This window comes from Glandiceps talaboti, chromosome 6 (assembly GCF_964340395.1).
Source record: "Glandiceps talaboti chromosome 6, keGlaTala1.1, whole genome shotgun sequence".
Lineage (NCBI taxonomy): Eukaryota > Metazoa > Hemichordata > Enteropneusta > Spengelidae > Glandiceps > Glandiceps talaboti.
The window spans coordinates 20,288,307-20,411,373 of NC_135554.1; the positions used below are offsets into that span (position 1 = coordinate 20,288,307).

Genomic DNA, 123,067 nt, shown 5'->3' on the forward strand with positions numbered 1-123,067 from the left:
TTTTGAGTGTTTTCCCATTGTCATCATTTCTGTCGGATTTTGTTTTGGTTTTGTTTTTGTCGCGTGTTACCCATTGTTGTATGATACAAGAAATAAGAACCGTTGTTGGTAGATGATTTTTACAATTTCCGATCTTCTTCGCTTTAATATTCTATTCACGAGATGAATTGGCACCCTCCATGCGTGGACATACATACATACATACATACATACATACATACATACATACATACATACATACATACATACATCTACACACAGACACACACACACACACACACACACACAGATACATACAGACACACAGACACACAGACACAGACACACACACACACACACACACACACACACACACACACACACGATCATTTTCCATCATACACGTTAGGAACTTGGCTGACGTGTGTTGCGTTTCGATAAACTAAAGTGGCCTACAATCTAATGCATATCAACCGTTATTACCCTCTTTCGGTTTTACCAACCCCTTGAGTCAAAGCAATTAGAGACTTGCATGTAATGAGCTCAGTAAACTATCTTTTTTTTCCCACATTTACGAAATGACCCCAAAATGTACATGAAGTGGGAAGGATGCTAAATTGCTCGAAACGTCGCAATTAGTCTGCATCATTTATAACTGTAAGGGGTAGGTAATATTTTGTATTCGCTTGATTTAAGCTTCTTTTGGCAATATTTCGAAGATGTTATAATGTAATGTAACCTGAAGTTATGTTCAATCGCCAAATGATCACGTACTCCCCTAGTAATTGTACAATTGTAAATCTGGTTGTCGTGTTGACTGCAGTAACTTAAACAGGTAAAAATGTTTGCAAGGAGTTGTACTGAATACAGCTATACTCGGTCGTCGACATGTGGATAACACATACATGCACCTCATCAATATGCCACAGAATTACAGCCGGACAGTCTCTATTTTTCATTTTTACCTCCCGTAAGGGAATGTAATGTTATGCTTGTCTGTCTGTCTATCTGTCTGTCTGTCTGTCTGTCTGTCTATGTATGTGTGTGTGTGTGTGTCCATCTGTCTGTGGACACGATATCTCAAAAACCACTGCATCGATTGTAGTGAAACTTGCTACACACCTTCAATATGTTAATGACACGAACTAAACATCGAATGAACATTAATTAGTCATATGCATAATTAATGGTTTTAATTTTAATAACCAGGTATGGGTACATGGTGCAGATATGTTAGGTGACCTTTCATATTTGGTGTATTGGTTTCATGCTCAAATGACAGAGTAACGACCAATAGAATATCTTTATAATAATATTGACCATGTAAGAATGGAATAATCAATGAAGTTGGGAGATATATTTTGTAGGGAACATTTAACTGGCTTTAGATGGTATTGACTTAAAACCACAAACAGATTACCACTATGTTGTTTTGTACAACCGGGACTATTTCGATCCCGCTAGGTCGCTTGTTATCTTTATAATATAATAAACTTTATTCGTCCAAGTAAATTCGGAAATTTGTTGAATGGTTGCCTCAAGATCAGCGCCCTAGTGCCCTAGTGTTGAAGAAGCAGGAGGAAACCGAAGAACCTGGGGAAATTAACTTGCATTGTTCGGCGGGGTCAAACTGAGCATAACCGGCCTTCTTACATACATACCTGGTTAAATTTTTAATCAAACCCTGCTGACACCTGGTGGTTTCGAACCCAGACTGCAGAGGTACGAGGCATACAAGCTAACCACTCGGCCACCGACAACATCTTAAATGAGGTTATGAGTCGAAATTCTTTGATCGTTATTGTGATACTTCTATAGGGAAACCTTTGATGTTATAAGTACCAAAACGAAGTGTTCTCTTCTAAGAGGTTTAACTACACTGGCCTGACAAATGTAATTTACCTTCTCTTCGCGACCACAAACTCGTAAGTGGTGTATGTAATTTGTTAGCCCCAACCCCAAAGCTTATGGGAAATCTAGTATGGGCTGCTGCCCAAAAAGATCTGACAACGGACTAGCCTCGCCCATTGATATTTTGATAGTCTACGAAGACTGCCAGAGCCATACTTTAATCTGGGTAGTGTTTTTGATTCGAGCAAATATTTCACGTCTCTTGCAGTACTCTATGATTATGGTTGACAAACATTTTATATGAGCACATGTAAGTACGCATTTCTTCGTATGTGTGGATGTGAATGTTCCCATCCACCGGGTATAGTTTTTTGATTAGTATTTGGAGAGAACAACACTCAAAGGAAGTAGCCGTCTGAATGCTTTACCCCACAAGGGATCATACGGTTAACAGAGAAATCAAATTTTAATTGCTCTAAACCAGAAGGAAAATTCAAGATGCGCTATTGATAAAATAGTTCACAATAACTTTACTATATATTTCTTTGTGATTACTTGCAAAAATGTGATTATATATATTCACATTTTTCCGGTGATTGTGGATATGTTTCAACTTTTTATGAAATAATCCTTATTTCTGTACTTATGTTGAAAACATTCTTTTCGCACTTGAAGCAATCATGCTTGTGAGAAATAGATACTCGCCGTACAATATTTACATGACTTGAGTAATTAAATGATATCAGGGTATTGTTTGTGTGAACTGGAGATACTATGGATTTGTATGCATATTTCCTCTATCTGTACTATTTACCTACAGTAGCATTTATAAGCCTGTTTTACGTACATATTCATTAAAGCATTCAATTAGTTAACTCACATGAAAGTGTAGTATTTGCCTTCGCTATTACTTTACATTTGTATCCCTGGTAATTTATAACTTATACTGTAACGTGTGAAGAAAGACAACATGCTATTACAAAACTCAAGAAAAATACTGTTATCGAACTTGTCGAAAAAAATATCGAAAAAGAAATGGCGTCAGAATAATCCAGTATAATAAGAACCGTGGACAAATCAACAAAATCCGTAATCTCGAAAGACGATCTGTTGACCCTTTCAACGTATTAGGTCAAACAGTTTACACATTCAATGACAGTGTGTAGAGAGGGACCAAGTACAAGAAAAGAAACAAAGATCGGAAAAAGCGATTTGTCAATCACGCGACAAAGTAGATAAATCGTTCTAATATCCCTTACAAATTGAATTTACCATTTCACAAATCAATATCTCGAGAAGGATTTTGAACCAAAAAAGGTTAGGATTGTAAATGTCTACGGTCAAGGACAATGCAATACTGTTAGAGTTATTCCTATGATGGTTTGTAATGGCTGGCATAATAATAAACAGGAACTCTCCTCTATGGGTAGTTTTGTAGCTGTGTTTGTAAGTTTTATAACATTTGAAATATGAGATTATGAAATGGGCATATCACGTTCATCATGTTGACATACCGTCTGTGTGTGTGTGTGTGTGTGTGTGTGTATATACTGCAGTGATGCTATTCTATACCATAAGCAGGGTAAGTTCGAAATCATTGAATATTTCACCATCATAGAATTCTACTTGATGCTAATGTCTTATCCCACAGCAAACAATTTGCCTCTGTTATTCGAATAAGCTTAAGCATTTTGATGTGATATATATATTTCTGTTTTAATCTGAACCCACAGAAATGTCACAATATTTATACAAAATGTGGAAATGCAACCCACAACATTTAAAACACCTAGATTTGGAATAATCTCACTACCATTCTCTGAATTGAACTAAAAATAGATTGCATCGTTTACACGGTTGTGTATGCCTGAAGAAATAAATCGAAAGTTTAAAGTGTTTCGACTTATTCAGTACATGACGCCATCACATCCGTTATTATACCACTGTCATTATTCGTCATACTTTCAGCTTCAAGCTATAAAACATTTCCTATTCGAGAATTCTCTTCTTAAAGTGCAATGTATCTCTCTATCAAGGTTTTACATTTACTCGGGATATACACAAGATATATTCTGATTCTCTTTGCACATCATACATGACTTTTCAAGTTTTCATACTATTTCGAGAGAGAAAAAAGTTTGAAAAATATCGATTATTCTTGAACAATGTTTTCCAACTCATTGGTCGTTATTGAAGATCAGAAGACATTTTGAAGATTTAAAATGGTTGCCATAACAGCAACGTTACAATAGATTCTTGGTACTTGCTAAACATGACCAGCCGCAGAACACATTTAAGTTGCGAAAAATATATGTTTAGTTTTTTAGGTAAAGTTACTCATACTTTATTGTTCTAAAAGGCCACCGGTCTACATTGAATTTATAAGCATACATGGACAAGAAGAAGGTTACACGAAACAGAAAACTACAGTCAAAGGCCCCTTAGTCTAAGTTTGTGTACAAACCATCAACAAGTATAACAGAATTGTTACAACAGGACCAGAGAATTGAATAGAATTTTTGTTATAGGTTGTAAGTATGGCCAAACAGGTCAAACCCTCTACCGTATGTTCTGATACAGAAGGTAAATTGAAATGAAAGAAATTCGACTTCGACTTCGGGTGACATGGTACTTCACAAAAGTCAGGTCTGAACCATGTATATATGCCGTTAACTGAAACCTGGTCTCCTACCCCTATTTGCAACCCACAAGGATTCCAAAATAATATGTGCACCTTTTTCCACATTGTCGCAGAATCAATTCAAACACATTTTCCTCCCCTTGTAAACACACTATCTCCCTATGGAGAGATATACTTCTTTTATGGGAAAAAGATTGAGACCTAACTACACCATCCAGTAAATTGTGCACCATTCTCCCGGACCCGCAGGAATCACTTTGGATCAATTTTGTTAGTTTGCTAGTTACGAAATTACTTTTTGTACACTGGGAGATAAGTTGCCACACTTTGGAGAGTTTATATGCCATGTTAATTAAAAGAATTTTCTAGTATGAAAAATGTATTGCTAAGAAAACTCAACAAATACTCACTTTCTAAAAGATGGGGACTCCCCCGATGACATTTTTAAACTGGGCAAGTGTAGTATTCTTAATTGTTTTCAGTTGATGGAATCTAAAATGTAAAGCTTGGCTGGAACATATATATCAACATTGTGCAGCCAATAAAATTCACAAAATACGGAAAAAGTTTTCCTATTCGCAAGCAGCTTTGAGCCACACCTTGCTCTTCCATCCAATTTAAACCAGGACGAGTTCATATAACACTAACATAATGCTGTCGACTTTAATTTGCAGATTTCCAATTACTTGTTTTATAGATCAACGTCAGCGATAATGACAGCTTTCCTCTATTCAATTTTACACCTGCCAGGCTTTTCATTATAAAGGAAAATCCTTGGCTTAACACTAAGATTTCATTTCGGATAATCTGAAGTTGTTTTGCTTTCAGGCCTTGAGCCATTTCTGTATATTGTCTCTCTGGGCTGTGTTTGTGTGATTTTGACACATCGTCAAATTACATTCGCCGATGATGGTTCTTAATTATTGATATACATGGCGAGGAGATACAAATTACGAAAACGCATACTGAGATGTTTATAAAGTTTATAGCTGCGATTTTGGGTCAGTTTTGTTTTTGACTTAGGTAACTTATACTGTTGGCTGCGTGGAGTTAAAATTGTGGTAATTACATTGACACTTTTCAAATATTTTCATCGGCTTGGTAGATCAAATACATTACAAAGTTTTAAATGAAATTCAAATGACCAGCATGAAAGGAATATACACAACTGTATACAACAATTACACTCTTTGTAACGTCCAAAATTGCCAGATTCTCTAAAAAAAATAGTATTTCCAGTAAGGTCAACTTCACTCAGTCTAGATATTGGTGTCTTGTATTTTACGACATCCTGTTATCCTGTTATCACTTGGCGTTGATAGTTTAAATTAAACTTTCCAAAGAGTGTAATTGTTTATATACAGGGGTCTTATCAATTGAGTTTATCTTGAAAATCATAGTTGTGTATATTCCTTTCACGCTGGTCATTTGAATATCACACATGTAGTTCCACCTAAAAAAGAGCGTTGAACTTCCGTTCTGTCCTGGTCGACTATCCTCGTCAGAATTATGAACAAATTGAGACTAAAGACAAAAATGTGTAGCTATAGAGCACATTTGAGCGCGTGAGTCCCAAATGAAAAAATACACTAGTGTGTCTTCATATACGTCAACAGAAGCTTATGCCGTAGAAGATTAGATGGAAGATTTAGACAATAAGCATGAAAAAGGTTAGAGTTGAATGAAGAAAAATCTCCCTATTTTAGATCTGACATTATTTCTGTGTTAAAGGTATAGTCTGTTAACCTTCTTAGCTTGTATAATTCACATTAGACATTTTCTAATATTGATGTTTAAGAGTCAACGTTAGCTATCTAACATGCTATTACAGTTTAGTAATTATTCAAATTATTCAATTTCGTAACACATTGATTAATTATGAAATGAAGATCATACAGCCGGAATCAACCAAGAAAAGGCGAGCCAGCTTAGATACTCAAAAGAGAATTTCTGTTAATGTATTATTGAGATGAAAGATTGCACACTGTGTTTCAGCGATCACGACATTTGTGTAAACGTCGTGTGTGCTCTGTTTGAATCAGTGTCTAACCTTTAACGATAAAAAGTAGTAAGAATTAACTTTTGTAATAAATCAGGTCTTCTAATTTCTATAAGTAACAGTAGTTTACAAGTTAATGCATTATTGAACGAAAAGTACTTGGGGGATATAACAGGTTACAGGAGATACAAAGGACTCGCTTCCTACGTTTATAGTATAATAGTCAATTACCATGTCGTTATTGTCTTCATTTCTGTAGGGATATTTTGTTTACTGCCTTAATATTAGGCAGAATGATTCATTGCAAATGGTTACCTTACGAGGAGTTTTCTATAATTTTCCACGAATTTGAAAATAAAGTACAGCATTTCTCCATTTTTCGTCACAGTGTGCTAGATTCTGAATCTAATTATGTAGTGCGTTCTTCTCCAAGCTTACTATACTGTTGAGAACAAATACTAATTTTTTCGTTTTAAGGTACTTTGATAACTATGTGTATGGTTTTCCTTGTGTTTTCAAAATGGTATTCGACTTTGTCCTTAGATCTTGCTTGCCTTTAGAAGCATTTGAGTTCAATCTTACGTGGGGATATCATCAATATGACACACACACACACACACACACACACACACACACACACACACACACACACACACACACACACAAACTACATACATACATACATACATACATACATACATACATACATACATACATACATACATGATAAAACAGTGAGAACAACCAAAAAAATGCATTGCTAACAGAACTGCAGATCTAGAAGACAAAACATGCCATAACACGTAAAGGGTTCGCTTTCAGCAGATGTGTACTTATATTTTTTAAAGTCGGTAAACTATTGGTCGTATACACAAACCGCAAAGCGTTCCAATGTATGGTAAATACAAGTTTTCAAGAAAAGGATCTTTATGACATCCTTGAGATACTCAACAAATTCGCACAAGGTTTGTTTTATTCATCGAAACAACGGTACTATCTTTGTACACCCCTGCCATCAATCTTCCTCGGGAGAATTGCAAAAAACATGTAGGTGAAGTTATCCTAGTCTCTCATGACCAAACGAATGACCTTTTATGATGCTGTTATCTCTGAAGTTCACACGGTTCTGTATTATGTATCTAGGGTCTTACTTAGTATCTGAAGGATGGATATTTCTAAATTTGCAAAAGGTGAGCATGCTTGATTTTTGTCCTCGACACTTCAGGCTTAACATTATAACAGGATATTGGCAAAAGAAGGGATTCAAAAAAAGGCTTTGTACGATAATGACAAATGTTTACATTTTTTTTTTCCTCCCAGTTATGTATTTTTGCAGTTGCATTGATGACTGAACCCTCGTATTATCATTCACGATGTACAATGTTTGGGGTCAGGCTAGACTAGCTATAAGCTATTTCTTGACTCCCCATTTACCCTTTTCTTTCTCTCTCTCTCTCTCTCTCTCTCTCTCTCTCTCTCTCTCTCTCTCTCTCTCTCTCTCTCTCTCTCTCTCTCTTTTGTTTCTCTTTTTTGGTATCGTTATTTTGTAATCATTTATACATTTGTGTAAATAAACCACTTGTTATATTTATAAGCATTTTTTGATTTGAATAATCTAAGGGTAGGTTTTCTACCTTTTTAGATATGAAGTGCTTTGAATCTGTGACTTCAAAATATATTCACTTAAACATGCCTCAACCTAGCTTTGTATATTATTTGTGATTTAAATAAGATTATACAATTTCAGTCAATCTTTACTTCTTCAAATAACAATAGCCTATAGATACGCTAACTCGGTATTATAACCAAATTCACAGAAATGATATTAGACACTCTCTATATGTTCAATCTAATCGTGACTTTCACACTAGTCGATTATTGACACATAGCGTCAAACCATTCCTCGTGTTCGGGCAATGACCGGACCATAGGTTGTTGTTTTCTTAATTGCATGTGGAAGCTTAGTTCCACGAAGTATATCATTTTATGAGCGGGATGACGTAAACTTAATTCGTTGAAGGCTCGTTATATACTAATTACCATCTTCCATCGCTTTAAGTATATTCATAGACAGTTACTGTAATTAATCTTCTGTAGTAGATGAATTAATACTCTCCTTTAATTGTGTATATTAAAGCTAACCATACAATCTATATTCACTTTTTACGAAATGAAGTATCAAGGGAAACGAATTATTATGAAAGAAGTCGTTAAGGGGCATAAGATTTACTGGGATGTATGGATTTCAACAGAATAAACAGCTTTACGTATATTTGTATTCCTGTATCATTAACGACTACCCTTCAGTGCTTTGCCGTTTTCTGTTATGTGCCATAAAGCGTATAGGGACAGATGTGTGTTGTGTGATTCCATAGGGTCAGTGTACTGTAATATACAATTAGTAATCGAAACGCAGTTTGCTGTGATATTTACAACAAGCAAATTTGAACGTGAACATTGATACGAATTGTTGAAGTAATTAAATTACAGTGTGATGAAAAACGATTTTTGCAATCGTTATCTTCAAAACCGACCCTTTTACTCGTCGTGCTCTAAGTAATTACCAAAACCAAACTTATTTAATTTAGTGATATATGCAAAACCTGATAAAGACGTGCTATTTCTCGATGGTGTATATCCTTGAACTGTTGGTACAATATAATTGAAATACATTTCAATTGTCTAGAGTGTTAACATCAATCGTCTGTGTGATGACAAGTTAAGGACACGAACATGTACTTGCCACAGTTAGGTTTAACGAATACGACGAAACTATAATCTATTCCATAGACAGTTACATTTCGGTGCCGTTGATTTTAGTATAACGCAGGGTATTTTGATAAGAATTTACAGCATTGGGTATTGGGTTATACTCAAATAATAGTATCGTGGCATATCATACTATTCTAGCAAAAATTTAGCAAGCACATTGTCAAGACTGTACATAGTTGATGTGACATAATTTACATGAACATTGCTACTGCATACACACACATCCATCCATCCATCCTTCAATACATACATACATACATATATACATACATACACACACACACACACATGCATACATACATACATACATACATACATACATACATACATACATACATACATACATACATACATACATACGCACTCATTACCCTAGTTAATTTATGTATTATCTGCAAACCAAACACATTAATGATCTCAGTTTCTCATAACTATACCGTATTTTGTTTAAGGTTCATTGCTGCCAATCAAGCTTAGAGATAATCGCTTATTGACACCATCGTAATTTGATATTCAAACCCTCAGAAATAATACTGTGCTACTTCAAATGGCCTTTTCAAAATATCAGCACAAACACCATTTATCTCACAAAAACTATTCATATTTGAACATTTAGTCTATGGATGTCTATTGATATATGCATTTACAGCTTGGATTATTGAAATATATCATATCTACATGTCAGGAATCTGATAAACAAAGAAAATGTGTCCTTATGATAGAAGCAATACTTTACCGAAAAAAGTAACACCCTAATTACAAATTATGTAACATTTATTTCTCCTCCATGGTACTTACTTTCACACTTTTAAATAGGCAGTAGAAGGGTGGATGTCTTTATGAATGAATTTCCAAAAAAACTCACCGTACATCCCAAATTATTGCGTGATTAAATCTTCAAGATACCATTCTAGAACTGAGACGGCATAATCGATTAGGTGTAATCCTTCATTAGGTCTTAAGACCCCTAAACCCACTAATCGTAAGATTCAAAGATCAACTATAAGTCTATTATAAGGAATGTACTTTCCAACTAACCGGTTAACGAACCTATAGGCATCACTATGTCAACAATCCTGACGAGCTTACACACTTAATGAGAAGAGGGATTACCCAGACAGTACAAAGGGACAGTAAAATTTAGTTTCGTTTTCAAGTCTTCGATACGCAGATAACATCTTGAATGGTCAATCAAAAGCATTTCTTGCTATTCCATTAGACATACGTTGTAAATTACTTTTATGTATTTATGGTGATTGCCACAGACACAAATGCTTTTGAAGAATGGCTATATATGTAAGGAATAGTAGGAATTCCCTGTCAATTCATCTCAGAAGAAACATGTCATGTAGAGAAATGTCATGTAGAGAAATGCATACATACATACATACATACATACATCCGTACGTACGTACATACATACATACATACATACATACATACATACATACATACATACTCTCTCTATATATCTATCTATCTCTATCTCTATCTCTATCTCTGTCTCTATCTCTATCTCTCTCTCGCTCGCTCGCTCGCTAATATTCAAGACATTCTTGATCAGTGACCAGCAACTACATAAAACCCATCAAGGTATTTGAAAATGTAATCAGTAATTATAGTAAGTAATATCTATCAGACCGAAATGTTTAACTTGTTTATGTCATGTTGATTTATTTTATGTGATGTGATGTGATGTGATGTGATGTGGTTCAGGTTGCTACGTTATGATGTGTATCTTTATATTCAAAGACATGACAAAATATGAGAAATATATTGATCAATATACAAACCGTCTATAAATATATTTGTCTGGCACATCTGTTGGCATATAAATAGTAAAATGAAATATATTTTGAAATGTTAATCACTTTCGAATACCCGAAGGGATACTTTAAACCCATTATATACAAGTAAGATATGAAAAGAGACACATCTGTCTTTATTTTTTTAATGGAACAGTACGTTGTATGTACTCTTACAAGCTTCTATTTTTATTTTTACAAGATGCCATGACATTTGTAATCGTTACTCTTCAAACAAATGCTACATATATATGCTTTGCTACTTGCATTATTACCTTAAAGAGCGGTTACAGAAAACCGAATAGTAATTACATAACTTGACATGATATTTAAACAAAAGTTATCACTCATTGCTATCAGTCACTTCTGGAAAAGAAGAGATAAACTGGTCGAACCAGAACGCTCTCGAAGATGCGTTCAAAGTCTGCAAAAGTACCATTGAGCAAACAATACACTCAATTCGCTTTTAAAGCCAATATTTTCATAGTATGTACTGTTCATAATGTAAACAACAGTTATTCATTTCACAAAGAGAACAAATGTGTTTTTCAGTAAATTGGTTTGTTGTAACGTGCATTATCAATACATAGCTTGTTAGGAAATGGCACTTGCATTGCGCATTGTTGCATAGTGAATCACTTGTGGTAGCGTCAATTGTGAATCATCGGACAATATCATTTTCGCTTTGGGAATGCATCTTATGATTGGCCAGTTAAATATACATGTAAGAACAGCATGCATGTTATGAAAACTGTTAGGTGAACAAGTACTGATATCTTTAAGCGAATATTTCAATCAGCCAAATGGGTCTAGTCGATTTTTAGCCATGCCTAAAACAACACCAATGTGATTGACATATTTACCCAAGCGAGTGTCTCAAGCTTTTGTTTATGAGACCCTGAAGATGGCAAACGAAATTGGTATAGCATCTGAGGGATAATACAATCAGAAACGTTTCATAGCCTGACTATAAACCTTGTAAGAAAGTGTTGATCATATCCAGATGTCTATCAAAACTAATATGTGTGTTTGTTAAATCATTGATTATGTATCATGCAAAATGGATGAATCGGTCATAAACATCACTTGAAGCAAAGTGCTCCAGGTAAACATATTTATAAGACATATGGTTCATATCGTTGAAGATAAACTTTTAATTAGTTCATTTAAACTCTTCGAGTTGTTGTCGTTCTTTTATCCTGATTATGTACGCATTTTGATTGTAAAAGTCTTGCTTGTACATACTCGTTTTTATTGTTTTTATTTACTCGTTTTTATTGTTTTTTTTTTTTTTTATGGCAGACACTGAAATTTCCTGATAAGGATCAATAAAATTGTATTGTATTGTATTGTATTGTATCGTATCGTATTGTATCGTATCGTATCGTATCGTATCGCATTGTATTGTATTGTATTGCATTACATTGTATTGTATTGTAAACAGAACATTTTCAGACAGACAGACAGCCTGACTGACACACACACACACACACACACACACACACACACACACACACACAGAAGTACAGAGAGAAGTACACCAGAATTATGTAGCAACACAGTTTGTGATTCTCACGAATGCTTATTGTCTTAGCAATCATTGAGAACTTTAGAAAGGTAAATGTATTACTAGTTATCCTTTAAATATATTTGAAAACACTTCCGCTTGGAAGTTTTATATATTATTAATCTAGCTAATTAATCTAAATAATTAAATCTTCTATTAATTCAAGTACTTCATTATATGTTTTTTCAGAAACTATTTTCATTATATAGTGTAATTTTAAACGTTTCTTCTGATTATATAAGCTTACCCTTCTTATACCCCCCCCCCCTATCAGAAAAAAATAGAACTCAAAACACTGTAAATTTGTTATGATGGTATACTTTGCAAATATTTTAAACAGTGCACATTCGTCAGCCTCGCATATTTTAAGTAATATTCGGATATTGTATTCTAAGTCAACATCCAAATGTCATAGGTATCATACTAGTAATAAACCAAATGTCATATATGACAACAATTGTTCATGTTGATTTAGAAGAAACTCGGAAAGCAGAAGTGAGTCTCCACATTTAGTGACAAATATGTTCATACAACCCCCCCCCCCCCCATTATTTCTCAAATTAATATACGAGACATTATATGGTTGTTCCACTGTTTGACAGGATGATAAAATTTGTCATGCGATCCATTTGCTAAAGGGAATGTTATCTATGAACAATCAGTCTAATGATAAAGACTCGTGGCAAGCTTTCTTTCGGGTAAACGTCACAAAATGCACAACGAGAGCCAGGACGCCACTATGACACAAAACCCCTTAAACGTATCATACTTTAGGTTGTCATTATGACCTTCGAAACGCTTCATTTATTCCGTCATTTCAAATAAAATGCATTTTGTTTTCCTGGTCAGTGAACTTGAACGCTTGATTAGATAGATAATGTATTGCGTCGTGTTGGACACTCTTTTTATTTGCTGATTTAATATGGCAATTAGGGATCTTATATAATAATGGAATATACGGTGATGTTTTTTTATAAATGTTAGGAAATGGGTAAACACAATAAATAAACAGTATGGACTAATTGCTGCGAACAAAAAAGTTCTCATTCGTACAGATATATTGAATATTGAAATTTACTCTCCAGACTGATCTTTTCAATAAAGCTTTGTGAAAACGGTTCATTTAAATCAAATTTTTGGGAACCTAGACTAGTCTCTCTCTCTAGTGTATATAGCGAAAGATGACCCTTCTGTGTGTGTCATCTGTTTATCTGTCCCCCTTACTGACTCTCTCTCTCTCTCTCTCTCTCTCTCTCTCTCTCTCTCTCTCTCTCTCTCTCTCTCTCTCTCTCTCTCTCTCTCTCTCTCTCTCTCTCTCTCTCTCTCTCTCTCTGTGAATGAATCACTGGTCAGCTGATGCCAGGTGTTTTGTTGTTTTTCATATTCAAAACCATGCAAATACATTATGAGATGATAAAACAAACAATAAACTGTCTAAAAATATAAACAAGATATGGTAACAGCCTGCTTAATACTTTATCATATTGAAATCAACAAGTCATCTTGAACATATGGTCTCAGAAGTAACATCCGTCATTAGATACCTTTGTGGGTGTTATGCAGCTATGCGTTGATGCTGGATAAACATACTGATACGTTTATGGTTCAAAATATCTTATCGTAATCCTGTTCATGTGGCTATATATATTTTTGCACAAAGTCTATGTCTGTGGACTGTTTCAATGTTGTGTATTGTGGCTTACACTAGCATATTTACCTCCACTAGCTATGTTGGTATATTAAATTATGTTTTACTATGTTGTGATATAATAACTGTGTTGTTATGTAATATTGAATACTATTGTACTATTGTAATATATGATATCCGGTTATTGTATTCAGGATGACGTAATCATATTTTATGATATAATAAGTAAAATAGCAGTATAAATAATACATTATTTTAAAGGTCGGGAATTCAATTCCAGGTCCTCTCATCAGTGTTGTCTTAAAAGCGGGACCATAAGGATTTTTTTAAAGGAAGGTATAATGGTAGTGCAATGTACATGTGCGATACACTGTAGATCTGTTGTCTCCGTTAACGAACAGTTGTTTTAGGATAAGGACAAGTCTGAAATTGCAATTAATGTGTCCACATTTACTCAGTCGATCGTACAGAGGGACTATGAAGTGATACACTCTGCCTTTCCAAGCCGAAAGAAATAGACAGAGCTATTTACACAATACACGACATACAACATCGAACATATGGCAATATATGGCATGGTCATCAGTTTGGAAAGGATGACTGCAGTATTTTATACAATAACCCTTTCACTAAGTGAGATACTTTGAAAGAAGTTCAATAAGTATATGACTAGATTTGTCGATTTTGAACCTATGATAGAAGAGATAGTGCATTTTCAAACAGTAAATTTGAGATCTGAGAGGGAATAATCCATTGCTTGAGATGATTGACAGCTGTCAATCATTAAATGACCTCAAATAGTTTAATTTTCCTCGAGTATGTTACAGATAACTAACTGTTCAGGCAGCTTTGTAGCATGGGTTATCTTATACGAATTCACTCAAACACTTTCAACTAATCAATTTCAAAAAATGAATATATGAGTAAAGAAAGGGTACTTTGTTGAATGTAATCTCTGAAACATTTTTTTTCAATAAAAGTGCACTTGCATAATGAATAAACAACTCAAAAATACTGACAATACATAATACATAGACATAAAGATAAGTCTTTAAATGCATGTTATAAGAAGTATTTAATAGGTGATCTTATGTTCACTGTTTGTGTTTGACAACAAGTTATATTCCGAAAACAAGTATACACAATACCTTATGACATTATAAAGTGAATAAAACGAAAAATACTAATTTATATATGTATTGTGTTGGTCAATTCAACGTCGTCATTTTGTCAGCACAATTGATGCTGTCCTTTATGATCTAATAATGGTTCATAGAATACAGGGGATTTCCAACTGGGTATCTCATCATTACGGTATAGCTTTTAACAGGCAGGAGGCCAAGGGAATAGTTTATCCCATTGATAATACTTCACGCAATCCACACGAGTACATCCTCACGAGTTAGCTTAACATTTTCGAAAGTGTTTCTAGTGCAAATGCAAAGATGCTTACGTTCAGATAATGGTTTACTTGCGGTTGCTTTGTTTTATACTCGAAATCAATCTGCGTAAATCGTATTCAGTGCATGAAAATATTGCCCCGCGTCTACGGAAATTGTGTGTTGTTGTCACGAAATTGATAGTAGATACTGTGCATTATTATCAAATGATCGCATATGAACAGGAACAGATGGCCAAAGAAAGATATATCAGCTTGGATATCGGCCTGCTTCTTTGTGTTTTGTCCTTTTTCTGTATTTATCAAGTGTAAAATATTGGATTAACTGTACCGCATGTTTTATATCTTTTGGCAGCACAATCTTAATATCCGACTAGGAAATAGTGTTGCAAACAGGGTCCTTCCCTGTGATACGTTCATGCTGAACAATCTATAATGGAGTCTCCATGATAACACATATGGTGTACGTTTACCTTTCGCATCATGTTGTCTCCATGATAACACATATGGCATACGTTTACCTTTCACATCAAACTGACTTCATTAACTTTGCATAAAACATCCTAGTTTTATCTCGTATTCGTAATATCATAAATGTAAAAATACAACTGAAATGTCATATTCATCGTTGTCTTGGGAGTTAATAATTATTTTGAGTAGGGAGAAAAACAAATAATTCTATCAATCGATCAGTCAATCAATCAGTGAACATTATCAGACAAAGTAAGATTTATCAAAATTTAGAGTCAAGCCCAGAATATATAAGTCGTCTCATACACGAGACGGGCAATGAAATCCCAGCGGCAAAGCTTTGCATAAACTAGTCATTAATTCATGTTCGATTGTTTTTGGAAATATTTCCAATTTTGAAAGCATAAAAATATCAATAATACAGCGCCTATATTCCAATGGGGGAAAACAAAGAACCTCTCATCATTTGCCTAACGGCTGGGTAGAACGTCACTATGAAAAGAATAAATGACGTGCATCCACCCGATGTTGGGTTCACCTGATTTGCATATACTACATATTTAAAAGGCCAGGGCTTATAAGTAACACGTCGGGTTGTTGGAGCCCTGTTACCAGCTAAACCGAAACCGTTCCAACGACATGTGTAATACGCATAGCCGCTCTCGGTAGGACTAGAAGGTAACCGTTCACTTTCTACGAGTATTTAGTATTTCTGTGTTTGGTGTTTTATACCGTTTTAGTGCATTCGTATTCGTGAAGCATAGGTTATTTGTGTCGTTAGTTAATAGACCCAATCGACGATTAGCGACAAATCGGCTTTCCTTAATTAGTGTATTACAATCAAAATGTCACATTGATATTAATTCCTCTCGACAAGTTGGCTATATAAATCGATTTTGAGAACGAGATTTGTGGAAAACTTCCCCCTGTATAGATGTGAGTGGAGTAGACAATACTGCTATTGTAAACAATGTATGACAATTGGTACGATGTCTCTAACAGACAATGGAAAATATAATTATGACATTGTTTCGTTAAATGTTTCCTTTCTATCAGGTTTTATCACGTTGGCGACGTTGGTGTTGAAATCACTAGGTAGAAAGTCGATATTTTGATAAAAAATAGAACTCAAATTTTGTTAAAAATGATTCCTTTCTATCAGTGTTTATCACGTAGGCGACACTGGTATCGAAATCTCTATGTGATATTCGATAGAGTGTCTGTAGCAGACGATAATTATCGTATTTTGCTATGTTTTCATTTCTATCAGATTTTGAATTCATAGTCGACACTGGTATCGGAATCCACGAATGACAATCGATAAATGTGTCTCTATCAGACGATGCTTTGATGAAAGAGATAATATCGAATATTGCAACGTTTTGCTAAGTTTTTTTTCAATTCCATAAGTTTATGGCCTCCTAAATGGCGCTGATATTGTAAATCAATGTGTTACAACTTTTAGAGCGTCAGTGTAGCAGAGAATACTTTGATGGAAATATTATTATCGATTTTTGTTCTATTTTCAAAATAGTTTCCTTTCAGATTTTGATGTATGTTGTAACCGGTGTAATGTCTTAGAAGAATATATTTGATGACTGGTGATACTAACGAATTGCTAACGAATTACTGTTTTCATTTTTTATAACTGTCTTTAACTTAGCTACCAAATTGTGACTAACTGACTGCATGCTTGACTTTTTACGAAGCAATTTAAGCTTATGCCATGTTTTGAATTCACCTCTGAATAAAATGAAATACAGGAGGTCGATTTTTACTTCCTGTCCGGTGGTAATTGAGTCAAATGTATCTTGATTTAAATGGCTGGTTTCAATTCGCTAATACATAAAAAATATTTTCTTAACTTACCCATATAGTAATCATTCATCCATGGTTTTAATTCGTTGCAGTGTCAACCTTGAACACATGGTAAACAGGACAACACGTCCATGAAAAGTAAACAATGTACGTAAAATATCATATTCATCTTCTTGTTATTTTAATTAAGGTAATGTTTAAATACGATTTACAAGCTGAGGGTCGAACAACAGATGTTGATGACCGTAGGTGATACCGTCTTTCTCCATGTATTTTCAAAATACTGTTTACGATCTGATTACAAATTTCATTAAACGAACGGAAATTTACTGGATAAACCGCAACAAATGAACGTAAAATGTATCAGCACGTCTCTTTCATCGTGCTAATATTATAAAATATGTTATGGTCTTACCGCAAATTTAAAGTTCATTAGACAGAACTTATGTTGACTAAGCATAAAATTTACCAGCATGAAATTATCTTTCTCAGTGTGCAGGTATAACACTGTCACGAGCTTAGCTCGAAATTTAACGAACCTCGAATTTACCCAGATAAACGGCGCTCATTAATGTATAAATGTAAAATCTACCATCACGTCGATTTTACTGTGCTGGTATAGTGTATGGTCGTGAATTTTATTTAGAAGTGCCTTAAATTGACCCGTTAACGCATCTGTTCGATACATATACAAATCATCATCACCCATTTTGATCGCATTGTCTGGCAATCTAACTATAGTTCAGGTCATTACAACAATGTTCGACCAACTGTATCGCTTAGCCCGTCTCAAGCTGTGCTATAACTAACTACGAGCAGCAAGTTTCTCTATTGATCACAGTGTAATCTTTCACTTCATGATGTTTAATTAGTGTACATTTCACCAGTGGATTTTTAAGAGTCTTCAGGATAAGGACACTATGGGATATCTAATCTGGTATAATAAACAACGTTGTAAAGTAGTAAAGTGTTCTAGTTGCTAATTTAACATCAAAGTTGGAGTTATTTGTTTACCGTCTGAATGAAGTGAGCGAGTGTATATGTGTCAAATTATGTGTGTAGTGACTAGCCAGCCTTGGTCTTATCAACAATTTGCTTACAATGAAACATTAGGGAATGAAAGATTACACTGATCTAGAAACTTGCTGATCGTTAGTAGTTTCAGCACAGCCAGAGACAGGCTAAGAGATACAGTTAACCGAACATTGTTGTAAATCTATAAAACTGGTACGATTACTGCTTGATGATCGATGAGGTAACATTTAACTGCACGATGTCTTCTTCATCGGCACAGTAAATAGTACTTCAGTCGGGGCTAGCATACAGAAAAATGCTTTCAAATTTATTATGTTTGCGATTTTTTAGATCAAAGAAACTAAACATGGTGTTATGATATTCAGATGTTAGTCCTACTAGTTTTCTTCGTTCGGCTAAAGAACGTATTCGTGAAAGTACTCATTCCGGCTGAATGAATGAAGAAAGTTATTGGAGAATGCCAGCGCCAGTAATATCAAAGAAAAATCGAGGAAAGAAATAGCAAGTTTGAAGGTGATGAATATTATAACATGCACTAGCTAGGTTCAACAAAAAATATGGAATATATTCTCGCGTCTATGTCACGACAACGCGTGTCTATGTCATTGGTTCTGCTGTGTTCGAAATATGAGTCAAAACGCTCACAATAGTCATTACTTTCCCCCAATTGTTTTTTAAATATCACTGGCGATGGCATTATATTATTCCCCAATATTTTTCATCATGCCGCCGGAAAATACTTATGACCTTAGGGTTGTCACTCGTATTTTCCTTGGCTGAGCGAAGAAAAATATTGTGCAATAATATTTAAATATCTCGACAAATAGGTTGACGTCTTTAACCCGTTGCAAACACTCTAAGACACAATTCATCAGGCACCCACTTTATTTTTCATTTCGTGAACTTTTCGGAAACATATTCTAGGCTCAAAACACAGACACAATTTTTTCATAAAATAAATAGTTATCTTGTTGACTAGATACGTCAACTAAGTCACGTATATCTTTCAAACTTTCCGTCGGTGGTTACTTTTTATTGCATAGGATTATTTCTTTGCATTACTTATTGAAGCATGCAACATAAAATAATGACCTACGGGAGTCTGAGGCCTTTTATATTCGATGCAATTTCGTGTAAAGGAAATTGTTCTTTGCTGTGATTCACCAGCACGGTATTAATTTAAAAACTACCTACCGGTATATTAACAATATGTAGAATCATTCAGGGTGTTGAATAGTAAAATTCAATTTTTAATTTTAAAAAATCATTAAAATTACGTTGGCAGCTCATATTTCAAATTAATTATACAGCATACGATAGCTCTTCTCAATTGAAAATAGTTATGATACACTGAAAAGCTGTGAAGATACAGGTATCATAATTATTAAAAATCAAAGGGTAAAGATGTAAAGTTTTTAATATTAAAAATACAATCATGTTAGACCAACCTGAGAGGCTAATGTGTCAAGTCAATGCAGCATTTGACATTCTGCCAATCTACAAATTAATAGTGAAGCATTTGACGTTCTGGTTTCCTTTTACCCATCATGCATATGTCGAGAATAGTGGTCGTTCAACTTTTTTTCAATTTTTATATGGTTTTTATCCATCTGGGAATTGTCTTTTTTTCATCTCCTATGCGCATCTTAAATCAGTTCTAGAGTTTGTACAATTCATTTCATTGTATTATGTTTCTGTCGTTTTAATCTTCATTTAGCACCCAGCTCTTATATTTCATTCATATTTCTCTAAATGTTTTAGTCAGCTGCTTAGTCTGCCCATTCTTTAGCTTTCATGTTTGTTGTCTCATTTTAAGAGTACACGTGTGAAGTCAATTTTCGATGTGTATTTTTTATGCAGATGACAGTGAATTATATTAGTAATATTAGTATTTGAGGGAGAGTGCTTCTTAAAAGTAGGTTGAATTGCAAACATGTGTCGCTTAAAGATCATTACTCATGCGTATCAAATTGATAAATCCCAAACGCTCATTCTTCCTTCACAGATGTGAGTTCTTCTGTTATGAGATCACTTAGCTCTGGAAGTGTGTGCACAGTTGTTGAAGACTCTTACCAAAGAGATAAGACCTTTCCTAGCAATTTTATGCATGTGAAGAACTGATATTGTAACACTTCTGCCGAAGAGAAATCACGATATTGATTGGTACAAATCATATACACAAGGGACCTACTGAGTATTACTGACAATTCCTATGAATATTGCCAAATTTTACGTATCTGAAGGTGAACATTTTAATCTTATAGTAACCAATTTCCATTATTTGTACTAACTTGAGTGTTTGGCCGTGTGGCACATCGATTTACAAGAACTGTCTAACCTGCATATCGATTTACCATCGTTATTGTTAAGCAACAAAGAACTTTATTTCGTGTTGGATTTTGCTGTGTATAAATTGATTGATTGATTGATTGATTGATTGATTGATTGATTGATTGATTGATTGATTGTTTGATTGATTGATTGATTGATTGATTGATTGATTGATTGATTGATTGATTGATTGATTGAGAAATGTAGAGAACGAATAAATTCGTCACTTTATAATGTAACAATTATTCTATTTTTACAAAGTTTTTAAAGTATCACACATTTTTTTTTTAAACGAATTATTTAAATGTTTTAATTGGTCATAAACTGTAGGAGGCTATACAAGTTTAGTGGTTAGATGTTAATTACGAAAAGACACAATTTATTCTGTAAGTTATCTGAAATTATTATTAAATTGTTTGTTTTTTAACTTGTAACCATGCTGCAGTACAATACAAGTAACTCAACTTTACAGGATGTTACTGAAGGAACAAAAATTGATCTTAGCTTTGCAGCCCTTATTTGGCCACTTTTTCAATGTCTGATAACAATATGTATTGTCGTCTTTAACAGTGTTGTATTGTTAGCTTTTTTGTTATATCCAAAACTAAGGCGTTCCCAGGCAAACTATATGATATTAAATATGGCCGTTACAGATTTCTTACTGGGAGTAATCACACTACCCTTGGCTATTGTTTATCGAATTAATAACCGCTGGGTGCTTAGTCATAATATTTGTAGTTTTTACCAAGCTTCTCTTCTTGTCCTTTGTCAAGAATCTATTTTGAGTGCGATGTGTCTCTGTTTAGATAAGTTCATATTTATTAGATACCCATTGCATTATTATATTCTTGTAACACCGAAACGTATAATCATTGTCCTCATCGTATCCTGGATGATAACTGGGACATTTGGCATCGTACCCTCATTTACAAGAGCGTCTGAAGACGTAACTGTTCGTCATATCATTATTCATCCGTTGTGTTTCGGATTCGTACCGTGGTATACTACACTCGGTATGTGCCTGGGATCCTTCCCTCTTATGATCACGTTTGCAGCGAACTGTTACATTTTAAAAGTGCTGAAAGATCAATATCGTAAGATTATGCCCACATCTCAACAAGGTACCGACGACTCTGATCGATCTACGAGAGTACAAGAAAAGTCACGCAAAGATGACAATCTCCCCAATTTTCGAGTACGGCAGTTACAGCCTGGTGAACTCAAAGCAGTTAGGACGATAGTTTTGATTGTTGTCGTGTTCCTGATTCTGTGGCTACCCTGCTTTGTCGGCACACTCATAAGTTCGGTGTGTTCATGCATACCACTACTTAGTGTTGAAGTTTTCCACTGGTTAGGGTTTATCAATTCGGCAATTAACCCTGTCCTTTACGCTTATAAGAAAGAATTCAGAGAGGCATTTAAGAAAATTTTACATTGCAGATTTCTTCTTAAGGGACGGGATAATGATATATCTATGATGACAAGCGAACAGGGGAATTCACATTTCCAGTAACTCATTAGTCTTGTAAAAAATTGAAGATCATGTACTGTCTTATCTATTTAAGTTTAAATTTACTTGTTAGAAATGTAAGTAGTATATGTTAACATTGATCAGTTATCAAAATGATTTAAACTGTTGTATTTACATGTAAATATTTCTATGTCTTTAACCTATATTTTGAAAGTAATAAATGTTACCATATTGTGCTATTTAACTTCAGCAGCGAATTTTGTGTCTGTTTTCCTCATCTATGCACGGAAGTCTCCATCGCATGACTGATGTTTACACCACACTGAATGAGGTAATCATACACGATCCATTACAAGGTAACCTTTATCACAGACTCCATCCTTTTTTGTCCTGCGAGAATTGCTGAACTAAAAAGGCCTTGCACCTTTCATTACACAGCCGCAGCGTGTCCTATAAATAGATTAGTAAGACTTTGGAAGTACTTCAAACAACCAAATTCGAACAAAAATCTCGTAAAAACCTAGAAGAGCAGTCGAGATTCTGCTTGAAAGTTAGCCGATAAGTAAATCGTATGATGGCCTCAGCCTACTGCGCGCGCAGACACAATAATTTGTAGTAAGGTGATACTGCTGTTAATATTGATGCTGATGGTGATAATGTTGCTGTTGGTGTCGTTGATGTTGGTATTGGTCGTTCCTGTTTTTGTTTCTTTGTGTAAAACAATACCAACTACAAATACATAACTGTAAATACAAAGTATGTTCTTTAATCTTACAGTGAGAAAGAATTAAACAAAATGGTACAGTTGTGACAACATTTTCGATTTCACCATGCACATACGGATGTGTGGATACAGGAATTTTGACTGATTGCGTACGTTTCGTTGTATGTGTGTAGAAGCCGCACTTATAAATCATTACGACCATATGGATATTCTACACTATTTATAGAAAAAATAGCTATTTGTGTTTGTTAGCAAACATCATATTGCATCGCAACAAGGGGATTTATTTCTGCAACAGCTGGATCAGTTTGATTTAATACCCTTTACATACATACCTTCAATGTTTTCATTCGAACTGTCTGATGAATAGAAACCCAGTAAAAATTGTTTCCAGGAGAGTTCGATTTACTGCACTTTTAAAATGTTGTACCTTGTACGATTCATCTCAAATAAAGTTTCCGATAAAATGTTCAGAAGGCAGGCTTATATGCCCACCATATTGCATAATTTTCAGTTCACAAATTTTAATCCTTGTGTAAATCAGACACCGCCCAGTAAAACAATACTAAGGATCACGACTGTTCTTATTGTCCATTCCAAGTAGACGAATAACTTCAACGATACTAACTTCATACATAGCATATGTATAATGTTATAATTATGTTTCCACAAGAGGAAATGTTGGGATATTATATCATTTGACGTGCAGGCAACCACCAACCAAGACTTATCGACGCTTTACCCACAATGCAATATGATAATCTACGGTTTGACCTCTCAAGCTAGCTACGAATTCAGCAAGCAAAATTTTAGGCCAGCTATTCGAATTTAACTTGATAATGGTTGTCGGGAAAGTGGAATATGTGTCAAACTAGTCGTCTCTTTCAATATGTGTGCTCGTGTGCAGACTGATAGCACGGATATTTGTACTTATTCTTGAAAAGAATATGCTTTTTGTTATGTTACATATAGCATCATACGTTAACATTGATCACAATTGACCAGCGCTACGATGTTTGCATACACACTTTACTCATATGTTATCATAACAGCGCAAATTATCAAATGGTCGATCAAACAACACAAGGAAAACATTCGTCAACCACATTTATCTTTTAATAGTTATAAAAGACCCTATCGACAACTACTTATCTGGAATGTTCAATTATTATTTGCGTATATTTAATAAAGTGCTTTCTTTAAGGAGTCAAACATCCTGTGATGTTATCTTTGTTAGGTCATTAATATTCCCACTCTGTGTTTAAAATGTTTGATGTCCGTCCAACTCTGTGCTTAAAATGTTTGATGTCCGTCAAGTAATTTGTTTAAGGTAGATTTTAGTTGTCACTGCGTTTACAATTTGCTTGCCTAACATTAACTTCAATCGAAGCCTACATGACTTAACAAACAGAAAAGAACAAGCACTTAAGTTCTATCATTAATTGGGCCCACGAGGTGAACTGTCCAGTCGAGCGTTTCTTACATTTACTAAGTTTAGATCCGTTTCTTTATTTACACTGTTCATTAAAATTTCACGAGAATCATATTGCTCCGTTGTCAATGCATGCTTCTATGGTCAATCGGACAGAAAAATAATTAGACAAGCACGCAACTTGAAACACATGCGTAGAATAGAAAGCAGTTTGCCAATCAATTTCGGAAATAAGGTTACATGGTCACTCTTTACAGTCTCACTATATAAAACCACATTCTGCTTGTGATGCGTTCGGCTTTCCTAAAAACTTTCTCGGCTATTTCACAATTAATGCTTCATTTCCGCTATATAATATTGTAGTACTGTAGCTAGATTTTCAACAAAGTAAACACAACTAACAAACTACATTTAGCTTTCCCTGTGTTATAATGGCTATTTCAACAATTGCAAGACGGGGTTTTCGTAGTCGTCTGTGTAAATAATAAGGTGATCACTTCTACATTGTACAAATACAAATTGTATATATGGAAGTGGATATCCAATATAACTATGGGAGGTTAGGAACGCAGAACGCAGTCTCTCTATTTTATAATATATAGTAGATTGTGCTCAGAATCAAATCTAAAGATTTTATACAGTGTTGCTGCACTCGTTCTGCAATGCGATACGATGATTATCGTGAAAAATTCAATGTAACAATAACTATTCATAGCAATCATTGCTATGGAATTACATGTTATAAAGCAATTACAACACCATAGTAGTATCGTCTTCGCAAATTTAGAGCCAGAAATTCCCACACCATAAACAAGCACCCCAATTCAAAAGTACTCCCAAAGTTGCAATTGTTAGCTTTGAAACACTTCATTGTTCCTCCATTAAATAATGAAACATGTAGATGAAATATGGGAATTAAGTAGTAGTGTACTACCGGGGGAATTGTATATACACAGCTTTGTTTTCTTGATATATTATAATAGTTTCAAAACCTAATATAAATGAACTCTATAGCATAATTATTGCTGTGAACAAAAACTGCTCTCCTTCGTAGAGAAACCATGATAAAATATTGAAAGTTAATCATCAAATTGAATTTGTTTATAAAGCCTTTGTGACCTGAGTATTATAAATCAATTGTCGGATAAGCATCTTCTAATATTGTATTTATATATATATATATATATATATATATATATATATATATATATATATATATATATATATATATATATATATATATATATATATATATATATATATATATGTATATGTGTGTGTTTCTCCCCCCCCCCCCCCCGTTTACCCAGGATTTGTTTACGATGTCCAGCTGTTCAGTAAACAATATCAATGATCACAAAGCCTTGAAAATGTTGAGAATGTTGATTTTAAGATATACATGTATTGGCATTGACGTTTAATTTCCTTAAAAACCCCAGCACCACTACTTCGAAATGAAATACATGTGCGTTATCCTTTCATCTCCTATTGCAATCACCGTAATAACAAGGGGCTGTATACACCATCAATCAGGTCAAGGAATCCGTCATTCATATTTTATTCACCATTGTCTGGAGTGTTTTTGAAATGCTCACATTCCGTATTCAGAACTTGCCTTGGGATGTCATCGGATCCAGGAACTATACAAATAGGCATGAAAACATGAACAATTATGGGAATGAGTTCATGAAAATGGTATCCATATCATGACATTAGCTAGGTGATGAAGAAACAAATCCGATACGGTATGAAAACAGACAAACCATTATCCTAAATCTGCTTCAGAGCTTTGCTCATCAGGGTATTAGCAGCTATGGTATATGTATCCCTGGACTCGAGTAAATAAAATATAACTACATTAGGCTCATTGTGGTGAGTTCGGGCCTAGTATTGATGACACGCAAGTGTGACATATCGTGTTACTCCAAATCGATTGGAATTGAGGGAAACGTGGCAACTCGTGGGCGCGATGACAAACAAATAATCGGCCGATCTTTAGATGCTTTCTCGATTTTGAATAATTATGGACCCTCCAGGGTTCAGTCAGTCATCACGTGGTAAAAGACAAGGGAAATGATTTTATTATCGTATCACGGGTAAATATTCATCTAGACATACACTGTGTAATATTGTTTTGTAGATTCCAAACACTAGATATTGACCAAACATCAGACATGACAGATATTATGTCGTTCTTCTTTTCGGAGTTCGACACAGAACGGTGTTGTTCTGGAAGATTTCAATTGTTAACTAATTAAGAAGTACATTTGTACAATACTCGGGAATACGTATCGTATGGGAAACACCAGTGAATCCCTGATCACTCCATTCTTGATTATTTTTACATGGGCATCGGGAATACACATCGGTAATAAACAGCGTTCAATGATAGTATGCATGCATAATGTAGTACAATAGATGTGGTACATTGATAGGCCACCTATGACCAACCGGTCAAGCAAAACATCCTTGTCAGCGACATAAATTTCTGTACATACATGGAGCGAATATATATCACAAACCCTACCATCTGTAACCACAGCCTGCCTTCGTTAATGCAATACAATTTTAAAACTTAACAAAAGCTATGATGAAACTTGTCAAATGTGTCACGTCTTATAGCATGTATAAAAGATGAAAATAACCAACCGTCCTAAATCAGAACTAAAGGATAAATAAGAAAATAAAGACATATTTGTAAATTTCTGGAATTCTGGAGAGTCATTTCAAGATTTTTTATAAAATAAATTTCGCACAATTCCCGAGAAACACAATTTGAATCCTGTTTCACATTCATTCATTCATGTCTATGTGACTGTCTGTAGTATACGTAATCCAGCATCGCCTCATGGGAGTCAGCATACGTGTAATATGTATCAGATGAACAATATATATATATATATATATATATATATATATATATATATATATATATATATATATATATATATATATATATATATATATATATATATATCCATGACTTCTACGTTCGTAGTGCCTTCAGATAAATAGTCATGAATATTTATTGTTTTTATCGAATACATATGCATACCTTCTAACTCTCAAGATGCCATGCTGGACCACTGCTAGGGCAATGAATGCGAAGCAAGTTTCAATTTGGCGTTTCTTGGCAATCGTAAGAAATTTATGTGATGTAAAATCATGAAATTACTCTCCAGAATCCAAAGTTAACGACCTGCCTTCATTTCCTGAAGTGGTGTTCCCCTTTAACCCTAACCCTGTCATTGCAATTACCTTTTCCATGCACTTCATCTGGAAAGGGATATGTGATATAGTCTTTAACTGAGGTGGCTAAAAATGCATAGCATAAGCTAAAGTTTAATTTTTTTTGAAAAACATCCGATTCAACTCAATTGCATAGAAGTCGTTAAATATGCACAATGAGGCTTAAGCTTGAAAACTGATATTTTTTCGAATTCAAAGGTTACCATGGTTACTGTGAACCAAATTACTATACCATAATGACATGTGTCATTTAATACACAAAATATAACTGACGAAAACTCTCGCATTTACTTTAAATGAACCAACATTTTTTATTAGTTGGAATGTCATAAGAATATCCCGACATTGTACATTGTAATTGGCGACGTCGAAGACACATTTACATTCCACACATGGTCGTAGATGGCGCTATTTCTCGTGTAGTATACTGCTTTCGAATCAAGACGAATCAATACGAATACGGTACACAATACAGGCTCGAGAAGAAATGTGATCATTATGTTTTAATGATCTTGTAAATTATTCATAATCAACAATGTAAAATAATAAATACAATACTGTTCTTGAGAGATATTATTGATAAATCCCTTTTAAGTTTTACAGGCATGTTGTTGGGAAACAAATTTTAAGTGCTCACTCTGTCGATAACTAATATTGAGATTGTAGCACTAACTATGGTTCCTTTGGATGGAATTTCTCTTCCAACTGCAAAGGGTCGGGCTTCGACATACATCTCTGAATAGTACTGAGGAGTCGAAACGGTCATACCATTCAGGGCCGCAGCCTGGCCAAATTGCCAAGGGGGGCAGAACTTTGTTTTGGTGCAATCATGCATTCAAAATTTAGAAAAGTGCTAATTTACATGAATTTGCATGCAATTTACATCACATCTATTTTAGCATATGCAATTAAATACCATATGTAAGGTCAGAAAAAAAAATGCTGGCCAACGGGTAACCTAACCCATCACATTGGGTAGGTAGGTCGATTTCATTTTTTCACAATGCTTGACAAGGATAAAACAAACCATATATAATGATGCAAAATATTTCAGGTCGAGTTTACATACAACTTATTCTATCTCATGCAATTTGCCTGCATAGCTGCAGTTAGGAAATGTACACAAATTACGGTTAAACAAATTGTGTAGTTCCTCTCACCCTCTATTCTCAAAAATGTTAAGCCCCGCCAAATGAAACTCAAGCATTATTTTAGCCACCCCTTCTGTCACCTAGACTACAGTGGAGATATAAAATCATATGGTACAATGATGCATACAAATATCAGTGATAGCCAACTACAATAATACTCCGAACGAGATTACTTTACACAGGATGTGGATTTCACATGCATAAGGAGATGACTCTAAGTAGCTCTAACCTATACCGGGAGGTACTCAGCCAGATACCTTCCATCTTGATTTGGGAGAAAGACAATTATCACCTTGATTGCTACTGATTGGAAGGAGACAACTCCAAAGGTGAAAAAAATTGAAAATAAAACTGTGTAGGAGACCATTTAGAGGCATAAAATATCAAACCATAGACATAGGCAGGCTACGGTACTGCCATTCCTTGACGACTTCCACAGATGTTCGTGAAGTTGCTTTATAATCGAGGAAACACTAGTGAGCAGTTGGACACGTCAAGACGAATTTGTGTAAAGATATATCACTACTAAATGTATGACTTTAACATAACTGGATTACAATAATAATCAACTTTCAAACATCTACCTCAGACTTCATTGCACACTTTGTAGACACTATTATGATTAGTTTTTACGTAGTACGCCCTCACTCAGCTGAACCTCAGACTGCTATGATGGTCTGAGGCAGAACTAATTGTATAGTTCTCTGATTTGTCATTACAATGCACGTGGTAAAATAGGGTACAATTACATTTCAAAAACACAACACGACACAACACAACATCACAAACACAACACAACACAACACAACACAATACAATACAATACAATACAACACAACACACACAGCACAGCACAACACAACACAACACAATACAAAACACAGCACAACGCAACACAAAACAGCAGCACACAGCATTACTTGACACAAGAAAGATAGCAGTCATTCACTTTACTCAAACAAGCTTGCCACATTTTCGTGTTTTATTTTCAAATAATTCACATCAACATTTGACTCAACAAAATATCACAACCATAAAATTTTAGACAAATCTGAAACACACATTAAATTATACATCATCTGATTAATCTGTTACAATTTACAAAATTCACTAAAAATTACATTTCTCTTGAAAAACGATTACCATACACCTTTGTCAAAAAATTACAAGTTATTATGATTTGTACATTTTCTTTTGAAAAAATCACTGATTACAACATACAAATTATCACATAGTTACCAGTATTGCATTATTCAAAAAGACAAATAATTCTACTGGCTAAACATTTACTAATGGCTAAAATATTCTATTAAGTACTGGGTGGGTTTGAAAATATTAAAGGTTGAAGGTTGCAATTTAATATAAATTATGCGAAGCATGCTTTGGCAATTATCACTCTCTTGTGATGTTTATTTTGCAGTTGGTGATCTATTCACCTAATATGGTATAACTGTGTCTTGTAATACTGACTGACAGTGATACCTTGTCTAATGGTTTACCACAATAGTGTGAATGTGGTAGGAATCAAAGTTGGTACATTTCATCCAATCCATCAATACTATACTATGATAGAACTCCATGACATGTGAGTGCATTGTGTGCGTTACTTGCATTTTTCCAGTTCTTATTAAAAATACTACCCCTAACTGGTATTTAGTTTATGCCTAGTTCATTTAACTTTAAAATGGTTGAAATGGATCAATTCTCATGTTTTGTGCCAAAGTAATTGCATTGACCCTTGCATCTAACCTTGAAAAGTAAGGTCAAAGTCATGTCAAAGTTTGAATATTCAGATGGAGTATAGCACCATGAGCAAATGGCAAGACAAAGACCAAGTTTGAAGAAAAGTCAAACCATAAATTCCTAAGTCTAAGAGATATTTTTGGATTTATTACAGGTGAGATTACCTTATAATTTGGGAAGCATTGGTACAGAGAACTGCAGTGCTAGACACTTGAACTACAGCTTTATTTTGCATAATGATAAGCTTGCTATGATATGCTCACTTGGATAACATGCTATGACATACTTTGTCACATGTTCTTTTTTAATATCACAGCTGGCCCTGGCATTGTGTAATCATTGTTTCAAGGTATATGAAGCTCCTGACATTGTTTATTTTCCCATAATGCCTAACTCAGTGTACAGAACTTCTTCTATAAAACTAGATTTACCAATTTTCATAACTGTACTTTACAGAGTTTGCATGATGCTGGGTTGGTTAAAATGACATTTCTGAGTCCCCTAACCATAAAGAAATGCAGCTAAAGTTAAAGTTAAACTTGGCTTTGTCCTTTTTCAGTTTTAAGCTCATGCCACAAGATTGCAAATTGTGAGTAACTGATTTGGCTATTTTGTGATCCTACCTGTGTTGGTCCATCAGCTACTGTTCCTATGACTATGCTTCACATACATCTAGCTGTGCTATTTGTACACTACTCCACCAGTCTTCAAAATACCCACGATGCACTAAAATACCCATGATTCATATTTAGACACAGCTCTTGATGTTGTTGCCCAATCAGGTTCTTTCTTCAGATAGTTGACGAGTTCTTTGCTTTTGTGGATGTCATTGTCATGTAGATAATTTGCCACTACAGCAATAGTTACAATACCATCACTTTCATCATGGATTCCACTAGTTATCTGCAATCATTCAAGGTAAATGTTGGATCACAATTAAAATTATGTCTGGCAGAGCTTAAATAGACAAAGCTAGTCCAGAATAAAAGGCTGACCCTATGTAATCCTTATGTCTCCACTAATAAGATAGCACTAATGTGAGAACCTGGGACTCAAACATTGGACTTTTCAGATGTATGTGACATAATTAATGTATGAGAATGAATACTCATGACTCTGGGCTCACAGTTAAAAATTACATTTTCTACTCAAAATCAAAATTTTTTTGGAAGTGAACCCAAATTTTTGATGACATCTAGTCAGTATTGTCCAGGGTGTACTACAATGGGATCCCCCCCCCCCCTCAAAAACAATTCAATATATTTCAAGTCCAGTATTTACAACATCAAGATAGTCATTAAATGTAAAAAAAAAAACTGTCCACAAGAATGCTTCTGTGTCAACTGTAGAAACTTTAAAGATTAAAATGGCAGTTGTCTGCTTACATCTAGTTCTATCCAAAATTCCAATGGTGTTATCGCATATCCATGACTGTACATGATGAAGTGGCTTCCCTCATGTTCCTCATCACTGCCAGGGTAGATTTTATCAGGAATTGGTGCATCCAGGGACCACTTTGTCATCACAACACCTTCCATAGGCCGTATATACATCTGCATTTTCTCAGAACCTGTCCAGACAAAGAATAGGTTGTTTGTAATGACAAACACACAACAAATAATATTCCTGAATATTTTTCTTCATTCAACCAAGGGAAATTATGTGTGACCTAAGGGGTCTTGTCACTATGAGTTGGTAGACAACAAGTGATAAACCCTTAGGTCATGAGTATTTTGAAGAAGTAGAATTCCAATGATGAATATTAAAACAATAAAACTGTTAAACTTCAAAATGGTCTGTTATGTGATCGTTTATTTATTCATCCTTCCAACATATATCATATCATCTTTCATACAATGTAATATTTAGGTTTTATGTCAAGGATATGTGGAGAAATCATGTTAAATTTAAGTTTCACAGTTCCCATTTCAAAGTGAACTTTTAAAATGTAACAAATTGATAAGCTTTTAATATATACATAATACATACCTATCCATGAGAATTTTAGTCTGTACACAAACTCTGACCTCTTCAATTTCTGTACAAGTTTGAATTTCATTGGATCTCTTGTTGCTATGGGAGCAGCAGGAAGTGACCAGCTTTTTCTATTGAAGAAATTACATACAGAGAAGTTAGAAGACAAATGGACAATGTACAATAAGCATCAATAAATGAACAAGATCATCTCAAGTCTTTCCAAATTTACAGTCAAAATGGTTATCAAACTGTCATTATTTGTATAGGTAGTTAATCCTCTTTCTCCCAACTTGTACTTAGTTGTGTACAAACAATTACCACCTAGGGAGAAAGAGGATTTTAATAATAAAACTGTTTTTCTGAGAAACCTGTTGACAATATCCTAACTTCTTCTGTTCTTACAGAAAAATTGATGCAAACAAACTTTTCAAATTTTTTAATTTAACCATCAAACTTATTAACCTCAGCTTGGCCTCAGACAAAATAACAACCAATTAAATAGTAGATGCTGGCCTAAAAGTGTTCTGTTAAATTCATTTACTTGGCACAGAGCTGTACTATGATTAATTATTGTAGCCATGGTGACTCTTGAGTCCAAATCTACTCACCTTATCATTCTTTTAATAGGTATATAAATGGAAGCCCCACAGTAAGGAGCATTGTCGATACATTCAAGTGGTTCAGCTGCTTTGAAATGAGAATCATGATTGATAACATGATCTATACCAAGAAAATCTAATGGCCATAACTCAAGGTGGGCATCTTCTTTCCATACTGCTCCAGACTTGTCGTAAAATGTTCTCATCACATGCTGTAATCATGAACATTACGATACTGTGGTGTCATACTCCTTTGCAACTGAAGTTTGGAGTAATGGTGGCATTCAATTTAGCACAACTATTCATTTTGTCCCAAAACTTTCATATGTTTGATTTGATTCACATACATTATTGATTAAAGTTATCTAGATAAATAAATGAATTCAGAAATGATATAAAAATATAAATATGACGTAATTTTTAAGGTACCAATTGATTTGTTTCCAAATAAGTTACAGTATGTATTGTGAATTTGCATTCTGTACACTGATGTTAGTAAAAATGAGTCTCGGTACCTGCAATAGAATTCTCCCACCTAGGTGTGTCATAAATGTGATGACTATTTTATTTCTTGGTCAACCCCACTACTTCCGCTCCACAATACTATGGGCCTGTGAGAGAATAAGTCCATTTCCTTGTTCTATTTTGACCCTCTAGCATGAAGTAAAAAGCTATTGCAAGCACTGAGAGTTATATTCTCTGCCACTTTACGTTACATACATTGGTTGTGATCATCTAGATCACAAAAAAAAAGCAAAGAGTAAATTTTTACCAATAGTTCTTACCTGGGCAAACATCCTCTTTGGCGTTGGAGAAAGTGCATTACTACCATATGGGAAACCAAATGGAGTTTGTATAGTAATGCCAAGTGATACTACACACATGATAGCTAGCACCATTGTAGTACCATCTACACTATGTAAGGCATGGATTAAACTCACCTGTAAATTCATGATACAAATGTATATAAGGTATTATTACATATGTCCCAGAGATTACTTGCACTGGTGCACATACGCATACTAGTGGTATTTGCACTGCAGTGCAATACTAAAAATATTATTACATACCTTAATGCAAATGAGGACACGAGTGTTCATTCTAAATGAAAGCGCATGATCGCACAGTGTCATTTTTATGGAAATTTGTTGTTTCAGATAAACATATGTAATAATTACAGAACTGCATGAATGCCAGTGTAGGTACTCAGGGGTATTTGTACTCATGCTTGCAATGTTTTCTGCAGCACTTTCACTTGTTACTGCTGCAGAGAACACTCATGCAATATACCCAGAGTACGCCACACTGGGACTTGTGCATCATGGGGTTTTGTCACAGTATTGATTCAGGGGGGAGAATAGCACAAAAACCACTGACAGTACGTCCAATGCAAGTATGAGCATTATGGATTGAGAGTACCGTGATACTATGTTTATTGTATGTATAAAAGCTACATTTTCTTCCTTCAAAATATATTTGAATACCAATAGAGATGACACTTACTAGATAACAAGTGACAATGATGACACTTAATGCCACTAACATGGACATAAAGATATCGGGATTGATTTCTGAGCCCATCCTACCCATCATTGGTGTAAAAACTTCAAATGCTGTCATCAATACATACACAGTTAGTAAGGTTGGTAGTATTAATGACAGAAGAGTAAATACCAATAGTCTGCTATTAGAACCTGCAAATTAATTGTGATAGAAAAGTCATAAAAATTAGATGTAATTATCAAAAACTGTAAGTTCTGTGTCACAAATGAACTGGCTACATTGTTACACTACATGACGTATTTGATACATGTGTGTATTGGTATGTCCATTCAATACATTGTTCTGGACATTTGACTGTCCTAGGCATACACTGACTATAATAGACTAACAGACATAGCTTTCAATCGAAAAGACATCTGGAGACTACAGGTTCCTGGTGCCACTGATGCTTCCTTTTATCATGGGGTTAAAACCAGTTAAAACTGGATAAATATGGTTAGAATTGTTTAGAACCAGTTAAAACTAGTGAAAATTAGTTTAAAACCAGTTACAACCGGTTAAAACATTGACAATTGTAAGTATATTCAATAAGTTACATGACAATCAAACGGTAAGTTTTTCATTTTTGTCAGTGGATTACTAACCTTTTGAAGTATATATGCTACATAATGTATAACAATTTGACTACGCTGTATCATATCTAAACAATATATTCAACACATTTCCAAGAATTACCTAAAACTAGGAGTTTTAAACACAAGTGAAATACAATACATAATTACGGTACATACCTTGTGATATACTATTGACTAGAACTGTGATAAACCTCCTAAAAACTATAGGAGAGGCGACCCATAGGAGAGGTAGATATGAAGACACAGACTCCTTGTAAGTAGTAAACATTAACAGTAATGTCCATAGTAGTAGAGTTGCTTCAAAGTAAAGAGCTTCTATATCCCATGCATTGGGAAATCTCTGAAAATTAAAAAAACATCAACAGTTTTATTTCATCTGAAAAATTGAACTATGGTTGGATGCTTATAATCAATGTTATGTACTGGAAAATATAAAAACCATGTTACAATGGTTGAACTGAAAGTAGACAGTGAGTAAATAACTATTTACATATGCACTGTGACTATAAAGTGGCCATGTGGGTGAGGATAATTTAGGTATTTATTTTAGATTTTATAAAACAATTTCTCTAGTATGTTTTCCTACTTGAAAAACCAATGTGAAACAATGTTGACCACATGTGTTTGTAACTCAATACCTTGCATAAACTAAAAATTGTGAAAAATTTTGTTATTGTATGTACAATTATAACAAATATTTTTTTTAAACATTTATTTATCTTTTGCAATTTATTGAGTTACAAACAAGGACTTGGTATATGTTTCACATTGGTTTTTCAAGTAGGAAGCCAAGATAAAATTGTTTTATAAATGACTTCAAAATATTCTTACTGACAGATGGTAAAAGTGGTAATTTGTTTGGAACAATATTTTTAAGTCACGCATGAGTAAACATCATGACTTCACATCCCTGCAGAAGACTTGAGGACTCAGGTTGAATGTTGAGATTCATTCAAGAATTCAGGTGCAGGACAAATTTTTATATTCATTTGCAACTATGTTACCTGCACAGATGAGTCTTGATCATAATTTTATGCTTACCTTGAAATAGAATACTTTATCAACCAAAGAGTGAACAGCTAACAAAGTTAATGCTGCAGGGCATGCATAGATACCAAACAACAAAGACGGATTGGTGAACCACGACATTCCATGACCTAACGCACTCAAACCGTATCCCATAGCAACATTGACGCCAATGGTAACCAACCATGAGAATATGATGACGACAATGGCAAATATTAGATGGAGGATATATGACAACCCAGTAAGACCTAGAAAAAAAAGACAGACAAATAAAAAAGTATGCATTCACTGATTTGTTACACAAGGAAAAATAGAGGGTGCTCTATACATATATACATTTGCCAATGATATATAGTGTTCATGATAAGCCAGCTACGCTATTCATAAACCAAAGAAGGGTGCCCTCAAGGGATGGAGATTGATGGTTGATGCTACTACTGTTACAGCATTACTAAATCATTAGTAAATTCCATATATGGAATATTATCTCCCACAAAATCTTATGAATTCATCCTTTGTCTCATAGACAATCTTTCTACAATGTGTAATATATAATGTGCTACTTATCAAACAAAAACAATCAGCAGAGGTAATACAATTACAATATAATTGAATGTTGGCAATTCCCATCAAAACGTTGAATATATATGATTATCAAACTTTACTGAAAAGTTTGTGTATTTTGCTGCCTTTAATATGGGTGGATTACCATTATTTTTTTTTTATTTTTTTTTTTTTGCAATGTGTTTTGACAGAGAAGTAGGAATTCAGTAACACTGGCATGATTTTATAACACATACTCATTCATCCAAGTACATTAATGCCTTTTTGATCATCTATCTAGATGTAGTTGTCATTTTTTTCAAATAAAATCAAACATAGTAAAGTTTTGGAACTTCGTAGTTTAGCTAAGTGGGGATGTTGAGCTGAACTGAATGCCACCATTGCTTTAACTTTTGGCACAAGGGATATTGCATAAATGACGCCACTATGTCCAAAATTTTGAAGTGTCTGAGAACCAAAGTTTCCAAGCTTTTTTTCAAATAAAATCAAACATAGTAAAGTTTTGGAACTTCTTAGTTTAGCTAAGTGGGGATGTTGAACTGAACTGAATGCCACCATTGCTCCAATTTTTGGCACAAGGGATATTGCATATATGACGCCACTGTGTCCAAAATTTTGAGGTGTCCGAGAACCAAAGTTTCCAAGCTGTTCAGTGTTTATAACATGCTATTGTTCAAATGCTACAGTTGCTATATAAATTAACTGCATTGAAATTAGTAACAGTCTGGTGAAACTTTACAAAAGTAGGTAGGACTTTTCTTCATAATATCTTTATAAACTAAAGCCATTCCAGAAACTTACCTTGGTCACCAGGTGCTATTGCTTTTTGCCAAATCAATGTCAATACTAGAAAAACAAAGCAACTATTGAGAATGGTTGCTATGCGAGCTGGATATGTCACCATAAATAGACCAATCACATCAAAGAATACTACATCACCATGACGATATTCTTGTGGATCTTCCAGATAAGAGGAGTTGGCAATATTTTTTATCAATTCCATAATATTCTCACCTAGAAGGAACAGTTAAAATCATGAATACTAGTGCAAGGGCGAGTGTGTTTAAATAAATCAAACAACCTCTTTATTTTTTCAAAAATTACCAAAAAGCAAAAGAAAATAGAAATATTTTCAAGGAACTGACCAACTACAAATGTATTTCTTTGCACACACCATTGCAATGCTTCATGTTCACATATGCACTATAAAATCAATCTTGTTTATTACTGTAAAAAAATCACATATATCAATCAGTAGTTTTTCTATTCAAAAGTGCATGCACATATTTAAACGGCTGTATTGTGGTGCACTGTATAGTATGGTAATGGTATGGTGATGACTGAAGCCCTACAAGTACACCTAATGAATATGTTCATCTCATTATCTCTGTGTGCATACAAACTCTGTTGTGACTTTTACATGAGATATTTATTCTATCACAAAAAAAGTTTCTTCAACTCACCAGCTCTCTGCATAGCACCATCTGGTATGTACTCTGGTGCATCATATTCAGTGTGGTAAATATATCCATTGCTGACAAAGGCCATATCAATACCTACACAACAGAAATGAGAGGTAATAGATACTTCATGCAATTACCCAGTAACATTGTTAGAATAGGGTATGCCACATACCAATTCCAAATAGTTGCCCCAAGCTAAATATCTTTAATCTATGTCTATAAAGTACACTGAAATAATCCAATTGTGAATGCCCAACTTTTCTTTATATATCCTTTCAATCGTAATATCATGACCTCCCCCCCCCCCCCCCCCCCCCCCCCCCAATTGGGCTCACATGTCCGCAAGGTCATGTGTGCTGACTAGTGGGTCAATCTGTTGATAAAAACTGAAGTGTGCAGTCAAAAATTTCAGGTAACAATTTCCGAGTTTGTATTTGGATCAAAAGTTTAACCCAATACTCTGATTTACCAACATAGATGACTTTTCATCTAAAAATATTTAAGTCCATAATGAGATCATGTTCAAAATGATTCTGCATACAGTTTTTGCCCTGTTATTTTATTACAATTATCAAAACAGATTTTGCCTTGTGATTTTGTGGGAAGAAAGAAAGATTCACATCACTATGTCATTCTATTAAAAGACTAAAAAAAATAAATCATTGAATAACTGCAAATACCTGGCACCCTGCCATAATCTCTGAATACCCTGTAATCTGTATCTGATGGAATAATGCCACTCTGGAAAATTTCCTGAGACACGGAATTAGCAAATGGATACTTGACAGACTTTGCATAGGCATGAACTAACCATGGATTTTTAGGACCTGTAGAGGGAGAACAAGGTCAAGGTCATTGTTATCCTTTATGTCTTGGTGGTATAAAGCCTAACAAACTTGACAGTGTCACAAGATTTAATGTATTCTTTAGCAAAATGTAAACCACAGAAAAATCCAGTTTGAGATACAGATATTTAAACTGAGGGTCACAATGTATGCAATGAAGATAAGACTGAATATGAGGCTGTATATTCTTGAATCATGTCATGCACTGATTGAGGCTACAGGTCATAGGTTAAAGGTTAAAGCACAGACCCTGGACTTAGGGTCTATGGTTAGAGTAAACCTTTGTTCCAAAATCTAGTTGGCTAAAGTACATCTAAGACACAAAAGTCATGAAGTCAGCTTTTTCTCCATTCCTTGATGCAAAAATATTGAAATAGATCTTAAATTGGAAAACAAGTCTGAAAAAATATTGTTATCACAAAATCCTTATTATTAATATCAAAATCTAAAAGTTTGATATTGTACTCCTTTTTATCTCACCAAGAATTATCCCAACACAATGCATACCTGTTTGGAATACCAACTCCCGACCACCACCTCCAGCACTGTCTAGGTTAAGAAAAGCTCGGATATCATTCCTCCAAGTATGTTTTGTTATGAACCCATGACTGGCAGGGAGAATGTTCTCTTCAGCTCCATTGAAAAGAAATATAACACTGTGTTTTAATGGCACTGATGAAGATGCTAAGGCTCTCAGAATCTCCAGTAGAACTGCACAGCTGACAACATCATCACTTGCACCTGTGAAAACAGGACATAATGTAGGCCTGGGTTACATGCTTGAATATTAATGTGCCAGACACCTGCTATGTTGGGCTGAGGATAACTTTTTAAATGTGTATTCAGGAGAGAAAATCCAATTTTAGACCAACATTGTTGAGAAAACAAAATAGTGGACCCAATCTTGAACTCTCTCACTTGAAATATGCATATCCCTTGTTTGACCAATTAGCTGGAAAAATATACATGTAACTGTGGCATTTCTGAATGCAGTCAAAAATGGAAAGTATGATAGCATCTCCCGGTGCCCCCACCCCACCCCAGTTGCAGAATGTAAGTACATTATCTCTATCTTTGCTATAAGAAACAATTGTGTACATATTCTTGTAATATGAATATGAATGATGCATTTCTTTGGTAGCATGTCTGGTTAATGAGTAACTATAGTATGAGGCTAATAACGTGGCTTTGCAGCTTGTTTGTTCTGTTCAGTGTCAATAGTTGCATGGCAATGGAATATTAGGAATTTTCCACATTCCATTGCTTTGGTACAAGGTCTCAGTCGCTATGTTAATATGACGAAATATGTCAAACCATAAATGAAACTTGATATTTACAAAACCAACACTTCGAAATGTTATCTACACTCTCGCCATGTAAACTGTTAGAAGACTAATGAAATATAGGTTTTTAACCAAAACGTGGATTGCTTATTACTGTAAATACGTGACTTGATCGAAAACTACTGAAGGTGGATATTGGCAGAGGTACACTAGTATTTGCTTTAGCTGCAAAATATATACTGCGGTTAACTTACCTGGACTGCCTGGTACGGAATCGTAATGGCAATTAATCAGCAGACTGTGTCTTTTTTTTATTTTTCCTTTCGGTCCAATACGAGCTATAACATTGGTTATATTTCTGTACACATGACCAATATCTTGGTGAATAAAATAGAGAGTGAAAGAACCATTTGGTCGCTGTACATCGATATCCAATCTTTGTACGGGGTTTGGTTTCAATTTGTTCAGTTCTCCAAGCAAGTACCGGAAGGCAACCTGTTCATTTTCGACGCTACCGGTTGGTTTTGGTCCAAAGCTGGTCAACAGTCTCAAGTGTTCCTTGGCTTTATCTTCGTAGAAAGTGTCGACTGGGGAATCCTTCTCAAAGTCACGTGGTTGAGGAAATGAATTATTCACATACACGACAAGTCCTACAATGCAAGCCAGTAAAACAAGTGCGGCTAAAAGGACAACTTCTGAGCTACGAGCATGACAAGCAGGAGCTCCTTGTGCCTTCTCAGTTGAATTCTTCTTTTTCATATTGCTGGAATCAACTTGACTACCAGTCATGTTCATCGCTTTACAGAGCAGCAGTGATTGTCATTCAAACCACTTTGCATGCTATATGTACAGGTCAAAGGTTGGAAAATCCCTACGAGCTCGTACAGAAATATTGTATCTGGTGTCATATTCATTTACGAGTAACTTGTAAAATACCATTTAGCAGTTTTAAGACATATATCTAGAAATATTGTATTACTTTAAGAAATTGGACAACATATTTTGTCAAAAATCTGCACTAAAATTCGTTCCAAATATATGAAAGAAAAAAAATACGTGTACACGAGGGTATCATCTCCCGAGACTCAACGAGAATATAAATGAGACTATGTTAAAATTGAGTGCACATGCGCACATTTTACATATTTTCTGCTTGCGGAAAATACAAATTTATGTACGTACATTGAGCCCGATCGTCACAGGTTAGTGCGGTAAAGCTCCCGAATTGGACGAGTAATTTCAGGTCTATAAAGAGAAAGTAGTCATGTTTGATGTTGCATTAGCTGAAGCAGGGGCAAAAGTTGTCCTAGCAACTTCAAGTGATGAAAAACATCCCCCTGAACATATGATAGATGGGTAAGTACAACCATGGATGTATTAGTGTATCACTAATACATCCATGGTACAACTTAGTTGACGTTTTCACCAAGCAACCATTTACTTTTTAGTTTGCTTCGAAATGTTTTTTTTCATTGTAGTCCATTGCTTCTAGACTTTTTGATACAAACAGTAATGTTCATTTTATTACTTAAGAATAGAGATCGAAGAAACGAGAAGCCCTATATTTTGCAATACATTGCACCCACTGGTCCCTAATATGTTACTATGACAACGAGACGCCATGGTTATTAATATGAAGCGATTATCAGTGTCACGTTTCTTGTCTCACTTCACTTAAATTACATGTATATGTTTTATGTACACAACAAACAACAACAAAATGTGTTCAGCATCAGAATTTCATGGACCATCTGACATTGAGTAGGAAAGGGACCAGTGAGAATTTGAGTCCCCACTTACTCCTTCATCAAGCAGGATTAAGGAAAGGGACAAAATTCAGTTACATGTACTCCATCTGCAAACAGGTGATGCTGCTGAAATGAGATATTACTCTTGTAAATACCTATGTGTGAGAGATCAGCATAGCTATATTTATAGTATTATTTTTTTATGTGTCAGTGTGTACATATCAAATTTTTTTTTTTTAAACACTGATATATGCTGATTCTCCAGTAGCTCCATGCAGTTTGTTGATTGTATACTTTTTATTAATAGTGAACCTATCATATTACATTTTGTTTTTTTCAAAATTGTACCATACCACACTCTCTGGTAGTGTGTGTAGCGTAATAAAGATTAATGTTAATGTTAATGTTAAATATCAAATTAATTCATTCTATCATTCTGTTCTTTTACAGAAATTCAGAATCATTTTGGTCAACTACTGGACTTTTTCCACAAGAATTCATCATCAGTTTTTCAGGTCTTATGGATATTAATGCAATCAAACTAGAAACATTTCAAAGTAAGTTTTCAACAGCAGTTATACTTTAATTCCATCCAGGTGGACTTCTGTATATGCTAATGATATAGATCGACAACCACTTTTACTTCTAAACATCAAAGGGAAACAGAAAATGTCAGATTAATCAGTAGCAGTGTTGGTTTGATCATATATTTGACCTGAATACTGTTTTGAGCAAGGGAAAGCAGTGTGCCCTCTAAGCCAATTTGACATGTCATTGATGCACACCAACTCCTTGTGACCCATGGTACATAGTGAATGTGGCTTGATTTCTTGATTTCCTTTGTTTAGTGTCGTTTACGTTTGTTTTCAATTTTGATTGTAGGAAGTGATTGCCACCATCCCATTCGCATCTGACCCTGTGTAAAAGAACTTCTTGTTCAAATCTCACACTGTTAAGTAGCCAATCAGGATGATATGAATGTTATGTTACCGGCTACTCACTGAACAAGTAGATATTCACCCTATTCTTTACTTTGTGGTAACTCACAAGACAAACCAAATTTCTATCATTTTAACCCACAACAATAATTTTTTGTCAGTCAACAGAGGGCGCACTGAAAGTAAGGTCTGAAAGAGAAAGATGAGTTTCTGTCAGTCTGTTGAAATTACGTAGCATTTAATGAATTCTTGTTATTGTTTTGTTTTCTCTTTGTAGTTCATAAAATGAGTGTTGAAAGGAGTGTCCATGCAGAACCTATAGATTTTGAAATCTTGAATGAAAAAGAATTTACCCCAACTGATGCTGCATTACAAATGGAAGAATTCACCGTAAGTTGCTTAATATCCATTTTAATAACAATAATCCTTTGATATCTTATCATGTACAGAAGTTATGTCACTATAGTCTGACTCCCTAAACTACCAGATATGTATATAGAAAACTTACAATGCAAAGGTTCAATTCTTTTTGAAAAACATTTGTTGTAAATTCATAAATAAGAAAATTGAAATATGTCAAAAAATTGAAATATATCAACAGACAACAACAAAACTGAAAGTTATTTTGTTCACATTATATATGCAGGATGAGTGATGGATACCTGAACAGAACAAATATATTTCAATAAGATATATTTTGTATGTTTCATTTACTTTTAAAATTTTATGCAGTGTCTCTGACAAGTAACTTCACAGAAAAGTAGTACAGTTATATCCCTAAAACTTTAGACCTCAGTATCATGCAAGGAAAATCTAGTAAAATTTTACTGTTTTTGCATAGCATTGGAAAGAAACAAGGTTTAAAAAAAATGTAATGGTCTTGGTTAGATTTTATATAGTTATTATTATACATGTTTTCTTTTTTTTTTTCTTTTTTTTCAGTTTGATGCTGCTACTTCAGCTACTCACCTAAGGTTTATTATCAAATCAGGCTATGATCACTTTGTATCAGTTCACAGAGTTAATGTTGATGGCACAGCTGTTAGATAGAGCCTTCAGTTCACAGAGTTAATGTTGATGGCACAGCTGTTAGATAGAAGACTAGAAAACAAAAAGGGGCCTACATTTACAGGTTTTATCACTTAGTGCTTGAAGAATGACATGTGAATTTCATATTGTATATACCTGGAACCACTGATGTTTAAAGAACTTTTCCCTATATTTCTTTATGCTATTTTGTTCACAGATATATTTCTAGGGTTGTAGCCAAATTAGTAGTGTATGTATGTATAGAGTATTTTGTGATTGTATAAATTGAACAAAATACTTGCATTGACATAGAAGTCCATTTGTCTACATTTCTGTTACACCACCACTGAGGGCAGTATTTATTATGCAGACTAAGTGGACTTGCTCGATAGACTGTATTTTCTGTAAATATGTTTTCTGATCTTGTCTTTGACAAAATAAATGTTCTTTCTCAAAGTTTTCATGGTATAATGCCTCAGTGTGATTTGAATGGTTGCCAAGGTTACAGGAACTTGGCCAAAATTAGTAGGTTTTTCTCATTCTCTATACATATATGTACTTGCTAAACTGCATATGATAGGCATTACACAGACTGGTATTTGCTGTTGTTTTGTACTGCCATGTGAACTCTCCCATCTTGTGTACAGTTTACATTTCAGCAGTAGTTCAAAAATAAAATACTCTCATCAAAAACCTTGTAGGCTCATAGAGTACTGGAGCTCATGTACATTTCATATTTTAAGAGTGAAAGGTACAACTGGACTGTGTGTAACGCAATGTACATACAAAGTATTGAAATGAAACACATAAACAACTAACTTTAATGAAGACCTGTTTTATTCAAGGAGTAAAATATTTTGACACCAATTTATACATAGAAAAAAATCCTGATACAGTATATCACTCCTGATTGTAGTTCAGATCAAAGTATAAATAAAAAATAAATAATTATAAAAGGACACAGGATTTGTGTCAGTTCATTCATTTTATCACCTCAGATAATATAGGACATGAATACTTTATGGACACACAAACATTAACATTTTGTTAAAAAGTCTTAGAATATTCAAAATATACACAGTAAAGCAAGGATATATATTATATATTTTAAATTCCTTTAAAAAAATTACACAGGAGGATGGAAATCGCAAGAATGAAAGACCGTTGACATGTGGATGGATTGTGCATGTAAAACAATGGACTGCTTACTGTAGACAGACTAAGATAGAAATAACATCAACTAAATTTGAATTTTGGTAGGTATTTGTTGATATCCAAACTCATAGTAGGGTGACATATACCATTTATAAATTACACTGTAATCACATGGGATGGTGATATAAACACTGCCCTCACACTGGGCATTTGAGAGATGTGTGCTGAAACGGTATCGTCATTGTGTCACAATGATGGGTTTTGTTTGTGTTTTTTTCTTGGGAGTCACTGAAACTGTTATTTCAGTCATAACTGATTTGATATCAAATGAGAAGAAAATCAAGATATATTAAATATATTAAATTTCTTTTAAATTTTCCACAACAGAAAAAGCACACGTGTCTTGGTGGGTATTTGGAAAAAAAATAGTGAAGAAACAATCACAGGAAAAAACAGTACCCTGCAAGTCTGTCAAAGCATGTCTATACAGTAAACATTCCATTGTAATACATTTGTACTAATATAAATAGGTATACTGGTGGAAGACATTTGTTTTCACATTCATAAAACTAATATACACCAAAAGACATTATAAACATATTACCAAACACATTACTGTAAAAATCATCTACAAGTTTACGCGAGGTGTGTTAAACACAAATTGCATAGGTACGGTGACACTATTAAAGTCTTCAACAGTATTAGGGTGTCACTGTTAAAAAAAGGCACTCACCATCACCTACATAATTAAAACCATGACCCTCCTATATTGTTATATGCCAGTGAAATATACATTTAATAATGACAAAACAATAATCTGTATTTATAGATGGTGTATGTCTAAATTAGTCATATTAATATATTGTTGTTGTTAAGGCAATGAATGGGTCAGAATTAGTAAGCAAAATTACAACATTTAAACAGCTCCTGTTATTTCACTTATTAATATAAATTATTTGGTATGTGTACATATTTGTTCCGATTTGTTTAGAGTACAGGTCATGATTGATTACTTCCTTACTAATATCCTAGATTAGTTGGATGGAATTTTCATTATCAAATATGTTTTCTACACTGATTTCATACAGTACAACCTTTACCCACAGAACAAATGCAAGTAATACAGATTTCTCACAATGCCCCAAAAGTTTGGTTTTTTTTACATGTACTACTGAAAGTAAAACATACCTGAGCAGTGATAACGAAACGCAATATCAAATTTTACCATTTTGGTTAAATATATACAACTTTACCACCGTCTAAAATGTGCACTTCAAAACATTTTGACTTTGGAATTTTGATAAATAAAGGCACTACAAACATAATTGACAGCATCCATAATTTATAAATTCTTTCTACATTAGAATAAAAGTTACACATGAATTTAGGCTGGGTACTATGTGTAATTTTTTGCATAATTTTGGTGGATAAAATAGATGTTCAAAGTTTTCAATTTAACCTTGACTTCATATCTTAGTACTGTCTGACATTCAAGTACAAAATTACACTTTGTTACCTTGGATGGCTTTATGAAATGAATATCTCTTGTACGAGTGGTTTGTATCTATTATTCCAAATATTATTTTGTTAAAAATCATTATTAGATGCATACTGATTTACATAAAAAGTCTCCTTTTCTAAAGTATAGTTGATATTGCATTTGGTGAACATTGAAAACATTACATGCACATAACTGCTGTCATGCAGGCAAAGTTCACAGACAGTATACTTAAAGTATTATTGTTCAAAGAACAGAATAAACTTCTATACGTAGTGCACAAGTAGTCTTATTTGCATATCAATTATTTCACATCAAGCAGTACAGTACCTAGTCCAGAAGATACACTGTGTCGGTGCACCGTCTCGCATCGAGCAACTCCTTTCAGAACAGACCGGTGAGGGCGCAACTAACACAATGTACCCTATAGTCCACAAAGTGCATAGATCAAGATCTAATAATCTCAGTTTGCTTTGCCTCTATCAAATCTGTATTTGCCATCTTTTTTACAGTCATTTTTAATATGCAAATTGTGTAATGAAAGATATCATATACTATAACATTTCTGTTACCTCTATCTAAGCATAATCTGTAAGCCCATGATTGAATAACAGCTAGTATTCACAGTAGGGATTTGTATAGGGATACACTATCATAATTCAAGGCAATAATAATACTGGTCATTTTTACTCAAATCACATACACAGTCTGATAAAAAAATCTTGTACATATTTCACTTATGACTGGACATGAGAAATATCTACTATGCAAATATGGGTTTTTCACACACTTTCAACAGATTCTTGGCTATAATTAACTTCAAATGTTGGCAAACTCTCACCTTCAAATAAGTCTTTTTCATTGATTTTAAAAATCTGTCATTTTTCAGGATTTATGAAAACTCTTGGGCATTTGCCGACAACAGTTTTAAATGCCAACTTAAAATGAAAGAAATAAACACACATCACCCATTATGCCAAGAAAACTAAGCAAGGTATTAAATCTAAAAATCACAATATATTATATTATTGGTACTATTTACAAAATTTGACAGAATTTATTTGTTCAAAATAAATACTAACCCAGAGACTTGGTTATCTGGCTTGAAAATGCTATTTACCAGAACAGCCTTCGCATATGAGTTTTTTTAGCAATGAAAGTTGTGCTAATCCAATTGGCCATAGATATAAACCAATGATGTAACTGTTTCCACATGTGACTTAAGTTTGCAGCCAGTTTGAGTCAGATAGGCAAGTCTCTGGGCTAGTTCAACACATGCTTACTATTTGTTTTCTCTGCAAAATCAAAATTTAGCACTGAAAAATTGACAGAACTTATTCTGATTTTCATAATATTGTAAAACTTGTCTTTGGTTATTAAATACATTCCAAGGCAGCAGAAAGATAGCACAAACAAATTATCATACATATCACCATACATAATCCCATTCAATATATACACAAACGCATTTATGTCTTGGAGGGGAATTGAGTTTTCATCTGTCCTGCAGGCAGTCTCTGTATGTTTTTTTTTTTAAATTTACAATCTTCTAAAAACTTACTTAGTTTCCTGTGTTCTAGTCAACACAGTACTGGAGGTGGCAATGATACAGTTGTATTTCACAAAAATATGTCTTGAGTATATCAAACAGGGATACACTTTATAGTCTGCATGATGTGCCGTGTCGTTCAACCCTGATCAGGCCTCTCATTATGACTGTACTATGGCATACGTTACAGTTAGTCTCAGAAAGATTAAATTAATTTGCCTCCACCTTGAAGTAGTCATTAGAACAGGTTATTGTATAGTCGAGATTAGAAATCAAAAGAAGCATATTAACAATTTCCAAGTTTGGTGCTTTGATTGATTGTTGTCATGGTGACAGCTGTTAACTGTTTGTAGCTGAGAAGATACTAGACATTGGCCCAAACTTATGATATGATATGATATATGATATGATATGATATGTGTTTTATTGTCATATATATACTGATACATATATAATGAAATGTGCATTGATTTTATGTTTACATCTGTGATGCACATTAGGGTAGGTGGCAATAAATTAGCATAAAAAGTATGCCGTCATGACGACACCGATTACCACATAACTATATTTGATTGGCTGCAGCCAGAACTGGTCGCAGTGTTCTAGCAATAGCTCCATTCAGTACAGACATGAGTGTTAACTGATAGGGCAGCACAACACACAGTGTCTTACAGACCAGGATACACTAGATCCTGTTAAAATGAACAACTGTTAACTCCTGCTCCTCCGATAGCTTGCCTCTGGAAGTCTACTTGTGACAGGGTACCGTCACCTGTTTGGGCCGCAAGGAATTGTGTTATACATCCACGGAATCCAGTTGTGTATCGGTTGGCTGTCAACAATGAAATGTCACCACTGTAACCACCTATAGATAGAAAAAGAAACATACGATATGTTACCAGTCAATTATAGCAGCTTTGTCCATTATAAAAAGAAGACTGTGTAATTTCAATTTAAGAAATCTGGTGTCCCATCAAGACATCAAAAGTGTTATCAACTTCACCTTGAATATTTGTTACCAAATTTCTCTCACAATACTTTTACAACCAGTAACACTGAAGTGAAGCACTTTTTCTATGTGCTACACTTGTTTATAGCATTTATATCAAGTGTAAATGTATACTGTTTCAATTGGTTCATTTACAAGCCTAGCATATGGCCTTTCTAATGTGGTCAATTAGCAAATGAAAAGGTATACTTTTACATTTGATATGGATGCTATAAATGATTGTGGTATATACAGAAAATGCTTTACTTTGGTGTTATGGGTTGTACTTTTACTTGGCACAAGCCATGTTATTGTCTTTGAACAGAAAGTATAGAATATATACCCTGGTTGTTCTGAGTCACTGGTTCTGCAGTTCTTGAAATACGAGTCCAAACATTCCAGAATGCCATTATTTTCCTGATTAGTCATAAATTATTCTTGAGGAGATATAACCATATTATTCCCCAATATTTTTCTTCATTCAGCTGGAAAATACTTGTGACCTAAGGGTTTGTCACTACTTGTCTAGTGACTCATAGTGACAAGGCCCCTTAGGTCACTCATATTTCCCTTGGGTGAATGAAGAAAAATACTGGGGAATAATATCTAATTATACATTCCGTAACCCAAATATACAATAGTCATATTCATCATCACGTAAGCACAGGGTTCTCTCAAGTCCTAAAAGAGTGTTGGTTGGTTAAACCAATACATGTATATATGGACTAGATATGAACAAAGCTGATCGACCCTGAAGAAACATAATTATAGCAGGAAAGTTAAAAGGCTTCAATGGACTATCAAAAAGTGTCCTTACCAAGGTAGAGATTGCTGTCATCTGCATTTAATCCGACTTGTGCACCAGCACTTTGACCTGAGTATCTGTACTGTGTTCCTGTCATATCCTGTACAGTAAACGTGAGTGACTGCCCAGACCTAAAAAATATATAATCAAATGGTTACAACTTGAGGACCTGGACTTTAACCTTGAGAATCTGTACTGACTGACGGCCCAGACCTGGAAAATATTAATGGAACTGTTACTATGGTTACAACTTGAGGACCTGAACTTTGACCTGAGTATCTGTACTGACTGATGGCCCAGACCTGGAAAATATTAATGGAACTGTTACTATGGTTACAACTTGAGGGCCTGGACTTTAACCTAAGAATCTGTAAAATTATTATTGTAAGCAACGAAATGCAAATGATGGACTAAACTATTACAAAATAATTATAATATCTTTTAAGAAAACACAATTTATTTATTCCCATATAAGTTTTCATTTTTTCAGTAAGTTACGTTGTGTTTTTCATTAACCTTCAGTGTATGCTCAGTAATATAAAATTAGATATGATTTTAGTGCTGTGTATTTACCTTTGTACGTTGATATTGTACCAGTTATTATTAACAACCTGAACTGTTGAGGCCACAGTTTCACCTGGTCCACTTCCTAGATTAAATCGGCATTCAAAACTACCATCTTTGATTCCCACTGAGATGAAGTCTGTGGTGACACCTTTACCATACCACAGTAGAAGACTGTCAGTAGAAACATCATCTACACGTATCACTAAACCAAATGAATTTACAGACACAGTACTGTGGGCAAAAAAAAAAGAGTAGAATTTAATGCTTACAATTTTCAGTGATTTGCTGACAGCTATGGTACCAAAGACAAGTTTCATTTGAAGGTATTCTCAAAAAGTCAGTCATCTCAAATAGTAGTAGTGATTTGGACTATAATGTACAGGTCTAAAGTTGGCATTTCACAAAGATCAAGAGAAGTATTACTGGTAATGTGACAGAACCCTGTGATGTGCATAAGTACCAGTGTGACATACAGTGGGTATTTGTGTGAGTGTTTTGTGGTGTTCTCTGTGGCCTAAGACTATTGGTAGAAGAGAATACTACAAAACCCTGTGATGTGGTGTGGTGTAAGTGCCAACATGACATACATGCAGCATTTTGTGATGTGCTCTGTGGCTTATATTAAGACTTCAGAGTAACTAGGGGTTCTTACCTTGCTATAGTCGATGCTGGATAAACCAGGTAACTGTATCCACTAAACTCAGGCCTACTAAAAGTCAAAGCTGAAAAACAGACATCAAAATAAAAATATTTCAGTGGCGTACATGTAGCTTCAGACAAAAGTGTAATAACACCAAACTGTAACCATATTATGGACATATCACCCACTGTCACTATTGCCTACAGGTTACTTAAAGCATAGAAGAGTACAGGATTTAAGGAGAACTGAAAACTGGAAGCAAAGTACAGAGATTTATGTTTCTTTTGTAGCATGCAAATGTAGTTACAAGTTATAGGTATATAATTATGGCCAACAAATTTCCACAGATTTCATTAAGGGACGATCGCACAAAGTCACACAAGCTCAATAAGTGAACTTTGTTCATTTAGACTGTACTGTGCGAACTTTGTTCATTTAGACTGTACTGTTTGTACATTTATCTGCACACATTTATCCCATTTTAGTACTACAGTACCTGTTTTAAAAGGTTTTTTTAAAAATTATGTTTAAATTATGTGGCACCTTACAATATTTGTTGTAATTATCATTATCGTTACTAAGGCATAATACAAGTATGGATTGTCAGGTAAACTTTGCAGACTTACCATCAGAGCATGTAGGTCCTGAGTACTGGAAGGTACATAGACATTGAGCCTGTCCAGTGTTGTCAGTATAACAGGTAGCTCCATTCTGACACTGTACATCTTGTGATCCACTACTACATGATGTTAACTCACATGTAGGACCTACAGTATGACAACAAATAAAAAATTCAAATTATAAAAAAAAAAAAATGTTCAAAGATTTCATCGCAATTGAAAATGAATTGAAAATCTTGCAAGAAATTGGCTCTGATGATGACTAAAGAATGACAAATTCCTTATCATTGTAATAGAACTTACAATAAACTTCAAGAAACTAAATTACAGCGCAATAACACGGACGGCATGAACTGGTTTTTGCTAAGCACGATTCTTCCTTCTGTTTCTCAAGTACAATTTAAGTATACTTAAAGTATATGTAAAGTATACTGTATCTACTTAGTTGGTCTCAATAATATTCTAATATACCTTAAGTATACTTTAAGTGTAGTGTCATGGTATGTCATAAAAGCTCTTATACCATTCTTATTCATCTATCATGACCTATCGGTACTGTGTCACTCATGCATTCAAAACAAAAGCCTATATTGTGTTTTTACTGAGGTAGAAAGTCGGATATCAAATGCCTTCTTAATATTTTACTGAAAGACATGCACACTTGGTGTTTTAGCTCTGTCCATATCACATGGTATATAACCTCACGATGATTTACATTTATACAATGCACAAGCCAAGTTATTATCTTAGAACAGAAAATATGGTTTGTATACCCTTGTCGTTCTACATTACAACAACCTATGTCTACGTCACTAGTTCTGCGGTGCTAGAAATATGAGTCAAACATTCCAAATCGCTGTTATTTCTCCTGATTTGTCATAATCTTCATTCAGCCAGAAAATACTCATGACTCAATGGTTTTCTCACTACTTGTTTAGCAACTCATTGTGACAAGGCCCCTTACGCCACTCGCATTTTCCTTGGCTGGATAAAGCAAAATATTACAGAATACTATCTAGTATTTGTTCCAACAAGTATGGGTGAATCTTTATAAACCGACTTGAAGGCTTTAAACGTCTTAAACTAATTGGAAAATAACTTAGCAAAAGTAAGTGATTTAACAGAGTAAGGGTTGTATGTACTTCGATGTGTTCAAATGACAAGTGACTTTACCTGTATATCCATCAGGACACTGACATCTATAGCCATTGGCTTCATTTTCATCTTCAATACACTGTGCTATTTCAGAACAGCTGGTAGGAAGGCAAACACTGGACGAACACGTTGACACACTCTTACCCTCACTAGCAAATGATAGATCCACAGTGAGTCCTTGGATTCTAAGGTTCCTTACACAACCAATATAACCTACATGCCAGGAGTTAAACAAAGCTTTGTTATTGAAGCAGGTAATTTAGAGAATACAAGTACATCTTTAATTTGTCCTTTTACATGTACATGTTCTCCACTGACTGAAAACAGCAACATATTATTGTACACTGTGTCATTTCAACTTTTGTTTCAATGTCAATGTGTTGTTTTTACTATGTACTGTACTGGTAAATCTGTGTGTGTATGTGTGTGTGTGTGTGTGTGTGTGTGTGTGTGTGTGTGTGTGTGTGTGTGTGTGTGTGTGTGTGTGTATGTGTGTGTGTATGCTACGAAACTCAGTAACAGAGGGAGAACAATCGAGCTAGTAAGTTCATAGTTTCAACACGTTGCATAATACTTGTAAAAAATAAATTTCTAAATTGTAAAAAATAAATTGTAAATTGTAAATAAAAAAAAACAAACCCTGAACCTATATCGCTCAGAAAAAGTTGTCCAGATATACACAAAGCCTAGATAAGTTGTGCAATGATAGTACATGTATAATAATTGGTTCAACATAAAGTAACATTGTATTACCTCTACTTATCTGAGCCATGGATGGTATATCCACTGTAGCTGGTACACCACCGATGTAGGTAATAACACCTAAACCTAACTCTACAGCACCACTGGCAGCTTGACCTACTGATGGTGTGTCTTCATTGTCCACAAACAGAACTCCTTCTAACTGGTTTCTATTGGCACGGATTGTGTGCCATTCATTCAATGATACTTCACTGTTACTTATCACCACAGCAGGACCTGCACCAACTGGGAACAAATACACACATGATGAACACTCAGTGTTTTCTTATTTCAAACCTGTAGTACCTATTAGTATGTACTATTCATTTATTTAAAGACCAGTGGTTGCCAGTCACACATGTCCAGGTGAAGGGACTCTTAGTCTTACCCATACATGCTGACCATCATGTCAAATTTGGCTTACGTGTATGATGTCAAGAATTCACTAGTGATTTGGGAGAGAAGTTTTTGGTATGTCATGTAAATTTCTACTCAGAAAGTTAAACATAGTTTTCTTTCGGGTTTACCTTTCAGATTTCCATTGACAGAAAAATATGTATATCAATCTTTTTTGTGCACCAAATAGAAAATTACAAAATACCCCCCCCCCCCCCCCAAAAAAAAAAAGTCTTAGTATTGCTTCTGCATTATTTTCAGTGTGCGATCCGAGACATGCATGTGTGAATCGGACAAATGATGTGCTTTGAAAATTTTTTATAAATTAATTCTAAATAGCAGATACCATTAACCAATATCAAGCAAACTTCAATAGAAATTGTCCTTGATGTAACTCATGTGGAAACATTAAGAGATTGCCAATAACTTACCTGTCCCCAAACTAAATACAAAGTAAACTCTTCCTTGAAGGAGTCCAACACCAATGAAGTCACTGTATAAACTGTTCCATAGGAGTATACCATTATTATTGGAGGGTTTGAAGTCCAGTACAATGTCTGTTACAGAATTCATTGTCATGATATACCTGAATCCAAGGTATGAGTCACCACTGAACAACGGATTTGTTATACTTTCCACTGCAAAGAAAAATAGTCATTGACAAAATTATATTTTTGTCAAATCTGTATATGTATAGAAAGTATTCATGTTTTCCTGTTTGCTGGGTTTTGATATCAGGTATCATATTGCTACTAGTGAATCTGTTTCATTTAAACTCATAAGTAAAACAACAAGTTTAATACTGAACATGTGGTCTGATAGCACATACCTGTATCACAGCACCCCCAGTGCTACATACGTAGAATCGTAGAATCTGACAGTGTTATACATACCTGTATCACAGCGGTCCCCAGTCCATCCAATGCTACACACACACTCAAATGTAGTATCTGATAGTGTAACACATTCACCATCATTTTGACAAGGAGCAGATGAACATGGTGATGTAGAACAGTATCCAACATTAGTACCATCCAGAGATTCCTGCCAATTCACTGAATCCATTGTACTGCCACCAACCTATAGAAAATACAGTGCAATATGCTTAGATTTGACCAAAACACAATTTGTGACACCTATGGTCTGTATACATACAGGCACTCATACCAATTTGTTCATGTACACCCACAACCACACACATCTACCCAACCTCCACATACACTCTGCCACAGACATATGTATGTACACACATACATCAATCACCACAAAACACACACATGACCATATGTATGCATACATGCAGACAAAGAGTCTTAGACATAGACAGACAGACAGACAGACAGACAGATAGACAGACATACACACACATATACAGACATAGACACAGACACAGACACACACACACAGACACACACACACACACACACACACACACACACACACACACACACAGACACACACACACACACACACACACACACACACACACCACGTCTGACTTTCCTCAAATAGATTTTTTTGGAGGGTTATAGTAAGTGAGAATGCATAACAGACCACCTGCTGACTACTACAGTATAAATATTTTTAATTCAAGGGTGGTCAACTGCCTAAATTATTACTTTTGCAATTGAAAAAAAAGTCATCCCATTTACATAAAGTTGCCAGATATGACTAGCATACCTGTAAATCCTGCAGGCAGCCTTGATATCCAGTGAAAAATCCAACATCAGTTTTCAGGTCACTAAAGTTAGGCACACCTCCAATATACAACGAAGTGACATCTAATCCTACAGCTAGCCCCTCAGCTCGTCCAGAGAATGACTGACTTTCCACTTGTAAAGTGGCAAACTTGCCAGTACGTACAACCACCACATTGTGCCACTGATTCAATGCTACAGGGTAGCTGGTAACACGCCCTGTCAATGCACCTGGACAATAAAAACAAAGTAAAATCAAAAGTGAACAATGAGGGACATCTAAACACAAAAAATTGCTATCATGTTCAGTAGTCATAATATTGTCATAATTTATATGCGCCAATAATCATAATTAGGAAACTATTTGTGCAAATTGTTGATTTTTTTTTTAAATCTGTAATTCCCTGAAATTTTGTTGGACTTTTTGCCCACAATTTTTTTGACAAAAAAAAATAACAATTCGAAATCAGAGCAACTGCGAGTCTATTCGTTTCAACATTAAAATTTACCTAAGTTCATTCTAACTTGAATTCTTCTTTCTATCATACCAATGGACAAGAAGTCACCAGCTGGGCTTTGACTTTGAACTAGATACAATATCAAGCCATCGTCACCAGTAGGTCGCAATCTAAAACTGATTGACGTCTGTTCTTGTAGATTAGGTGGTGGAATGAACCTCATGTAGGAATCACCTAAAAACTCTGGTATGATGGCTGACAAATCTGAAAACAAGAAAAAAAGAAATTCCAATACAGATTTATATTAACCATGAGGTTGTACAGGTAAAAAAAATGATATTCTGAAATACGATAATTTTGTTGTAAAGCTCACACAATGAAACAAATATGCAATTGAAATTATCAAGTACTTGGGACATTTGTTAGAATACAGGACATTTTGGCAAACAAGAATAACTATGCTGTTGAGGAATATAACATTGATGCATTGCCTATCACTATCACCCATTTTTTCTAAATGATGTATCCCTATCCAGTGAATTCCATGTTACTGGATGCTGGTTTTACAAATTACCACCTACCCCTAACCCATCCATCACCCACCCCACCATAACCACCACCAAGTTTAAATTTCACCCATCATTTGATAAGCCAAGAGCTTTCAACTTAAAACAGTCAGTCTTATTTACTCTATGATCTTGTTTCATATTTTTCGCTGGGGAATATTTTAAACCTCAGACAAGCCTATGTGGAATTATAGCAAACATGTACACAAGGGAAGACTTTAACAACAAACAATTGTCAAATATTCAGCCATTTCGGCAAACATTTCATTTTCATTTTGCTATAGAAGTTTTTTCTCTCCTTCTTGTGGACAATTTTGATATTTTTAATGAGTAAATATATTTGTTGCATCTACCTTGATCCTGATCACAATATTGACCAGTCCTATCAAAGGGACACACACACGTGTACCCTTCAGATGTTGATGTACAAGTAGAACCAGATGTACATAAGTTGTTATCACAATGATTGGTGACTTGATCACAATCAAATCCACTGTATCCAGACAAACACTGACAACTGTAGGATCCAGGCTGTGGATAACATGTTCCTCCATTCTGACAGGGACTAGCTTCACATAGATCTGCATCACAGTGAGCTACGTTGACACCACTCAAGGCCTCCAGGGTGTTGAAACTGTGAAGGAGAAAACAGAGCAACAATATTACTTATACATGCTGTTGTCTGCAAAGATATTGGATGGCTTACGCAGGTTATAACACACAAGCAGTTCAAAGTTTTTTTCATCGTTGAGCTTTGATCTGTCTTCGTCTATAATCCTCATCAGAATGACAAATTCCATAGTTACAGCTGACCACTAGGTGGCAGTATAATCTGTCTTGGTTGACAATCCTCATCAGTATGACAAATTCCATAGTTCCAGCTGACCACTAGGTGGCAGTATAATCTGTCTTGGTTGACAATCCTCATCAGCATGACAAATTCCATAGTTACAGCTAACCATTTTGAACAGCTTGTGTGTTGTACCTGTGAAAGTCATTTGATCTACCAACCTGGTAAACATTAGATGTTGGATGTTGTAACTGTGCAAATGTTAAAAAAAATTATCTTTACATATTGAAACTACAAACATTACACTAACAAATACCACTAATGTATCAATATGTCAGTATAGAACTTGATACTGGAGTCCGTTATAAAATATAGTCCCTTCAAACCAGATTGATGAGCTCAAATATCTTGATAACTAAAACAGAACCTGCCAATCACATATGTTGATACAGGACAACACTAGATGACCAATCATATGTCCTGGGACAAATCAACAGAGAACCAGCCAATCAAGTATGTTGATACAATACAACTATTTTTACCTGTATTCATAGTCCTGGATGGTTAATTCTAAGATACAGCCATAAAATCCTGTACCGATGTTAGCTCTCTGTGAGGGCACTGTGTAATCATCAATACCACCCAAGTAGACTTCTGGTTTAACATTCAGGGACGTTAGAACACCTCCAGCACTGCCAACCTTGGGACTGTAAAGACATAAAATATCATTTCATCCTCTAACTTCTGAATTATGAATGTTTTGAGCTGTAGCGAAAGTCTATTTATTCATTTATTGAATCCTTTTGGATCAGGGAAGCACTAAGTATGTTTGGAGAAGTTGCCAACTATAAAACAGTTAGAAAACTTTCTTTAGACAGAATGTATTAATAACTATTTATTCAATGGAGAATATATCGTTCATGGTTCAAAGAATCACTTGGATAATAAAATATAGTTACTTTGGAACAGTAAGTTTGAGAGAGACATTAACACTGACTTATTACATCACTGCATGGTCAAGGTTTGTACTAGGCAGATCAAAACGTCACATTCATTTCTAACTTACTGTTCTACAGTAACTATATTTTACTGTCCTATTTTCATTCAATAATATTTTCACAACAACATTCTTGATGAAAAAGATTCCAGGGACTGCTTATTGTCAATCTCTAATTTCAAATCATTTTCAACTATAGACATGACTTCCTGTCCTGAATTGCATAAATCTACAACACTTTTACATCATAACATTTTGGCAACCATCCAAACCAATGTCACCATAAGATTATTGGTAACCATTCAGATTTCAGATTTTGCAGCCATCAAATAATTGCCTCAAAGTTTGCACTGACCTTTGACCTTCCACTGTTAAGGTACAGGTCAGACCATTTCTATCAATAGTGACTGTGGTCCATGTACTGAGTTGGATTGGGTCACTTGTAACACGACCAGTACTACCACCTAAAACACAAACAGTAAATTACTGTCATTTATGAAAATAATATTGATAAGCAATGCGAATGACCAGTAACCTTTCATTATGTGTTGTGAATAGCTGACATCTTCAATAATTTTACTGGGGGGGAAAACTTTTCTGATGTGGACCAGCAATTGGTCATTTCACAATTTAAGCTACGACAGCATTGATACCACTAACCACGAGCGTCATTTGGTGATCTGGGCTGAACTGCAAAAAGTGAACAAATATGAATCTATAACAATTTAGCCTTGGCATATAATGTACAACAAAAGTGAAAGGACGTTTTCCACATGTAAAAGAAATGTAGAATGTACACTGAACTCAATGGCTGTCATAGAAATTATGTAAAACAAATGAACATCATAAGTTGAAAGGTCATCTTACCAAGGTTGTATTCAAATTCAACTTGACTCTCCACCAATGACAAGGCAAAGAAATCTCCCAGTATGTTGTCTTGGCGACTGAACATCAACAAACCATCAGGTTGCTCACTTCGGAATTTGAGAACTATGTATAAAGTATCCAATACACTGGCATTTCCTGGCAAGGCAAACTTGATGAAGGATTCCCCATTAAATGCTGGAACGCTGAAAGATACCGCTGTACAAGTAAAAGAAAGATAAAAAAGAGTGTCACATTTAGAACATAGGACAGTTAAGGCTGAAGGGACACCAGTCAGAAAATCATGTTTTTAATGTTAAGTAAGATTTTGTTTGAAAAGCTTCTTTTTGTTCTTTATGTTAACATATCTGTAATGATTTAATGACCTAGTCTATTTTGGCTTCGACAACCGCCACAATGTGTCAGTTGTCTTAGTCTTTGGTCATCACTAAGTGGCACTATGTACATAGCTTTTCATATAAAGTAAAATGGCAAAGTTGAACTGTGATATTCTTAATATAACAGTTGCACATGAATTTTGTGTCTTTTATACCAATGGAAATAAATTTCACAGAGATATACTGATGTGTGATTACTATCACCGTTGTCAACTCACAAAGAAAATTGCAACTATTTCACAGCATTCATGGGGAGGGGGGTGGGAGCAATTGGCCTCTGTTTTTCTAGTAAGCACTTTTTGCAAGCTGTATTCCATGACAGCACAATAGATTTGTGGTCATTACCTAGCTGTATAAATTCAATCATTCAGTCTATCTACAGACACTGTCTGATCATCAGAAATGGTGTAGTACTGAGACCACTACTAATGTAAGATAAACCATTGATGACAAAGGAAACAGGTTCTAAGATGTGAACCAACACCATTATCACCGTACAGTTACAGCTTTCATAGGACGCCAACCAAAGATATTATGGCACAGTATGCCTTTACATAGCAGGAGATGCAGGAAATGGTACGGTTTCATAACAGAGTTATTATAGTAGAACTGTGAATTGGATTATCTGTACTTTTAAAGGGGAAACTCAAACAGGGAATTATTTAGAATAATAGCTGACATGTTTATAAAAAAAAAATACAAAAATGTGTTTGGCTGGAAAACTTGGTTCACAGCTAAAAATGTAGAGTAATTGTCTAATCCCTACAGACCTACTGTTTGTGAGTTGCCCCTTTAAAACACAGTCTAGTAAAGTCTAGCAAGTCAAGTATAAGGTAATTTAACTTTGCCCAACTTCCTTTATGATGACATTTATACATTTCAAAAACATGTACTATAGAAAAATGTACTACAGAAGTATGCTAATTAAAACTCTTCTCCTCTACAGGGGTATTAAAAATTGGTATAAAATTTACAACTTGACATGTGTACTACTTTAGTACATGAGCTATTCACAATGCCCCGGGTATTAGAACTAAAATAAGTGGTATACTAACATAGTTACTGAAAGGATAGTTACTGCGAAACATATAGTTACACCTTTCTTTTATGTATCAAAAACCTTCACCATTTTAACCCAAGATAGCAAGGGGTATGATGCTATTTTAGCAGCTGTATTGTTCACCTTCATATTAGGACTAGCTAGTGAAATGAAACCATTAAATGAATAAATTATGGCTAGGTAAAAAAATATATGCAACTGAAAAATGATTACCTTGAGCAGTGATGTACTATATGAATAGAGTCACTCAAAGAATAACAATTAGAATGAAATATCAAACTTTATATTACAAGTGACCAGTGAAAATATTTACAAAGCAATGATGAATGCACCTTATATGTATAAGTTAAGTAAGAACAGTTATTGTGATGATGATGATGACTAATCTGTGCAGGTGATATAGTTACAAATAAATTAAAACTTTGCCCTAAGCTAAAATAATTAGATAAATCCTAGCTTTCAATTTTGGGTCTTCTTCACGGATGAGAAGTCAAGAGTTTTAGGCATTCTTGACTTCAAAAGATTGTTCCAGACAAGAGGTAAATTGTAACTGCCCCATTAGAATGCATGCTTCAAATTCAATATAAATTGGTACATACATTTTCCATACCTAAGCGGATCGGTCCTGAAAATATTATCGATCTAGCTTTTAGTTTTAATAAGATATTGGCTTTTTTCGGTTGTCTGACTTTGTATATTGTCACACATTTGTAATCACCTTGACTTCACATCCTTGAAGACAACCCAAGGACTTAAGATTGACAGCTAGGATTTACAACATTTGATGTTTGAATTCATTTGTAAGAAGTTATATTGTTCTGATAACATGCATGGTAATAGCATGAATTGATGATTTACAAGGGGAGCCATTTCCTTTTTTTCATATTTGTTGCTTGGTTGTTGTTTTTTTACATTTCCTACATCTTTATAGTGGTACTTTGAGTTCAATTATGGCACACAAGACAATCAACATCATTATTTACAAAGTAAATCACATAAATCAACATGTAAGTATTCACTCTATTTCTACAAATTTGGCAATAATTTTCATTTAAGGATGGAATGGTAAACTGAGGTAGGGATACATACAAGTATCAAAACTGCATATATTTGTCATATTGACCTTACAGAACAGTGTTAAAGCTGCCCATAAAAATATGGAATGCACCAACATAGTTATGAAAGATACAATGAATTATAATAAAAAAAAGAAATACCCTGCAGTAAAGTTACACAAAAAAAACATGAATACATGTGATGAGAAGCAGAAAATTACAAAACAAAACACAAAACAAACTGAACCAATATCAAGACATGCTTCAAAACTATTCAGGAAATGTAAGCATTAATCACTTGCCTGGGAATATATTAACTAAATCATCAGTTGCATATACAGAGTCAAAGCGCTAACTGAAACTGTGATCACTTTTGATTAATTGTTCTACAACGTAACTGTATACAACTAAGAGTTGACTTATTCTTTATGTGAGTTTTATACACACTAGATCATGTTACTTATTAATTCTCAAATAAGTATAAATTATCCTTGAGATCTCAGGCAGGGTTTTTGTTGCTATGCTGGGAAAGTGCCATATAGACAAACCAGATGCTAAATGAATCACACTCCTTCAACATGGAGACAAATGTCAGCTCCTTCCCATCACCAAGTAGAAATCTCAAACTTAAGCTCTTTAATTAATATTCATATTATGTAAATATATTTACGTTTCTATGACTTCCAATTCTCTTGATTTATGGCATCTCATCCAGTATACTAAACTCCCCAATCTCATCCCGTCTCAAAACACGACGTACTTTCACACTATTACTAGTTATACTTGCCTCAGTTCTCTTAAACGCTATAAAATTGTCATTAGAAAGAACATCATTTTCAAAAGTATAAGCAAAGTTTGTGGTATCCGTAGTGTCAGTATTTGACTGAATCTCCTCTCCATTGTGGTTGAGTACTCTAGCTTCATCAAATGATGGAAATCCCTCCCTATTCTGGGCAATTACTCTTCTACATGTACAATGGTATATGAGAATGACAGCAAAGAAGATGAAGATGACAGCAATTGTCCCACACAGTGCAGCAATGAAGGCAGTGGAATAAGACATGGCTGGAGATGAAGATGGTGGAGACGTTGTCATGGTAACACCATCATCTCCTGTCAGAGAAGTCCAAATATGGTAGATAGCCTAAGCCCATAGATAATAGTAACAGACTGGTACATGTAAAGACTATTGCTTCACACTGGCTATGATTTTGGTTTTGATGGGATTGGAGGGGGGAGATGAAAGGCACAACCAGTTTATATGGTGAACAGTGTTTGACATGTAAAGGGATTAACTATCTTTTGACATCCTTGAACTTCTGCTGTTTTAATCATTAACACCAGGCGATGACTGACTATTTGCCAGCCATGTCTAGAAGTCAGTGGAACAGTATCAACAACACCATACATATTAGTTGTTTTGGGTATAATGTATATGCATTATATTGCATTTACAGTGGCAAAATAAAAGGTAGCATTCACGTATTCACATTGGGTAATCACATTCACATTCAGTAATTATATTCATATTGAGTACTCATATTCATGAGATTTATAATCACGATTACTGATATGAAAATAAGAATCATCAGTACTCCCAAACTGCAAAACATGCATGGATGTGCCACCCTGGGGTACACATGGGGTACACCTTACAATACTGCATGGTGACCACAATTTCAATCTGTAAAACTGTAACCTTTCAAATCTACTGATATAAGAGGTATACAACTATCAAAGTGACAGCACCTGTCAGTATATTGTCAGAACTGGTATTACTACAAGCAAGTTGATACCTACTACCAGTAGTCTAACTCTGCTACTTTTACACTCAAATTAATAGTCTAATTCTATATTCACAATTTTTGATCAGGTCCTCACCATACAATGTTGTCTCCCCGAGATATTTTCTCAAGTAGGGATGGCCACTTTAGCAGTTGTATGTTTGGGACAGAGAAAGTGTATTTCCTCTGACAAGTTTCTAACAATGGAAAACCAAGTGATGGTCTCTAGAGTCTGCCAGTGATTTTTCTTATGTATTTTTATTACACAGGGGTGAAAGCCCTGAGAAGTAAATACAATTGTCAAATTTCAGTTACCGTACTCACAAAATACAAGGGGATATGGCTAAGTGTTGAGGGAGAACACTGCATGTTACAGCTATTAAATCTGGCAAGTATACATTGTCATTCACATATTGCAATACAATTTGCATATATAAACAACTTTGAAATCTGTGCTTTTCTAAAGAGGGAAGGCAGCATATACAGTGTAAACTGACAAGAATACTACATAAAGATCACCCTTAACAACCATGTAATTTCTAGAGTAGGGCAAGATTGTTGATTTAGTGTACCTGTGTATGGCATTACTTACTTAGTCTAGACTAAGCACAGTTTATCAATTGGTGAAATGAAATTCCAGAGAGCACACTGCTCTCAAAATATTCACCCATGCCAATTCAACCAACTATTTTCAATGTACATGTGCTACAGTGACTTTAAATTTACAGCCCCATCTGTAGACTGTAAGATATATTCTGTTGTTAAAGGCCTACCAGGCTTCTAAACCACATGTCAGTGGTAGCTGATAGTGTGGCATGAATGTTGTATCTTACATCCAAAATGTAGTACTTTATTTTAGCCTATATATAGCTAATCAGAGAATACCAGCCACAGTAGGATATGTTTACTTACCAATTTCACAGAGTGGTCCTGAGTAACCTAGAGGACATCTACAGCTGGTTGCTACTCCAGTCACAATACATGTACCACCATGTTGGCAGGGATTGTTTTCACAGACAGATATCTCACAGTCCTGACCAGAATAGCCACTAAAGCAATCACAGTAATACTCACTGCCACCCTTGTAAATCAAAGAATATATTGTCATTAATCATTTACACTCTATGTATTAATTGCTTCAAAGTAGCTGTTGGCATGTCCTCATTGAAGTTTGGATCATAGTAACGATTCTTTTTGAATGATGTATGATGTAATGTTCATTTATAGAGACTCAAACTAAAACAAGCACTGAACATGGTTATCACATTTTTCAAACTAAGTTGGTGTTTGATTATTACAGCTACTCCATAACACTTGGCTTTATAGATTTTTTCAACTTACCTGTTCTACACACTATCCTCGGCTGTCACATTCACACACTGACAAAACAGTTGCCAACATCCACACACCCTGCCTCCATCCCTACCCCTAGGTATCAAACTACAGTTGTATTTAGCTTAGCTGTTCCACACACTCTCCTCTGCTTTTACATGTAGTCTATCAGTTGACAAACACTGACCAAACAGTTGCCAACATCCACACGCCCAGCCCCACCCCTAAGTATCAAACTACATTATTCAACCTACCTGTTCCATACACTTTCCTCTGCTATCAACCCAGTTGAACCCACACTGACAAAACAGTTGCAAACATCCACGCAACCTACCTACCCCCCCCCCCCCCCCATCCCCAGGTATCAAACTATTTAACTTACCTGTTCTACACACTCTCCTCTGCTATTACAGTCTACCAACTCACACATACTGACAGGACAGTTGCCAACATTCATGCCGCCAAGGTAGTCTGAAGTGAGATCCACAGATTGACTGGCTAGTAGTAAGTCATTGATGCAGCCATTGAAGTTTCCATCACCAAGAGATGTCACTCCCTGCAATAAAGCAAACAAAGTCAGTTTGACATAAAAAAAACATATTAGGAACAGGAACAATGCCAGAATTCTCTTTCTCATGACATATCCGCTATACTATATGTGCTAGAATCAGAAGACAAAATTATCAACAATGGCAGTGCTGCATCGGAAATGGACCAAGCTGGGTCATGTGATTTTCAGTGATTACTTATCATGTCACTGTGACTATACTTGACTTGAATTCAACTTCTCCACATATTTTGGTGGTAACAGGACCAGTGTATTATATAAATTGTATGGCCCATACTTACAGCAGGTACTCCACCAAGATAGACTGTACATATTCCAGCAATGACAGGGCCAGTATACTGAGATACTGTATTATCTGTCTGCCCTATTGTCATTAGAATTGCACCACTACCCTGCTCTATACTAACAGCATGGAACACACCATCAGCATAGCTTTGTTGACTGCTTAGCTGTACGACTTGATTGGTACCAACTTTCATTTGGAATTCAACATGACCATCTTGTAGGTATACTGCCAAGTAGTCATCTGAAGGGAGTTAATGGAAAATGACAAAGTGTTAGTGATGTAATATGAAAGGTTAAACTACTTTGAGTACAGATTTGGTGTATTTTCAATGGTTAATACAGTGATCATTTTGGATTCTAATATGACCAAAGTTTGATGTCATTTTGACCTCTACTGCAAAAGTTTGTATGGTGGTGACCTTGGGATTTTTTTCTTGCGAGGATGGGTTTTAGTTTTAGGAACGAAGGAATAGTTACACTTTCTTATTTTGTCAGATAACATCAACTTACCATTTGCTGACTGAGGTACAACATAGAGTAAAATACCATTCTGAGTTGATGTCTTGAATGAGATGATAACACTCAGTGTACCAAAGAATGCATGGTTATATTGTAAGTAACTTAAAGCTTCAAAGGATGGAATCTGAATATCAATGCCTGAAAACAATAAAAATACAGGAAAATATGAAAATCAAACAACACTTTGATTATACAGAAATAAGGAGAAACTGAACTGGCCCAAAGGCAAAGGATACCCATCTTTGTCCTTTTTTGGTAAATATACAAGTGTAATATTTTTGAAAGTTGTAAATTTTATTTACGACCCTAAAATTAGTGGTTGTACTAGTATTTAAGTCAATGGGGGGGGGGGGGGGGGGGGGCAATAAGTACAGCAGACAACCAAATTTACTGCAATGAGTTCATTCCATGTTTTTATGATACAAAGGACAATTAATTAAGTCTGCAGCTGCAATAACTAGTATTATAACCATTGACAGATTTCAGAATTTGAAGCGTATGGACTTTCAGATCTGTTTTGGCCAAACACTCCCTACTATGTTGTTACTATGGACATGGTCTCGGTTGCTATATAGATATACTTACTGAGTTCACAGTAGGTTCCTGTAAGACCTACAGGACACAGACATTGGTAATCACTTGTACTGGTGGGAATACACTCAGCATTACTTCGACATAGATTTCCAAGACATGGGTTGAATTGACACCGATTACCAGAGTACGGGGCAGGACAATCACAACTATAGCCATCAACCTATTTGAAATTTATAAACAATTCAACAGTTAAAGAAGATGCGTTTCCCATTCTTGATGATTGTATTATTGTTGGTTTTACCCCAAGATTATCATAAAAAAATTGCAAAAAATTTATTATTATCATGATCATATTAAATTCAATAAATCTTGTATTTCTTTATTTTCACCATGAATGTAATTATAGTAAAAACATACACTAACAGACACTAGAGGTACCGGTAACTGATTATTTCGGCAACTGAACATTTTGGCACTAGACCTTTCAGCCTTACCTCTGGACATTTTGGCACTGTACCCAGGACAGTTAGGGTTAGAGTTAGTATTAGCATTAGCGGTAGTTTCTGAAAGAAGTACCACAACATTTTAATTCATAGTGCCGATTTGTCTTGGGTAGTGGTACCAAATCATCTTGCACAGTGGTGCCGAAACATCTTGGGTAGTGGTGCCAAAACATCCAAAGTGGTGCCGAAATGTCTATGGCCGAAATAGTTAGGTGCTGAAATATCTAGAAAGCTACGTACCATGATGGTGAAGACCATGACAAATAGCTGTGACAGATCTAATGAGACATCATGTCCCACCTCATGAATAAACATTACCTCAAATCTGAAACAATAACACTTTAATACTGACCACATCAGTACAGGTTCCGCCATTAAAACATGGAGTTGATGTACATTCATTGATATTGACATCACAGTCATAACCAGTAAAACCTGACGTACATGTACACACATAACCCTGGGCAGTAAATACATTGACATCACATTGGCCACCATTCTGACATGGATTATCTGAAAACACACACAGTGTTGAACAGTTAGATGTGCAAGGATCTCAGTCCTAAAACATTGATACGACACTAGTAATCCATCCTTCATTTTACTAAGATAAATATAGATAGGCACAATTTAAATCTACCGTTCTTCAATGTGGTAGATTACACAAGTGGGTGATAGTGGTTCCTCTGTTGTGCAATTCTAATCACCCTGTGATCAACATAGTGTAAACATTGGAAGTAATGAAACAGTACATCACGTTCATGAAACTCTAAATCCCTACTGAGACTAATAATTAACATCCATCCAATAGCATATCACTGTGTTGTATCAACATGTTGCGACAATAGTTTCAGTTTGTGTCTTATCTGTATTGAAAAACGAAGTGTTTACGTAATATCCATAAGTCCCTGTCCCGGACTTCGACTGGCGGGGACTAAAAACGAAGTGTTTATGTAATATTGACTAGGTAAAATAATGTCTCAAGTTAGCACATGTCCCTTTAAAGTGGCCACATGGAAAACAAACGGGTATTAATTTGGATTTTTTAACTCATAAAACAACTTTACTATTATGTTTTCCTTCCTGAAAAAACAACATATACCAAGTCCTTGTTTGTAACTCAATAAATTGCCAATATTTTAAAAACATGACTGTAAAATGTTTGTTCTTGTAACAAACTTTTTAGGCACTTTCTAGTTTTTTGCAATTTCATGAGTTACAAACAAGGACTTGATATATGTTGTTTCACATTGTTTTTTCAAGTAGGAAAACATATTAGAGTTGTTTTATGAATTAAAAAAATCCAAAATAATTCCAAATTTGTCATCCAAATGGCTACATTAACATATCAGTGTTCTTTCACTGTAAATTTATTTTGCTATAAGTTCCCCAAACTTCTATTATTATTTCTTAGGTAAAATACTGAAGAAGACAACACAAGATCTATCATACAGGGACACCATAGATGTAATTAGAAGACTCACTGAAGCAGTAGTCACAGTAGAATCTTGTCTCCTGATTCTGACAACTGACACCAGCAGGACATGGACTGCTTGCACAGAAGTCCCTATTTTCACAGTTAGCCCCAGTGTATTGGTTTGAACACAGACATGTGTACTGTGTACCATAGGTTGGATTGGGGAGATCTATACAGTTAGCACTATTCAGGCATGGAGTGTTGACACATGTATACAGGCTGTCACAGAGTAGACCGGTAAATCCAGCCCGGCATTCACATCTAGAAAACAACAATAAAACTTTGGAAAATTAAGACCTTATACTATAGCTAGTAAACAAAATTAAACCTGATGTTATGAAACATTGATTTGAACAATGGCATGTTACCCTTTTATAACTATTAGACCGAGTGAAGAATGTCTAACCACTGCAAAGTGACATGCAACATACTTTGTCAGTTACAGATTGATATTGAAACAATTTTTCTGCAAAAAAAGGGTATAAAATGGTTGAAGCACTTCTGAGCCCTTCCTTACATAGAGCAATGTTCTATATGAGGTAGTGCAGTAAACACTTACGATATCATATTTCGACGATATTTCTCAATATACCGTAAGCACCATAAAAAGGCTAATACAAAAGGGTACTATTTATAAAATGAAGCGAGTGCAGCAAGAAGGCATAGTAGGATACAACACCAACCAAGAATAAAGTTAGACTAAAAATATATCTATAGAAGTGTAGCATGGGGGGAAAGTGAGCCAAAACTGCAGTGGCTTGAATGATGACACACCACCAAAAATAAACTGCTTTGAAATTTTTTGAATATGAATATAGAGATAATAGCAGTTAATGGACTCAGTATTGAGATGTGAAAATATGTATGTGACAATTGCCCATTGTAGTACACCCCTGATGATGCTGACAAGACGTCAGTGGAAATTTGGGATTCACGTGACTTCCAAGAAATGTTTTGACTGTGAGTAGAAATTTTCATTACTCAGTATGGATACTTCTATGATGTCAACATGACTCTGAAAATGATATACTTAACAATGAAAACTCTGCTTGTCCATGACGATGAATTTTAATTTCTGAAAAACTTATACTTACAGAATTCTTAGATAACATTTCCATTAAATCACTTGATATTTTGGTTTTCACAAATTAAGAATCTCTCGTTGGAAACCAGAGGTAAGTAAAAACCATCAGAGGATAAGTGGATAACAACAGGTTGTTTTTTTTTAAAGTCAAGAGTGGTAGCACTATCAGGGAAAGTAGAACAGAGATCAACAGAGAGAATCAACTAAAAGGAATAAGTTGGAGAGAGAAAGAAGGTTACTGCATAGATAGAGGGAAATAGGGTTAAATTACAAATTACGCATGCTTTTCAGGACTTAAAGAGTCTTGTCAAGTACCATATACTATATAACTCATATCCAACTGCAAATTTTCTTTAAATTTACTTGTATAATTCTCAGTATCTGCAATAGAATACTACCACCTAGGTTTGTCATAATTCTCAGTACCTGCAATAGAATACTACCACCTAAGTTTGTCATAATTCTCAGTACCTGCAATAGAATACTACCACCTAGGTTTGTCATAATTCTCAGTACCTGCAATAGAATACTACCACCTAGGTTTGTCGTAAAAATAAGGACTACATGTATTCGGTTTCTTGGTCGACATCATAACTTCCACTCCAGGCGCTACACATGTATTACAGTGACTGTAGGTGCATGTGAGAATAAGTCGACCATCTTGTTCTATTTTGACCCTCTAGCATGAAGTAAAATGCTATTGCAGGTACTGAGAATTGTTTTCTTTCAGAATATACAATGCCACTTCAATCACTTGTACAGCTGAAAATAGTAAAGCATATTTTTAAGTGAAACTTGAACCCCGAAGCAGTGACAGGACTGCTGCAGGGGTGTTTGTAACATCGCTGCCACAGGGTTGTCATACACACACCTGCTGCAGAGGTGTAAACATCTCTGTAGCAGCAATGCCTGCCACAGGATCACTAGGATCACTAGCAGGTGCATTCACAATAGGATATTGACACACATGCGTAGGGCTAGGATATAACAATGACCTTAGATCCCTTGCTGTACGGATACTATGGATCTTCTGTGTACCAGAGCACTGACAAACTGTATTACAAACCTGTAGCTATTGAACTGGTCGACACATGTTGCTCCATTCTGACAGTTGTTATTTTCACACTCATCAACTTCAAGCTCACAATCTTTACCAGTATACCCTAAAAATGTACAACAAAAAAAAAATATGTACAAAAATGGCTCAAATCTTTGACAAGCTTCACAACGCCGTTTTGGAATCTCTCCATTTTCGCCCATCTACGCAAACTCCATTTTCGAATGAAAAAAAGACCAATTTCAAATGATCCACTTTCAAACCATTGTGTATGTGTGTGTGTTTTTGTCATCTCCACGTAGACAGTTGCCACAAACACAACAAAATAGTTGCATTTTCATTTGAAAACGGCACCATGTAAACAGGGCTTACCAGGTAAGATGAATTCTTCTCAAAAGTTTCTGAAACCATGGTAGACATTTCAGAAACTTTTACAGTACTGTATGTCAAAGGCACAAGGTTCTGATATTACATGATATTTACATAAATTATATTGCACTGAGGTCACAGCAGTATATTGTACTTCTATTGTCTATCACACAGTTTCATATACATTTTGTATACCGGGTATAATCATGATTGTACAATGTCATCCTGATAATTATAAAGTTGGAGGAAGTATAAATTCAAAACATGACAAAAATTACTAAACAAACAAAAATCATGCAAACAGTAATACTCGTCATCACTGTTAAATCTTTTGATAGATATTCATCATAATTCCTTTTCTTTTGAAAAGTGTCAATTTTTATGGGGGGGGGGGGGGATTTTCATTCAAACGTGTCGAAATATATACTAGCTTGTGATAAGGGAATACACAGCAAACAAATCAATAATTGTATAGATACCTGTAACACATGAACAGAAATACTGCTCATCTCCAGTTCTTTGACAGGTTGCGCCATTCTGACAGGGGAGTGAATCACAGGCTGGTAATGGTGTCTGACACTGGTCACCTTCATAGCCTTGTGCACAGATACAAATATACCCACTACCCTCTGATATACATGCACCGTTATTCTGACAAGGACTGCTACTACACGGATCGACACCCTGGCACTGATCTCCAACAGCTCCTGGGGGACACCTAGAAAAACAACAGTATCATGATTATGAAACCACTATCCCCAGATACACACACACTGCTATTCTGACATGGTCTGCATGGATCAACATCCTAACATCGCTCTCCTACAGTTCCCTATTCAATTACCTGTAAATCATTATTCAAAACTACAATGTAGTACACCTTACCTGCACACAATATTACCACTGCTACAATCTAGTACATCTTACCTGCACACAATATTACCACTGCTACAATGTAGTACACCTTACCTGCACACAATATTACCACTGCTACAATCTAGTACATCTTACCTGCACACAATATTACCACTGCTACAATCTAGTACATCTTACCTGCACACAATATTACCACTGCTACAATGTAATACATCTTACCTGCACACAATATTACCACTGCTACAATCTAGTACATCTTACCTGCACACAATATTACCACTGCTACAATGTAGTACATCTTACCTGCATACAATATTACCACTGCTACAATCTAGTACATCTTACCTGCACACAATATTACCACTGCTACAATCTAGTACATCTTACCTGAACACAATATTACCACTGCTACAATCTAGTACATCTTACCTGCACACAATATTACCACTGCTACAATCTAGTACATCTTACCTGCACACAATATTACCACTGCTACAATGTAGTACATCTTACCTGCACACAATATTACCACTGCTACAATGTAGTACATCTTACCTGCACACAATATTACCACTGCTACAATCTAGTACATCTTACCTGCACACAATATTACCACTGCTACAATGTAGTACATCTTACCTGCACACAATATTACCACTGCTACAATCTAGTACATCTTACCTGCACACTATTTCACCACTGCTATCCTCCAAACAATCTCCTCCATTGCATGGATTAGAATCACAGCCTATCAATGCCACTTCATCGCAGAATTCACCTGTAAAACCACTCTTACACTGACAGTATGGCTACAAAATAAAAAAATTAACCAAGTTATATTTTTTTGTGGTAAGGACATTGAAAAGTACAAACATTTTTAATCCTTTTAAATTTCACAATGGAAGTAATTGCTTATCAAGTTATTTCCAAGTCTTTCGGATTTATTTGGATCAAATAAAGATTATTATACCATGCACAAGTAAGGTTATTTTCTTGGAACAGAAAATATGGATTATATACCAGTCGTTCTAAGTAACAACCTGTGTCTACGTCACTAGTTCTGTGGTGCTCAAAATGTAGGTCAAAGTGTTCAAATTTGGCATGATTACTTTCCTGATTTTTCATTAACTATGCTTGAAGAGGTATAATTATACTCTTTCAACATTTTCCTTCATTCAGCAGAAAAATACTCATGACCTAAGGGTTTGTCACTACTCATATCTAAGAATTCATAGTGACAAGGCCCCTTAGGTCACTCATAGTTTCCTTGGCTTATTGACAAAACATATTGGGAAATACTAAGTAGGAGGAATCTAGCTGCCTGATTAAATACCACAACAGTTATCTACCATAATGCATCCAAAACAGACTTACCTCATTGTCGATTTCCCAACAGTATCCATCATTTTGACATGGGTTTGGAGAACAGATTCCTATTTGATATTCACAAAATGTACCACTGTAGCCCTCAGCACAGAAACAGAATGGACCTAAAATTAAAAATAACACAATGTTAAAATGATTATCTTGAATTTTCATATAAAGATCTACACATCAACATTCTCTCCTGACGGCGTGACATTCTGTTGTGAACTAGAACCAAAAAATTCAATTTTCATTTGTTGAGAAATGGAGGGAAATGGTGTCAATAACTGTTATAGCTTGATGGTTGCCAGATATGGCATGTGTTCTATGTCAGTCCAGTGTGCATAACATGTTACCAATATTTGTTACTGTTTATGTTGACAAAACTTAATAGTTGCCCTAAAGTTACTGTTAGTATAGCCACAACCACGTTTAGTGATTTTTCTCAATATGGATATACAAAATGATAAAATCGTGTCTTCTGTATGCGAAGTTGATGGACTAGAAGGAAAAGTTAAAAAGTTAAAAGTTGTGAAATGTTTACACATATAACTGTAATGAAACAAAACTGATGAAATAGACACAACAGTGATATATTTCTTAGAATCTATTATATTTGACTTCTCTATCTAGATGATACTATAAACACATACCTAGCGCATCAACATAACATGAACCATCATTCTGACATGTTCCTGTGTCACAAGTCGATATACTGGCCTCACAGCGTTCTCCCGTAAACCCACCAGGGCACTGACACTGGTATACATCATTGTTACTCAAACAGATTCCACCATTGTAACAAGTGTAACTGTCACAGGGATCAGAAATAGTCTCATCACACAGTGTCCCTGTAAACGGTATGTTACATACACATACAAATGACAAATAGCCCTGGTTTACACACTGCCCTCCGTTTTGACATGGGTTAGACTCACAGGGTAATGGTGGGAGGGTGGTTTCACAGTTTGTACCTGTGAAGTCAGCAAGGCAGTTACAAGTGTAGATATCACCACTGACTACACATGCACCATTGATACAAGGATTGGAGTCACATGGTGTGATTTCCCGCTCACAGTTGACACCTGTAAAGTCGGCTAAGCATTCACATGTGTAACTGTTGATTTGGTTTATACATGTGGCTCCATTCAGACAAGGCTGTACATCACAGGGCTGTATCAAAGTATCACACAGAAAACCAGTGTAGCCGGTGTAGCAGGTACAGAAATATGCACTTCCTTGGTAGTCACATGTACCATATTGACATAGGTTGTTGTCACATGGTGTTATCAACGTTTCGCAATTCTGCCCTGTATAACTAGCAGGACATGTACAAGAATAAGTAGTGTCACCAGTAATTGAACAAATTCCACCATTCAAACATGGTGTATTATCGCATGGGGTAATAACAATATCGCAATTCTGACCACGATAGCCTTCGTCGCAATAACAGATGTATGTATCGCCAAGTTGTTGGCAGACTCCGTTCACACATGGACTTGGATTACATGGTATGTCTATTTCACAGCGAGATCCTTGGAAACCAGCATTGCACTCACAGTAGAAAGTAGCTATACCATCTACACAGCGCCCTCTACCAGAGCATGGTTCTTGTTGAGCAGAGAGACATTCATCAACATTGATTTCACAGTGATCCCCAGAAAAACCATTGACACAAAAACAGGCGTACTGTCCTTCCTGAAGTACAGGACAACTCGGCAACCCTTTCTGACAGCAGTATCCATTGTTCTTACATGGATTGGGCTGACAAGCATCAACTACCTGATCACAGTAGTCACCAGTGTAACCGTACACACAAGCACAGGAATAGCCATTGACTTCATCTATACAGGTACCTGTAATATAATAGACAGAAAAGTTAGGCGAGTTCACATCATTCATTCTTACATCTAGACACATTGATCATGATCACCTCAGACCCCCACATACTTTGAATTCTATCGGTGAATATCAATGAATCAGCATACGTAGACAGGTTCAGACAATAACAAAAGGGAAACATGTTCTAATCGATGCAATGATAATCACAACACAACTTTGTAGTATCTAAGTGGGTTGAGTGATTGCTACATAATCTTATAAGAAGTTTGAACAGTGAACCGTTGGACCTCAGTGTGCGTAGTGAGGAAAATCAAGATCACACAACTAAGGTTCTCAGCTACATGATGAAAGCCTTACCGTGCTGTCCACACAAGTTATTCCCACAATCATCAATATTAACCTCGCAGTAACGACCGGTAAAACCGTCCAAACAGTTACATGTAGGTTCAATTTGACCAAAAGGGGGCGGTATACAGATTCCGCCATTCCAGCAGGGATTAGTGGTAGTGCAGGGTGCTGATAATTCACAGTTGGTTCCAGCTCTGTCATCAGTACAAGTACAGCTATACTGATTGACACCATCAGCACATGTACCACCATATAGACAGGGATTGGAAGCACACTCATTGATGTTGAAGTTACAGGTTACACCTAAAACAAATAAACAAGAGAGGTTTCTTCATTTCACAATTTTGGGTACATGTATTCAGTACTCAGTTTTTGTTTCAATAGTCTTGTCATACTACCCGGTACATTGTACAGTTTTACTAAAGACAGCGTCTATGATTTTAACTCTTCTTGTAAATCTAGTTCAGAAGTTAATATTTTGTGACGTCACTTAAACACATTCAATATAATACTATAGTCAGTTTGGTTATGTTGTTCTTGTAGACAAACATTGCATTTTCAAAACTTTTGCAGTGATTTATGCTATTACATTTAAGGTGTGTGGGTTGGTTCATCATCAGATTGTGATTGCTATACTGTTGTATACCATGCTGTAGTACATTTTTGTAGATTATTATGAGTGAGTAAACACTGAGAATTTCAAAAGTGCCCATGCATTATCTAAAAAGATAGTGCTGTAAGGATTTGTGAAAAGTAGCTGGTTTGCAAAAACTGGAACTGAAGTGTTAACAGCACGGCTTGTGATTTTGATTACACCAAGTTCAATAGTCTGTTTGCAAACCATACCATAGACTGTAAGATATGTCATGTTGTTCCCCCCTATCAGGCTGCTACACCAGTGAGTGATAGTTGATAGCGTGGCATGAATGTCAAATCTTACAGACTGACGCCCGTAAAAAGTAGCAAAGAAAGTTAGCAATGTAACTACGTTATTAATTCTAAGGTATTGTAGCCTACCATATGCTTGAATGGATTTTCAGAGAAAAATATTCTGAAATAATTATTTCCTGGCAAAAATAAAATATCCCTCGACATATCTTTAAACACAACTCCCGCTTTCCCAGTATATCTTACCTGCAAATCCTGAAGCACATTGGCACAGATAGCTGTTTACTTGATCCAGACATGTGCCATCATTTAAACAAGGAGAGCTGTCACATTCATTAACCTCTATCTCACATAGTATACCTACATATCCAGGTGGACAGACACAAAAGAACTGTCCTTCTCCATCATTCTGACATAAACCACCATGTTCACATGGATTAGATCCACAAGCGTCTACCAGGATTTCACAGTTGTAGCCACTATGAGATTGGGGACAGTCACAACTGTAGGCATTCACCAAGTCTACACAGTTCCCTGTATTTCAAATATAGAACATACATCAAAGTGAGATGACAATGACGACAACGATTATGATGATGACAACGGTGGCGACGACAACAACTATAACGATGATAATGATGATGATTATGATGACGATGATGACGACAACAAACATGTATCAGCCTGTCATAAAGTAAATATACCCATCCCTTATTTTTATAATAATAATAACAAATGTTCATGACTGACTACTCTTGACAGTACAAAAGTACATTTTATAGCTATCACAAACTCTTTCCCTATATTTCTTATTATTTCAAAAGAGAAATAATTGCAAAAGTCTGTAACCGGATAAACACGATAATGCACAAAACCACAAGTATTATACGCTAACTTATTGCCTGGTTATATGAGTGCACTAGTAGACATCTATTACCCTGAGGGCTGTTATGTAGCAGCTATTAACCGAAGATGAAAGCCAAGGGAAATGACAGCTACATCACAGTACAAGGGGTAATATGACATCGACTTAGTCTACTGCTTGAGTAAGGCTCAACAAGTAGTTTATAACACATCACATTCTCAGGCACATATTCTTTCTACAGGCAAAGCAAAGCTCTAATAAAACTTCCATGCTATGTGAAAATAGAATGCAACTAGTGCCACTATATGTAAATTGAGGTCACAATGGGTCACTATGCCACACCACATGATATAATTTAAGCCAATCACTGATGGGCATATGCAAACGAAGTGTTATAACAAGGGATATTTTCAATATTTTTGGAATACAGTATTGATTACTAATCAATACAAACACTAACCTCCATTTTGGCAAGGATCGCTGCTGCACTCATCGATCTGAATATCACAGTTTATTCCAGTGAATCCAGATTCACACCGACATTCATATCCATTCACCAAATCTACACAGCGTCCATTATTCTTGCATGGATTACTGCCACATTCATGTGTGTCCGTTTCACACTGTTCACCGGAGTAACCATCAACACATGTACACAAAAATGAATTAACTTGGTTTGCACAAATACCACCATTCTTGCATGGACTGCTTGCGCATTCATCGATGTCGATTTCACATCGCTGACCGACAAACCCTCCGGCGCACTGACACTGGTAGGAGTTCAAAACATCCGTACAGGTGGCACCATTCAGACACGGATTACTTGCACACTCATTTGTGTCTATTTCACACTTTTCTCCTTCGTAGCCACTGCGACAAGTACAAGTATAACCATTGACAAGATCAGTACAGGTGGCGCTATTTTGACATGGTGAGCTGTCGCATTCATTGACATCAGTGGCGCACTGCACACCAGAGAATCCTGGCTGACATTCACATATATATCCATTGATACCATCCTGACAAACAGCGGCATTACGACATGGGTTACTCGCACACTCGTTAGCGTTAAACTCACAGTGTGTTCCCACATAACCAGCAGGACAACTACAAGTGTAGGTATTCACGCCATCAATACATGCTGCGCCATTCTGACATGGGTTACTGGAACACTCAAATAACTCAGAACCACAGTTTTCACCACCGTAACCGGCTGGACAAATACACTGGTATCCATTGATTTGATCCACACAGTCGCCACCATTCAGACAAGGACTGGCTACGCAATCGTCTATATTCACTTCACAGTTGCTTCCTGTAAATAATTGCAAAACATCAAGTCAATGTCTCTAAACCTGTCTACCACGACAAAATTAATACTTCAAGCACTTTGACCTTCCCTCCTGAAATTAATACTAAAGGGTAAGTTAAAAACGCCACTTTGCAATATTTTACCACAAAACACTGGCATCACCCAAGTACTAGAATCAACTCTGTTACTTCAGCAAACAAAGAGAGAAACATAAACATAATGACTGACACTTTTAAAATTCATTGATATACTGAGTATCAAGACTCACTTTCAAGTAAAATCTCAAACATAGGTAGCTAAGTATATCGGTGAAACCTTCCGAACAGTCACAGACATAGGCAGCTAGGGAGTTCATACTAACTCACCAGTAAAACATTCATACTAACTTACCAGTGAAACCTTCCAAACAGTCACAGACATAGACAGCTAGGGAGTTCATACTAACTTACCAGTGAAACCTTCCAAACAGTCACAGACATAGGCAGCTACAGTGTCTAGACACAAGGCTCCATTTTGACATGGACTACTGGCACACTGGTCCCCATCATCCTCACAATTGGACCCAGACCAACCTTCTTGACAATCACATCTGTATCCACCTATCAAATCTCTACAAAAACCTGTCAAGATAAAAGTTACAATAACAAGTGGATGAAAGTTGGCCTCACTTGATATGAACACATTAATCACGGATGGACGGACCGACAAAAAATTATGAAGTATCATCCCTTCCTCTGGGCACAATTTGAAGCAAAAAGTAGCATTATGTCATGATGGTTAACTTTTATTCAAATTAAGAAACTAGGAATTAGCATAATTTCATTTTTATTTGAAACTTTTGAAATATTATAATTGTTTTAAGAAATTAACAACAGAATATGCTGAAAAGTTAACTTCAATGAAAGTATATAGCAGTTTCTGTTTCAAAATTTCAAAATGGAAATCTGAAAATTTATTTCAATAAATGAATAAGATAAATAAATAAATACAAAAATAATTAATAAACAAACAAACAAATATGCAAATAAATATTAAGTAGTTCACTGTGCCCCATGTCAGCAAAGCTTACACTAAATGGGTGACTTGTCTAGGACATTCTTTCACCATTTGCATTATGGATTTTTTTCAATCCAGTTCAAAAAGAATCTGAAGACACCATGTAGTTTGCCTTACCTCCATTTTCACAAGGGTTACTGAGACACTCATTTACAGCATCAATTTCACAGTGAGTTCCTGAAAACTCAGCTGGACACTGACACCGATATGCTTTGACTTGATCTATGCAGGTACCACCATTCAAACATGGAGTGCTAGCACACTGATCACCGTCCTCCTCACAATGTGTACCACTAAATCCATCAGGACAGCTACATCTATATGCATTCAACACATCAGTGCACTGGCCTGGGTGGAAAAAACAGTATGTACAATACAATGCAATGCAGGTAATGTTGTAAACTGACAAAGAAGTGGAAATAGAAGTGTGGAAGGGTAGAAGAGTTGAAAATCCAATCCCATCAAGACAGGTACGATTAGTGTATATGTAACATCTATTTATTCAACAGATCTGTACACTGACCTGGGTGGAAAACACTAAAAGTACATTACAATACAAGAATAGCAAGTTATACACATTCAAACAGAAAATATTTTATTTCTCTGGTTGCTCTAAGTCCTGACAATGCACATTAACATCACTCGTTTTGCAATACTCAAACTACAAGTCAAAACTTTTCCCGCACTATTTTCCCCATTTTTCCCTGATATAAAGTTTGCATAGATACTGTAAAACTATGACAATGTTGTGATTTTACAGTCTTCAGCTAGTCCTCAGGGACTTAATTTTCACTAATTTCACTAAATGCATATAATTCAAGACAAATAACACCAAGAGATCAATTTCTAAATTTATAGTAGGATGCTTGCTTTTACTAATAGTAATAACATAGTGAAGAGGATGACACTTTTGAAATGCCTGTAATAATGAATGTACTTACCTCCATTCAGACAAGGTCGACTTGCACACTCATTGATCTCAGATAGACAGTCTGTACCAGTAAATCCAGGAAAACACTGACATTCATAGCTATTGACTTTATCTATACATGTACCACCATTTTGACATGGGTTACTGCTACATTCATTTATATCAAACTCACAGTTGGGACCTGGAAATAATCAAGTTTTATTCAAATATTATTGTCAATTTTTCAGTTTAGAAAATATGTTCAATAAGTCGAATTTTCAAATACTTCATGTATACTATACAGTAACTATAGTTTTGTTTTTGTTTTTAAAGTGAGGTGTTCTGTTCTGGTAAAATCTCAACACTTGCAAGATACAAGATACAAGATACAAGATACAAGAAAACTTTATTATCCCTTGTAAGAGAAATTACGGTGATATAGTTCATTGAAAATAAAAATGAAGATACAATATAAAAATATACACTCGCTTTATGTCTTTAAAAAAGAAATAAGAACTTTATAATACTCCCAAATACACAATCAAATAACACCACAAATTACAAAATTTACCATTAAAATCTTCTAAATATTGACATCGCTTAGACCTTTGTAAGTCAGAGATATTGATTAAAACAAAGCAATTTAGAGTAGATAATGCAATTCTATTACACAATAACTCTGGTGTGTCACACATACCAAATGGATAAACAAACTTTCACTGTTAAATAATGTCACTGTACCCTTTCTAGCAAACAACACCTACATGTAGCAAATTCATCTCCTACCAAAGCGATGTAAAGGGAAATAACCATGCCACCATGTAAAAACAATGTCAACTTCAACGACTGCCTTGGATACTACCTTTGACTCAGGCTTACAAAACAAAATACACTGTGTTATTTACCTTCATATCCAAACACACAAAAACAAGTATAGCCTGCAATCTCCTCCTGACATATCCCACCATTCACACAAGGATTACTGGCACATTCCACCGATTCTGATCCACAGTGTGTGCCAAGAAAACCTTCTGCACATAAACAGGTATATCCATTGACAGCATCAACACAAGTTCCACCATTGAGACAGGGTAGACTGGCACATTCATTGACGTCTTCACTACAGGTTGAACCTAAGTATGGAAATAATCAGTAAAACTTTAACATGTTTTTCGTGTAAAATGACAAAAGCTGGATAACTCATACTATTTTTTTAAATAGTGCTTGACATAGTTTTAGGAGGTAAAGCCATGGAATATTGCAAACGTTTACATTTAATAGTCAAACACGTCTTTCACACCTAAATCGTGAAAATACTAGAAGTACATAAATAGAAAGAAACTAGTATATTAGCCAGTCTCTCTTTCCTTATCACTATACACACAATCTGGTAAACACTGGTAAAAATTGCTATGGAAAAGCTTCCCCCAATTAAAATACACTCATGTGGGGCTTCTGGTACAACTACATGTTATTCCACAATATGTTTCTTTGTTCAGCCAAGTGACATACATACAAGTGACCTAAGGGGGCTTTGTCACTATGAGTCAATAGATGATAGCAACAACCCTTAAATCACGAGTATTTTCCAGCTGTTTCAACTCGCTGAAAGGAGAAAAATATTGGAGAACAACATAATTATACCACCGCCACTAATATCAATGAAAAATCAGGGAAAGTAATGACAATTTTGAACGTTTTCACTCATATTTTGAACACAACAGAACAAGTGACGTAGACCCATGTTGTCATGACACAGACAAACGTTGTGACATTGAACGACCGGGGTATAAATTCCATATTTTCTGCTTATGCATGGTATAAATCCCAGTGTCAGCTGCAGGTTCAGCCAATTAGAAACAGAAGCCACATACCTTATTGTCAAGACATAACAGTTATTGTTATATCTGTCTTGTATGGTAAAAAAGATCATTTCCCAAATTTACTTACTCTCAACAACTCAAGAGGGTGCACTAATACTCACCAGCATATCCAGCTGGACATAGACACACGAATGCATCCACAAGATCCAGACATGTTGCACCATTTTCACATGGACTACTGGAACATTCATCTTCATTTTTATCACAATTAATACCTACATAGTGACAAGTGAAATATATGAGAGTTCAGTCGAGGTCCTGACAGGGACCATATTAAGTACTACAATCCCAGTCATGTCCTAGACTAGTGAGAGTTATGATTCCAAGGTTAAATTTCACTATTTTGCATTTCTTTATACCAAATATTTACTAGAAATGAGTTACCAGTAAACCTTCTAATAAATTAAACAACCAATTTTCTTGCCTTCTTCTAGTCATTGATACACTGTCTAAATTGGTTTATATCCGTATGTAATCTACCAGTAATAAGAAACAGTACAGATCCACAGGTAAGAAGTGGCCTTTCCACAATTTGTCATGGTGGCGCTCTACTTCCTGTTTGTGTGTACCTTGGGGGTACACATGGTATTGGTTACTAAGTTAATCATAGAGCACTGCTGCTTTCCTCAATGTCTGAACAACACAAAAGACATCCCTGGTTTATATTGTACAAAATACCAAGAGACAAAGTGCTTAAGGAACGGTACTATGAGGTGATAACCCCCCCCCCCCCCCCCCCATTGTATTCTCAATTTTCCTGTTTGCATTTTGGAATGGCCCAGTGACATTACTGACTGAGTCACTACATTGGTAGAGGGCAGAGTTTACTGTAAAAGGTCACTTATTATCCGTACATCTATCAGTACAGACACACTGATGCAGGCTGATAGTCTGTTGACCTTACTACATTGATAGAGGGCAGTGTTATTGTAAATGTAACTTATTAGAATATCACCTGAATATCTATCAATATAGATAAACTGATAGAAATTGACATTATTGCATGCACTGCTACATTGGTAGAGGGCAGTGTTTACGTCACTTATTAGAATAATATCTGAATATCTATCAGTACAGATAAACTGATAGAAATTGACAATACTGAATGAACTACTACACTGGTAGAGGGCAGTGTTTATTTTAAAGGTCACTTTATTACCTGAATAACCATCTGTGCAGATACACTGGTATGAATTGACATTGTTGGCACATGTTGCACCATTCTGACAAGGGTTACTTATGCATTCATCAATGTCGACACTGCATACAAGACCTTTAAAAATAACAAAAATATTGAGTTTAAATTCATTTATCCTCATCAGCACATTCTCAATTCCTTACAATTCTTACAGTATAACAAACTGATTTATCTGTTGTGATTCAAGTTGATCTTTACTAAATTGACCTTTGAGGTCATATTTCTATTATCACATCATTTCTTTCTGCAGTTTCATAGCACAGATATTACATTATATAGCATATTGTGTTTCTTTGTGCTAAGCCTTGTACAAAGTTGACTAGTTATAATGACATGTTCCACTCATATACATATTACATGATAACAATTTACCTGTATATCCAGCAACACATCTACACTCAAAACCACCACTATTCGTGACACATGTGGCCCCATTTTGACATAAGTTAAAGTCACAAATGGAAGCTTCTGTTGGGACTACCCTTGTGGTTTGCACTGGTACTGTTACTACTGTTGTTGGTTTCTCTGTCACTTTAGTTGTAACTACTTGCAGAGTCGTAGTTTGAAGTGGCGTTTGTGTAGTCCTTTGAGTAATAGTAGTTGCTTGTGCTGTTGTCACCTCCTGAGTTGGTACTGGGGGTGACACAGTGGCCCCTCTAATAATGTTACATGTTCTTCCAGTATATGGTGATACACAGTCACACATAAATGACGCAACATGTTCTTCAGTTCGTAATGATCCAGTACAAGTTCCACCATTCAAACATGGGTTGGGATCACACGGATTCCCTATAACAAAATGGAAGCACATTTCAGTTACAACTTACTGTATAATGTGATCAATTCCAGATATCTAAAAATTTCACAAGACAGTGAGAAGACAATCTACCCACTGCATGTATACAGGGTGTATATGATTCTCTTCACATGCTAATGTAGAAACATGTAGACACTTACATTGCAATAGTTATCATGTAGTTTGTCAAGATAAGTGTTTTGCTAGGAATGTATGTCCCATTTTAGACCAAAACATTAATTGAGATTTCAGATAGCAGGTGGGGCAATCAAAGGATGACAATATATCTTATGTATAGTTGGGTGAGGGAGGGGGTTCAATTATGGATACCTAATTTGTTGCTGTAATAAGCATTTGGATATTTAGACGAAATAATTTTTCAGATCAGAATGAACTCAATTTCAAATATGTTCTTGAAACTATGTACATCCCATTGAAGAACACTGTTGTACAGGCATATCAAAAATGGGTGAAAATTGTAAAGATAACATGTCATACAAGTACAAAATGTAGTTGATAACTTCTCACCATCTCTCACAATGTGTGTAGAGAAACCAAACAACAGCCATCACTAACTTACAGTAAACATAAACATAAACATACAAAAACATGAGTCTGTAAGTAACATGTACCTTGTAAGTATTACTGTATACACCAACTTTTATATTATCTAATATTTGTGAGTTTTCCGTAGTTCTATTTGAGCATTAAATGTTTATGCTAAGACAATCAAACTACTGGAAATAGACAATTTTTAGTCACTTTATGACTGTTTCATGAGAAAACCAAACGAAAATGGTCATACAGATTTTGAATATTGGTTACCAAGTTTGTCTTTACATATACAAAGACACTGACAGACAATATCATAAATAGTACAACTCAGAGATAATATCAGCTATAAACATCAGGGTGCCAATAATTAGTAGCTGCTGTTGTCTGGATATAATAGTCATCTATACAGTAACATTGAACCATACGGCTGTTTGAAGTACAATGTAAATTGTACTTTGAAAATGTGTTCTTTAGATTTGGATGTATGGACTTTTACTGAAAACAATACTGAAAACATAATAGCACGCCTATATGCAAATGATATGCAAGTGAGGATGCAGTTGTTCATTCTACAGGAATGCGTGTGATCGCATAGTGTCATTTTTACAGAAATCTGTTGTTTCTGATAAACATATGTAGTAATAACAGTACCCCATGCTGCATGAGTGTAAGTGAGGGTACTCAGGGATATTCCCACTTGTGCTTGCTTTGCTTTCTGCTGCACTTTCACTTGTTATGCTTGTGAAAGTGTTGTCGCAGAGAACACTGCAAGCACTCATGCAAATACCCCAAGTATGCCATACTTGCCCTCGTGGGTCATAGGGTTCTGTTATATCAGTCTCTACACAAAGCTAGTACTATGGTGTGCTCACAATGATGAAGCTCTCAGTCTGCCACAATGTGACTGTCTTATTTGCTTATTTGATGCGCATGTACTAGTTAAGAGACCTCCCATGGTCAAAAAAAGTAGAAATAGAATATTTATCAAAAACTCACCATCCAGACATGTAGCATCTGATTCATCTTCTCCATTGGGACAATCTGTCAAACCATCACATAGCCATCCAAAGAAGATACACGTACAATTGACATCATTGCATGATATATGTAATGCAGCTCCTACATTAGGACAGTCACAGTTATAAAGGCCTGCTAGAATATAAGAATAAAACATAATGTCAAAAATCGTGCAAATGGTGTTGTAGCACAACTGACTGAACAATTCACATATTTGTTTGATAGCTCCTAAACTAGGATATTCACACTGATCGACAGAGGCCTGCAAGGATAAAACAACTAAACAATACCTTAAAAATAGCGACAATAGCGTTGCAGCACAACTGATTGCCAGTATACAAATGTATTGATACCCATGGTGTTATTCTGTTTTGAGCATTTCCAAACTTGACAGCCACAATGATATCTCAAGTCCATGATTTTTAGGAGTGCTCGTGAATAGTTATATTCAAATGTTTTTTTTTTTACATATGGCAATTAAGTATCTGAATCTGAATCTTTAAAAAAAATGTATCATGGCAATCTGTAAAGAAGTTTTTTCTTCATCTTGTCACCAAAAATCCTCTTGTTTAGCTTAATTGGAAGGCACCAAGAAATAAATAAACTTACAACAAAGACTTTAACATCGATACACAGAGGAGCTGTATGCCCTCTGAGAAAAACAAAAGTTTTCATTATGGGTCAACATGATAAAAAAAGCATGTTTTTATGCGAGTGATAACATATTAAGAAATGGGAGATCATCAAAGTTTGAAAACAGGATGCCGATGGGGTAATTTACACCTTAAATTTTACATAAATAAAGCATAACTTCATGAACTTGAAGATTGGGGAAGTGATAGACCTGTGTTAGCATTTATTTGGTTGAGAAACCACACTAAAATTACTGTTGTAATGTATTCAACCATCATACCGTTATTGTAGCACAACAGGTGGTTGGATGGATAATACACACTCATATAGCCTGTATATGAATCTGTTATATGCATTGATAATTCAGCATAACAATGTTTGAGGTATTCAGATTGCATTCTAACTTTGCTATATTTATACCTATCTGCACCTGTCAGTGTACAATATGCACTTGATTGTGAAATACAGTCTGTAGCAATTTTATACCTGTGAGATACATTATGACAATTCACATTCTCATATCTGAAAGTGGTCTTGGTTTTATCAATATCATGATTTATATGTATCATACAGCAACATACACATTTCTATACAGTTGTTAAAATGCTGCATTATATAAAACACAACTTATAATGACACTGATTCCGGTTATCCCAAATACCAGTATTTGATAATGGGTGCCACCCAATCAATTTAAAACAGGTCACATACAAGTGCAAATCCCTCTGCATTAACTTACATGTACATGTACATACTCTAACTAAGAGGACACACATATTATCTTCATTTTTTTCATTGGCCTATCCTAATCTATTCATCCAACCATCCACCCATAAACCGACCTACCAACCTATCTAGCCATCTATCCATGTAAAATCTCCCTATTTATCTGCCTTTCTCCCTCTGTATCTTTATTCCAAACATTCCAACTATCCAACTTTGATATGTATTCAATATCATACCAATATGCAGTGTGCCCTCTAATGATAGACAAATTTTGTTGTTGTGGGTCAAAATGATAAAAACTGGCATTTCTTGTGAGTCACCACATAGTAAGTCTAGAGATACAAAAATGTAGCACACCAAATTTTGATGCGTCACTAGGAATTGTTTGTGTCAGTGGCACATTAAATTGGCTTAGGGGGCATACTGCCAATATGTATACATATAGATTAGATGTATATACTATTACATGATCCATTTTTTCAAAAATAATAATGAAATCTTCATAAATACTATTTCTGGATGATTTCTACTATTACATGTAAATGACATTTTCAATGTTTTTATACAAATTATATTCAGAATGTTACTGCTTTCCACTCCATGTCAGGGTTCTCCAGTATTTACAACTTATCAACCACACCTATATGAGTAATACATATAAATCATAATCCAATATTGATGGTTGTATTGTGATTGCCCAACCAACCCCACCCACCCCACCCCATTTCTCCTGTTGTTTTCCATGCTGTATCATTCAGGTCAAAATTTCACCAAAACATTAACAAAATTTTATACCATTGGCATTCCCAATTGATCACATTATTATGCCATAATACGAAAATCTGAAAACATACAATGTGACATGCCTATAGTATTTCTGTACCGTACAGATAATAAGTACATTGTAACAATAGTTTGTGCGTGCATTTCTATTTGCACCGTTCCAACATTTCCTTGTTCAGTGAAACTGAAAGTGCCTTGCCTATGTACGGTTTATCGAAATCAGCTATTTCTACATGTATGTCCACAATTCCAATAATTTCTTGGATTAAATACAACTAAGCGAGCTGAATTTCGATAACCATTACACATTACAAAACAAATTATTCACAAAAATATTATAAGTATCCTGGTCAATATTGGGGTTAAGCCATTTTTTTTTTCTATTTTTGGCAGAGGCTATACCGTCTGTTGTTTTATAAATGGAGATTGTAACTACATGTAGTTCATGAAGCAATCATTATCTGTCCATGGTGTACTTGATACTATACTTATAATGGTCTCAGAGAATTAACAAATTCCCAACAAGTTGCATTGTACTAAAAAAACGTTACATCATGGACGAAATAATACCATACATGCAACATAACAAACTGCCTTTGTTAACGTTCCGGTCATCGTTACTCAATTTACACCCGGCGTTTTGTACGCTTCGAATGCAGTCAAGGCAACTAGTCAACATACAAACTGACCTTCTATTATATTCGAAATTAAAAACATGACTTTCAGACTTACTGGAAGTGTCCTGGGCGTCTGCAAAGCTGTGGACGAAAAATATTTGCAATAGACCAGCTACCACAACTAAATGAAGCAAGTAGAAATCGGTTTGTCGACGATAAACTTTCATTTTCAAGCAACCAGTCATGATGTCACGACTCCAGCATCTTTCTATCATTTATGTCACTGTAAAGTTGTCCCACATGCCAGATTATTGCATTGTCACACATATAATTGCATTTATAGTAAAATAATTGCAACCGTAGTAGATTCTTTCGTCCCTGGCCTTGATCCAGAATGCCAGCTCAACTTTCTCTAAATATTCAAAACCTATCGCTAGATGGCGCTGCTCACAAAACGGTGTTGGAACGGATTTTGGGCGCTTTGCAGCTTGCATTATATATTTCATTAACATTATTCAAAGAATATGTGCATAATTCAAAGTGATTATCAGTTTTCATTCTTTAATAATTTTAAGAATATTAGTTCGGATAAAGTACGTATCCACAATTCATCAATGAATTTTCCTTTGCAATTTTAGGTATTACCTTGAATTTCCATATGGGGGCTGAATATTTAATTTATCTGAACTGAGAATGGCTGATTGTAGAGAAGCAAAAAAGTCAAAAGTGAACAATCAAATAAAAAATAGACGGTGTGTGCGTGTTGTTGTTGTTGTCGTTGATGTTGTTGATGTTGTTGTTGTTGTTGTTGTTGTTGTTGTTGTTGTTGCTGTTGTTGCTGCTGCTGCTGTTGCTGCTGCTGCTGCTGCTGCTGCTGCACATCGCTCTCTCCAAAGCAAATGTAAAAAGAAGGTTAAAAAGACTATTAAAAGGAAGATCACTCATTTTCATTAATATTGACAAACAAATTTATTAGTTATTACTTTTTACACATAAACAGAAACATTTTATCAAAATAAAGTTTGATAGTCTGAAAAGAAATAATATGATGAATTATATTTAAAAATAGATTTTCTGCTAAAAGGGGTGTTTAGAAATTTTCTGTGTTATGGTTTCTAATGTAGAGTAAAAAGGATAACGATTATTCGTGATCCTGTACGTACATGTCCCCCCCCCCAATAATTACTGTGAGTCCTCCCTTTTTCCACGTAATCCGTTCCAACTGAAAAACAAGATGGCTGACTCAGAAGCCAAATCGGGTGAGCTGAGACGTAATGAAAACAAACATGTAATGTGATTAATAACCGTAAGAATTTGGTAATTTTATACACTGTACTTATTAATGTGATATCGTCGTATTACAGGTGGTGTTGAAGCAGAACCAGAGACGACCAGTGACCCTGAAAATGGTAGGTGTGAACGAATGTGCACCGGCGTGCATGTGTGCGAATGTATGCAAGTTTGATTGTGACGGGTACTGAGAACAGTGCCGTGAGATGCATTAGTTTTGAATGTAAATCTAAGATGATAATTCAGTACCACATCAATATGTACACATATCGCAGCAAATATTGTATCATCAGAGTTTTCATTCTGATGCAGTTTAGTGATATATGTGTTTTTACAGATCGTATCATCGCAATCTCTGCCTATGTATTGTATGGCAGACCGGCGACCATGATGTGTATGCGACGCTATGCTTCGGCGCCCATTCCATTTAGCATTGTATAGTGTATATAAAGTGAAAATGGAAAATCTACTTTGAATGCAGTCGCCAGAATTTTTTCCCGCCGAAGAGTTATGATTTTAAAAGATACATCAAATATATCACAAACAGATTTTCTGACTTTCTTTTTCATGTTCGACATAAACTTGACATGTGGCGTACAAACATTGCGTTTTACATGTGGTGATCATATGTGCATGTGCTGACTGTGTCTATAAATGGTTTTGAACAATAGCAATGCTTTGATAGGTGAAGTTCTAAAAACAGCACACCGTTTTGGAGATATACTTTTATGACTATGAAAAAATGATAAGCAGTTAACCTGTCAAACCTGCAAAACTTCAAAAGGTTTGTGCCAGTGGTGTACCGTGTAGTATCGTACTGAATTACATTACTCCAGGCTCAGTGACAATACAAAGAAACTCAAAACTTGCCACTTAGCTGCGATCAGTCAAAATACCTTAATTTATATTAAACTGGCATATGTTTAAGTTTCTCTTTTAATGAATTTTTTAAAATGATCATAGCAAATCTGTCACCAGCCACAGTAGTTCCAGAGTAGTATATAAATTTATTTAGGTCACACAGTTCGTATGCTAATTAGGCAGTGAACCAGCATGCACCAGTTCCGAGTTCTGTCATAACTAGTTCATACTGGACATATGTCCCATCCAAACTATAAACTTGTGCTCAGTGCATCACACATAGTCAGTGTGGCATTTGCTGCAGAATATGGAACATACTTATCTCTCCAAGTATAGTTTTGAAATTATTTTTTATATTTATTCAAAATGGATAAAACTGTGTGTGGAAAGAAGACGGTCCAACGAAAACAATATAGACACTGGTATTGTCAGAAAATCATCAAACCTTGTCTGTTCACGTATATATACAGCAAGACACTACACTGCTGGAATGGTACTTTAATTAAGTTTCTCCATGTATTTTCATTTGGAGTGTTGGTGCTAACAATTGCTAAGTAATGAAAAGAGTGAACTTGATTGTTTTGTTTTGTTTTATTTTGTTCTTCAGAGGCCAAGTCCAGTATGGTTGCACCACCAAAGTTTGTATTTGGACAAAACATGGAAGGGAGAGTACAGTTAAAGGTAGGGTTTATGTTTTCTGATTTTTTTTTCAATTGTACTGAATATATTCCTTATGTATAACCAATGAAATTTATTTCCTAGATAACTTTGTTTTTATATGTTAGTTGTTTATACTTCATCCATCCACTGCATTTATCACTTGAAAAAAAATTAGTATCCACTGTATGGTAAGAAAAAAAAGACAAGCACCATTTTTAGTAGTCTTGAGTGCTCTGCACTGTTCTCCTTCATTTATTACAGTATCATTAAACAAACTCTTGAGTGTGTGTGTGTGGGGGGGGGGGGGGTGTGACCAATGCTGTTTAATGATAATGACTATTTGTAGGAAAAGGGGTAACCACACTCACGGTTGAAGGCGCAATGTATGCTAAACTACAGTTTTAACAGGTTTCATCTCCCTATCCTATTTCAAGGATATAAATACTCATCAAAATCAAAAAGCATTTCTTATATAGCAAAAACACAAGATGAAATCATAATGTACACAGAAATTATGTAATATTGTTATCGATTCTTGTGACTAGTTGTCACATAGATTTTCATTTTCAGAGCTTAACAGATATAGACTGGAAATAGATTTAAATAGATTTGATGTCATAACTGCCTCAAACCAGTAGAGGTCAATAGGTCACTGTATAATAAAATCTCAATGACCTGTGCTACTACAATCATAATTCAAGCTTGTTTAGATATAAAAATGGTTTTGCTAAGGTTCTTTCAAGGACTTTTATTGATTTGTAGGTTCTACCCTATGGTTTCTTAAAATAGCGATATGGATGACAAATTGATATTTATTTTTGATTTTATTCATAAAACAATTCTACTATGTTTTTCTACTTCAATAAAAAATCTGAAGCAACATATACAAAGTCCTTCTTCGTTACTGTGCAAATTGTAAAAATAAAAAAATATGCAAAAGGTTTGTTACTACACATACAATAATAAACTTTTAGACTTTTTTTTTTGCAATTTATTGAGTCACAAACAAGGATGTGGGATATGTTGTTTCATATTGATTTTTCAAGTAGGAGATCATCGTATAGTTGTGACCAAAATGTTCATCAGCTTGGTAGATCAAATGATTTACAAAAGGTTACAACACACAAGCAGTTCAAAGTTTTTAGCATTGCGCTTTTGATCTGTCTTGGGCTACGATTCTCATCATAGTTACAGCTGACCACTAGGTGGCAGTTTGATCAGCCGATTGTAGTTGTTAAAAAGTTCAATACCCAGTCTCTATTGAGGGTTGTAGCATCTGATGTTTATAACCTCCTTGATCTTCCTCGGGGAAATCATGTTGGAATGTATCAAGATCAACAGAGTCTGAGAGACAAGGGCATCAAACTAACTAAAATCCACAATCAGTTGATCATACCACCACCTAGTGGTCAGCTGTAACTATGGAATTTGCTTGTGTGTTATAACCTTTTGTAAATCATAGTATAGTTATTGTATGAATAAATATTCCAAAATAACTATCAATTTGTCACCCTTATGGCCACTTTAATAATGATACTGATAATTAACATTATCATACTTTTGTTATGCTAATTTTTCATAATCATATCATATCAACATTATCACCCATGTACCCTCTAAGACAATTTGACACACTACTGACACGCAACTCCTTGTGACCCGCCAAAATCTCTTACAGCTGACTCACAAGAAAACTAAATTCATCGCAACATTTTTCAAAAAATGTTGTCATTCATTAAAAGGGAATGCCACTCCAGGAAATAGAGACATTTTCATGAGCTATGAGTTCTGGAGAATCATTTCATTGATTTTACATCACCTGGAATTATTTGTGATTTCAGAAAGACATCAAGTTGATCTTGTGCATTTATAGGGTATCTTTGATATGGGCAGTTGCATCATGGGAGATAGTAGAAATACATTATTCAATGGTTGAACACTAAATATTCATGACAGCTGTTTCACACTGAAGTGCATAGCATTTTGTACTCATGAATATTCATTGTAAGAAGGAGAAAGTATTCCATGTTTTTTGGGGGTTTTTTTATTTCTGATCAAAATAGTTAATAAAAAGCATTTGACTACATTTTGTGTCTCTCATAGTATGCTGATGAGTTTAATCCAAATGTTGTTGTGTCGATTTCAGTCCTTGGTATTATAGATGTTTGTTTTCAGCATCTATTTCTGTAAAAAGTATATTTAGAAATCTATAAATATCCACAATAGACAACATCTGTAGAAAGAGAGAGAAAACAAATTTAAAAATGTGTAAACCCACACACACACAACAATAAAATGAATGTGGGACAAAGTACTGCAAGTATAAAACAGAGGAAATGTAATAAACAATTGATTGCTACGATTAAAATATAAAATACATACAACAGGGCAAAAGGTGAAGCAGTCCTTGAATAAGTAATGTGCTTTAGTACTGAATGTTTCAGGAGAAAGATTTTTATCCAAAGTAGAATTGTTGAACATTTGCACCAGTGGAAGAATCAAGATAATATAGCATGAATAATAAATGGAAGACGGGTAAGGCCTAAAGCAAAAAATTGTTTGCTTCTGGTTACCTGACCCCACCTAGTTTTTCACTGCCGACCCTAAACTATTTTTACATATTCGAGAAAAAAACAGTAAAATCGCGAAAATTGTGAAGTCTCGCTAGAAATAGTGGATGCGGAAACTGACATCAACTTAAAAAGACAATATAAAACTGTTCTTCGTATCTGTAATGGCCATACACACTGATGATAAGAAACCAATAATACAGAGACCATGTGGAAAACATAAATACCTGAACTAGACGCTCACACATGAAAAAAAAAAATAATAATTTAAAAATAAAATAAAATAATCTACCTTCCCCACTTATTCGAAAATTGAGCTTAATTGGAACCACATAATTTTTTTATTAGACCTAACATATAAAAGTCATTATATGACTGCATAGATTGAGTTTTAGTCAAATGTTTCCCAAGTGTCCAATTTTAATTATAATAAAATGTATAGTTATGAATATCAATCAATCTTTATGTAAAATACACTATCAATATGCAAATATCAGACATACAGTGGTAGCTGTCAGAATAGGGAACTTGCAAACCTGCCATGTTGAATGATGCATCATGGGAAATGTGATAATAAATACCAATCAAATAGTATTGTAAACAATATGTTACATTGTTTTTAACCACAAAGCATGCTCAGTCTGGATTGCAAGTTCCCTATTCTTGGTAATGCGATAGCATTTTACATCCTGCTAGAGGGCCACAATGGAACAAAAGATTGGCTTATTCACATTTGCACCTATAGTAATATTTGTGCAATACATGCATCAGATGTCATAAATCAAATGATATTTATTTGTATGCCTAGGGAGTAAAATTCTGTTTCAGGTAAACATAAACTACAATCTAGGCTAGTATGTATGTAGGTTAATTAATTTTATTGTAAATATATCAATTATGTATGTATGAGATATACAAGGTAGAACTGTCAGAATTGAAATGGAAAGATTTACTGTTATGGGGTTGTTATATTAGTATGTAATGAAATGAAAGCAAATTTGCAGTAAAGTGATAGTTACATTGGTTATAGTGTGATTGTCATGATAAAATACATCAAATAAATAAAAACTAGTTGTGTGGTGTGACCTGTCAACCTAGTGTAGTGGATTGTAGTGTGGTGTCAACCTAGTGGATTGTAGTGTGGTGTCAACATAGTGGATTGTAGTGTGGTGTCAACATAGTGGATTGTAGTGTGGTGTCAACATAGTGGATTGTAGTGTGGTGTCAACATAGTGGATTGTAGTGTGGTGTCAACATAAATTGTAGTGTGGTGTCAACCTAGTGGATTGTAGTGTGGTGTCAACCTAGTAGATTGTAGTGTGGTGTCAACATAATGGATTGTAGTGTGGTGTCAACCCAGTGGATTGTAGTGTGGTGTCAACATAGTGGATTGTAGTGTGGTGTCAACATAGTGGATTGTAGTGTGGTGTCAACATAGTGGATTGTAGTGTGGTGTCAACATAGTGGATTGTAGTGTGGTGTCAACATAGTGGATTGTAGTGTGGTGTCAACATAGTGGATTGTAGTGTGGTGTCAACATAGTGGATTGTAGTGTGGTGTCAACCTAGTGGATTGTAGTGTGGTGTCAACATAAATTGTACAATATGGTATCAACACAGATTGTAGTGTGGTGTCAACATAATGGATTGTAGTGTGGTGTCAACCTAGTGGATTGTAGTGTGGTGTCAACATAATGGATTGTAGTGTGGTGTCAATATTTTGGATTGTAGTGTGGTGTCAACATAGTGGATTGTAGTGTGGTGTCAAGCCAGTAGATTGTAGTGTGGCATTAACATAGACTAGTATGGAGTTAGCATAGTAGATTGTAGTGTGCGTTAACATAGCAGACTAGTATTGTGTCAGTATGGTAGATTGCAGTGTGGTGTCAAGGCATTTTATAGTGTGATGTCTACATAGCGGACTGTAGCGTGGTGTCAGTATGGTAGCTTGTAGTGTGATGTCAACATAAGCAGACTGTAGTGTAGTGTCAGTATTGCAGATTGTAATGTGATGCCAATGTTGTAGATTGTAGTGTGTTGTCAGTAAGGCAGATTATAGTGTGGTGTCAACATAGCAGACTGTAGTGTAGTGTCAGTATTGCAGATTGTAATGTGATGCCAATGTTGTAGATTGTAGTGTGTTGTCAATAAGGCAGATTATAGTGTGGTGTCAACATAGTGGACTATCTTGTGGTGTTAATTTTCATCCCCTCAACAACTTTGTATCGATAGTAATCCTTTTCTTCTCTGTCTGCACAAAACAGTTTCTGAAATATCAGCTTCATTACTTGATGTACATATATATATGAACACTGCAAGGGCTTTTAAGAGTGCAGTGACTGATTATTTGCATACAAGTAATGAAAGTATCTTCTTATTACAGAGGCAGGCTGAGGAACAACTTAACCCTGATAGCGTCAAAGAAGGTCAGTTTATCTAACATCATCATGTTATAGTTACCAAAGTGAATGTTTGTTGTAATAATGTAAAGTATAGCTGGCATTGCTATTAATGAAACTATGATGTCATTAACTTGTAATTAATTATAACAGACAATAAATCTGTAGTCCACATTCAGCATGCTTAGAGGTTCTGGGTAACCAAGACTAGGGTACTTTGGATTGCAACAATATCTAATCTGGGATGATCAGAAGGAGAGCCTTCCTGTAAGGTGGGAATTCTGGGTAACAAAGACTGGGGTACTTTGGGTTGCAATAATATCTAATCTGGACTGATCAGAAGAATAGTCCCTTTTCTGAAAGGGTCTTTGTAACCAAGACTAGATTGTTTGTGGTTGCAAACAGTGATTGTTTATGTTTGTCATTTGTATAGCAGATGGCGATAGCAGTGAAGAACCAGGCGAGTTCAAGAAGGCTGTGCCCACTATTCTGACGCAAAGACTGCGGGCAACACCAAGTAAGTATTATTTTAATAATGTTCTTTAGTCGTGTTTTAGTTGACCTTGATGTACCATTCATGGTATTCTCTATTGCCTATTTCCTTGTTTTAACAAAAATGGGTTTGTTGATCGAATGGTAGTCTGTAAATGTAAATAAGTTACAAGCTAGGTAGAGTGGCTAGAAACAATTCTACAATTGGGGTTTTGTTAAATCTATTCTGTACTAAGGTGTATGGTTTTAAAATGAAGGAAATTCAAAGAGGCATAAATATCACAGGGGAGCTTACATGAATAACTCACAGTGAACTCATTTCAGCAGTAGATTTTGATAACTCACTTCATAAAACATTATTTTCATATTCATCTTGATGATGGAAAATTGAACGGGGCTCCTGGGACAAACTATTGTCATATCAGTCACAGCTGATGACATATGGTGGGTAGTGTTTATATGTCAATCAAAACACTTTCTGACCAATCACAGACAAGGGGGTGTGGTCATAAAAAGTCATGCAAATGTCAATCACAATTCCCTGTTTATAAGGAGATTCTGTGATACTTTAATGTACAGTAACTAGAAATGTTACTTTAACATGTATTAAGTGTGTTTTGTCATTCTGTTGCCAGAGTTGGATACTAGGATAGCAAAACATAAGTCTAGTTCATTCTTGAAAAGTCTTCAAACTTTACTTTACCCTACATGGTATGATCATTGGTCTATAAAAAAAAAAAACGTGCCACATGGCACAGAATTAATAGATAATGCATATGACCCAACACACATGTCATTTTACCCCAAATCTTATTTTATGGGTACAGCCTTACCAATGCTTTGATAAGATTACATACAACCTAGTGTATGAAAAACCTTTACTTTTGGGGGAAAATGTTAACACAAAATCCTAGAAGTTTTAGGAACCCTCTTAAACAAAGTAAATCAATGTATACTTCATTGTCACATGGTCTTTTTTTATGTGATTGTGAATAGCAAATGTCCTCTGATGAAAGATAACCCTTTTTTTGTGGTGAGTCAAAATGATAGAAACTTGATTTTCTTGTGAGCCAATACAGTACTAATGGATAAGGATCACACCACACCTTGCAACACAGAAAATTACTATGTGTCTGTCAGTGGTGCATCAAACTGGTCAGAATGTACCCTGATGGATAGAAGGCTTCCAGTATAATGAAATAAATGATGTAATATTTGATTGGGGAAAAAATCGAGAATTAAGCTCAGGGCTGTAGATGTTTGCATGGAGAATTGTAGAAGTGATAGCACTTCTGCAATATGATGGACAAAATGCAAATGTTGCATATAAGACAAGAAGTTTGAATTAGACATTCTGGAACATGGAACCCTAAAGTGTATCATGTATCACTGTCAGTGCCTATTTTGATGGATTGTACTCTAGTTGCATGAGCCTGTTGCCATTTCAAAAATGCACCACATGCCTCCACACACATCATTGTGTATTTTCTAAAAGCAGGGCTATACACACACAGTAATACTCTGTGAATTTGGAAAGTCAGCTAGAGTTGTCTTTATTCTAATATTTAATATTTTGAGTCTTTCCCTTCAATACAAAACTAAATATTGAAGGCGGGTCTATTGAAGCGTGAACCTAAACTTGTGAACTTGAACAAGCAAAGTAAGTGATTGAACTGTTTCTGTGTTATAACCTTTGTGATAATCATGATTTGATCTATTACCAAGCTTTCTTCAAAGTACTGCATGCTTGAGTAATCAAGCAAATTAGAAGATATAGTACTATGTACTGTAGGTCTTAGAGTATTTAGTTTTATGTTTCTGACTCTCTGAAAAATTATTGCCTATGTACCCGAGATTACTTGCATCGGTGCATGTGCAAACTAGTGGTAGTTGCACTAAAGTGCAATACTGAAAAACATTACTGCATACCAGCAAACGATATGCAAATGAAGGTACAACCGTTCAGTGTACACAAAAGCACATGATTGCATTGTCATTTTTACAGAAATCTGCTGTTTCCAACTTTCAGATAAACATTAGGTATAATATTGATAATAACGGAACCCCATGGTGCATGAGTTCCAATATGGGTAGTCAGGAGTATTTGCACTTATGCCACACTTGCACTCACACATCATAGGGTCATAGGATTGTACACTCTGCACTTATGAGCAAAAACTAGAAAAAATGCAATAGCTATTGATTTCTTGATTTAACCATTTATTTATGTATTGCATCCTTTGTAGATGGATGATGATGTCATTACAGATGGTGAAATTAAAGAAATATGTATCAAAAATATATATAGATAAACTATGAATAACAAATGCTGACATAAAAACAAAGAAACATACAAGCTTAGGAAAAAACAATCCTTGAAATATGAGCAATTAAAAAGAAAAGTTCATGAAACAATCTCATATTCCAGTTTGTGAATCTACCCAATATTCATTTAAAAAGAAACATTGTCATAAGGTGACATGGTTAATGATAAAAGTTTAATACCAGGGAAATTTTAGTTTAGTTTTGCCCTCCCTAAAAGTAAAATATCAAAACTTTACTGGAGACAGTTCAGCCTTCCTAATGAACTGAAATACTTAGCTAGTGGTCATACTCCAGCAAGTACAGTAGCATTAGTAAGTGATAAATAAAAGCTAAAGTTATGGAAAAGAATATTTGAGTTATGGCTATTAGGGCAACAATATGAAACTCCTTATGTTTGGCTCAGTAATTGTAATACTTTGCGTTCAGTGTCTGGTTAGTCTTGGTAGTATACAACATTCATGCTCCACCATCAACTGCCACTCGTGACTGATAAGAAAGAATAATACCATGTATTTTTACAGTCTTGTAAAAGCTGAAAAGGTTTTCAAAGTCCAAGTAATATATATGCTGTACTTGTAAGTCATCAACATTGGAAGTGGATTTCCTGTTATTTTATGTGTTGTGGCTAAATTCCAGTGGTTAAAATTTAAAGACATATCACATTTCAGAAATATAGACCATTATGCTTCTGCTTATATAACACACCAGAATCATACACTGTCTAGTGATTTGTTAACAGTCATTTAGGGGTACACTAGATTATCAATAGTGTCGTATATTTGCATACCATACAACTCTGGTCTCGGGTCAGATACTTTTGAACCTAATACCCAGATATGACCGTTCCTTGACCTCAAACAACATACTGAGATTATACATGTACATGTGTAGGGGAATTTGGTATTAAACAAAGGGCAAAATTTGCATATTTCTATACATTGTGATTTGGTAGGGAACCCCAGCAGTATATACCTGGGGAACACATATAAATGTCACCTTCTTACAATCCTTGGCAAAACACTGCTCTTAATGACATTGATGTTTCAGCGGCATTTTTTTTTTAGATGTGTGTAGAGTTTTTTTTTATGCTACAGAGACAAAGCATGGTATAACACGGTTGACAAGAGTTCAAGATGCATAATTATTAAAACAGAATCCTCCTGTACAATTTTACATATGACTCAAGCATCACTGGCAGTGTTATTAAAACAATCAATCACTCCAGTGTATAATGTATCATAGAACATTGATTTCCTGGATTCGTTTCACCTCAGCTAGTTATCCTTTACACTAGGGTTTTGAGTACTTTATTAACAGTGAAAGGTGTAAAATATATAACTAGATATATAACTAGTATTCTGTTCTTAAATACTGTATCATAATTTGTAAATATGTGAGGAACTTAGATTTTACCAACAACCAACAACCCTACACAGTTTTGAACCATCATGATTGACACAAGCTTTTATACCATGCACAAGCCAAATTATTGTTTTCGAACAGAAAATATGGATTATATACCCAGGTTATTCTACATCATGAGAACCAGTGTCTACGTCACTGGTTTTTCACTACGCAAAATAACGAAAAATGTGTTAAATCATTCAAATCACCATTAGTTTTCTCAATTTTTCATAAATTATGATTGAGAAGGTTTAATTATATTATTCTCCAATATTTTTCGTCATTCAGACGGAAAATACTCGTGACCAAAGGATTTTGTCACTATGAGTCGTAAGAATTTTTAAAGGGCTATTATTTCTGCCTAGATAGTTCTCACATGTCTATGGGTATTCCAGCCTGTGACATTGGCTAATCTTTTATGATCAAGTCTACACTGACTACAGACTTGCAAATCAAAATTGGACAAAGAGTTGATTGGCAATTATGTGAACTCATCAACAGTCACTAAACCTCAAGAACTTCATCCTCAAATTTCAGATCATTAGTAAAAAAAAAAAAGGGTCATTAGATGTGTTTCTGCTATATTCATAATGGTGAAGTCCTAACTGCAGAAAAACATATTAAAGTGATATTTCCCTCTAAAATACAGTTTTCATAAGTGCATGCTGATCATATCATATCATATTCCTATCACACTTTAAAAAAGTCAGTTAGCATACGTTAAATATTACTCTGAAAAGGCCAGTCATTGGTCCACTTATGTGACAGTAACCACTGGCTAGCAGAAACAACGCCGTGATCTTTCAGGCTAAGTAAATACATGAAAATGTAGAATTTAGGTATAGACACATACTAGTAATCAGTTGTTAGATTCCATCTTGTTAATACCAAATCCTTTATGTCATCATGACCTATGGATTATTAAATGAACAATTAATTTTATGCTTGAAAAATTTAAGTATAGACAGTTAATCATTTCATAGATTTTATCTTTTTCATAGTACTATACATTCACATTGCAATTCAATATATGTATCTGGTTTCAAACTTTTTGATAAAGTGTCATGGCTATCAATTGTTAGATTTCATCTTGTTCAGTTTCCTTATGCCACAATGACCTGTGATTAATTAAGTAAACTATCAATTTCATGATGTTAATTTGTACGTATAGACAATTAATCAGTTCACAGATTTCATCTTGGGTAATTTCATGGGGAATCTCATAGGTAATTATTTAGTGAACAATTGATTTTGTGATGGAGAATACATGGATTTTCCATAGGGAAGGAAGCCATGTCATAAATGAGCTTGGCTGTGTTCTTCCAGTGTTGTTCTCACCTACTTTATTATCAAATTAGTGGACTGTTTTAGTGGAGGAGTACAATGCATTTCATTTGACATGTAACAAGGTAGATCAGTGTTTTATATGATGTGGTTTCAACAATTTGTCTTCCTGTGCAGCTGTAATGTATAAAGACACTCTCCAAGGGTTAGGGTAGCACACAATGTAAGATTCTCTTCAAGGAGCAAACAGTGTTCTCCCTAAACAAAGTAACAAGGCAAGGGTGTCAGCCCTCACTGCATGAAAGGGTAGCATTTCCGGGTCCATATACATGACAGTCACACAACAGAATTGCGACAATTCCAGATTTGCTGCAATTCCATTGTCTGACCGTCGTGTATACGGAACTGGAAATGCCACCCTTTCATATAGTGCCTCTTGTATACTGATCTGATTGCCTTCTTCATATAATACAAATTCCAATTCAGTCCAAATTCCTTTATCTTCTGTAAAAAAATGTCATCAAAATAGCCACCGGCCTCAAGCTATCCCTTCCTGGTCCTCAGCAAGCATTGTATGGAATGTGTTCCATGTCTCTTAGCTCTCTTGTGAAAACAATTCTAGGAATAACAAGGGTAGTGAAATAAAGCTAAAATCTGTTTCCATAGTTTATACTATGACTTGTTTTAGCAAAAGGATTACCTTCTTTATAAAAAAAAAAAAAAACCAGCTTGGATTTCAATTATGCAGAATGCCATTGGTGCTATTTGTTTTTGTACAGCACCAGAGAGCATTTTTGTAATGGATAGTAGGCACTCAATAATTTATATAAATATTTTTTATCACCATCATCATATACTGTAGCCCACACTTTCATGAGATGAGAGGCATTTATTTTAGATACACTACATGATGAGCTAGATGCACATTTAGTTTGATTAGTCATACATGTATACTACCTAAAATAGACTCAGTCCAACATTAAATTACACATGTAAACCATGAAGTTCAAGCCCCTGTCATCATCTGATTGATTTGGTGATTTGTATTAACGCAAATAAAACAATATTTTAGAAAGATTCAACAGTTTTGATGTCAATGTTCACCTACAACTGACTACTTTGTCATGAGACATACATATTAAATGCAAATCAGGAAAACTTGCATATTTTAAAATGACTGAATCTGTACATATTTCTTAGCGGACAAAATCTGAGATCTGTCATAATGAGATTGTTTATATCAGTTAATGGAAATGGAAGTATTAGTTTCTCTTAAAATTGAGTCCCTGCTATCCTCACCTCTGTCCAGCAGTGATATTAAAAAATGAAGTATCAGTTATGCTAAATTGAGTTCCTGTCATTCAGGGAATCCTCATCTCTGTCAAGCAATAGTATACATTCATGAAGGAGAATTGTTAGCACCTCAAATTTTAGTTTCCCCCCCCCCCTGCCATCCTCAGATACTTAGGCGTGACAGACCTATGTATTCATTCATAGGGGAAAACCATTAGCATCCTCAATTTGAGGGGCCCCACCCCTCCCCTCTTGCCACCCTCAAAGTACTCCAGCAGTGAGAAATGATTGATATGCATTCATGGGAAGAGAATCTGTAATTAGCACCTAGAAATTAAATTCCCCTGCCACCCTCAGACTACTCCAGCAGTGACACAGACTTGTCATAATTTGTCTTCCAGGTGGTACTTTCAAAGACAAAACTGGTAACGTTGGTGCTTTTCCTGCCCCTTCTAAACTATTGTTTTCAACTGGCAGCCCGCCGGACAGCCAGCCAACCTCCCCTACATCAACCACATCCAAAACGGGATCTTTTAGTGGCCAGACTTTGTCTTTTGCAACTACGACTACTGGAAGTCCAAGTTTGACAACAACAACATCAACAACAACAGGAGATGTGTCCAGTGTGAAAAACACTACAACAACCACCACCACCACCACCAATACCAATACATTTCAACCTCCTACCACTGCTTCTGTTGTCACAACCACTGGTTCTTTCCCACCTCAGAACAATAGCACCAAGAATGTGTTTGCTGCCTCAACTATATCCTCTGGAGCCTCCCTTCCAGAACTCAGTAAAAATGTATTCAGTACACACGGACATAGTGATAGCGTGCCTACCATTGCAAGTAATGTGTTTGCTAAACATGGGACTGCCGACACTTCCACAAGTCATTCAGGAACTTTGTCTATTGCTGCAGTGGGAGCCACTTCAAGTAGTGGTGGTAATGTGTCAAGTGGAGCACCCGAGGCAATTTCGTATAGGACGCACAAAACGCACCCTGGTTCGGGATACTCTTCTGTTGAGAACAGTGACACAGAACAAGGTAGTCACTGATTCTGTTTTATTTTAACACAAACTTCACTTTGGAAGATTAATTTGAGACAGAAATCAAATGTTAACGTGTGATAAGGTGTGATTACCACTTCCCGCATGTATTTAGATTCTAATAAGGGGTTTTAAAAAATTGGCTTGAGTTGGTAGACTGGGTATAAAGTAATGGCTTGGTGTGGTGCATGACTTAACAATTGATCTAACATTGTAGGCAACTTTTATACAATATAAATGTAGTAGAAATATGCATTGACAAAATAATCTTTAGTGAAATTGCTTTTAAAAAAGTTGTGTTTTATTCTGGAAAATGCTAAAACCACTGGAAATATACATAACAAAAGAATGTAGATATGGGGACAATATTTTGAAAGCATGTGTCTGTGTTTTTTATTATTGTTGACAATTTTGCCATGAACATAGGAAAGACTATTTTGCCATGATAAAAGTGATCAATTTTTAGCAAAAATGTTTGGTATAAAATCACAAATATTGAATGTGTCTAGAACGTAATTAGAATGAAGGAAAAGTTACCAAACATTAAGATACTTGAAAAAGAGAATGTCATTAATTTATAAGAAAAGTACCTGGTACTGAAATGATGTAAACAATCTAAGCTGTTCACAGGGTTCTCCCCCAATTGCAAAGTGCTGGTTGGTCATTATTATTCATGAACATTTAAATATATATTAAAGGATGCCAATTTCATTTGTGATCACTTGTACTTGTGTAAATTAAGTAAACAGCTGGACTAATAGGAAGTATTGTTGAGGTTTCATTCTGGATTTTACCTATGGGTGCTGGTCAGAATGGGGAGCACCCTTCAATTTGAAAAGTCTCATTGAAATAGTCTGTACTTTATCTTTTATTTACGTCAAATACGTCAAAAGTTCAAATTGAAAAATTAGCAGGACATTCTTCTAAGTCGAGATGAAATGAAAGATTGACCTGTCAATGTTGATAAGACTACAGGATAGTATGGTAGAATGCATGCCAAATACTAGTAATATAGTTGTGGTGGACACTCACTTTTGCCATGAACATTAGGACTATTTTGGACACTACAGCCTTGTGATTTTAATATACAGAGAGATGAATTAGGTTAGCTATAAACCATTATTTATACTGTTTACACATGGACATCAAGCCAGTGTACAAATATAGTTAACAACTAAACTGTTTTCAGTAAACATGTTTCATCAGTTGAAAATTAACCCCCCCCCCCCCCAAAAAAAAAAAAAAAAAAAAAAATAGAAAGCTTGAAAAGGAGCTATTAGTATTTCTAGCATATTCAATAGAAATTGTGTCAAGGTACCCTCACCAGTTTTAGTGCATCAAAAACACAAAATGCATGATTTGCCTTCGGGCATAGATGTCTTAAAAGCTGAAAAGTCTTGCAGTACTTGGATTACTACAAACAAATTGATGAATAGGGCTATGTCATATGTACAGAATTAGCTACATGTACAGACACCGTACAGCTGCTAGAAACACATTCACTTTAGCTCAGCCTTAGGGGAGGAGTATTGAAATTTACATTATTACATAGTATGCGTATGTTGTATTGCAAATAGTGAAGGCCAAAACTTCCCTCAGTGTTATAATGCAAACATACTCACTGTAAACATAAAAAATGTTCACAAGGACAAAATTTCACTTAGAATGAAAAAAAAGAGGGAATATATAGTAGCTAATATGTCATCTGTACCTTAACAAAGAGTGCCAGACTGAATACTTTACTCATAGTAGTGTTTGGAACTAGTATAACACCTTAAAACTGCCAAATCTTTGCACAGCAAAAGAATAGTAATCATGTAGGTTTACAGTTTGCAATTTAGATTTAAATTCTACTGTACATTAAAAATGTTATTCATAATCGTATGCTGTAAACTTAGATATTTTCACAACTAGACAATTTTGCTATTTTAGTCTTCAAAAAATTTCTAAGCCTAGTGCGTTGTGTTTATATGCAAGAAAGCATTTTAGCCACTACTTATTTTCATGTTTCTGTTTTCCAGCAATAATAAGTGAAAATAAGTATTTCCATGTTGACGGTATTTTCTATAAGACCAAAATGATAATGTGTAGTAGTCAGCCCCCAATAACATGTCCTTCAAAACAAGGTGAAGGTACAAAGGTACAAAAATGTAGATTGTAGGGAGGGTGATGTCGTATACAATGTACACCTACCCATATCCTAGATTAATGTGGGGGAATGTGCCTCTGAAATAAACTGCGTAAACTTTTGCTGTGACTTTGTTCAAGAAAACTCAAACATATTCTCAGTTAAAATCAAGAAAAAAAATCAAGGGTTACCGTACAAATTTTTAAAATAGAGGTCAAAATGTTATCAAAATTATGCAAATTTTAGAATCCAATATGGCCACCGATAAAAGATTGATGGTTTCCTTGAAAACAAAACAATGGACCCCCAAATTTCTTTTGATAGTTTTATTATTTCAAAGAGACCATAAGCAAGCTTCCATATGGCAAAATTTGAGTAGAAGTTTTATTTCAGTGAAAATTATCCCTTAGGTACAATTCTACCTTAGCAAATTACCGGTACATGTAAAGACGAATACTTGTTCCAGGCTGATAATATTTATTCTGTCTTCAATTGAATAACTTCCAGTCATAAAGGTTTATATAAAACATTCCAACATTTATCAATGAAAATGCTATTCAAAAATAATGTAATAATGATTTATTTAGCAAACCAGCTGATGCAATAAAAAATTGCACAAAACACAAAAAGACTCATTACAATTCAAAGATTAAAAAAAATCCATCAATATGAGACAATATAGTATTGTAAATATAGTTGTATATTGCGGACCTAATCTTACTTCTAAAGCTCGTACTAGGAGTATCAAATTTTATGCCAAAACAATGTGGCATGTTTGCATAAGATTTCAAAAATTTCAGAGATAGAATGAGGAACTCAGATACAAGTACTATAAAGAGACTCAGAGTAAACTGAATAGGGCAATATGTGCAACATTTCAATGTTTGACTTGAAAGAAAAAATAGGTTTGAGATCTATTACCAACGAATTGTGGGTACATTTTAACCGTAGAACCATTGGTAGTAGAAAAAACTGCAATTATGTCAAATCACACTTGTGTTACTAATATCACCAGGGTATTAATATGCATTTTATGATCTTTCACACCTGGCTTCTTTCTGCCCACAAATAATTAGCATGTTATAGTCTTTATTACCTGGTGTATTCCATGATTACAACCCCCCAACCACTCACTTTCTCTAAATACCTTGTATCTTTCTATTGGTTTTTGTCATCTTTAGCACCTGACATCCTTCTGTTTAACACTGTCTTTCAGTTTTAACTTTCATCTTTTGCTACAACACCTGGTTTTTCTTCAGTGTTTACCAATTTGCTATCTGTTTTAACATTCACCATCTGCTATAACACCTGGCTTTTCTTCTATGTTTACCACCTGGATATCTTTGTTAACATTCACCATCTGCTACAACACCTGGCTTTTCTTCTGTGTTTACCACCTGACTATCGATGTTAATATTCTCACTGTCTGCTATAACACCTGGCTTTTCTTCTGTGTTTACCACCTGGCTATCATAATAACACCTGGCTTTTCTGTATTTAACAGTCAGTTTTAATATTCACCATCTGCTATAACACCTGGCCTTTCTTCTGTGTTTACACCTGGCTATATGTGTTAATATTCTCACTATCTGCTATAACACCTGGCTTTCCTTCTGTGTTTACCACCTGGCTATCTGCTATAACACCTGGCTATCATAATAACACCTGGCTTTTCTGTATTTAACAGTCAACTTTAATGTTCACCATCTGCTACTACACCTGGCTTTTCTTTTGTCTTTACCACCTGGTTGTCTATGTTAACATTCATCATTTGCTAATACAGCTGACTTTTCTTCTATCATAACTACACACGTTTTGTTTAATTACAGATGATCCTAGACCTATACTTAGGACTCCAATGTTAGTTGTATCAAGTGTTAACAATCCAGTATTATCCACAGTTAGTAGTAGCAGTAGTAGTTTGGCTGGTAAGTACCGTAGTTAGTGGTGTCTTTGTAAGTGTTGTTAGGTGATATATTCGCTGATAAATATTGATGAATATCTGTAGCCGCCTTGAGTGCAAGTATTTACTAGCAGCAGTAGTGGTTTTGCTGGTAAGTACAGTATGTAGTAGTTGTTAGTGCTAGTTTGCTGCTAAATAGTAACTTGTAGTGGTTGGCGTTATTCTGGTCAGTGCAGTTAGAAGTGTCAATAGTAGTTTTAGTATTAATTATGAGGATGAAAGTCACAAAGTGATGGGGATAAAAAATTGTTGTAAAGCTACAAGTAGATGTTATTCCCAATATTTTTCTTCGTTCAGCCAAGGAAAATACGAGTGACTAAGAGGCCTTTGTCACTACTCGTCTAGCGACGTGTGGTGACCAACCTTAGGTCACGAATATTTTCCAGCTGAATGAAGAAAAATATTGGAGAATAACATAATTATACCAGCCCCAGTAATATTAAAGAAAAATCGGGGAAAAGTAATGACAAGTTTGACTCATGTTTTGAACACAGCAGAACCAGTGATGTAGACACATGTTGTCTTGACATAGAGTGACCAGAGTACCATATTCTTGGCTTATGCACATGTATAATAGTGTTACTGCTAACATTATAACACTGTAATTGTGCAAGGTAATTCAGCCATCTGACTGTATTTATGTATTTTACAGATGACTCCAAGGACTTTGCCAGTAGTGGAAGTAGGAACCTTCTCAAGCCATCAGCACTCACATCACAAACTATTGCACTGCAATGTAAGTTAACAATTCTCTCTACCTGTCAGATTGTTTGACCACATAATAGAGTCAAAATACTGCCTGTTTCATATTAGTGTTCACTGGCTGTGTTTGATATAACCACACAGAAACCAATAAGAAACTGTAAATTCAACACTTTAAGATAGCAAGATTGCAATTACTTGTTACAGATTGTCTAAATGAAATTAACCATTTAAACATACCGCAACAGGCCATTGCAGACTGCAAACAGGGAATTTGAGAATACAGCGCCCTCACTCATATTGGCATATTATCACCTCATAGTACTGTTTCTTAAGAGCTTTGTCCCGTGGTATTCTGTAGAAGTGTAAATCAGAGATGTTTTTCACATTGTTCAGACATAGAGGAAAAAACCAGCAGTGCTTTATAATTAACCGAGTACCGTAACCCAAGATACACACAGACAGGAAGTAGAGCGCCACCATGGCAGATTTTGGAAAGGCCTACTAGACATAGTCACTCTGCACCAATGTTTTGATGTTTGCATTTGATGTTTGCATGTTGGCACATTTGGTTCATTTCATTTAGACAAAATGCAGCAAGAACCTGTATTCATTTAATCTTGCTATCTTAAAGGGTAGTATGTGCTATTTCATATTTTCTGCATGGTTGTATCGAAAAGAGCAAGGGAACACTAACATGAAAAGGGTAGTAGAACAAGATTGTTAACAATATTCTGACACACACCTGTAGTAATAGTAATACATGTAAAGTATGTTTTAAGGACATCACTGTGACAACCATGAAATTGCATGATACAATTTTTAAAGTGCTGAATACTTTCCAACATTTTATTGTGTCAAAAATAATATGTATGACTTTCTAAACCTATCAATAAACTATTTATAGCTACTGAATAATATTTTTTAAATAATACTTGCATGACTTTGTAAAGCTATCAATAACAATTTATGATTTTAAGAAATGAAATAGATAGCACTGAATGGTATAGAACATTTCAGTGGTTATTGAAACACTCAAACAGTTTATGCTTTAGTCAAATAATACATTGCACTCAACGGTGTTTGTTGGTTCAGTGAAGAATACAAAAGAATACAAAGTATGCTATTTTGATTTGAAAGTAATCTTCAATCTTTGACCAAGAAAACTACTCAGTAGTAATACTGTAACAGATAGTAATAACTTGTGCATCATTTTTCAGCTTCTAAATTCACGCCTGTCAAACAGCCGGTAATTGTTAGTGCATTATCAATGAAAAAGTCAGAAAGTAAAGGTAAGGAAACACTGATTCACTGCTCGATATAATTGCATTGTGTCCTTGTGTATAAAGTGTATATATGTCGGTGTGTGTGTGTGTGTGTGTGTATGTTTGCTCGCATATTTGTCAAAATGAGTTTTGAGTAAGGGGTGTATGTGTATGTGTTTTCTCGCACATTTCTGTCTGCATGAATGTTTGGGTAGGTGGGTTGCATGGGCGTGTGTGTGTGTGTGTGTGTGTGTGTGTGTATTTATGTATGTATGTATGTATTTATTTATTTATTTATTTATGTACATGTATGAATGTTTCTTGCATGTTTCTGTCTGCCTGCATGTGGGTCTGGATGGGTGGGTTAGGTATATAGGCATGTTTCTATCTGTCTCTGTATTGTATATTTGGGTTGGTTGATATGTATACATGTGCAAAGGATATGAAGAATTTATTAAAACTAATAAATTATTGCAAAATAATATAATTACTACCAAAAAAATCATTGTTTTCACAACAGAAAATGAAAAAGAGAAAGATACAGATAAAGAAGTTGAGAATGGTACAGATAGTACACAAGAAACTTCCAAATCAGAATGTGAAAGCAGCAAAGCTGCAGAGACAACCAATACCACCAACTCTGCTAGCACTGGGCCTACATTTAATACTGGAACCAAAGGAAACTTTTTTGTTCGCTTGGAAAAACCCACAGTATCAAACACATGGAGCAAACTACAGTCAGTCTCCTCTAAACCTGGTGGCAAGGACAATGCACCGCCAGTATTCGGTGCTGGAAAAGATACAGATTCCCCTGTTAACTACTGGGCGCAATATTCAAAGAGTACAAGGTAAGAACACATTAGAGGTATAAAAAGATTGAAAAAACAAGAGTAGCAGCTTTTTATTTCGTATGCAAACTTTGAAACATCCCACAGTGTGGAAAATATAGTGTTTATGGTTCCAAGAATCAACATATGATAGTAAAATATAGTTACTTTACAAAGATGATGCTTCAATCTGTCTTCTCCAGAAATTGACCATTCATCTTTAATTTACCATTCTAGAGTAACTATATTTTACTGACCTAGTCCACAATGTATTGAGATGGTAGGTGTAGAAATGAAGGAACTGTACTTCGGCTAGGGGTGCTAAGTATGTGAAATCTACCCGAGTTCTTCAGTCATTTAGCTATGATGGTTCCCACACAAAATTATGGTGTAATATATGAGAAACCATGCCAAATTTACCAGATTCCTCTTACTATGTTACCATGGTTGCCATCTTAGCAAAAAACAGTGAATGAATTTGGCAACAAGCTGCATTTATCTTCTTGTAAACATATGATGTATTTATGTATTAATGTCTTGTCTTTTTTCAGTGTTGATGAAGATGAAGAAGAAAAGAAAAATGTCAGTCCTGAAAAAGCCAGTAGTAGTTTTGTGTTTGGACGCCATGTTACAGACAGAATTGTGGTAAGTTTGCAATCGTTTGTTCAGAAATCATGCATATATTAAAGTGTGGTGTGGTGTGGTGAGGTGTGGTACGGTGTGGTGTGGTACGGTGTGATGTGGTGTGGTGTGGTGTGGTGTGGTGAAGTGTGGTGTAGTGCAGTGTGATGTGGTGTAGTGGTATCACCAAGTGTAGTGTTGTGTAGTATAATGTAATGTAGTATAGTGTAATGTTGTGTAATATAGTGTAGTGTAATGTTATGTAATATAGTGTAATGACACTAATGTTGTGTAATGTAGTGTAGTGTAATGTAATGTAGTGTTGTATATGTGTGCAAATGTAGTGTAGTGTAGTGTAATGTTGTGTAATGTAATGTAGTGTAATGTTGTGTAATGTAGTGTAATGTAGTGTAATGTAATGTAGTGTTGTATATGTGTGCAAATGTAGTATAGTGTAATGTTGTGTAATGTAATGGAGTGTAATGTTGTGTAATGTAGTATAGTGTAAAAACTAATGTTGTGTAATGTACATGTAGAATAGTATAGTCTGGTATAGTTTGGTGTTTTGTTGAGAAAATACAAGATCTACTACATAGACACATAGCCATGATTTGTGAGTAACTCTTACACATTTTTTATGACATCTCAGACTCCTTCTAAGAGGGCACTTGAAAAAGATGAAGATGGAGAAGAAGGAGGGCAAGAAAAAGAAGAAACTGATGAGGGTGCCACATCAACAGAGAGGCTTAGTAAAAGAGTCAAGGTACTATTTAGTTTTGTTTTGATATTATGTTTTTAATCATATATGTAGTCTGTAGGATATAAAGTTGTAGTGCCATGCTATCAAGGGGTTGGCCAATGTGTGAGGGCGCCATAACACAACAAAGCTTATAGACTACATTTTGTGAACCAATGAAGTTACACGATGGACTGTACAAAAGTGACTGAGACGTTGTATTTCTTGACTTTGATTGTCTTTGTATTTGTATCTAAATCTACTATTTGTTTGAAATTCATCTCATAATTTAGTATACTTTAGAAACTATTCTCAGTTAAAATCAAGAAAAACATCTGAAATAACCATGCAAATGTTTTTAATGATATGTTAAGCCATTATAATAATCCAATATGGCCGTAAAATCCAATATGGCCGTAGAATCCAATCTGGCCATAGAATCCAATATGGCTGCCAAATACTGTGTTAAATCTATGGGAAAGTAAAACACTGTTGATTTCCATGAAAACAAGATGGGGAAACCCCAATATTTTGATTTTCAAACAAATTGGTCACCAAGCTTCATTCTGCCTTATAAACCGTGATTACATTTAAAGTTTATACTTGACTTGTTTTAAATTTGTTTATATATATTCATTATATTGATAATATTGTTTTTCTCTCTTGTATGTAATTCCCAGGGAGAAGATGATGTTTTACCAAAAGAAGGTAAACCATGATTTCTATGTGTTTTACAACAAATAATGAAATGAGAGTGTCATCATTAACAAGCTTGGTAAAATCTGAACAAGGAGATAAGATTTGTTTTATTTACAATATTTCACATCTATGGTGCTTGCACTTCCCCTCGTAGATCTGAACAACCAGCATTTTGATTAAAAGGGAAATGCCTCGGCAGGAAATCAAAACGTTTTCATAAACTTAGAATTGAAACTTTTTCAACATTCAGTGTACAGTGTAGGTCCCTGCCATGGACACATTATCTGGTAGAGCCAGCAGATGTGCATATGACATAATTATGCAACAGTAGTGCATGTACATAAATATTCATGACTCTAGGTTACCCTCAAATATAAAAATCTTGAATATTTATGATTTACAAAGGTTAGAACAGTTCAAAGCTTTTAGCACTGAACTTTCAGTATGTCTTGGTCGACGATCCATAGTTTACAGCTGACCACTAGGTGGCAGTATAATCTGTCTTGGTTTACAATTTTCATCAGAATGACAAATTTCATATTTACAACTGACTAAGACAAATGGAAAGTTCAATGCCAAAAACTTTGAACTGTTTGTACGTTTTAACCTTTGTAGATCATCTGTTTTGATCTACCAAGCTGACGAACATTTTTGGTCGTGAATATTTATATTCCCCTTGTTCCAAGCTAACACACTGACAGCAATCATCAGATTCATACAGCATTGTAATATCTTGCTCTTTTCAGATTCAGACCAAGAATCTATTTCAAAATTAAAAGAAAGTGCAAGTGCCTATGAAGAAGCCAAAGAAAGCTCTCGACTTAAGTTGGATGAAGTTGCCACGGTAACAGGAGAGGAAAGTGAAGAAAATGTTTTACAGGTCAGTTCTGAATGCTGGATAAAGGTCGACCAATTGATGAGACTGTTTCATGTACATGAAGTCATACTAAATATATCGATACATTTGATTTGCTAGTTATATTTCAGATGTTGAGAGTTGACCAATTAGCAAAACTGTATCATGTCACAAGGTACTATAGCAAGTCATATTGGCCAAAATTTTTTTATGCTGTTAATGTCCATATCTTTTTCATTTTTTTGGCTTCTCAGTTTATTTGTACAATTTGGGCAATGGATCAATTGGATTTCCTCACAGGGGTAAATGTTACAAAAAACTGCTGGTAGTGAAATAACCATAGTAGTGTTCATGTTTGGTTTTACTACCCTGGTATTCGGATATAAAATATACAAGAATGTTGCTATGTTCAGAGAAACTACTAGATTTCACAAACCCATCACAACTCCAGTGTGTTAGCTTTCGTTTACCTTGTACTTAACACCAGTTTCATCTTGTGTTCCACATACAGGCACAGTGTAAATTATTTCTGTTTGAACCGTCAAACCAGTCTTGGTTGGAAAAAGGTCGTGGTATGCTACGTATTAATGACAAATCACAAGCATCAGATGTAATGTCTTTTAAATCCAGACTTGGTAAGTAAAAATATTAATAAAGACTTAATATTAACAGTAAAAACCAGGGGACATGGGTTCAATTCTATGTCACTTTTCTTTCCTCATTTATACCCAAATATAAAATATGGTATCATGGTGAGTTTCTTTCATTAATAGCAAACCAAAAAATTATTTTTAAAAAGCCTTTGTATCATTATACGATCCTCATTGCTTTAATGACCGAGTCCTAAGTTGGCCACCCGTTAGGCAGGGATACCTTTTGAATCTATTTTAAATCCTTAGGTTGAAAGGTTAAGCTTGAGAAAAGGGGAATACCACAAGTACTCATGCAGATATCCCGAGTACGTCTACTTGCATGCACAAGCTCATTCATTGGGTTCTGTCATAGTATTCTGAATAACTCAGTGTCATCAAAATTCACTTGGTACATAGTTTGGTGTTTGTAACAATGATATCAGCCCAGCTGATTGTAGAGTGTTGAATAAGCTATACCATGCAATCAATTGATTTACCAATTGCAGGCGCCTCTCATGTCGACAACTTTTTGTCATAACTGTAAAGGTTAACCTCAAACGTATGTTATATTTTGTAGTAATGCGAACTCAAGGCAGTCTACGTGTCATTTTAAATACCAAAATCTGGCCAGCAATGGTGGTTGAGAAGGCAAGTTCAAAGACTGTACGGATTACAGCACTCGGCTCAGAAGGTGCCAAAGTTTATCTTGTAATGGTGAGTCAGTTCTCATTTAACCCAGCACATGTCATCTTAAAATGGTTGATGCTGACATATGAACTGTTCACACAACTGTAATACAGAAAAAAACAAAAGATTGTGTAGTTTGGCCACTAGGAGTGCTCTTCAGGAGCAACTTTTGACTGGACTCAAGTACTGTAGCCTCCTTTGAAAGAATCATTATTCCTGATATTTCAAAGTTGGTCACATTCTCAGCAAGTCAGCTACTAATTTTGTTTCCGATGATATAATTTGAGAATTCACAGAATTGTTTTAGTTACATGTTGTGGACTTCTTCATGTACAGTACTCACTTTTTCATAAAACGGGGCGCCCTCTTGTGGCACTTCTTTCAAAAATGACTGCAAGGTAGGTAATAGGAAGATGGTATATTAGGCCACATGACCCTGACCTCAGGTTTGAAGTTCTGCAAGTAGAAATACCTATTAAACATACACTAACTTTTTTGATCAATTTGATTGGCAGGCCAACCCAAAAGATGCAGAGCAAATCTTTTCAGCCATTGACTATAGGGTACAGGCATTAAAACGATATGCAGAAATGCAGGAAGATAGATCACAATGTACCAGCACTCAGGAATCAGATGACAACACAGAGGAGAAAAGTGAGGTCAAAGAGGAGCAAACAAACACAGGTCAGTCACATGATTACATATATTCAAATTTATGCAAATTTTACATTATTGTATCATTTGACATGGATGAGGAACTGGCATTCTTTATTTATAGTAACTATTGTGATGTCAAGCTAAATGTGTGAAATCCACATTAGATGCAAGATTTGAATAATGAGAGTTTGCATGACATTCACAAGCCATTAGCGGTCCAAGTGCAACAAACCCGCAGGCTTGCCTGGCGAAAACGGGTGTCATAAAAGTTGTTTGCATCTCTAAAGCTGTTTGTAGCGTTACTTATAATAGCCTAATAAATTGATAACAACTGATATAAGACGGAGATAAGGTTTGCCTCAATTGCAGTCCATGCAGACGGCCGAATAGAGGTTTTACAGCTGTTTACTTGTGTTATGTAAGAGCCCATCATCACATGTGTAAATATTGGTACTCTTTGATAACAAGTCAACCTGCTTGGCTAATGGCTTGTCCCAGTAATGGTTCAATCAGGACTACTTGTAGAGTAAGTTTGAATATGGACATAGCTGCAGTAATTGAGTATGAGAATGGCATGAATTTTCAACTTTGAACTTGTGTTTTACTTCCAGAAGATGACAGTAAAAGTAGTAATGAAGAACAGCCCACATCAACCACTTCAGACCAGGCATAGCATCAAACAAGACTACAACCTAATTTAAAATCTAGGCCCAGAATGAAGACCAGCCTACTACATCCATCACTTTAGGGCTCAGCTGATATAGAGTGCAAACCACACTTCACTCTCGACTAACTATACCCAATAAAGCCAAGCACATCCATCACCCCAGACCAGATATAAGGCAACCCACATCAACCACAACAGATCAAATTTAGAGCTGCCCACATCAACCGCTCCATACCAGATATAGGGCAGCCCACATCAACCACAGCAGATATAGGGCAGCCCACATCAACCACAGCAGATCAGATGTAAGGCAGCCCTCTTCCACTGCAACAGATCCAAAGCAGCCCACATCAACCTCGCAAGATAGAATAGAGCAGCCCACATCAACCACTCCATAGTAGGCATAACATGGAATTCTACTACCAGACTCAGACACTGTAGTCTGTTAATACTTGATACGCAGGTGTTTATAGAATCGTCACAGAATATTTCGTTTTATTTCTTTTGTACACTTCAAAGCTTTTTAATGTATGTAACCATATGTGATTATACTACAAGGAAACACAGCACTCCACTAAGTCAGTTATACCATGTACAAGGAGGAAAAGTACTTTAACATGATTGTTGAGAGTATTTTGTCATTAGCGTTTACCAGCTTCTGGTTTTGTGCAGAGTAGGTGTTTTCCCTCTGCTTGGACACACCCCAGTGATACTGCTCTGTGTGTGTTTTCATAGTGCATGTTGTACTACCAGGGATGTATAAACAAACCATCTCCAGTAGGATGCCAAAGCAGCTTTCTGATGTACACTGCCCCGTTGAAATTCTGGTGACAACAAACTCACAAACTTGGCATCAGCAAGGAACGTTATGAATATCACATGCAAACCAGATTATCTGGAATGCCAGTGTTTCCTTCTAAACCAGGATGTACTTTATGACGTAGTGTAGTCCGTAGGCAAGTCGTAGTCAGTATTCCAAGCTATGCATAATGCTTGCAGCACTGTAACCATAGAGATATGCAAATTATGTTAAGGATGGTAGCTCTACAAAACATTGTTTCATTGTCATGTTAATATCGCGTATGCCTTAAATCATGAATTGTATAAATATGCAGGTGTTGTTAAAAAAATTTCTTTTACCGGATAAGGAAAAATTTTCCCAAGGCACGTAAGTGTGATTTTTCTGCGCAGGGCAAGAAATGAAGATGTAAGACTGAAAAGGCACTGGCCAATATCAATGTGATGGTGTTGTTCATTTCTCAATTAGACAGGTCTTCAAGCCTGAAATCGATTGTTCACTGCTCTGCCCAAGAGGGTGCTATTCACTCATGAAGGAAAAATGCTCTTCAGTGTTCATTTAGAGAGGGCGCTGTCCATGCAAACACATTTATTGAAAAATAAGCTTGCCCATAGATTGCAGTCATACTTGTGTATCCCGAAACAACATGTGAATTGACTTTAACAACCTGTGAATAAATTGCAAATCTTTTTAAGTGCAGCTGCAAAAATCAAAATTTGTATCATAAATTTTGTATGTGGATATAAATAAACTGTCAGAATTGTCAATTTGTCAAAACAGACGTATTTTAGTTGGCAGTTATTTAGCAGTCTCTCAACCCAGTACAATCATGCCATGAAATGTAGTCTAGGATGGGGTTAGGATTATTCAAATACATCATTCTTGTGTTTATTATCTGAAATTAGATACTAATGTGTGTAACAATGCTTAGCGACCTAGTGCATGCCAGTGTATACTAGATTGGAAATATCTTCACCAAAGATTTATATATACCATCAAGTCTACAGTTTTTGTACATAAAATCTTGAAATCTATTATATGCATGCCAATACAAGAACTATGCCAAATTTTCACATGTCTGCACGTTTTTATTTTTATTTTGAATCTGAGTAAACACTGTCTATTCTAAAGTAGGGAGGGGAATGTTGAATATGAAATGTCTGCCCTACCATCTCAGAAGTAGCCAGCATTAGTTATAGAATAGGAATGTATCCGTTACAACTCAAGTATTGCCGGGTGCAGAGAGGCTAGCGAGGAGTTTCAGACAGGCTAGGCAGGGGGTTGCAGACAGACTACGGGGAGGACTTGCAGACAGGCTAGCGAGGAGTTTCAGACAGGCTCGGCAGGGGGTTGCAGACAGACTAGGGGGAGGACTTGCAGACAGGCTAGTAAGGAGTTGCACACAGGCTAGGGTGAGGACTTGCAGACAGGGTGGGGGGGGGGAAACAGATGGTGAGACTAAAGAAGAGCTTTAAATGAAAACTTGCAACCAACTGATTACTCTGCATAATTCAAACATTTTAGAGTATTTATCATGGTTTCATCCTACTTCATATATTAGCACACCAAAGCCAATTTCTGTGATTCCAAGAGTTTGTGCTTATGTTGCAATCAATATTTTAGGTTACACCAGTCTTGAAGTGGGCAAACTATACACTAAACTCGCATCATTTCCTCTTAACTATAAACATTATTCCAATTTTTTATGATCATTCAATGAGACATCATTATGACACAAGGTTTTCTTTTGCCAATTTTGTCAACACACACAACTGTCAATGGGGGGGGGGGGGGGGGGTGCCAACCTTCTGAGCACAAATCCAAGGTCTTACTACAAGACTATGACATCTGCTAGCTATTAAAAGTAGCTTTTAAATTTACATGTGACAGTCCAGTTCCCATTAGGATTAAAATTTGAGCATGAGACAAACTTTTGACAGAGCTTTAAAAAATGTTGGTGCAGAGCAAGAGAATGATCCTAAGTAATCCTAATAGCTCCACTGATTATACTAATGCGTGACAGCCTGACCTTTGCCTTTAAGGTAGAATGTGTCTCTGTCCCAATTTTCCTGAATGTCAGACTTCTTCAATTCTTTGCAAACTTTGCCATATGAAATCTTAGTTCTGGTCCTTGCGAAATTATAAAAACAAATTTGGGGTCACCATCTTGTTTTCAAGGAAATTGATGATCTTTTAGTATTTAGCGGCCATATTGGATTCTAGAAATGGCTGAATTTTGATATCCCATTGACCTCAATTTTACAAATTTGTACAGTGACTCCTTATTCCACGAAGTAACAGAAAGCGATTAGGCATTTTATTTATACAACACAGTAGCAGGTATTGGGTGAAAATAGACAATTCAAGAGTAAAAGGGCTGGCTGGCCAACGCTCTTGTGAATACTATGCTATAATCTCTTTTAAACAGCTTTTTCTAACACTCGAATGCAAGCAACTGGGCATCCCTACTATTAGTGGAATGACCTGAGACCTGACCTGGTTTGACCTCACTGCCATTACAATGCCATACTCTGTCCAACACTGAGCAAAATGGCTGAAAATTCACTAATAACACATATTTGGTCTTCATTTCACGGTTTTATAAATGTGCATCATTTTGTAGTTATTTTTCTGACTGCTGGGTCTACAACAACCTGTTTTAAAGTACTTACTGAAGTGGCCAGTTTGTCATCATTTCACACACACTTTCTGTCAAAATTTGGACATTTTTTTCAACAAGTTTGTCATTAGAATTTCTAAAACTGGAATTCGATCGATTTTATGCTTTGTCTAGACATCTAGATACAGTAGTATAGTCAAGTCTACATCTAGATGTTTTCTTTCTTCATATTACTTTTTTTTTTGCTTTGTAAATATTTACCATGAAATCAATAAATGGGTTCATAAAAGTGTCTGCTGTGGTCAACTTGTACATCAGAAGTTTACTCCTTCCAGTGTGTGCGTATGAATGGTTTTGGTTTTCTGTTGTGGTCAACTTGTATTTCAGAAGTTTACTCCTTCCAGTGTGGTGTGTGTGTGTGTGCGTACGTGTGAGAATGGTGTTTTCTGCTGTGGTCAACGTGTATGTCAGAAGTTTACTCCTTCCAGTGTGTGTGTGTGTGTGTGTGTGTGTGAATGGTGCTTCTGCTGTGGTCAACTTCTACGTGAGAAGTTTATTTCTTCCAGTGTGTGTGTGTGTGTGTGTGTGTGTGTGAATGGTGTCTGTTATTATGGTCAGTTACACTTTATACGTCTTCCAGTGTTCGCTGTGGTCAAAACGAGTATACCTCAACCCCTTTCAGTGTGTGTTTGTGTGTGTGTGTGTGTGTGTGTGTGTAGTATTAAAAGTATAGTGTTTGTCCTCTGAGGTCAAGCTGCATTTCATAATTCTAGCCCTTCCATTCTGTGTGTGCACAGCATTCCCCTACTGTGTGTTTGTCTGTTGTGGACCTGTGGTCCAGTTGGACTTTATACCACTACGATACTTCTACCAGTGTGTTTGTATTGATTATTGTGAAACAAGGACCTAAAAAGGTCAAATCAAGAGATGCAAAAAAAATATGAACATCAAAATATGTTGATTTGAAGTTTAAGTGATACATTGAAAATGATATTCGAAAAAGAAACAAATTTGCAGAATATCACAAAATATGATAAATAAATAAATCCATTTTATTTCCATATATACATGAAGTAGCAGGATTGAAAATTTCTGGATAAAACACTACTAATGTACACAGTTGTGTTTTATTCAACAAATACTTCATTTGCATACAAATGTTTCATTTGCATATAACAGACTGCAGTCAATTACTATCTGTGTCCATATCCAATGTTATTGTATATTACATACAAATTGCCAGGACCATGGGAAGCTCTGCCCAAGAGGGCGCTATTTACTCATGAAGTAAAAATGCTCTTCAGTGTTGACATGGACCCAGGCCAGGCTAAGTATGTCATGGCAATGATTGTTAAACGAACCCCCTATTATATGTTTCAGACCATTCTTTATGTCTGTGGTCTATGTTTGCTATTTTTTTCCAACTTTTTTATATTTTTTAGCATCTATACAGTGTCTTTCTTTTAGTAGTAAACAAGACACCCACCCCACCCATTTTGTGTGTGACTAATGGATGTGACCTTTCAGGTATGAAACAAATCATACATTGCATGTGACAGATATGGCTGGCTGAGAACAGACAGATGGAACCCATTATATTAGCCCCCTTCAAATGATGCAAACAATTTTCTTTAAGATGCTCTCTGAACCTGTCTCTCAGCGCCTCTGACCTCTACATCGTAGTGGTAACTGGCGCTCTATAA

The 123,067-nt window shown here is 35.3% G+C and overlaps 4 protein-coding genes and 1 long non-coding RNA gene across 5 annotated transcripts; 3 read left to right on the plus strand and 2 right to left on the minus strand.

The window, feature by feature from the left end:
* Positions 1 to 16,706: 16,706 nt before the first annotated feature.
* On the plus strand, positions 16,707 to 21,383 carry LOC144436055 (uncharacterized). Its single transcript, XR_013480926.1, has 3 exons — positions 16,707 to 16,810; positions 18,043 to 18,097; positions 20,991 to 21,383. It is a non-coding gene; the product is annotated as an uncharacterized LOC144436055 (long non-coding RNA).
* Positions 21,384 to 31,812: 10,429 nt separating this feature from the next.
* On the minus strand, positions 31,813 to 41,770 carry LOC144436939 (endoplasmic reticulum metallopeptidase 1-like). Its single transcript, XM_078125806.1, has 13 exons — positions 41,236 to 41,770; positions 40,206 to 40,439; positions 39,534 to 39,680; positions 38,854 to 38,946; positions 38,192 to 38,404; positions 36,842 to 37,074; positions 35,957 to 36,140; positions 35,166 to 35,356; positions 34,448 to 34,603; positions 33,672 to 33,874; positions 33,076 to 33,191; positions 32,472 to 32,656; positions 31,813 to 31,989 (listed from the first exon to the last, which is right to left on the minus strand). Exons 1-13 carry the CDS (start codon positions 41,768 to 41,770, stop codon positions 31,813 to 31,815), a joined length of 2,667 nt encoding a protein of 888 aa, XP_077981932.1.
* A 373-nt stretch (positions 41,771 to 42,143) lies between these two features.
* On the plus strand, positions 42,144 to 45,537 carry LOC144436335 (intraflagellar transport protein 25 homolog). The gene is made up of 4 exons (XM_078125107.1): positions 42,144 to 42,337; positions 43,180 to 43,286; positions 43,945 to 44,057; positions 44,610 to 45,537. The coding sequence occupies exons 1-4, from the start codon at positions 42,246 to 42,248 to the stop codon at positions 44,715 to 44,717; spliced, it is 420 nt and encodes a 139-aa protein (XP_077981233.1). The 5' UTR covers positions 42,144 to 42,245; the 3' UTR covers positions 44,718 to 45,537.
* On the minus strand, positions 45,536 to 90,122 carry LOC144436940 (uncharacterized). Its single transcript, XM_078125807.1, has 39 exons — positions 89,993 to 90,122; positions 87,098 to 87,253; positions 85,123 to 85,539; positions 84,712 to 84,825; positions 83,654 to 83,767; positions 82,575 to 82,802; positions 81,701 to 81,871; positions 80,877 to 81,107; positions 80,153 to 80,323; positions 78,852 to 79,706; positions 77,773 to 78,060; positions 76,648 to 76,941; positions 75,102 to 76,304; positions 74,458 to 74,573; positions 73,765 to 73,892; positions 72,687 to 72,925; positions 71,848 to 71,944; positions 69,705 to 69,958; positions 68,573 to 68,733; positions 67,769 to 67,937; positions 67,175 to 67,321; positions 66,661 to 66,905; positions 66,194 to 66,367; positions 65,392 to 65,560; positions 60,186 to 60,401; positions 59,674 to 59,782; positions 58,864 to 59,028; positions 57,885 to 58,165; positions 57,017 to 57,229; positions 56,491 to 56,738; positions 55,704 to 55,890; positions 55,242 to 55,448; positions 54,427 to 54,660; positions 53,692 to 53,886; positions 52,525 to 52,665; positions 51,911 to 51,980; positions 51,265 to 51,489; positions 50,704 to 50,822; positions 45,536 to 49,763 (listed from the first exon to the last, which is right to left on the minus strand). Exons 1-39 carry the CDS (start codon positions 90,120 to 90,122, stop codon positions 49,594 to 49,596), a joined length of 9,051 nt encoding a protein of 3,016 aa, XP_077981933.1. The 3' UTR covers positions 45,536 to 49,593.
* Positions 90,123 to 91,111: 989 nt separating this feature from the next.
* Positions 91,112 to 119,432, plus strand: LOC144436941 (uncharacterized). Its single transcript, XM_078125808.1, has 18 exons — positions 91,112 to 91,136; positions 91,242 to 91,286; positions 92,636 to 92,709; positions 97,641 to 97,683; positions 98,093 to 98,173; positions 104,856 to 105,503; positions 109,463 to 109,561; positions 110,249 to 110,332; positions 111,519 to 111,590; positions 112,084 to 112,411; positions 112,942 to 113,035; positions 113,661 to 113,774; positions 114,428 to 114,455; positions 115,193 to 115,326; positions 115,814 to 115,937; positions 116,512 to 116,648; positions 117,137 to 117,305; positions 117,890 to 119,432. The coding sequence occupies exons 1-18, from the start codon at positions 91,112 to 91,114 to the stop codon at positions 117,949 to 117,951; spliced, it is 2,361 nt and encodes a 786-aa protein (XP_077981934.1). The 3' UTR covers positions 117,952 to 119,432.
* The last annotated feature ends 3,635 nt before the right edge of the window (positions 119,433 to 123,067 follow it).

Excerpts from the sequence above, each read along its gene's own strand:
- LOC144436941 (XM_078125808.1), top strand. The coding sequence starts at position 91,112 with ATGGCTGACTCAGAAGCCAAATCGG. Across the intron at positions 97,684-98,092 it reads CCCTGATAGCGTCAAAGAAG|ATGGCGATAGCAGTGAAGAA; the intron begins GTCAGTTTATCT and ends TTTGTATAGCAG. Across the intron at positions 111,591-112,083 it reads GAAAAAGTCAGAAAGTAAAG|AAAATGAAAAAGAGAAAGAT; the intron begins GTAAGGAAACAC and ends TTTTCACAACAG.
- LOC144436940 (XM_078125807.1), bottom strand. The coding sequence starts at position 90,122 with ATGACTGGTTGCTTGAAAATGAAAGTTTATCGTCGACAAACCGATTTC. Across the intron at positions 66,368-66,660 it reads ATCTTGGTGGAGTACCTGCT|GGAGTGACATCTCTTGGTGA; the intron begins GTAAGTATGGGC and ends GCTTTATTGCAG. Across the intron at positions 59,029-59,673 it reads TTAACAGTGGAAGGTCAAAG|TCCCAAGGTTGGCAGTGCTG; the intron begins GTCAGTGCAAAC and ends ATGTCTTTACAG.
- LOC144436939 (XM_078125806.1), bottom strand. The coding sequence starts at position 41,770 with ATGACTGGTAGTCAAGTTGATTCCAGCAATATGAAAAAGAAGAATTCA. Across the intron at positions 38,947-39,533 it reads AGATTATGGCAGGGTGCCAG|GTATTGATATGGCCTTTGTC; the intron begins GTATTTGCAGTT and ends TCTGTTGTGTAG. Across the intron at positions 33,192-33,671 it reads CCTATTAAAAGAATGATAAG|AAAAAGCTGGTCACTTCCTG; the intron begins GTGAGTAGATTT and ends TTTCTTCAATAG.
- LOC144436335 (XM_078125107.1), top strand. The coding sequence starts at position 42,246 with ATGTTTGATGTTGCATTAGCTGAAGCAGGGGCAAAAGTTGTCCTAGCA. Across the intron at positions 43,287-43,944 it reads CAAACTAGAAACATTTCAAA|TTCATAAAATGAGTGTTGAA; the intron begins GTAAGTTTTCAA and ends TTCTCTTTGTAG. Across the intron at positions 44,058-44,609 it reads TACAAATGGAAGAATTCACC|TTTGATGCTGCTACTTCAGC; the intron begins GTAAGTTGCTTA and ends CTTTTTTTTCAG.